General features: G+C 40.3%; 5 protein-coding genes across 16 annotated transcripts in view; 2 read left to right on the top strand and 3 right to left on the bottom strand.

Annotated features, from left to right (window-relative positions):
* Positions 1-12,002, bottom strand: part of UQCC1 (ubiquinol-cytochrome c reductase complex assembly factor 1) — a 66,070-nt gene extending 54,068 nt beyond the window's left edge. The window contains exons 1-4 of one of the 2 annotated variants that reach the window (XM_089514215.1): positions 11,985-12,002; positions 7,916-8,020; positions 6,730-6,834; positions 771-878 (exon numbers count right to left, since the gene is read on the bottom strand). In XM_089514215.1, coding sequence (XP_089370341.1) covers positions 771-878; positions 6,730-6,834; positions 7,916-8,020; positions 11,985-11,987 — 321 coding nt within the window. In that variant the 5' untranslated portion in view covers positions 11,988-12,002. Of the gene's footprint in view, positions 1-770; positions 879-6,729; positions 6,835-7,915; positions 8,021-9,695; positions 9,858-11,984 lie in introns of those variants that run through there. The other variant, XM_089514214.1, reaches the window with a different exon arrangement.
* A 14,871-nt stretch (positions 12,003-26,873) lies between these two features.
* Positions 26,874-31,017, bottom strand: GDF5 (growth differentiation factor 5). 2 transcript variants are annotated; one of them, XM_089518549.1, is made up of 3 exons: positions 30,688-30,943; positions 30,369-30,466; positions 26,874-28,608 (listed from the first exon to the last, which is right to left on the bottom strand). In XM_089518549.1, exons 1-3 carry the CDS (start codon positions 30,864-30,866, stop codon positions 27,740-27,742), a joined length of 1,146 nt encoding a protein of 381 aa, XP_089374675.1. In that variant the 5' UTR covers positions 30,867-30,943; the 3' UTR covers positions 26,874-27,739. The 2 variants fall into 2 exon arrangements, with proteins under 2 accessions (XP_089374675.1, XP_089374674.1); XM_089518548.1 differs by having other exon boundaries at positions 30,369-31,017.
* Positions 31,018-52,046: 21,029 nt separating this feature from the next.
* Positions 52,047-100,377, top strand: CEP250 (centrosomal protein 250). 3 transcript variants are annotated; one of them, XM_089514211.1, is made up of 33 exons: positions 52,047-52,320; positions 53,286-53,468; positions 55,120-55,176; positions 59,011-59,093; positions 59,212-59,377; positions 60,686-60,792; positions 61,657-61,920; positions 63,080-63,176; positions 65,556-65,654; positions 67,798-67,950; positions 68,352-68,530; positions 69,099-69,281; positions 69,959-70,103; positions 73,256-73,402; positions 73,538-73,768; positions 77,667-77,860; positions 78,531-78,658; positions 78,788-78,957; positions 80,068-80,247; positions 80,993-81,127; positions 81,317-81,460; positions 82,059-82,918; positions 83,806-83,965; positions 84,709-85,066; positions 85,554-85,681; positions 86,441-86,561; positions 88,148-88,302; positions 89,281-91,737; positions 92,834-92,959; positions 96,190-96,342; positions 97,005-97,106; positions 97,680-97,727; positions 99,416-100,377. In XM_089514211.1, exons 2-33 carry the CDS (start codon positions 53,286-53,288, stop codon positions 99,704-99,706), a joined length of 8,004 nt encoding a protein of 2,667 aa, XP_089370337.1. In that variant the 5' UTR covers positions 52,047-52,320; the 3' UTR covers positions 99,707-100,377. The 3 variants fall into 3 exon arrangements, with proteins under 3 accessions (XP_089370337.1, XP_089370339.1, XP_089370338.1); XM_089514212.1 differs by lacking the exon at positions 84,709-85,066 and having other exon boundaries at positions 52,048-52,320; positions 85,559-85,681; XM_089514213.1 differs by lacking the exons at positions 97,005-97,106; positions 97,680-97,727; positions 99,416-100,377 and having other exon boundaries at positions 92,834-92,907; positions 96,190-96,263.
* Positions 100,378-103,715: 3,338 nt separating this feature from the next.
* On the top strand, positions 103,716-131,406 carry ERGIC3 (ERGIC and golgi 3). 4 transcript variants are annotated; one of them, XM_089514203.1, is made up of 14 exons: positions 103,716-103,849; positions 107,621-107,691; positions 108,581-108,668; positions 109,386-109,472; positions 109,759-109,852; positions 111,587-111,752; positions 113,265-113,322; positions 120,222-120,236; positions 123,933-123,964; positions 124,787-124,883; positions 128,254-128,318; positions 129,005-129,141; positions 129,644-129,699; positions 130,921-131,406. In XM_089514203.1, the coding sequence occupies exons 1-14, from the start codon at positions 103,753-103,755 to the stop codon at positions 130,998-131,000; spliced, it is 1,143 nt and encodes a 380-aa protein (XP_089370329.1). In that variant the 5' UTR covers positions 103,716-103,752; the 3' UTR covers positions 131,001-131,406. The 4 variants fall into 4 exon arrangements, with proteins under 4 accessions (XP_089370329.1, XP_089370327.1, XP_089370330.1 ...); XM_089514201.1 differs by having other exon boundaries at positions 109,386-109,505; XM_089514202.1 differs by lacking the exon at positions 120,222-120,236 and having other exon boundaries at positions 103,717-103,849; positions 109,386-109,505.
* A 99-nt stretch (positions 131,407-131,505) lies between these two features.
* On the bottom strand, positions 131,506-143,512 carry LOC149315821 (CMP-N-acetylneuraminate-beta-galactosamide-alpha-2,3-sialyltransferase 2-like). Of its 5 annotated transcripts, none has more exons than XM_089514209.1 (8): positions 143,205-143,512; positions 140,212-140,264; positions 139,251-139,599; positions 136,793-136,983; positions 135,704-135,883; positions 135,144-135,189; positions 133,924-134,043; positions 131,506-132,491 (listed from the first exon to the last, which is right to left on the bottom strand). In XM_089514209.1, the coding sequence occupies exons 3-8, from the start codon at positions 139,530-139,532 to the stop codon at positions 132,324-132,326; spliced, it is 987 nt and encodes a 328-aa protein (XP_089370335.1). In that variant the 5' UTR covers positions 139,533-139,599; positions 140,212-140,264; positions 143,205-143,512; the 3' UTR covers positions 131,506-132,323. The 5 variants fall into 5 exon arrangements, with proteins under 5 accessions (XP_089370335.1, XP_089370336.1, XP_089370331.1 ...); XM_089514210.1 differs by lacking the exon at positions 143,205-143,512 and adding an exon at positions 141,887-141,908; XM_089514205.1 differs by lacking the exon at positions 140,212-140,264.
* Positions 143,513-144,179: the final 667 nt, after the last annotated feature.

Below are 144,179 nucleotides of genomic sequence, written 5' to 3'. Positions count from 1 at the left end.
GGCGAAACGTCAGGAATAAACTCTTCTAGAACATGACCACATAGCCCAAAAAAACAACAACAAAAACTAGTCAAATAACTCTTGTAAGCAGATATTATGAGTTAGTTTATTTTGGTGAGCTCTCCTTTCTTAGGACCTAAGTAGACAGGCTAGATAACACGGGCCTACTTCATGCTATCTTGCTCCTGGTTCTGCCCTGGCACACTCCTGGAGCCAGCATGCCATGAAGCTGTGCCACCACGCATTCCTTACCTGCCTCTGCAATCGTGTCTTCTCAGAAGAAATGAAATGAAAATTATTATTACGGTCAACGACCAGCATAAAACAATATAAAACAGTACAATATTATACAATACCCAATAGAAAAAACAGAAGACACCTGTTATGGCCCATAAGGGTGGAGAGGGGGCAACAGCCAGGTGTTCTCTTCCAATGGCACAGGCTACAATGGAAGTCTTCTGAGAAGACACGATGGCAGAAGAAGGTAAGGAGTGTGCAGGGCCATATGGTGTGTCAGGTATCACTATGGATTTTCAAGGAAACTCTGCAGCAAACAGCATTTTTTTGCCACAGGCTAAGTCCCCTTTGGGCCAGGATTGGGCCAGAACAACCACACTGGCACCTGACTGGCCGATCTAAGCTTGGGACTAATGATGTGCATCATCTGGACAGCACACTGCAAGGCTGAGGGGAGTACGGGCCTTTTGACCCATGTGTACAGGCTCTTAAGAGTAGATGAAATGGAACAAACTATTAAGACAAAAAATTACCCATTTGTTATATTTTAGTGGTCCAGTGAATCCCATTGCTTCTATTATCTTTGTGAAAGCACCTACTTTCTCTTCAGATGGCTGAAGGGAATCTTTGGCTGTAAAAACCTGTAAAAAAAATAAAGAAAGAAAGAAATGGAAATCACATCTTTATTAATCCATAAAGTATTTTCCATATATGAAGGCTACGTTCAATTACAAGGCTATTTCACTGGCTTAAAACTTTCCCCAATCATCTCTGATTAAAAGACAGTGACTGAGATTATTACTTCCTGTCCTGCTAGACACAGATGCAAAGTCATCTTTGACCATGGTATATACAGTTGGCCCTCCATATCCACAGGTTTAAATCCATGGATTTGATTATTCATGAGTTTGTTTGGAGGGAAATGGGAAGAAGGGACATAAGCAAGAGAGCGAGAAAGCACACTTCTTTCCTCTGTTGCGTCCAGCCTCAGAGAAAAAGGAAGGGAGGGTGTGTAGGCAGCTGAAGAAAAAGACAGGGAAGCTGAGTGATCCCTTTGGTGATTGCAGCAGTGGTGCTTGGCAGGGAAGGGCTCCATTCCCAGTCACTCGGCCCAGCCATTTTCCTAGGTGTCCAGGACCTCCACATGTGCCCTGGCTGCAGGAGAAAGAGGCAGGGAGGGCAAGTGAGCACCCTGGAGATTATGGGAATGCGGGGCAGCAGTGCCTAGCAGAGGAGGGAAGGAAGTGGGTCTCTGCTCCACTGCGCCTGGTACCTCCACGTGCATCCTGGCCATGGGAGAAAGAGGACGGAAAAGTGATTAAAGGGTAGAAAAAGAGACAGAAAGGATGAGTACGCCTGCTCGGGGATCATGGCAGTGATGGCACCTCATCTTCCTCAAAGTCTCTCACTGCCCCCAAGAAGGCCCCACAGAGGAAGGAGGCACCACACATATTAGTGGCTTTTCCACTTTGACAGAGGTTCTGTAATCCTAACCCCCATGAATGTGAAGGGCCAACCGTAAATATGAAATCTAGAATGTACAGACTTAAATAGGTGAATATTTCTTGTGATCTATGTCCATCTGTCTTAAATTTATTGCATTTACATCCAATTTTAATATTACACACATGCACAATTCTCTAGTAATTCTGAAAACAGAATGGGTCTCCCCAGCAACGTAGGATAGTATCTTTTTGCTTTTTTACCATACAGCAAGAAGTACTGGAAACAGCATTCTCCAAACCATTCTATTCAGGAAAACTAAACAGTGTTCTTTGACATGCTTATTGTTTCTATTATTTTTGAAGCCTTCTAAAAGACCAAGGAATGGAAGCACATGAAAAGTGAAGAGCATGAACTGCAACAATAATCCTTCACTCAGAGTGGTGGTAGACAAGTCAATGAAAAAAGCAGGAATGATGACCACATAGCCCATCGGTCATTTGCAAAAACCTTTGAAATTAAACATCAAATTGGAATTAAGGTGTTTCCTTAAGCCCTGTTAAAAATATAATTGCCTACGTGTTAGTTAATGTTTGGCTTGCTGTTTAACTGAACAGCCTGTTTACATCTGTTGAGTGCTGAGGAAGTCAACATGACATTGGCACCTTCAAAAGGAAAAAAAAAAAAGAAAAAAAGATACATATGATCATGAATGGTATATGAAATATGAAAAAGAACATTTACCACATTCATGGCTATATTTATCATCATAGTTGAAAATGAAAGTCTAAACCAATGGTTCCCAAACTTTGATCCTCCAGATGTTTTGAACTTAAGTTCCTGGAAGCCCCAGCAAGCTTGGCCAACTGTTAGGAATGCTGGGAGCTCAAGTCCAAAACATCTGAAGGACTAAAGTTTGTGAACCACTGGTCTAAACCTACTATGGTAAAGCAGAAACAAGCAAAAAGATGAGTTTACAAAAAAAATTTTTTTTGCACAGTTCTTTAGGTGAAAACTATCAATAGTGCTCTATGCCTTCCTTGCATGGATTACTACAGTATATCAGCACCCCACAAAGAATAAACAGTCTCAACAAAGATTATTACAACTTGAAATTATCTATTATAAATTCCCGAGATCTTTAGATTGGCAGTCATGACACCCCCCAAAATGGCTAGTGTTTCAAGGGTGCCATTTCAGAAGGAAAGAGGCATGGAAAGATTTAGAGTCTAGAAGGAAACACTCAAAGTTAAACTGCAAAATCATAGTTTTTAAGTGCATCTGTGGTGCAAACCCTCTCCTCTCAAAAAATAAATAAAACAATATGGTCACTATTGTTTTTAAACAGCAAAGAACTCCTTTTGCAAGCATGTGAAGCACATAAAGCCAGCTGAAAATTTCTTGATACTGCCTCACTTTTTGAGATACTACAGTGATTAAAAATGCCTGGCTTTAAACATCTCCAATTACCCATACATATGAGGAGTTCTGCTCTCACTGAAGCATAGCTGATAGATTGATGCTGGATAATATGGTAGTACTTCTGTTTAGAATGACAGCTACTGGAACCACTTACAAAACATATCAATAAGATGTCTTGTTGCTGCCCATTCTTTTCTCTTTCATTTTGATTCCATGAATGTACCTCTCTTCAAAGACCAAATCATTCATCAGCAGATATCAAAGACACTGGCTGGCTGGCCCTCACTCTAGAGAACTTCCTAATGAAGTTCCAGCAAAAAGGATACTTTACAAATATCAAAATTGCATCAAAAGGATCTACAATAGGCATGAAACTCTTTGATTGATTATCTTTACACAAGACAAGAGAAGATAATGTCTGTCTATCTCTGCTACAGCTCATAGACCAGGAAATCCAGACATCTATAATTTAGCATGTATACTAAGGGCACTCCAGGATGTGCACCTTGTGGATGGTTTTTTTTAATTGATTAAAATCTGTTTGTAGCCTGTAGCCGTTGCTTTGTGCTTTCTGGTCATTTCTGACTTATGGTAAAACTATCTATCACAAGGTTTTCTTAGCAAGACTTGTTCAAAGGGTTGCCATTGCCCCTATTTGGGGCTGAGAGAGTGTACCTGATTCAATGTGACCCACTGGGTTTCCATGGCTGAGCAGAGATTCAAAACATGTTCTCCTAGATTCCTAGTCCAACATTCAAGCCACTACATCATGCTGGCTCTGTAGCCTGCAATACCATATTTAGTCACCAGGCAGCAAATGTCCCTAACATCCTCTGGAGTTGAAGCTGAAAGCAGATCTGCAATATTGATTTCTCCAGGTGACCTCCTGGCAGCTCCATATAATGCTTCCCTTTACAGAGGCCCAAAGCCTTTCAAACAGTTAAAAGGGAGACGCACGCGCGCACACACACACAGACAGACAGACAGAGAGAGCAAGCAGCCTGGTTATTGGAGAGGAGGAAGTAAACAGGCATATGAGTGAAGAAAAAACAGTGAGTGCTGAGGAGGATAAAGGGTTTCTAACACTTGTGAAGCTTGGTATTGGTGCTAAATTCTAATAATCTAGCACACATATGAACCTTCCTTGAGAATGGAATAGCCCTCAAGTTACATAAAGCTTCTCTTAAATAGCCACAAGATAGAAGGCACATCTCAGGGAGTTCTTTCACAACAGCAAAAAGAATGAGAACATGTAAAAATATGACATACTCTAATCAAAATAAAATAGGAGGGGGAAGCCAAAGTAGTATATGGGCATGCTCCCAAATATAAACTGGCATTCTTAAAAAGATATTAAGGTAGATAAACTAATTAAGCATTATTATACATACAGCTGTGAAACTTGTTTCAACAGTAACAGTTCATGCTTCATTATACCTATGATTTATTAAGAAAGCTCCTAGGCTTGTGACATGAACTAAGCTTGCAGTTAATGTCTTAGTAACAGTGAAAATGGATACACCTGGATAAAATGTTAAAACTGTAACTCATGAACTTACCTAGACTTTTCTGTTTTCTAAATTAGCTTTAGTCAGGAGATTTTTTAAAAAACCAACCCAATATGTGGGCTATTTTTATTCTATGCTTGTAATTAAAAAGAATACTTTTTTTTTTGCCCAGTCCATCAACACCCACTTCATCCCACCCCACCCCCTGATTCCATGGGCCAGAGGATAAGAACCCAACCTTATGGTGCTGCAGGACTCTGTTTTCATTGCAGAAGAACAACAAGGCTATCTTGGGAAATAGTTCTGACTAGTAGGATTTTGATCAGATAGAATGACACATAGGCCTGTTACAGACTGCCAAAATAAAGCTGCTTCGGGTCTCTTTGGAGGTATGCTATCTAAATGATGCATGGGTCCTAAGATTCCGGAGGTCACACCAAAGCCACACTCCATTCCTAAGCACTGGAGTGCTGCTTTGGTGCAGCTTTCGGATTCTTAGGATGCATGCATCATTTAAACAGCATACCTCCAAAGAGACCCGAAGCAGCTTTATTTTGGCAGTCTGTAACAGGCCATAGTATCAATGAATGGGCAGTTTGTATCTGTTTGGAACAGGGATGCACAACTTAAGTTACTGGGATTTATTTTTATTTTTATTAATTCAACAAGGTTGCAACACCATGTTAATAACCGAAAATAATTTTTGCAACTTTCAGTGTTTTTCTTTACAGTCAAACCCATATTTTTTCTCTCTATGCTCCACAGTATGCATCCCTTCAGTCTGCACTTCTATAAATTCATTAGCTCTCCCTCTTCTTTTTACCTTCATCACTCCAGATCACTCCTTCTTCTTCTATAGCCCCATCTGTTTCCTCAATCAGTATCATTACATCCTTTGTCACTCCGTCTGCACTCCACTGATGTTAACTCTTTTTTCTTCAGTCCCTTTTTGTTTCATTTTATTTCCCCATTCTTTAACTAACCTCACTGAGAACACAGGGCTTGAACACTGTGAAGAAGTCTGAGACATAGCTCGCTCAAACATGTTGGATTTGAGAGTAATTCCACTATGCATCGCTAATCAAGTAAAGCCCTACTGCAATGCAGTCCTAGTCAAACAATATGCTCTATTCATACTCCCTCTTTTTGATGTGCTTGCACAGGTCTTATATCCCTAGAAAGACATGAAAGGGTCCTAAACAATGGGTGTTAGGTCCAGAATCCTGTTGGCACACTAAACTAGCATAGTTATACCAGCAAAAGCAGCAGCAGTACACGGGCAGCTGGATGGAGAAGGATACTCACAGTAGTGGGGGGAAACAGAGGCAGCCGTTATTGAAAAGAAAGGTCAGCAGCTCTAAGCAGCCTATTTCTGTAATGCATAGAGTCTGAGTTGTTTCACAGGAAAGAAGAAACCCTTAAAGTTAGCAAAGTTTGGCTACCAGTTCAGAAAAACACAAAAATCAAGACCCAGCAAATGCAAATGAAAACCACCCAGGGTCAGGGATTTTCCCAGCAGACAATGGATCTTTAATTAAACAGACAAAATTCCTCTTTGCACATACTCCCACCCTGAGGCTTTGCCATTCAACAACAGAATAATACACAGATTAACATGGAAATCACTCCTCCCAACCCAGGGTTGCACAGTATGTGTGTTTGTATGTACACACACACACACACACACACCCCACTCACTTCTGTGCCTGCATTCTCTGAAGATGTCAGCCACAAATGCTGGCAAAAAGTCAGGAACAAACTCTTCTATAACATGGCAACACAGCCCGAAAAACCCACAAAAGACTCTTATATAACTAGTGGCCTCATTTCCACTTTCATGATACCTAGTAAGCAGATTCACAAAGAACTCTGATTGTGCCTTCTCACCACTTAATATTCTGGCTAATAGTCACTAATACCTCTTCCATTAATTTGTCAGAACCTTTAAAATAATGTGCACCAGTTACTCAGGAATTTAATGCACAACAAGCTTATGGAAATTGTATGTTTAGAATTCTACCTGAACCAACCTCAAAATGATCACCACCATTCCCAGTATAATAGAACTGCATTACTCCAATATGTTCAAATAGCATACACAACATCATTTTGTCCTGACCGTTTTTGTGTGATGAAGTGTTCTCTTGGGCTGTTTTACTGTACCAACAGTTTGTATCAATCCACAGCAAACCCTTGTTAGGCATGATTGGACATTCTTGTGTCTCTGCAAAGACAGAAAGGAAAAAAGGGTAAATGTATAAGTAGCAGGGTAAAACAGAATAATAATAATAATAATAATAATAATAATAATTTGTATCCAGCTTTTCCCCCAAAACCGGGACTCAGAGCAGCTTACAATTTAAAAGAACAGTACAATTAAAAACATACAAAGTGATGCATTAAAATAGAATTATAACAATATTTAAACATTAAAAGAATACAGTTAAAAAGAAAAAAATGTTATAGGTTAAAAGACAACATATGCATAGCTGTCTTGAGTCTGTTTGGGGGGATAGGAATGGTATAAATAAAGTTATTAAAACAATAATACAAATTATATATATTATAATAATAATAAAATAAATAAAAATTTTATTTCTATCCCGCTTTTTGCCAGGCAATCAAAGTGGCGTACAACAGGTTAAAATACATCCATATATACATAATACCCCCCTTAAAACAAGATTAAACAATGTAAGATTAAAAACTACATATTAAAACCGACTAAGCTAAATAAAATCATCATGGGCAGAGTTCGCTGGATGGGAAGTCTTATTTGTATATTGGGATTTATTATCTTGTAGTAGTTCAGATTAAAGAGCCCAATGAAGTCCTCAAATACCCATGACAAATCTTTCAAAATGTGGCTAACTGGTCAATATTCTTGAGGCACTCATGAGTTTGAGTCCCACTATGAGCAAGTATATCACTATCTAACACAGTTTAGCCTGGCACTGTTTCCGAGTACTTCAATCATGAAGCCACAAAGGGAAGCAGTGTGTAAAAGAGAATGCTTACTGTCCAATTGTTAAAGATTTGTGAGGAATTATTTTTTCTTTTTACATTGTGTATATCAAGTTGAGTCTTGAAGAGAAGAGACAATAAAGACTAACATGGCAAATAATACCTGGCCCAAATTATGACATTCCTAAAATTAATATACTACAAGCCATGAGTGATTTGCAAATGATCTCTTCCTATGATTCTCAAACCAGCCAAAGAATCCCCTAACACCACAATAAACCGAATAAAGTTTCTATCTTTGCATCCAAAACAAGCAAACAAATAAATAAATTAAATCTCACCTGAAGAGTGCCATGAAGCATTCTGCCCCATTGTGGTTGAACGAATGTTGTTTGTATTAATCCATTGCATAATGCAATCCATTGAGATTCTCCAGCTCGGTGCTTCTAGATATAAAGAAAAATCAAGGGGAATAAATGCTAACAACTGAACTTGGTCCTTAACCAGCATTACTAAATTCATTATACTTATCTTCCATTAACGCTACAATTTAGTAATTCTTTGAAAAAAGAATTGTTCCTTCTCAAAGATTCTGAAAATTGCCAGTAAATGTCAAATGTATGATTCACTGTGTTGTGAATACTGTTGTGTGCCCAAATTATTTCTGACTTATGGTGACCCTAAGGCCATAAGAGTGTGGCTACTTTCAAGTAATAATTAATTAAGACAATTTTAAATTTACAAGCATTTGTTCAGGCACACTGTCAGTCATAACTACTATATTGTTCATTTCTGTTTGCAAGCTGTCATCCCACTAGGACAGTAGTTCCCAAATGGTGCCCTTTAAGAGATTTTGGACTTCAGGTCCCCGAAGCCTCAGCCATGTTGGCCAATAGTCTGGGATTCTGGGAGCTGAAGTCCAAAATCTCTTAAAGGGCACAGTTTGGGGACCACTGCACTAGAATCTGAAAAGGCATCTTCCCTCATTGTATCTATCTTGCAACAGTATGCAAAGACAACTGGTTTCCTCTACATGGACCTTTTTACAAACTTTGAGCAAATATGTCTCTGTACCTAATGTCATCCCAACTTAGTTTTTGTTGTTGCATGCCTTCAAGTCATTTCTGTCATTAGCAAGATTTGTTCAGAGGGGGTTTGCCACTGCCTCTGAGGCTGGAAGAGTGTGATTGCCTAAGGTCACCAAATGGATTTCTGTGGCTGAGGGGGAATTTGAATCCTGGTCTCTCAGAGTCTGACACTCAAACCACAAAATTACACTGGCTCCCACTCCAACTCGGTAGAATGACACATATGACCAAGTTATCCCACAGAGAGAAAGTTTAGCTAGAGAGTGTCAACTATATAAATATCTCACAAAACTACAGTTCCCAAAATTCCTTAGCATTGAGCCAGGGCAGTTAAAGTTGTCTCAAACTGGATTATTTCTGCAGTCTGTTTTGGATCAATGGTGGTGTCAAACCGCTTTACTATGGTCCAAAACACAGTGCAGACATAATCCAGTTTAGACCGTTTTAACTGCCCTGCCTTAATACTAAGGTATTCTGGGAATTGTAGTTTGTGTTGGCACCAGAGTTCACTGACAGAGAAGGCTGAATGTCTCACAAAACTATACTTCCCAGGATTCCTTAGCACTGAGGCAGGTCAATTAAGGCAGTCTCAAACTCTGAGAGATGTAGTTCTGTGAGACACAGCCTTCTTTGTCAGCCAGAGAGCTCTGGTGCGGCAACAGACTACAACTCCCAGGATTCCTGAGCCAGGGCAGTTAAAGCGGTCTGAAAGTGACTTATTTCTGCAGTGTGTCTTGGAGCTGGGGCAGTAGCCACAGCCCCATAATCAAGGCTTTCCAAGGAAGGCAGGGGGCTGCTGTGGGGACGCCTCCAGCCATCACTCCTCTCCCTACAGACCCAGCCCTGGAGGAGCTGCTATTTGTGTGCTGCAGCAGCCCATGTTTTCGAAGCAGCGAGTGCCCTCCATGACTCTGCCAAAGGGCCACCGCACTCGTTATGCCCTCCTCTCCCCAGGAGCCCCGAGGGGCGAAGGGGAGGCGGCCCCGAGCCTCCCGCTTTCCTTAGAGAGGGCTCCCCCCCTAACGCCTCTTACCACGGCTCTCACCAGCACCGCCATCACCTTTCAAGGACGCGCTTCCGGTTCCGCCAGACATCAAAGCACTTCCGCCCTTTCCTGAACCAAACAAATAAATCTACATATGGCTTGGGCCTAGTCGTCTCTTGTATCATAGTACCCTGAGCCCCTCATGGGCTGCATCCACATTAGAGAATTAACCCAGTTTGGCAGCGCTTTAACCCTTTTCTGGCTCAAGGCTATGGAATTCTGGGAGTTGGAGTTTGTTGTGGGGCCCCACAACAAACTCCAACTCCCAGAATTCCATAGCCTTGAGCCAGAAAAGGGTTAAAGCACTGCCAAAACGAGTTATTTCTCCAGTATACGGCACTACACACTCTTAAAAGCGTTGCTATTCCACTTTGGCTGCCTCCAGTTGCATTCTGGGATTTGTAGTTCATTGAAGCCTAAGAGCATTCTCTCTCGCTCTCTCTCTCTCTGACTATTCTTAAATGCCCCCCTCCTTAACTTTCAAATCCCAGAATGCAACAGGAGGCAGCTAGTTAAATAATAATAATTATTATTTATTTTTACACCGCCTCTCCCAGCGGAGGATTGAGGCGGCTCACAACATTTATTGATTTTTATTATATTTATTTGTATCCCGCTCTTTTCCCAGGACTGGGACCCAAATAAAATGTCATCAAATAAAATAACGGTATAAAACGCAACAAACGTTAAAATGCATTCTATTATTCCCTCCTCCCCACCCCCTTTGTATTATGGAACTATACATAATAAAACATCGTTAAAACAATTAAAATAATCAAACAGTCAAACCAAGTGGAAGAGCAGTTCTTTAAGAGTGTAGTGTGTGATAATCTCATTCACAACACACTGCAGAAATAATCCATTTTGACCCCACTTTAACCGCCCTGGCTCAATGCCATGGAATTCTGGGAACTGTGGTTTATTGTGGTACCAAAGAGCTCTCTCTGGCAGAGAAGGCCAAATGTCTCACAAAATTAAAGCTCCCAGAATTCGATAGCATGGAGCCATAGCAGTTAAAGTGGTATCAAAACAGATTATTTCTGCAGTGCGGATGCAGCCTAATGACTGTGGAGACCAGGGTTTGATTCCCAGCTCATTCATGAAACCCACTGGGTGACCTTAGGCCAGTCACACTCTCTCAGCCTCAGGGGAAAACAATGGTAAACCCCCTCTGAACAAATCTTGCCAAGAAAACCCCATGATAGGGTCACCATAAGTCAGGAACCTGGGAGATTTTCTTAGGGAAATTCATCAGGGAAAGGATGGGTGAGCAGGTTTCTTCTTGCTCCTTTTCTCCTGTCACATTTCTTAAAATCTCTTCTCAGTCAAGGTGACCAGATGTCCTAACCTCAGAGGAGGACAAGACACCATGAAATGTAGAACATTCAAGAAAAATGGAGGACACGACCAAATAAGAGCTCAAAAGACTCATATAGATTCATGCTTCTTAGTCATGCTCAGAATGGAGAACATTTTGGAATGCCTCCTTGACAGAAGGCTGAAATGTAGGACATGTCCTGGAAAAGGAAAAGGAGGGAAAAAAGGAGGACCTCTGGTCACCTTGTTTTCAGTGCTAGCCTCTCATTGTAATACATGTTGAGTCTCCTTTATCCAAAATGCCTGGGACCAGAACAAGGTGCCCAGATGCCATAACTGTAAGCTAAGACAAGGCTCTGCAAAATGTAGGAAATTCTAGAAAAATGTAGGAGATTGCAAAAGAAAAGCTTAAAACACTCATATAAATATCAATTCTTTTCCTAAGGCTTATTCATGGCTATATGTATTACATATACTATCATGTACTATCATCATTAGTGCGATGCAGCAGCTAAAAAGGCCAATGTGATTTTAGGCTGCATCAATAGAGGTATAGTGTCTAGATCAAGGGAAGTAACAGTGCCACTCTATTCTGCTTTGATCAGGCCTCTCACCTGGACTATTGTGTCCAGTTCTGGGCACCACAATTCAAAAAAGATGTTGAGAAACTAGAGCGTGCCCAAAGGAGGGCGACTAAAATGGTAAAGGGTTTGGAAACCATGCCTTATGAGGAATGACTGAGAGAGGAATGACTGGGGATGTTTAGCCTGGAGAAGAGAAGGTTAAGGCCCTTATCACATGTGAAAATTGGAACTCCAATCCAAAGCCATTCCAAAGGGAAGGGGAAGTAGATTCAATTCGAATCTAAGCCGATTCATGTGATTAATTATCACATGTGAAGAGTGAAATTGTGGTCCTTCCTGAGGCAAAGCTAAGCGGATGCAACATAAGTTATGATACCATGTGAATTCAACAATTCGAACTGGCACCCTTGCACATGCTCAGTGCGGCTCTGAATGGATTGAGAACTTTTACGCTTCCCAGATGAAGAAGGGGGCCACTTCCTGTTTCCTGTTTTGTGTTAATTGCTTCGCAGTTCTTCTTCCCTTCTATTTTATTCTATTTTTTATTGTAGTTCAACAATTTAGCAATGCCCACAACTCCTGCTATGTGGGGTCTCGAGTATGTGTACACAAGTATGTGTGTATGTGCGTGTGTGGTATCCAAATATACATATATTCACATACACACACACACACACAGTCATCCCTCCATATTTGCGGCTTTGATATTTGCTGATTTGATTATTCACGGATTTCATTAATATGTTCTCTCTAGGACTGTCTAGGTCCTCCAGTGCAACTCTGTGGTCAACTTTAACTAAACGTTGCACTGAAAGACCATTTGTAGCTACTCCAGTGTGATTCTATGGTCAGTGTATGTTGGACATTGACCACAGAGTTGCACTGGAGGACCTAGAGATTCCTAGAGAGGTGTCCTCTCAGGTAGAAACAGGGTTTTTGTTATTTGCAGTTTTTCCATATCCACGGGGGTCTTGTTCCCCTAACCCTACCGAATATGGAGGGACAACTATATATATACGGTATATATACACAGACACAGTCAGCCCTTGTTATCCACGGATTGTTTTATCCATGGATTCAAGCATACACGGTTTGAAAATGTAAAAAAAAGTATACATTTCAAATATCAAACCTTGATTTTTCATTTTTTTATAAGGGACACCATTTTGCTATGTCATTATATTTAATGGGACTTGAGCATACAAGGATTTTGTTATACATGGGGGATCTTGGAACCAAACCCCAGCATATAACAAGGGTCCACTGTATACGCACACACACACACACGCAAGGAGGAAGCAGAAGGATGGAGAGTGCAAACGGAGGCAAGATCAGAGTGACAGAAGAGGGAGGAAGAGGAGGAAGGAGAAGAACAGAGGGGGCAAACGGAGGCAAGATCGGGGTGACAGAAGAGGGAGGAAGAGGAGGAGGAGGAAGCAGAAGAACAGAGGGGGCAAACGGAGGCAAGATCGGGGTGACAGAAGAGGGAGGAGGAGGAAGCAGAAGGACAGAGGGGGCAAATGGAGGGAAGAATACCGTAAGTAAATGGTGCAAAATTGCAGCATCATGGGGAATGTGGCACCTTGGAGGTTGGGTGTGTGTGTACGTACCAGGACAGAAACAAAGTTGCATTCCACAACAAGATCAATTCGAATTGGATTCGAATTGACCTTGGAAAAACATTTGTGAATTCGCTAGTTCACCGAATTCACCTACTTCTGAAGTGACTTTGGGTTGACTTACGATTGGGCTCAGAATGACTCCGCATAGACAGCAATCACGTGTGATAATCTATCACGTAATAACGTGAATTCCCATGAATGGGTCTGGAATGGCTTCGGATTGGAGTTCCAAAAATCGTCGTGTGATAAGGGCCTAAGAGGTGATTGATAGCCCTGTTTAAATATTTGAAGGGATGTCATATCGAGCAGGAAGCAAGCTTGTTTTCTGCAACTCCAGAAAACAAGACTCAGAACAATGGATGCAAGCTACAGGAAAAGAGATTCCACCTCAACATTAGAAGGAACGGCCTGACAGTAAGGGCTGTTCAACAGTGAAACATACTCCCTCAAAGAGTGGTGGAGTCTCCTTCTTTGGAGATTTTCAAACAGAGGCTGGGTGGTCATCTGCCAGGACTGCTTTGATAGTGTATGCATAAACACACATAGTGGGCTCGATCAAAATGATGTTTCTCTATGGCTCTTGGGCTAGGCAGCAGGAGAAAGTGGTCAAGTTTTGCAGGGCCCCACTAAGATCAGCGAAGAGTTGTTGACTGCTTATACTGATTAAACTAGATTAAACTACTGAGTGAAGTTACCTTGGGATTTGAAGCAAAAAGACTCTGTTGAGCTGGTGCATGAGAATAAGGCCCCATTCCCACTGGCTTATAACGCAGATCAGGATGCGAATCATGGGTGCATCGTTCCCATTTGAGTGCACATTCGATCCGCATCGCTCCGATATCGTTCCCATTGAAATTCTAATCTAATTCCCATGTGATTGAATTATCCTGAAAACCCCCGAATCAGTGGTTGATAAAGTGGTTTAATTTAACAGCGCATTTTTAGCGAGTTTTCCTGTGCTTCCTGAGTCTGATTCAGGGCAAATGAATGGGAACAAAAGGGTGTCTGATTCGGGAAGTTGGGGATGGGAGGAGCAGTGTTCAAGGGGCTGGCCTGTGGGTGTCAACCGTTTGTTCTCTTTCCTGCATTACTGGTGCCATTTTCTCCCATTTGCATAGCCTTTCCCCCGGTGGATTGGGAAGCAGGGTAAGGTGATGTTAGCCCAGTCACAATTATCCATACCCTGGTAATAGCCATATTAGACTAATGAAATATATCGTATCTGTCCTTGAACACTACGGTACTTAGAAATTTGAATTGCTGCAAAATACATTAGGCTGCTGATTAGAAGAAGCATATATTACCAGCATTAACAAACTCTGCTAGCTCAGGTTGCAGTTCTGATTACTATTCACAGTGTTGGTTTTGGCCTTTAAACTCCTACACATGTTGGGTGCTGTGTAACCAAAGCAGTGATGGGCTTAATTTATACTAGTAGAATTTAGGTTGTTTTTGTTATTTTTATAAGAGTGCCAAGAACTGTGAACTGAAACCTGATGCAACAGACAACCAATTAGATTTAAAGAATGATGAGCCTGGGAATTTGTTCCGAGTATTTCAGTTCACAGTTCTTCAATACAGAAATCTTTTCCTGGTTTCACTAAGGCCTGTTACAGACTGCCAAAATAAAGCTGCTTCGGGTATCTTTGGAGGTATGCTATTTAAATGATGCTTGGGTCCTAAATGTCCGGAGGTCACGCCAAAGCCACACTCCATTCCTAAGCACTGGAGTGCAGCTTTGGTGCAGCTTCCGGATTCTTAGGATGCATGTATCATTTAAACAGCATACCTCCAAAAAGACCCGAAGCAGCTTTATTTTGGCAGTCTGTAACAGGCCTAAGTTTTCTTAATGTCACCCCCTAATGAATATACATGGAGGCAAATTGCTGAAATCCCATGCAGAAATGGGATTTAAAAGTCTAAAAACAACCCGCAAAAGCGGGTTGTTTTTCAGACGTGTTTGTGTGGAGGTGAAATAACGTGACATGAACCCAAACGGAAAGTCGCCAAAACCCACTCCTTTCAGAAGTTTCTGAAAGTAAAAAGGAACGGATCTTGGCAACTTTCTGTTTGGGCGAATGTCACGTTATTTTGCCTTCACATAAACATCGTCTGAAAATCTACCTGCTTTTGAAGGTTTTCTCCACTTTTTGTTCAAGTTAACCCCAACATCACTTGAAAATCTACTCGCTTTTGCAATTTTTTTTTAGTTTAAATTCAGTATCTGCACGGGATCAGTCCCGTGTCATAAACTCTATTTAGGTTAGCAGGAAAATAAAGGGCCCGAACAGATAGGCCAAAATAAAGCTGCTTCGGGTCACTTTGGAGGTATGCTGTTTGAATATGCATGCGTCCTAAGAAGCTGGAAGCCACACCAAAGCCACGCTCCAGTCCTAAGGACTGGAGCACAGCTTTGGCGCAGCTTCTGGCCTCTTAAGATGTGTGTGTCATTTAAACAACATACCTCCAAAGTGACCCGAAGCAGCTTTATTTCGGCCTGTCTGTTGAGGCCCAAAATTGTCATTATTATTCACTGGAAGTCAGAAATCCTTCCTAATATATTCCAAATTAGATGGAAATGTATCATCTATCTACTCTGCTTTAAATAACTACTTATTCCTGTATGAATTTGCACCAGTCATTTAGATCATCTTTATTGACACTGTTTTTTCTGGACATTTCTGTTTCCCTCTTTCCCATTACATACAATAATTATATACAGTTAAAATCAGGCAACCTCAGAATATCCATGTGTCTTTGACTAGCAAGTATAACTAAAATATGGTGCAGAAATGTCATTCGATGAAAGGGTTTGGGAAAGGAAATGAAAGTGCCAAGGTGATGGACCAAGTATATGGGTCCATTATATTGCATTGTTCTTTTATCCTTTTTACTATTTTAATATTCTAAACTGTTAAAATTTTGTTTTTTTAATAGAACGGTTTACTTAATTTCCAAAATTTTTATATGAAATAGGTTTTGACAGTACAGAGCTTAGATTGGGAGGAACAGAGTATATACATTAATAAATAAATATGGTATAATTTCTATTAATCTGACAGAGCAGATGTCTAGAACAGTGTTACTGAAGAGCTATTGAGTGCAGAGATCTACCCATGAGTGAATAAATCTGGACTTTGGCAAATGTGGTTATTTGGAAGACAAGCTGTGTTCCATATTCGCTAGATTGTTTTAATTATATGCATGAATGCATTTGGTGTGAAATAGAAGGTCAAGAAGGTTGAGGTACCATCTATGAGAAAACATTTTCCAGATTTTGGCTTTCTCCAAGGTAATATGCAAGCGCAATTAAAACAGAACCTGGAAATACAGAGTACAGTACCCTATTCAAAGCTTGTTGTATGAGCTGAACTCCCTTCATTGATAGTTTTCCAAAACACACAGCTGCAATAATCTTTATCCAGGGGCAGGGAATAAATTAAGTCTGAACACCTTCTCTACATATAGTATGGTACAGTGTGCTGCCCTGTACGCTGTATAACCTCTTTTGGGTAATGGAAAGCTAAGCAGGCAGGAGTGGAAAACCTGTCTGACCAGCAAAGGTTTTCTTCTTTAAAAAGCATATGAATGAATAGAAAAACCTGATTAAGTAGAAGGCAGCTTAATCGCTGTGATGTCCTGTTGCTGTAACAATGTCTGTTGGAGTCGTCAAGCCTTCCAGTTGGGCACTGTGCCAAAACATATTCAGAAATTGACAGGGAGGGATGAAATGCCAGGAGCATCCTGCTGGGCAGGTAGCAGCAAACAGAGCCCCCACAGATGATCAGCTAAAGTAAATAAATGTGCCATGCTTCTAACGGGAGCAGTAGAAACCACTTGACTTAAAAGTTGGGTAAAATTTTCCATTCTCTCCCTGTATTTTCACTTCATTCTTTACCTTAAAGTCCACTCAAGAGACTGAAATCAGAAGACAGATTCTCTTGGTTAAGCGTGCAATAATGACCTCTGCCCTAATACAATTTTTTTCATCATTTCCAGCTGTGTTGACCAGAGAAAGAAGACAAAAGACTCTTAAACTGTATAGATTTTAGTTTCTTAAAATACAAAGAGGATCATGTGCTAGTTAAATTTAATCAAGCAAATACAAACAGCAAAATATATTATTAAACCTATTATGCAGGAGAAGTCTTTGCTAACACACCCTCTGACTGTCCTGATTTGGCAAGGATGGACCCAATTAATCCTCCTTAGCCCCATTTTTTCCCCAACTGCTTTTAATATGTACCAGTTTTTCTTGCTTCCTCCATTTTCCCCCTTCATCCTCAGCTTACTTCGATTGCTACAAACTGATTTCAGGTGGCAAAAGTAGTTTGCATTCAATTAATTCAAGCAGAGAGAAGGAGTGAATGGAGGAATCTTTCCTTCCTTTGTAGGCTCAGGTAAAAGCAAACCATCACAGCCTCTCCCAGTTTATGTGTTCTTCACTGCTAATTTTTGCCATCTTAACCTTAAAAGAAGAACCTCCTTACATGGATCACTACAAATGTTAGAGGTACCTTTCATTCTGTAACTCTCAGAATTCCCATGGATTCTGGGATTTACAGTCCAAAAGGTAACTTTTCCAAGTGCTGCATTGAACAGAGAAGCTTGAAAAAGCAATCATCCCAGTTCTGATGCTTAAAGGCTGGCAAGCAGAAGAAACAGGGAGTGTATTATTTCCACCTTTCTACTGCTACCCACAAGCCCTGTCCCTCATTGTTTTGGAGCGCAGGCTCCCCCAAAGAGATTTTGAGAGGGTATGTTCACTTGGCTGCTTCAGTATGAAAAGATGAGGTAGGGAGGATGATCTTTTTGTGGAGCCTTTGTTTGCTTAAGATTCACACCAGTATAGAAACAGTAACAGTACAAAGTTATTTTCAACATGACAATGTCTAGTATAATAACACATTCCAGAGGTTGCTCCTCTGATTCTAGCCAAGCAGCTTTTCTGAGCTTTGGTCTAAGAAAAGAGCTGATCCATTACAGGATATTTTTTCTCTCAGAGAAAGAGAATCATTTAAAACAGTTATCAGGCAGGTGAGCATATCATCCATCGCCTGTGATATCATAATCCTATCTTCCTTGTGGCAGTGTTGGTTCCGCTGTGGGATCTAGTTTTGGGTTTTCCCAAGTAGTGGTGTCACTAGGGTTGGAGTCACCTGATGTGGTAACTCATGGTGTCACCTGCTCATTGACCTGCCATCTCACACCATACATAATCTTTAGTGATGTTTTTTGCACTAATGTTACTCATTAATTACAATTCCTGCATATCACTGACTGTCATGGTAATAGTTATGACATAAAACAACTAACAAAATTATACTTTTAAGTTACAATATTGTATGCATAGCCTTGGTGCATTTACATGTACACAGTTTCATGTGATTGAAGTGAACATTTGGTAAAAGGAGATTTTTTAAAGAAAAATTTAAAAGAATAAAAAAAGTAAATTAAAAATATTTTTAAAAAGCATTTAAAAAATAAAATTATTAAAAAAAACCCACGAGGCCTCTCATTTTACCTCCCACTGAGTCTCAGCCCACTCACACCATCTCTTCAGCATTTTAAAGGGACACAGGTGAATGCCAGAACCCATTTCTGCCAAAAAGCAAATGTGTGCAGTCCACACAGCTCGCACCCCCCCGTGACACCACTGTTCCCAAGTACTGTTGGAAAAGTTACACAGCTTTGGTGGCGCAGTGGTTAAATGCCTATACTGCAGCCATTCACTCAAAACTGCAAGGTTGCGAGTTCAAGACCAGCAAAAGGGCCCAAGCTCGACTCAGGCTTGCATCCTTCCGAGGTCGCTAAAATGAGTACCCAGACTGTTGGGGGCAAATTAGCTTACTTGCTAATTAGCTTACTTGCTGTTCACCGCTATGATCTTTGGAATAGCGGTATATAAATAAAACAAATTATTAATTAATTATTATTAAATCTGCCAAAGTGGCTTGGCCAAGAAATATGAAATGACAGAAACAAATTATGGGCACATCCTGTGAGTGGCTTATGCACATGCAAGTGCAGCTCACAAGTGCATACATCCCTTTCTGAACAGGCCACAGAGGGCTATTCTCTTGCCCCTGCACTTTTTATTGCCTAGTTGCTGCCAAGCCCTAGGAGGGCCCTCTGCTGCTATTTCTTACCAGTGAGGTGCAGAGGGAGGAAGGGAAGTAATTCAGACTGCTCACAGTCCCTGGTGAAGAAAAAATGGGTACACTCCCTTTAAGAGAGCACCTTCATTTTTCATACACAGCTGAGGCAGCTGCTTCTCCATTATCTGAATTCTCCCCTCCCCTCCCTCCCTGTAAGTGACAGCAGCAGGAGCTCTTTCTAGGGCTTGTCAGGCATTGGAAGGACACAGAATAGCACATGCGAAGTTATACACATGTAGAATCTCATCCTATATGTGTTTGCACAAAACAAGGATAGCTCTATCATACCATCTCCAAATCTGTAAAAAAGAAAAGAAAAGTTTGCTGCACAGAGACAGAGTGGCAGAAGTTGTGCACAAAGTCAAATGTTAATGTTTAACCATTCTTGAAAATTTGTGATACTTGGTATATACATCTAGCTTGTTTTTTTTAAAAAACCCATTTACTGTACAATCTCTAAAAACCTATAAAATAAGCTTAACCAGGACCACAGACTTAAACTTAATTTTAAAAAATCTTATCAGACTTAGTTAAGATGTTGTAAAAGAAGTATCTTTTAACACCTTTTATTATACAAGGGTCAAGGCGTTTTTAAGTTTCTTAAAAGCAGCTTCAAATAGCCCACATACTGGGTTATTGCATCTTTCATATGGCTGCTGTATAAACAAGCACATTTTATACAGGAAATGACATAACCATGTAAAAGTGTACATGGAGTTTAGGCACATATTCAAACACTAATGGGATTGCATTGTTTTAAATGGCATACTTTTATGTTTACCTATTCAGTTAAGTCTTCATATTTTAGCCAAATACAACAAAAATTACCAACACATACCTGTCTCATAGTGTACTGTTTATTTGAAATTTGGACCTTTAAAAAGACTCACTAGGGGCAGATAATGACCCTAGAAAGTAAATACAAATGACACATTCTCTGTGCAAGAGAGAGAGAGAGAGAGAGAAACCTGCCATCATAAAGGTGGAAAGCTGAACTTTTAACCTTTACTATTTTACCACTCATGTTTCTTCTCATTTTTACCATGAACCTAATGCCAATTCCCGAGTGGAAAGCAGGGCAGTTGGCAATAACAATAACTTAGGATGCCAGTCTTCTCACTGTGTTGGAATCTGCTAGTTAATAGTCATGGCTATGGAGTGTTTAATTCTTCAAAAAATATTCTGTATATCTTTTAATTCTTCTAGTGACTTCACTGGCGTACACATTCATAAATGTGTCTCTTAAATTAAACAGCATAATGATAAGCATGAACAAGAATTGCACATCAAAAATGAAACACAAAATTCACAAATAGTTTGCTGACTGCAGGAACTTGAACTAAATTGAACTTGTGGTAAATGCCAGTGGTTTGTGTAGACCAGCTTTATGGCTTTAGAAATTTTCAAATGATCCACTAAGAGCAGGATGGTAATAACCAATTTCTTGATTGCTTTCAGAAATCATCAGTAATGCTTTTCAATATGGAAGTGTTATTACTGGCCACCAATTGGTATCTTCTTTGAATTTATCTATTTTTTAAAATCCACATTTATTTTTGTATTTTATTTATTAAAATATTTGTACCCCAGCCTGTATCAATGATCTCAGGGCAGCTTACAAAAAGTATAAAAACAAGTTACCCATTTAAAACAATAACATAATTAAATAAACTAAAGACATATTAAACTGCAGTAATAAGTTAAAAACAGATTTAAAGTATTTAAAACGTTTTGCAAACTATGGACACCATATTTGGGGTGAATTAATGAGGCCAAAAGGCTTTGATGAACAACCAACTTTTAACATGATGCCTAAATGACATGAGTGTTCATGGGCCTCCAGGTGGAGGACATTCTGTTAGCACACCCTGTGTATCCTGCACTGCATTTGGGATCCCCATATTTTAATATTCCATATCTGAAGCCAGTATGTTTATAAGAGATGCCAATGACCTTTTGGAACACTGGGTGAAGTTCCCGAGAGAAAAGGAGCGACGATCTGAGGGCATGTGGACTATCTAGGTAATAATACAGTCAAGCTAAATGTCTGTACTAATTGATCCTTCCTTTCCCAAAATATTCTGCATTTTCTCTTGCACCAAGAAAGAAAGAAGATCCCATTGCACTGAAATAGTAAGCCAGTTCTCTGCCAATCCCCTGCCATGCTTCCAGCCACCATCCCCAGGGGCTAGTTTTTAGGTATAAATATTGGTGTACTCTTTGGACAGGTAAATATCACCCTTCTTAAACCTCTCAAACTCTGCTATCCAGTTTCCATATTTTTTACTCTGTTATAGGGTTGGATAGCTGGCATTGCCCCACCCACCCACACCCACCCAACAGGAAGCTGGGTGGCCACACACCACATTGTAACCCCCTGATACACTACCCCTTGAAGGAGTAGCTGAAAAAATGCCCCTAAAGGTCTATAACACCCTGCCAACCTCTGGAGGGGGTTGATAGTGTCCAATTTGTGTGTGTGTGGGAGGGGGGTTAGTTCTGGGACTTCACCCTTTCTCAGGCTTGTGGAAATTTATTTCAAACCAGGAAATAATTACCCGTATTTTCCGGCGTATAAGACGACTGGGCGTATAAGACGACCCCCAACTTTGCCAGTTAAAATATAGAGTTTGGGATATACTCGCCATATAAGACTACCCCTCTTCCAATGCACACCAAATAACTTTTTTTTAAAAAATCAGATTTGATTTCAATATGGTAATTTTAATTCAAATGCTTATGACATGCAGGTACTTAGCAGGAAAACTTGTTGTATACAAAGCCTGCTTGGATTGATCAGCTCTCCCTGCCTGCCCAGCCCCCCTGTCTCCAAGATTTTCTTCTACCATACTTGTACAATGCCGCCTTTGCTGCTTTCATATGGTTGCTACATACGGAAGAGATGCGGCAGCGGCCGTTTTTTAGCTCCCCCCACCATATGTGGCGACCGCAGATTCTCCAGTCTGGCTCAGAAGTTTCAGCACCCATCCTATAAGACGACACCAGGCGTATAAGACGACCCCCAACTTTTGAGAAGATTTCCAAGGTGAAGTAGTCTTATGTGCCAGAAAATACAGTATATCTCCTGGTCAGATACTAGATTGTAGTAAACCTGAAGATCTAGGTGTATGGCTTTCATAAAATGGGTATCATCTCCCAAAATTGTGATCTGGGTTGGTGATTTGTGTGTGTGGCAGGGGTGGGTAAGAAGAGAATAAATTTTGCCCTAGAAATTGTCTAAAAAACCATCAGGTGTTTCCTTTTCTTTAGAGTAGTTTAGATTATTAATGTTATTAATTGCCATCAAATCTGCTTAATTTTGTGGCAGTCTTATGAAGGAGAGATCTCCACAACACTGTTTTCAATAGCTCTGCTAAGGTCTTGCAGAGTTAAAACTGTGACTCCCTTGATTCAGTCCATTCACCTGTAATGTGATCTTCTTCTATTCCTACTATTAGTACCTTTACCAAACCCTTTTTTTCCCTAATGAGTCATGCCATCGCATGCTGTATCAAAAGTATAATAGTCTCAGTTTAGTCATTTTGGCTTCCAAAGAGAGTACAGGCTTGATTTGCTCTCAGACCCATTTTACTGGTCTTTTTGGCAATCCATGATATCTGTAGAACTTTTCCATCACCACATTTCAGATTACCCAGCCTCTTGCAAAGCTAATTTCCTCAACATCTGAAGTAATGCTGACAAACTTGGTGGAGAACCCCCAGACCCTCACGTTTCTTTGGGTTCCACAATTGGTTGTGTGTGTGTGTATTCAGTTAAGTGTGTGTGAGGAGGGGAGTGTACTAGCCCCACCCACTCCATCATTGCTGTCACTTTGCAAAAGTATCTGAAATGAAGAGCCTGTTGTATGTACAGAGTTTCTCCACTAGATCCAAAACATAACTTTTTCTGCATTCTGGGTCACATGGAGAGCAACAGGCTCTCCTATTCAGAAATGCCACTTATGCACATAAGGAGAGGTGTGGAACTTATTTCCATCGGCAAGCAAGTGCCTTGTTGGCAGAACATTCTGTTGGAACCAGTGCTATTCTGGGCCAAACACTCAGAGGCACTTCTGCCTTGCAGGATCACAGCCCAGATGCATAGAATAAATCCAGCTATCACTGTATGCACACTTTCAGTTCCACTACAATCTTTTAAGGGGAAGGAGTGCTAAATATACTCAAAGTCATTGTGCAGAGAATGAGGAAGGCTGGAACATGAGCAGTGGTTGAAGATTTAGGTGGCACCACCCTTCATCTCTTTCTTTCCTTCACAAACACCTACTATGCATACAATGCAGGAACAATATGCACCTGCTGCTGACTGCACATCGCTCTCTATCTCTTTCCCTCCCTCCTTCCACTTCTTTCTGTCCCTCCTAAGTTGCTTTCATAGTATGCCCATGAGCATTACCCAGGATGCTCTTCACTGTTGTTCTTTGAGTATGTTTGCTCCAGACAAGTTCATTCCTCTACAAGTAGTGCAAAGACAACTATGTGACAAACAAAGATGCTCCTAATGTGCACCCAGAGACATTAACAATGCCCTGCCTTCTACTCTGTGGGAGAAACTGTCCAAAGCACAGGAGTTATACTGGCAAATGATTGACTACTAACCCTGTTCATGTGTCTTTCTCTTTCAGAATCCACTCCACCTCAGTTCTCCTCCATGAAAGGGGGGGGGGGGAATCATGTGATTTAAGGCACAATACAGATATCTGAATTATAAATAATGGCAAAATGAGGGGCCAGGCTGTTGATCCATTCATTCCTCCTCCTCCTAAGTTCAAGTGTGCCTGAATGCAGAATGTATCACTTACTCTTTCCTAGTGTGGAGTCACTCTGGAGTTGAACCCAGGATATTCTGCATATAGAGTATGACCTTTCCCACCTAGCTAGGACTCCTCTAACCCCAATCCCCAGTTCTACTATCCTAGATAGTAGGTGGTGGGGAAAATGCCACGTGCCTGCCTGATTTCAATCTGCTGATATAACTGAGTGTTCAAAAGCTATCTTGTGGGGTTCCAGTGATGGTTCCAGTCCTGGTTGTTTTCTCAGTTTGCCCTTCCAATTGCTTTCTTTTTCAATGAGAGCCTACTGAAGCAGTTGAACTCCCCTGAGGCATTTGAACTCCTCCTCTTCCTTAGTGCTAAAACACTAATGGATCTGGTGAGCCACACTTTGCCCACTCCTGTTCTAGGACATAGAATCGTAGAGCTGAAAGAGACCTCAAGTGTCATCAAGTCCATTCCCCTGCCATGTAGGAACTCACAATAGAAGCACTCCCAAGAAATTACTATTCAGCCTCTGTTTAAAAACTTCTAAAGAAGGAGACTCTGAGGCAGTGTGTTTCACTGTTGAACAGCTCCTACTGTCAGGAAGTTCACCCCAGTGTTGAGATGGACTCTCCCCTCTCGTAGTCCAAATCTATTGCTGTGTGTCTTATTCTCTGGAGTTACAGAAAACAAACTTGCTCCATCTTCAATAATGTTTGAAACAATTTCAAATATTCAAACAGGGCTACCATATCGCTTAACTTTCTCTTTTCCAGGCTAAACATACTCAGCTCTCTAAGTAACTCCTCATAAGGAATGATTCCCAGATCTTCTGCCAGTTTGGTCACTCTCCTCTGGACATATGCAGTATCTGTGGCTATCACTGGCCTGTTACAGACAGCCAAAATAAAGCTGCTTCAAGTCACAGTGGAGGTATGGTGTTTCAATGATCCATGCGTCCTAAGAGTCCAGAAGTCACACCAAAGCCACGCTCCAGCCCCAAGAACTGGAGCGTGGCTTTGGTGTGGCTTCTGGACTCTTAGGATGCATGCATCATTGAAACACCATACCTCCACTGTGACTCGAAGCAGCTTTATTTTGGCTGTCTGTAACAGGCCACTGAAACATTTCCCAGCCATTCCCTTTAATGGCTTGACAAAGGCGCCTTTCCCTCCTTAGGTTGGTCTTCCTTATTCTAGATAAGCTGAATGTGTCCTCTTTTACTAAGGCTGTTATGTATGAGTGATGTTTTGTGGACTATCAATGGATGCTGTATTTTCCCTACCACAAGGTTGTGTGTCCAATCCCAGCCAGGGGCTCCAGGCTTGATTCAGCCTTACATCCTTCTGTAGGTTGCTAAAATGAGTACTCTGCTTGTTGGTGGCAGTTAGCTTACACACTGTAAACTGCTTAGGGAGTACTTAAGTGCACTGATAAGCAGTATAGAAATGTAGTTGCTATTGCTGCCTGTGGGGATAGATGGAGATTTCCAGTAGAGCAAGTGGGGGTAATACATGGCTCCCAAAGTCATTTTTGCTGCCCCCATGTCTTCCTCTAGCATGTTACTAAAATCAGTGGCATACCATGGAAAACCTTTACAAAAGAAACATTTCCTGCCTGGTTTAAACAATTTTTTGTCATGTATTGATATCCAGTATCATAGCAGTGGTGGGTAAGATATAAAGGTATGTTGGAAGTATATCCCCATGATAATTACTTAACTAGATGCCTAGAAGTGTGAGTGGCATCTCTGGAAGTCACTGACTTATGGGCACTGATAGAGTTTCCATGTATAATGTAGCTATGTCTGTCATTTTAGAACCATTTTTTTAAATTTTCTGGCTCTGCTTTTTCTCTCCTTGGCTGAGTGCTCATAGGCTACAATTGTGTATTCCCTACAGCATGACTGGAGTAAAGGATCATGTTGCACTGACATAAATCTAACTGATTTCAAGTATTCTTATTTCTGTATCAGAGTCTATAAGGGGTTTTCTGCATCCTCTGTTTTAGAAAGAGGGGAGGTTCCTACCGAACTACATAATCTGTCTTGGAGTTTGTTATATCTGGTTACTTGGCTTGAGAAGTGGAACTATATAAAAATGAGTGAAACAAGGGACTCATCAAATTAAATATTATTGTGCAGGAAAAGTAAAGTATGGGTCAATAGACTTAAACACACAACTCTAAATTGCTTTTTGGCTTAGGCTTTTTTGGCTTTCACGTTGCACAATTATAGCACTTTGATAGGCATTATTTTACGGAATCCTGGGGTTTGTACTTTGGTGTGGCACCAGAGCTCTGTGGCAGAGAATTCTAAATACCACATGAAATTACTCCCAGCAATCCAGAGGATGGAGCCATGACATTTAAAGTGCTATCAAAATGCTGTAACTGTGTTTTGTGAAAGAGACCTTAGATTAATTCATTATTTTTACCAAGAAAGCCTTTACAGGTCATTGTGTCATGGTACTTTCTCTGTGGCATTTTTAGAGTCCTCTCCAAAGGAAATATTTTTTGATTGACATCAGCTGTATGCACATACATATAATGCTCATGAAAACAGCTTGTCTCAGTCCTATTTTCTTTGATTTTTATTAATTGAACAAAACACTGAAAACAAAGATTTTAATAAAATTATATTTATGGTAACTAGCAATTAGATACAATTAACACTGTCAAATAATTTACTACTTCTTAAGTTGTTATTTTTCTATAAGCATTAGAAGACAGCATGAATTATAAGGAGAATAATAACACTGACTGAACATAATATTAAAAAGGGCGACATTGAAGAAAAATATTAAGTTGAAATGAAATATACAATTGAAGAAATAGGTTTCCCTGCAGTTCTCTAAACCCATGTATAATGCATACAATTTATAGCAAAATCAACATTCTATCAAATATACAGTCTTAAGAACTAATATGAAAGGTTGATTACAGCTATCAAACTGATTAGCTTAATCATGGTATTTTGCAGAGATAGCAGGATTTTTTTTTCAAGTACATATGAAATGAACACATATGCTGACAATATAGTTGAGGATTAATCCTGTTTGTTGTTGTTGAGTGCCTTCAAGTCATTTCCGACTTATGGCAACCCTAAGGTAGGTTTTTTTCTTGGAGCTGAAAGTGAGTGACTCTCCCAAGGTCTCTCAGTGGGTTTCTGTGGCTGAGTGGGCAATTCAACCCTGGTCTCCAGAGTTGTGGTCCAATGCTCAAACCACTACACCATGCTGGCTCTCGTAGAGATGGGTCAACATTGTTCAGGCCTTCAAACAGTGCCAGAAGAAGGAAAATCAGAATGTAAGGAATCCACCAGCATTGGATTTGCCAATGGCCTTGGAGATTCAAAAGTGAAACTCTAAATGTCCTTTGACAGAGATATATTGAATTAAGTTCTTGTTTAGGCTGAATCTGGGCATGGCATATACAACTATAGCTATTGTCAGTGCAACCCTCTTTGGGTGATTATACAGTACTGTCCACAGAAGCAGAATGTTCAAGGTTTGTTTGTTTATTTAAATCAGCCGCTGGAAAAAGCTTTATACAGAAAGTCACGTGAGAGACTATGCTGCTACCTACAGCCACATGACTCTACTACCATGTCTTCATATTGTTTGTAGACTACATTATTAGCAGAGTCAATAAACAGAATGCTAATAGGACTCAGCCTTGTTGGAACACAACAAGTTGGAGGTGTTGACTCTGGGTCCATAGAGTTCATTAATGTTTGGATAACAGCATGATTGGTTGGTTCCAGATGAGAACGAAGAGGGAATTCACAAAGTCCTTCACAATGATATGCTTCATACTCAAGAGGTGCTATTATCCAGTCATCCCATCCCATATCTTTAAAATTTACATGGAGTGCTTTTTTGCTACACCTTGCCTTTAGATTCTTGTTGGGCCTCTTTCCTTGTCGAGTTGCTAGAGGAGCCCTTCTCTTTCTTCTTTGATTGAATAGGTACTCATAAACAGTTTTGTCATCCTGGCCAGATCTGGCTTTTATTTCATTGAAGAATAAGTCTCTTTTCTTTGTCCTACCAAATACTAAGAAGAGAGCCTTTTCATTGACTTGTCTTCCTGTTCTATTAAACCCCACAGTCCTTAAATCAACAGGTCTCCCTCTTTCAAAAGCCTCCAGTTCAAAACACAAGTTAGCAGAGTTTTTAAAATTCCTAAAAAGTTTCCAAATGTCAAAGACCTCCCATTTTGCTGTATCTAAAATATTGACAATCCGAGACTCCAAGAGAATGGATGCTTGCCGACTTGTGGAGCAACTGAAAAGTTTCACTTGGCACGTTTTCCCATGAGGATGAGGCTTCCAGGTATCTGAAGGTTTTTTCCTCAAAATACGAAGTTCTGCACCTAGTAAGCCATCTTTTTCTAAGGCACTGATATCAAAAACATATTTCTGCTTTTTAACAGCTGGAATTCGGTCATCTAAAGAGAGAAGAAGGGAGATGTTCAGGTATCTCAGAAAGAAATTTGTGTTTAGTTTGAAGCTTTTTAAAACAACATACAATGTCTACAATTTATTTGGAATGACTCATTGAATCTACTAGGAATTAGAAGTTTAATAGAATATTCTAGCTCAAACATGGAAATATTTATGCTTCATGGGGAGAGGCAGGTTTTTCCCCCCTCCCGTTAAGATTCATCAATGGTATTAGACAGTTAAAGTGAGAATTTTTTTAAAAATGATTATGCATTATGATGAACGAAGACAAGCACTGGCATGTGCTATCTCAAGATGTTATCACATGGGGGGAAAGCGGGGGTTTAAACTAACATTATCCCCTGAAAATCATGCTTTCGTGGTGAAGATTTTCACATGATGCTGCAATTAAAGAGGATTTATCCTGGCAATAATCAGGTAATAACCAGAAACAAATCATTCATGGGATTTCCCCATGAATGATTTGTTGCTGGTTATTACCTGGTTATTGCTGGGCTAAGACCTCTTTAACCACAACGTCATGTGAAAATCTTCACCGCGACTGCACATTTTCACAGGATAATGTTAGTTTAAACCCCTGATTTCCCTCTATTTTCCCCATGTGATAAGTCCTCAGAAAGTTTTTTTTATAAAAACACGGAAAACCACATGGCAGCCAAAGCATGTTTAAAGTTTGAAGGCAAAGCATTTAAGCTGCAGCATCATCTACAAAGATACTTGTCTACCACAAATTCAGTCCTGAAAGTCCAAAGCATTATATCCAATCTGCCCATGCATACACTAGTGGACATTGCTGCCCAAAAGCTTTGTGGTACTTCATCCAGATAAATTTGGGCAAGGCTGTTTCTCTTCTGAACAGCCTTACATTTGTTTACATACCTCCAAAATATTTTCAGTGAAACTGAATAAATGAATCAGTAATGGATGAAAGTGAAATTCCCTAGCCATAGTTGTACACAGCACAGTGGTATTTGTGTGAGAGCCCTGTGCAAGTGGCACTTGATTGAGCTTTGAAAACTTATTTTTTGTTGTTGTTGTTTTTGGACCATCATGCTGGTTGGGAGATTCTGAGAGTTGCACTCCAGAAAAACTAACATTTGAATCTCTGATTTAGGTTGCTTCAGGCCCCGTGAAGGTCTAAAACAATATGGATGTTCTCCAACATTCTTCTATCAATCTTTTCATCACTGAAATAGTAAATCACCTGCATATTTACCAAAGTATATCTAAATTAGTTTGATTTCAAAAGTAAAAATCACCAGAAAATCTAAAGATGCTGTGACTAATTCTTCTTAAATCTACCTTGCTAGTTCAGTGCTTCAACAGAAATTGATTAATCAGGTCTTGCTGCTGCAGAAATCTTTGGTTGGAATCAGACTTAACAGTTTGACCCATTGAAATCTATGAGATAAAGCTTAGTCTTGGCTTAAGTCCCACTGATAATAAGTCTAGATTCATTCTGTTACTCTAATATGTTTTTAGATACATTCTCTACAGAAAATAAAATGAATGTTTATCCTCATGATATATAACCTAGCATTAATATTGCTAATAGCATTATAGTAAAGGCATAAACATTCTACAAATCCCCAGATTTGAAACTTAAAACACTCCTTAAATTGGCATTGTATGGATGAAAATGTGTGCAATCAAGAAAGTTTTATGTGTCTGTAGATACAGAAAATCAGGCATTAATATTTAAGGAACATACATGAATACATGTACAAACATTACATTTTCTTACCTTGTCCCTTATCTATGAAGCTTGTAATTGTATTGGCAAGTCCCGTCTCCAATTTCACACTTCCATTCACACCTTTTCGTTCTGCATCAGAAAGAGTCCTGTATAAGGAAAGCATGTATTCGTGTGGTGTGATAGCAGGATGTCTTAATGCCTCTTTAGATTCTCTTTGGGCGATAGATTCTTTAGTCTTTTTGGTTTTATAAGAGCTGGCATCAGAAATCCCTGTGCTAGTTTTCTTCAGTGGGGCTTTGGGGCCAAAGTTCTGGACCCTTGGAGTTACTGTTCTTACTCCAGTTTGTCTATTTGAAGAATGCCCTACCTTTTTGTCTGTACTGCCTGCTTTAGAAAGAGTCTTCTTTGAGTCATCGGTTTTTGCCAAGACAGCTCCAGCTTGAGCAGTGTTAGTTTTTGTCCTAGGCTTTGAATTCCCAGCACTATATCCATGGTTTCCTGTTCTAAAGGTACCTGCTCTTGGCAAAGGGCTCTTCTCTTTTCCATCTACTTTTGACAAGCTTAATTTGGCTCCTGGATTCCCTTGACTTGCTTCAGCAGGACTCAGCACTAAGGAGATTAGAACAAGGTAAAACCAACTAAAGTGCCAAAGCAGTAAAGTAAGAAAGTGCTGGATTTTCATCCTCTGGTCTTCCTTTGAATACCACCAAAGAAAAAATCAGAAAAGGTTCCTCCAGTTTGGCATAAGAAAACATGAAAGAAATTAAAAACCAAAGTCAGCAGGAAGAGTTTTATTTTCAGCTTAAAAAACTTTAAATCTTCTTGTTCAATATTTGTATCCAGTCCCATAGTGGAAATACTAATTTATTCCGTTTGGTCTTCTCCTGGTTTCTGCTAGCAGCTTGTTCTTGAAAAGAGAAAGTTTACTACCCCCCTTTCTTCTGTAAAAGTGACTAAAAACTTGAAGGACTCTTGTTTAAATCGGAGAGAGGTTTTTTTTTCCAAGAAGGAAGAATGGCGTAATGCTGCCTCTGTGTTAAAAGGTTTTTTAAAAAGTTTTGAATCCCTTCCAGTGAAAATATTTCACACACAGAAAACTGCAGGTGCTCAGAAATCTTTTACAAACCTGAACTCAGGAATTGGAAGCGGAATTCCAACAAAAACCTATTTAATTACTCTCTGATGTCATGCTGTCTAAACTAATTTAAGTGTGATATATTTCTTTTAAAAGTCTTCTTTGCCCTTTCCATTAGTATGAGTCATACCCTGCTTCATGTAAAATAACTCTGTAGGACTAAAACTCTATAGAATATGCAATTTAAAGTGGCAACATGTTGCCTATTTTAGCCTCAAATGAACTTCTCATTTGAAACAAGACAGAACTGCATAAGATAAAACAGTGCAAGCCTTTAGCAAGATCAGTTGGAAATAACTATATTAATGTATGCTCTAATTCACATAGCTGTTTTTATAAAGTTCTGACCACAGAATCTGATCTTTATCAGCAGCAATTTCATTCTGTCAGTTGGTGATGAAAGCACAGGAGTGAAAAAGAATATTAACAAAATGTATTCGTCTTGTAAGAATTAAAAAACATTAATATTGACATATTGAAGCAAAAAGAAGAAATCCAATCATATGCATCTCCCAGGAATATGTGTTTATATTATACAATAAATTTTAGACATTAAAATACTAATACATTGTCCACGCCATCATATTTCCTATTTCTATGTATGGTTTTGAAAGCTGGACAATGAAAAAAGCTGATAGAAAGGGGATCAATTAATTTGAAATGTGGTGCTGGGGAAGAGTTCTATGGAAACCCTGGTCTGCCAAGAAGACAAATAAAGGGGGCAAATCAAACTTGAACTCTCCCTAGAAGCTAAGATGACTAAACTGAGGTTGTTGTACTTCGGCCATATCATGAGAAGACATGATTCACTAGAAAAGACAATAATGCTTGGTAAGGTAGAAGGCAGAAGTAAAAGAGGGGACTACATTCTAGATAGATAGATTCAATCAAGGAGGCCACAGCTGCCCTGAGGCTGTTGATGATAGGGTGAAGTCAAAGTCTGCTTAACAGCAGTTAATCACAGCAACAACATTCTTAGGAGATTATTGCGTGGCTCCCTCCTCCACCTGATCTGGGCATGGGCTGAGACCATGTATAAACAGGTGTTATTGCACAGCTCCATGTGCAGATCAGAGGCATCGTGTACCCGATCAGAAGTTCTCCCGTACTTTGCAATTAATGGAAAAGTACAGTTTTTTGCTAAGCACTGTAGAAGCCCCAGTCGGGTACGGGATGCCTCTGATCTGGGCATGGAGCTGTGCAATAACATCCATTTATACATGGTCTCAGCCCATGCCCAGATCAGACGAAAACAGCCAGTGCAATAATCTCCTAGATTCTGTTATTTTAATGTGTTCCTTCATTTCCTTTCATATTCATTTTTCGGCAGAACATGAACTTTCTATACAATGAAAGCACCAGAAAATTACAGCCATCATATTCTTTACATAAATTCTATAGTCTTTGATGTATGGTTAAAAGGCCTACATCCTATTGCTAGTCCCAATTATTATTGACCCATTGAATCAATGGGATGGCGTGCACAGAAGGACTGACTACACATTTATTTGTTCTGGGAACTGAGGTGCAAATTTGAACAGTTTTCTTACACGTATGTGGTGAAGGCAGTACTAGCTAGAAGATGGATTCAGAGCAGAGCTTTCTTTTTCATTTACTTCTGTGAATCAGATGGCAGTGAGTCTCAATGGCTTTCTGTGATCTTTTTACAACTTTAAACCTTTTTGTCATCAGTGGGGAAAAAGCAAAAAACCCTACAATGATCCCATGTGAATAGCACTAGAAGTGCCAATGCGAGACATCATCAACATCATCATAATTATTAACACCACATTTCTGGGGGTGGAGAGTGGGGTACATGGATACTTTACATCTTTTTATATGTATCACAAGTAATCTCCACCAATAACCCATACGGTAGGTTTTGTGAGGTGTAGTGATGGCCCAGTGTCAATGGCCCAAGGTAAAATGATGATCAGGCAGGGATTTGATCCTGGACCTCCTTGATCCAAGCCTAATACTGGTTATTTCCAAATAATGGTTTCCACAAAATTGGTACTACCCCTAAAACATGGAAACAGGAAAACAATTCAACCATTAAGGTGTTGAATTTACTAATTAGAATTCAAATTGGTAATATGCATGCAAATTAGAAATCAAAATGGTACTACTACTGGGACATAGAAGTAGGAAAAAACATACAAGTAGAAAAATGATTAATGCGATGAATTTGCAAAATTAGAATTCAGATTAATAATATGCATGCAAGTTGAAAATAATCATTTCCAACTGATTAGCATTCTCGATTTGCATAGATTCATTGTGAGCATGTTTTAAAGTTTCTTATCTAAATCGTTGTTAGCTCCAACTAATGTTAGGGTTGCCATATTCTATTCCCCCCATAAATCTAATTTAGATAGCCAGATTTGAGTGGGAAATGGAATATGGCAATCGTAACTCTAGTTGGGGTTAGCAATTGGATGCTAATGATGAATCCATGCAAAACAAAAATGATAATGGAAATGTGTAGGTAGGTGCCAGTTATCCCAAACATCTCTATATCCTAGGGCTGGGGAAAAGGCAGACTATGGAACAGACCTTTCCTGCTATATTGATTCTACAGCATATATTAAACTTTAGTGAGATAATGTCCATAATTGGACAAATTATGTTTAGAGCAGCCAAGTAAGTGAGGTTCATAGAACTCTTCAGGATTTTCTTCACATGACAATCACAGACAAAAAAGACGGGAGCATAGCGGAATGCTCCTGTCAATATCACACAATAGTGTGAAGGTTTTCACATGACATTTCACGATATTATGATTATCCTGAGATTATCATGTGAATAAAGAGAAATTCTAATGCCGCTTTTTATTCACGGGAAAATCCACGAATAAAAAGTGGCACTAGAATTTGTCTTTATTCATGGGATAATCACAGGATAATTGCAATATCATGCAACATGGTGTGAAAACCTTCCCACTATTGTGCGATATTGATGAGAGCATCCCACTATGCTTTTGTCTGTGTGATAAATTCCTAAGAGCACCCTAAATCCCTAAATTTGCACATACTTCCAAGGAAAATCTGACTCTGTGGAGAATTCCACTCCATGATTTACATGGGGAATGTGGCAGAGGCTTCATGGCCATATGTGAATTTGATACAACATACTTTACCTATCGAAATTGAGCTCAGAAATTATTATGAATTGCTCTGAAGACTAGTAATAACATAGAACACTGTGAATGAAAAATTGATTTCTAATGACATGTCTTGCCTAAATGGCTCTTGAACTGGATAAAATGTATAAAATCTTCCAGAACTATGAGTACTCACAGTGCATACTTATGAGGTACATCAACTAATCTTGGTCCCTCACTGGACAGATAGGAAGCTGTGGAAAGCAAACAGATATTTGTATATTAATTCTTTGCCCTAATTTTAAGGGGCCCAAGAGGTATTAGAAAAACAATTAAAATTAGTAAATACATGCAATGTAAGCAGCCTGAACAATTGGTTTTTTCTCTGTAGTATGCTATACTATACCACTGATCAAAGTGGAGAAAGTGTGGCCCTCCAGATGTTTCTGGACTGCAGTTCCCATCAGTACCAGCTAGTATAACCAGTGGGGAGATATGATGAGAATTAAAGTTCAGTAACATTTGAAGGATAACAGATGTTCCATCCTTGCCACAAGTGAAGAGCAACTAGGGAAAAGTAAATCATTGGGCTACTGCTGTTGATGGACGACATCAGAACCAATAGTCAGAAAGCAATGCTTAACTTTATTTCTGCCTTCATGCAGAGCTTGGAATGTTAGATTAATTAGTTAATCTTAGAAAATAAGATATAAATTCATTAACATTAGTGCCAATATCAAAATAATTCAATTCACTGTTAGTTTATCAGTTTTCAGGCTGAGGGATTAGCAAAGAATAGCCGATCACTATTGACTATAGGGGCACATTTTGTTTTGGGATTCTTTCAGAAGTATAGTTTTTGTCCAGCATGTCTGGGAACTATCAAACTGGAATGCTATACTAAAGTACAAGAGCTCATCTCAAAACTTGTTTAGCTTTTTGTACTCCCTTCTCTTTCAACCCACCCCATCACCAACATGTACATTTCACTCATCCTTCAAATGCCTTGTTTGGTAAGAAGTGGTCTTAAAGATTAGTAAGGAGTGATATGTATGTTTCAGCTAAAGGACACTGGGCAAGAATATGTGGATAGCTACAAAGCTCAGTCAGTGAATTAGGGGTGGAAAATTCTTAACCAGAAATGTTTTGAGGTCTTCTGAAGATATGCAGAACATTTCCCTGAACAAATTAATCAATGCATTTTCTCTTCCTCCTCATTACAACCAAACCCTTCAAAGCACATGAGATACTAATGCAGTGACATTTACTGAAGCAGGTGGGAAGCAAAATAGAGAGGGGAAGGAGAGAGGGGAGGGGAGCCAAGAGAGAAAGATATGGGTAGGAGGGAAACTTTCTACTTAATTATCCAAGGGTCCAGCAATGTGTGAGCAATAAACACACTGAAGGAGTATAGAGGGCTTCATTGCAGCTCACTTGAAATATGAATATACAAAATAATAAAATAAATAAAAATTAGGGGGAAATGGAAAAAACCTACTCCCCCCACCATTGCCACTCCAAAAGACTCCCATAACTTTCATGCAGGCTAACAGGAGTATGTGTGTAGTGGGCTATCAAGCCTTCAGGCCTAAATGGCCTGACATTCTGAAAGAGCCATAGCTACACAAGGATCTTCAACTGAGCAAATATGTTACAACCACACATTCCACTCAGACTCCATTCCTGCATTCTACACAAGTTTCCCTTTACTTGTGGTCAGATCTCATAAAATAAGCCATGTGATATAATAACACTGGTCAACATTGTAAGTTTACTACAAACCATTTCCTCAGCATTATTGGAAATGCAACACCAATCACATGAACTCCCCCACTAACTTAGACAGTCAGGATGAACTACACTATAGATTTTTACGCACCATTTTTTTCAGCTTCTTCACGCCTTCTCAACTCAGTTTATAATAAGGGGTATCATATAATCATAGAGTTGGAAGAACCACAGGGCCATCCAGTCCAACCCCCCCTGACATGCAGGAACTCACAATCAAAGCACCCCTGACCATCCAGCCTCTGTTTAAAAACCACATTAAAGATGGATATACTCAATCAAGGAAGCCAGGGCTGCATTGAGTTTGCAAGACCTGAGCACGGCTGAAAATGATAGAAAGACTTGGAGCTCTCTCATTCATGGGGTTGCCATAAGTCAAAGTTAGTTGATGACAGTTAACAACAACAACCATTTAATTGGGTGCACCAACCATTGGGAGATATTTAATAATTAAGCATCATATGAATTTTCACTTTCCTTGTCTTGCAGTATTAACATCGCTCAGCATTTTAACAGATTGTAACAGCCCAGAGAACTTTAGTAAATGGTGGCTTTAAAATGCAATAAGTATATAAATATTACTGTATTCTGTCTGTCTCTCACACACAGAAAAAAAGTGAGATATTTAAAAGAATATACATCCAACACTACTTTATTACTAAGAGTACTTCAACAGCATGAGCAAGCAGCATGATCTCCATTGTACAAACAGTCTGCAGTCTTCCAACCACTAATGAGTTATATAGCTTTTGTGCTGACACTGCAGTTTGAGGACTAAGCAATTATACAGAAATTAAAGTGAAGGGAGTTTTAGCAGTCTGACAAAGAACACTGTGAGCCAGTCCCATATTAGTATCCAAAGACAATTAATTTCCATGGAGAGCAGATTACATCCAAAATTTTCGAATTATGATAGTCACTGTCAACATAGGAAATATAGAGATAAATCCTTATTTATTCCCTATTAGTTCTTATAGCTACAATTAAACAACATGGATTTAAAGAGACACCAGAGACTTAAAGTGTGATAGTAGCAGAGGTGACAGAAGGCGAGAAGGGAAGTGAGAACGAGGATAAGGGCAACAGGGGAAGAAAATAAATTCATTTCTGCTGCATGTACTTAGTTTAGTTTTTCAGTAGAGCATGAGATCTAAGGGTGTTACACTAAAATTTAGGTTGAAATCTTTGAGGCGGGATTTTAAAGAAGGGAGAGAAAGATAGCACATAACATAGGAGGAGAGAAATGTAAAATCATAGTCTTCTCAACATTCTCTTCTCTAGGCCAAACACATCAATTTCCACCAAGGGGCCATTCACATTACCTTTTACACCGGTTTTGAAATCAATTCTTCCACGTGAAGTTCATATTGGGCCCGATTCTGTCACAATCCATGTCAAGGCTTGCACAAGGAAATGCCCTTTACCCCGGGGTATCCAGAATCGGGCTAAAATCCGTCTTTTCTCAAAAGACCCGGGTTCCGCAAAATATGAACTTGCCCTCGATCATGATTGGGGCAAATTCTGGGAGGGATTAAGGTCTGAGGGAGGGCAGAGGTCAGAGCATTCCCTCCCCTCATCCGAAGGGAGGGGGAGGAGGAGGAAAGAGCTGAAGAAAAAAGGGGAATCTGGAGGCAAAGGGTGACAGGAGACAGAAAGGGGGTGACTGATGGGGTCAATTCAGGGCAGGTCGGGGGGGGGGGGCAGAAGAGGCCAAGCTTCTGCTATCCATCAGGGACCATTTCCCCTTGATTTTGATTTTTTTAAATTATTTTTGGCAAAAAATGCACATGTTTGTAGGTAAAGATATATAGATATATGTAGATAGATCGTGAGCAGGAGCAAGGGTCAATTCAGGGCAAGTCAGGGCACTACAGCAAGGGATGCCTCTGCTATCCAGCAGAGACCTTTTTTCTTTGGATTTTATTTTTTTAATTATTTTTGGCAAAAAATGCACATATTTTCTCCTTTGGAATGACTGCTGCAATGAGAATGAATGGCCCCTTAGAATTCAAATGTAATGTTGCAACTTGGCAAATTGATACAGCTGTTGCTACTGTCTTCAGGGGTAGCCTATTTTTTCCTTTGGAATGACTGCTGCGAAGCGAATGAATGTTAGAAATCGAATGTAATGCTTCTCTTTCCAATTAGGCAAATTGGCAAATTGATACAGCTTTTGCTACTGTCTCTAAGGAATTCAGGGGTAGCCTAGGGAAAGCCAAAAAAAAAAAAGCATCCTTTTCTGGCATTCCGAGGTGAGGAATTAATTTTGTTGTTGTTGTTGTTGTTGTTGTTGTTGTTGTTGTTATTACTACTACTACTACTACTACTACCTGTGTATGAGGCATTCTGGGGTGCCAAGGGAGTAGGATACAGGCTACAGAGATGGCACTAGCTTTCATTTTGGGGTTGAAAATGGGGCCAAGGGCAGATGATAATCTACAACACTGACCCAAATGCCCACAACACACACACACCCCAGAGGTTTTTAAATTTGACAAGTGGTGTCTGGTCCTTTATAAAAAAGGGAGGGGTGGAAAGCACACTTCTGATGCCCCTATCAGTGTTGGAAACGTCACCTATGACCATCGCGGAACTAACTTTGATTGACAGCCAGGCACCTTCACCTTAAACCCGAACTCTCCAAGAGGGCATTCGTGTTAAAATGCCCCTGATTGGTAGTCAGCACTTGCTTCCGGAGAGATTCGGGAGGGAGCCCCCCGAATTTGACCAGTTCGTTCCAGAGCAATGCCACCAGTGTGAATGAGGCCCAAGCATTCATACATCCCTTTATTTGTATCTCACTTTTCTTTCAGGGATGTAGCCAGAATTTTGGGAAGGGGGTGGGGTCCAGACTAAGTGCCACCATTATAATGGGGCTTGGGTGCGGCGGCACGGCAGCATGCACCATTCATTTTATCTAATGGAAGGGGGGGTCCGGACCCTAAGAAGCCCCCCCCCCCCCCCGGCTACATTCCTGTTTCTTAAGGTGGCTTACAAAAAGGCAGGAAATACAATAAAGACATATAACTAAAATATATATAAAATTAAGACTGAAACAGTATTAAACAGCAACAGAATTTAATACAAAGATTTAAAACAGTATAGTGCAGCACCATAAATGCTCACAAGGTCACAGAGACATTTACCGCAACTGTGTAGAACTAGTGCCCCCTCTCTCAACCAAAGCAGTGACTCACTTGTAAACAGTAGCCTCTCCTCTCTATGCTTACCTACCTAAACATTTTTATTTGTGCATATTTTTTAAATGACCAGGGATTTTTGCAACGTCTGCTGTTGCCTCACCTCCTGCCCACTGATTCTGCCTGAGAGCCTCATAGCGGTCAGTGAAGAAGTCAGTCAGCAAAGGTCTCTTCCAGCTCTATGAGGCTCTTTTTTGCTTGTCAAAATATGGTAAACCTACCTTATAGCATGTGTTCCAACAGAAATTACATGCTACAACACACAAAAACAAAGCTTGCATAACAAAATACATAAAAGCACATAAGTGATCCTCCAAACAGTTCATACAAGCAAGTCCATTCTCAGGAGTTCACAAGCAAACTTTCAATAGCACAACAGAAATCCAAGCATATGGGGGCAGCAATAGAGAAAAATCAAACTGTTTAAGGAAGCAGGAAACATTTGTGTTGCTACTGGAAAGGCTGGTAAGACCACAGGAACAATACATTATTGGTCTAGTCCAACATATTGGTCTTGGTGGTTAGCCTTCTTTTCAGAACAGACTGGGATGGCCAGCTGTGGTTCTCCATAAGTTTTGATCTACACTGTCATTAGTGCTATCTACTAGTGGAAATTTGGATGTTATAGGCTGAAACCATGGGGAGAACCATAATTCTTCACCTCTCTTCTATAATCAGGGTGTTTCTCTTTAGAGGAAGAAGCAGAAAGTGATGGGCAGCAATATAATAAATCTGTCTTTCCTCTGGCTCAGTCTACATGGGAAAAATAATATAACTTTGGTTCTGTCTTGGTCCTGGCATGGCACACAACATTCTTCCCAATGTGATTTGAAATTAAATCTTTTACCTGCCTGAGAACTTTAAGACAGTTTTTAATAACCTCAGTTTTAATTCATGGTTTTGGGGAAGAATACATTTTCTTCATTGCTGTGTGTCTTACAGCCAGGATATGAACCAGAGTAAAATTGCAGAGTGGGTGGATTAAAAGGGGTGTGAAGAAGTGGGTTACCAGCATCATGTCATGCTCTTAGTTGTGTAGGCAGCCATTTTTTCTCCTTACTCCTGACATATGCAAAACTTTGAATGTTAGAATGTTGCATGCCTTCATAACAGAACCTGGGAACTCAAGTATCATGCTTTGCCTTTAATTTGGCTTTATGTCTTATTTGGCACCCAAGCTTGCAGGAATGGCAGAAGCCCTTTTGGACTGGGGAAAAGGGGTGTCTTAGGGAGCATGCACTATAAACTTTCACTCCTGTCCCAACTGTTCGATATGTAACCACTATTGAACTCAGTGGGATTTACTTCTCAGTAGACCTGCATAAAACGATATCGTAACCTGTTAATCCTGTATCAGGTTTTCTGAGAGTTAAGTGCTATTAAATTCAGCAGGACTTACTTCTGAGTGAGTAAGCATGCATAGCATCATGCTGTTAAAGCTGCAACACTGTACATGCAGTCTACTAGTGGGGAGCAGATGACAACAGCATCAACAGAGGGCAGTGTTGATGGGAGGTAGCAGTGATCCACGCATGTAAGCCTAGGTGAATGTGTGTGGGCATAGTGAGAAAACAAAAGAACGCTTGGAAAACGAGCCATCTGACCACATAACCCATTGTTCTGTGCATGTACACATGCATGATGGAAGGTGGGAGGGGAGAAATGCAGTCATTGTGAGTTCCACTGCTGTCTAGACAAAAATAAATCAATACAGCCAACACTTTTCACAGTGGATATGCTCCCTTAAGCCAGCTTGGCCCCATATGGTGAACTAATGTGGCTCTTCTTCCCAATTGCAGTTAGGATTAAAAGGGACACCTGTGGTGATAGACGAGCCAAAATAGAACATTAATAATCCTTGCTGGAAAGGATAGAGCTCTGAGGGAGAGTCATTTTCTATCTCTATTTTTACTTTTGCACCCTTTCTGGAAGCATTTTTGGCTAAACAATGTAGTAAAAAAATCTACATAAAATAAATTAAAAATAATGGGATGCAAGGACAGAGGAAGATGGTAAGGTGATGGAATGCCTTGATCATAATGATGCATATGAGAGTGGAATAAGCAAGCGTGATGATTAAAAGTATGTGGTTTGAGTGATTAGGGCTTTTAAAATAGCTAAAAGACTGCCATTCAGAAGATAGAGCAGATCTATTCTCTATCATTCCAGAGGGCATGAACAAAAACAAAGGCTGGAAATTACTGGAAGACAGATTTAAGTTAGGAGAGGAGGGGAAATTTCCTAGCAGTGAAAGCTATACAACAGTGGAACAACAGATTGTAGATAGATTAGATAGAAGCCAAATGTCAGGAATGCTGTAGCTGCATCCCACATCAGAGTATGCACTGTGCAGGAGGCTGGACTAAATCAGCATCCAGGGTTTGTACCTGCTCCAGTTTCCACTCACACCAGATCTCTGTGTACCATACTCAGTTTCTGAGTCACTTCTAATTTAAACTGTACCCTCCAACTACGGGATGCTATAGCTCAGCATTTAAGACACTGATTCTGATGATTGCAAGATTGGCAGGTTGGCAGTTCGAGGCCCAAGTGCCACTAGTTCTGGCTTCTGCCAACCTATCAGTTCAAAACCATGTACAAGTGCAAGTATATAAATAGGTACCACTTCAGTGGGAAGGTAACAGTGTTCTTTGCAATCATGCTGGCCACATGATCACAGAGTCACCTTTGGTAATACTGGCTCCCTCGGCTTAGTAACAGAGATGAGCACCGCCCTCTACCGTCTGGTCACGACTAGACAATCTTGTCAAAGCAAAACCTTTACCTTTACCCTCCAACTGTGCCAGTTTGGCTGGGACAATCCCAATTAATTCCCTGTTGCTCCACCTTTTCAGCTGTTTTTAAAATGTCCCAGTTTCTCTCTCCTACTACTACTTTGGACTTTTATCTTCAGTTTACTTCAGTTGCTGCAAATTGAACTGAAAGTGCAAAAATAGTTTGCAATCAATTAACTCAGGAAAAGGAGAGGAGGAGTGGCATTAGTCCTTCCCAGTAATCTCAGGCAAAGGCAAGCATCTGTATCCTCTTATAGCTTGTGTGTTCTTCCTTATTAATAACTCTTACTGTCTGATGTTGCTTTGCCACAATTTTTCCAGTTTTCATCTGTGAAATGTTGGAGTGTGTTAAAATGCTTGGGGGACTAAATTAAGGTGTATGATGGGCACACCTTGTTTTAGCTGAAACACATCCCCCCTGAGGCTTCTGGAATTGTGATTCTCTGCTTTTCTGTTAAAATCTTTTCTTTTGAATCTTTGGCAGCTGTAAGAAAATAGGCTTTGCAGGAATAGTCTATTCACACTCTTGGACTAGATTATCTCCTCCAATATCCATTCCAACCATGTGATTTTACTATAAAAATTTGGCAGCCGTTTATAGGAAAATGGGAAATCTTGACAAGCCTGCAGTCTACACTTTCATATGCATTTGAAATGCACCATCATTCTCCAAAGGAAATTATAAAGACAAGAGATAACTCTGGGAGTGGGACAGACAATGAACATGCAAAATGATGCTCCAGGAAGAAAATTTGAGGTCACCTGCCAGGAAAGAGGAAGTAGTGCCTGCTGCCAGGTGAAAACTGGCAATACTTCCTTGATGGACCAAATATCTAATTCTTAGTTGGTGCCCTGTGTGAGATATTCATTTCTTTATAGAGCCTGTGGGCAGGTCCCGATATTAATTTCTCTGCAGGCTTCTAAGCCTCTCAGTTAAAGGATGGAGATTTAAAAAATGGTTCTGCTGGTTGGGGGAAACAGTGAGCAGAATGAGCTGAATGAGTATTGGAGTAGATGGGAAAAAAGAGCAGCAAGAAAGAGGAAGAAGAAGAGAAGAGGAAAGGTAGATGGAATGAAAAAGAATACCATGCTGACCTGTAAAACATGCAAAATTGAGCACTTCAACTAGTGAAAACATCATGGATTCTGTATTATTTGCTGCTCATAGTATTGCTGCCTTGAAGTTCTCCAGGACCTTGTTGAGGCTGGACAGCTTAAAAAATCCCCCTCCTTGTTTTTCCTCCAAGAGGCTGTATGATATTCTAATCAAATGCCTCAGCACAACTCCCTAGACCTTAGTCCCACACCTCTGTTATTCTAGCAGCAAGGCTAGTTCCTGATCAACAAACCCAGTTCTACCCCATCTGTTATATGGGAATAGATTCTTATTAGAGCAATATAGGAGGTGCTTCATTAACAGCATAGACAGACATTGTTCATCTGCATTATGATAGCTGTCCAATAAAGGAAAAAATTGAAAGATTGCTTAAAATGCATGCTAAATATAAGCCATAAGAAGCTATGGTACCCAAAAATGATTGCAATGTTTTAGAATGTCTCACTATATGGAATATCCTGGCATAACCTTAGCCAAGGCAGTGTTTGAGTTTCACTAAAGTAAACAGAAAAGTGAAGAAAGAATTGTGTGTTTCAGTGTCAAGAGGCTTAGCAAATATATGCAGGCAATGTACTCGCTCTGCAACAGTGCTCCAGGGGGAGCTGTTCTAAAAATGGTTCCTTTCCACAAATCATTGCTCTTCTGAGTTCATGTATAGTAGAGTTTCAAAGAGGAAAATCTCATCAAACTCAATCCAGCATTCCATGATATTGCTCCTTAAGCCATCACAAAAAATACAGATACCTAGCCATCTTCTTTGAAAATGTATTTCTCCTAACCAGGAGCCCTCCACATGTTTTTCATCATAGCTCATAGTGTTCTTTTGGAAAAGTGGTTATGCTGATTGAAGATGACTGGAATTGTATTCCAAAAATCTGGAGCACATCAGTTGAGGGAAGCTGCTGCAACCAGAACACCATGGCCTATCCTCTTCAATATAGTTGGGGAAATGATCATGAAAAGATCCTAAAGAATTACATCCTGGATTTTATGCTTCCCAGACTTGCTGAATCCTTCTCAAATTCTCCCTGGGAAAAAGGAGGCAAGTCACTGGCGTAGCCTTTCCAGAGTTTGATGCCACATTCGAGAGACAGACCTTTGCACCAAGGAAGCACAAGGCTACCAGCAGATTTCCTAAAACATTATCTGATAGTAGAACCCTGACTAGGGTTGCCAATTTCTTAAAACATTTTCTCATATAAGAGCCCTCAAGGGCTCTCATATTGGAGCCCCAAAGGGCTTGTCTGAGAAAATGTTTTAGGAAATCTTTTGGTAGCCTTGTGATTCCTTGATTGCAAAGGGCTGCCTCTCAAGTACTGAAGGATTTTGTGAGTGCTACAAGAGACCTGAGAAAGGAAGGGGCCTCTTAGGGGCATGGATACTGTGGACTTCTTTGGCATTCGTAGAAAGGTTACCAATAATTTCTGTCCCTTTAAATAATAGAAGCCAGATGTTATGGCTGGCAATGCCTAACTAATGACATTTCTGATTGCTGGAAAGCAGAATCCAAGGCCTCTAGCTCCTTGGGCTTATGAATCAATAACATTAGTGTCTTAACATAAGCGGAAGCCCAAGAATCTGAAGAAGCAAGCGGCTGAGTACAAAAATTCAGGGCATGGAAACTTGGAGACAGCATCATATGATTTGCTTGTCTGCTGGAGTGCCAGAACATTATAGAAACAAGCTGCAACCAGTCTACAGAAGTCACACGATGTGAGCGTACTTAGCCGAACTTCTGCTAGACCTGAAGCACAATGGCAACAGTCCACTGTGTTTTAAGTCAAGGTTAACATTCACTCACTTTTTTCTTCATGCTTCATTCCATGTGATTTTTCATTTGAAATAATGGGTAAATTTAGAGTTTATTTAATTATATTTATTAGTGTAATAAAAGAAAAACAACCTAAAATGTCTTATTAAGCGCAAGTAATAAACACTCTAGAAAATTTCTAAAGAGCAGGAGTACAAGTCCTGCAAGGGAAAGTGCAGACAGAACTCACACAGTATTACAGAACAGGTAAAAAGATTGCACATTTTGAAGGAAGAGAAGAATATATGAAATAGCCATGGTGTATCAGTTCAGAGGCCCACAAGCTCCAACATTTTGCTCACATGGTGGCCGCTCAGTAGTTTATGGGACGCCTGCCAGCAGGACATGAGTGCAACTGTACCTTCTACCCTGTGCTCCTTGCAGGACCGGCTCTAGGTATTTGGCTACCCTAGGCAAGAAGTATTTTGGCACCCCCTGTCACTCCTCATAATTATTTTCATCCCTTGATTTCCGCTGTTTCATTTGTTAAAGCTGAACATGGAATAAAATTTAGGTTCCAATCTATCGTCATAGTATTGAGAATTAGCCAAAAAGCCAATTAAAAAACGTACCATGGACACAGGGGGCCACACATTTATGCTTTGGCCATTGTACAAAGAAACTGTCATATGGTAGCTTGCTTTTACATCACTTACCGTAATGAGTTTTCACTTTAACATTGTTTAATTATGCCAAAAAATTATACAAAAAAGCCGACGCCTCACCCCTAAATTTTGCCACCCTAGGTGGCTGCCTAGTTTGCCTATATGGATGAGCCGGCCCTGGCTCCCTGGTAATTTATATCCAGAGACATAATGTCTCTGTTAGTGGAGGTAATATATAGCTATCCTGACTAGTAGCCACTGATGAACCTTTCCTCCATGGGTTTATCCAATCTCTCTTTAAAGCTATCCCGCTCTTGTGACAATGAGTTCCACAGTGTAACTATGCACTACCTGAATTAGTATTTTTCTCAGTGCTTAATAACTCCATCATTTACTTGCTATAGGTGATCCCAGCTTCTAGTACTATGAGAGAAGGGGAAAATGTTTTTCTCCATCTATTTTCTCCACACCTTGCATAAGATATTTAGGAGTTTTGAGGGATAAACCTTATAAGCCAAAATCTCAAACTGGATTTTAGCATATTCTTAGAGCATGATGGTAGGTGCTGACACTTAATGGCAGACTGGTACGATAAGTACATTTGTATGAAGATAGGTTTAGTTGAAATGAATTCATCTTAAAAGTCATCTGCGGGTAACATATTAAGGTATGGAGTATGTAAAGTCTCCTAGTGTCAAATGTGTGGTATGGATGCTTGTGAGATTAAGGGCAACATGTATTGATAAACAGAAACTTTGACATTTTTATCACAGCCACAAGTGTATAAATTTGCTTTTTAAAGAGTCCTAACCAAATAGAGCAAGAGCCAGCATGGTATAGTGGTTTGCGTATGGGACTACAACTCTGGAGACTAGAGTTCAATTCCCAGATCAGCCATGAGACCCACTGAGTGACCTTGGGAAGTCACATGCTCTCAGTCTCAGGGGAAGGCAAAGGCAAACCTGCTCCGAACAAATCTTGCCAAGAAAACCCAATGATAACTCCACCTTAGGGTCGCCATTAGTCAGAGATGACTTGGAAGGCACACAACCTCAACCACCACCACCGTCAAATAGAGCAGGCATTCTCAGGTGCTGAATTCTGCCTACGATATACAGCTTTATCTATATATGATTGAACAAAGAAGTGTAGCAGAAGACTGCAACAACTGCCCATGGTGCAGAGCGGGCTGAATGCACATTCTTTCTTAACCAAGGATAGCTGACACCACTAAGGACCAAATGAAATTCTAAGGAAAATGAATGTTTCATACAACAAACCTATTTCCCCTCACACAGTAGCATTTCCTTAAAAATGTGCCAACAATCAGGCTTGCAAATTAAGCCTTGTTTACTTTCCAATAAGTAATCACAAAACAAAGCACACGAAATGCAAAATACATAGGTGAGGGAAATGAACTGTGAGGTATAGACTGTTTCACCAATTGAGAGACCACCTCATCTACAAACATAATAACATAATTTTAGTTTGTCCCTCACTCATTGCAGCCTAGGGTCTGGGTAAGGATTCTTTATAAGAAAATTGTCTGGAAAGAGAGAATCAGGCTCTTTTGGCTGCCAGCTGGCAAGAAACAAAACTGATAGTCCGTCTCTTTGGGAACTCTTGGGGAGTAGTCAGGATCTGCTGTCAGTTGAATTTCCTAATCACCACTGAACTGGTTTTAGCCCTCCCTTACATTTTTTCAGACTAATGTGTAGTGTGAAAAACCTTTTTGAAGGAAAAAAGTGCATAGATGGGACAGATATGGGGCTTATACAAGCAAAGTAATAAACTGCAGGCTACAAATTAAAAAGTTTATTAAATGAAAGGGTAAGAAAGTGGGAGAAATAAGAGAGTGGGCATAAAGGAAAAGCAGAACAATGCATACTAATTATGCACTATGTGCAACATTTAATTAAACGCAATAGACCACTCGGATATTTAAGGCCGCATGACAATTGTAGGAATGCCCTAATTTTATCACCCTGGGATCAGAGAAAGCGAGGCAAAACTACCCCCATCCCACAAGACACACTCAGGATGACCCCCTGTGGTGAGAGAAGGTTTTAGTCTCCAAAAGGAGAGCTTTTCAGCAATCCTCAGAATAGTGGAATACAGAAACAAAGGGCATGAAAGTATGATTTTACAGTTATTGAAGCTAGACCTCACAGTTTAACCCAGCTTTACATTTCAGGAGATAAGGGCATGAGATCACCTGCTTTCTTGTGAGAACAACAGGACCCATTTCACCCCACTTTTGGCATATGGGAGGTGAAATTTCTGCTGCTTGCTTCTTATGTTCTCACACAGTTTCTAGAAAACAGAAAAAGGCTTGTGCTTGTGCAGTCAGGCTTTCTTACTAGCCATGTAAGCCTTGGCTAATACCCATGGCCAAATCTCCCTTTAGGAACTATTCCAGCATAGAAAAATTGGCCTGATGGGCTTTGAGAGGCACAGCCTGTTGTGGAGGACAATGGTTTTGACTTCTACCTACTACATCTATACTTATTAATAAAGTCCCCTTTGTAGCGTTGGCTTTGTCTCAACCTGATCACCCACAAATCTGTTTTGGTATGATGGGCTTGATCCAGCCCTAATCCGCAATATCCTCAGATACTTACTATCCTCTAGTAACAAATGTGCACCCAGATGGTGTTATTTCACCATGAAAACAAAATAACCACAGCACCAAAACCAACATAGACCGACGAAACTAATCCTCACATTCTCCCAAGATTCACAGCACATTCTTAGCAAAATCACTCTGCCTGCTGTTTCTCCTCAGCTGTAACAGGCTCTGGCCCCATCTCCTGTTCTTGAATAGAAGAGGGGAACCCTCAAATTCTAGCTGTTTGCCAACACCCACTAATGCATCCCAGGTGACTCAATAACTTAGTGGGAAGTTACTGAGTGGTTTAACTTGTATTTTTCCTACGTCAGACTTTGCAGAGCTTTTCTCTTTCCTCCTGTGGGAGATGAGAATCCTATATACACATGCATGCGCACACACTGAGCAAAGACATGAAAAGAAACAGTGGAAAAGCTTTTAAGGAAATCTTTTATTCTAAGCAAGCAATCTTACATTAGCAAAAGAGTATCTAGTACATGAAGGGACATTCCTTCAGGCATTACTTGGGAGTAACGACAAAGTTATAGAACAGTCTAAGTCAAGTTCAGCGGAGGTTAGAAAGAAACATAATAATAATAATAATAATAATAATAAGAATAAGAATAAGAATAGGATTTATTTATATGCTTACAACAGAGGGGATAATAGACGGTTCCCTGCCCTCAGGCTTACAATCTAAAAAGACATGACACAAAAGGAGAAGGGAATGGTGAGGGGGAGGGGATCAGGTCCAGCATTCTTCTCTCCCTCTGAGGCCTGGACCAAGGCAGATGGACTGGAGGGAGGGCTCTTCTTCTTCAGGCTAGCCCTGGTGGAGCTGGGCCTGCCTGGTCAACTCCCTCATAGGCCGGAAGATGACAGTTATGGAGGGAGGAGTCTTTTCTTCCAGGCTAGCCCTGATGGAGCTGGGACTGCCTGGTCCTCACAGGCCGGAAGATGACAGTTATGGAGGGAGGAGTCATAAGCTCTAATATCATTAGCTGAGCATTCCTAATCTGCTTGTTCTGGGTCTTTAGATGTTCTTAGGAAGCTGGGTGTCTGGACCTCTTTGTCCAGTCTACATCCACGCTTCCTTAGGAATGGTGAGGCAGGCAGCACTCCTACCTTTTCATCAGCCCTAAAGTCTCTCAAACTGGTCATTATCCACTGATGTCATTAGGGTTGGTGTCACCCCAGTGCCGTAACTCATGTTGTCACCTCCTTGCAACTCCATTGAGTGGGAGCTGCCAGTAGAGGAAGGGACATCAAGGCAGTTAAACCGGTGTCAAACTACTTTTATTCTGAAGTGTGGCTACAGCCTAGTTCTACATCTGTTTATGGGGTGACAGCACCTAAGAAGATAGGGGAAGACCTTTGACTGCATGGATCACGAAAAGCTATGGGTTCCTCTTAAAGGAATGGGAGTGCCACAACATCTGGTTATCTTGGTGAGTAACCTATACTCAGGACAAGAGGCTGCTGTCAGAACAGAATGAGGAGAAACAGAATGGTTTCTAATTGGCAAAGGGGTCAGACATGGCTGCATGCTATCACTCTATTTATTCAACCTGTATGCAGAAAATATTGTACGCACAGCAGCCTTAGGCTCAGATGCAGGAGGAGTGAAGATCAGAGGTAGGGACATTAACAACCTAAGATATGCAGATGACACAATACTGCTAGCAGGAACCAACAAGACCTGGAGCAATTACTGAAGAAGGTTAAGAAGGAAAGCACCAATGCATGCTTATGCTGAACATTAGTAGAACAAAAAACAACAACCACAGGAGATCTACAAGAATTCATCCTAGATAACAAGAAAATTGAAATAATCAAAGACTTCCCATATCTTGCATCAAATATCAACCAGAATGGAGATTGCAGCTGAGAAATCAGAAGACGACTGGGATTAGGAAGGGAGCTATGAAAGAACTGGACAGAATCCTAAAGTGCAAAGATATAACTCTGAACACTAAAGTGAGGATCGTCCAAGCCATTGTATTCTACATCACCATGAATAGATGCAAGAGGTGGACAGTGAAAGTAGCAGATAAAAAGAAAATAAACTCATTTGAGATGCCTGCAAAAGATATCCTCCCCCTCATAACATCTTTACTAAGGACTGAAACAGCATACAGGCATCTGACTAACATCTCCAATTATCTTTGCCCCTCCTGTTTTGGTTTGTAACATCTTGCCTGATGAAAAGGCCCATGGAGCTTTGAAAGCTTGCAACAAGTACATTGTGCATTTTGGTAGGCCAATAAAGGTATCACTGATGGATTTTTGTTTGTATTTGTTAAATGGCTAACACAGCTACCCCTGGATGTTTTCATTTGAGATGTGGTGCTGGAGAAGAGTGCTGAGGATACCGTGGATGGCCAAAAAGACAAACAAATGAGTCCTTGATCAAGCCTGAACTCTCCCTGGAAACCAAGAGGATCAAATTGAGGCTGTTTTAGTTTGGCCACATCATGAGAAGGCATGGCTCCTCAGGAAAGGCGATGATGATGATGATGATGATGATGATGATGATGATGATGGGGAAAGTGGAGGGCAGTAGAAAGAAAGGAAAACCACAGGCCAGATGGATGGACTCAGGGCGACCAGAGGTCAAGGCCACAAAGGAGGACAAGGCACTGCAAAATAGAGGACAGGGCATCAGAAAAGTTAAAAACACTAATATAAAATGTGAACTCATGCATTTTAGGTCCAAAACACACTGCAGAAATAATCCAGTTTGAGACTGCTTTACTTGCTCCAGCTCAATGCTAAGGAATCCTGGGAATTGTAGTTTATTGTGGCACCAAAGCACACACTCTCTCTCTCTGACAGAGAAGGCTAAATGTCTCACAAAACTACAATTCCCAGAATTCCCTAGCACTGAGCCAAGGCAGTTAAAGTAGTCTCAAACTGGATCATTTCTGCAGTTTGGTCCTTAGTCCAACTCAAAATGGAAGACATTTTGGAAACTCCTCCTGGACAAAACAAGGTTATTTTAAGTTTCCTTTATGTCCAGCAGCAAGGCTGCCTCTACGCTTTCCTCCTTGGCTTTTCTTCCAAGACACGCTCCAGAAATAATGTGCGACCGCTTTAACTGCCCTGGCTCAGTGCTAGGGAATCCTGGGAATTGTAGTTTTGTGAGACATGTAGCCTTTTCTGTCAGACAGCTCTGATGCCAGAATTAACTGCATTTCCCATGATTCCCTAGCACTGAGTTGAAGAAGCGGCCTCGTTTCTGCGGTGCGTTTTGGACCGTTATCTTCCCTCCCGTTGCTAAGCAACCGCGGGAAGACCAAACCTAAGGCTCTCACAGCATCCATTTCTATCTTCCCGCGGCCATTCGCCGGCCCCGCCTCCGATCTAGCCTCCCAGCCAATAGGAAGCAGACAATAAGCTCAGCGGGTTATTTTACTGGCTGAGTGCTTCTGACGTAAAATCCGGTGTCTCCTGGGTAATGTAGTAATTTGAAACGGCTGCCTCGGTTTCGAGGGCCTTGTAAGAACTACATCCCCCACAAGGGACCGGGGCGGAGGCAGCCCTGATACCAGGGCCTAGCGAGGTCCTGTCTCAAAGGTGAGGAGGGATGGCAGAGAGGCTGCTGCTCTCCTCACTGACGGCGCCAAGGGATGGAGGAGGAGGAGGAGGCGGCGGCGGAGGAGGCAGAGCTGCTTCGGGCCCCGAGGGCTGTCCCTAGCGGCCCTGGAAGAAGGGGGTCCTCCTGGTGCCCCTGCCCCTGAGGAAGCCACAGGGAGGGAAACAGGCAGCCGCCTCCCTCTCGCTTCGGGCGCCTCTGGGGGGCTCCTGGGAGTCCCTCAGAACAGTATCCCGAACTCAGGGTAAGGCTGCAGGCACTCTTGGGCCGTGTGTTTTTAAGCTGGCTTTTTACTGATGCAGAATCAACAGTAATAGTAATAATGAGAGAGAGAGAGAGAGAGAGAGAGAGAGAGAGAGAGAGAGAGATCTTGTAGCCCCTTTGAGACTCACTGAAAGAAAGAAGGTGGCAGCAGGAGCATTCCTAAACTTCAGTCTACTTCCTCAGATGCATTTGGTGGAGTGGAAGCCAGGCCCAGACTATATATATATATATATATATGCCATGGGTATGTGAAGATGTCAATACAAATTAAAAATCTTTTGCGTATGAAAATGAAGTTGCAGGTCCAGTTTTAAATATGGTTGTTAGTGCACAAAGACGTAGGCAAAGAAAGCTCATGTGCCAATTTATTTCTTTCAGTATTAAAATATACAAAACTTCCATTAACATGACAAAAACAGCAACAGCAGCCCTTAACTACAGGGCCAAGGCTATGTATCAGACAGATAATTTATTTGCAGCAGAGTTATGAAACTGGTCCTCAGCAAGAGTCAGAGGGTTTATCATTCTTGTCCCATCCTGATAAGTAAGGAGGGGACAGTCCATGGAGGGCTTTAAATTTCGACAGCAGGAGCTTATACTGAATGCGGAAAGGAGGACAAAATGTTTATGATTTATTTTTATTTTTTCTCCTCCAGAAAATAAGCCAACTATTGGATACAGTTAACTATTATCTCTAAGTAATCATTTTTCACATTGCTCTGTTGGGAACAAGAGCATTTGTATCTACATATCTGGGTGACTCCTTCCAATGCAGGACTTTCCCATTTATTGTGCAGATCTCTGTATTTACACACACATAGGAACTCCTACATCATTGTTAATACTTCTAATGTTATCCCTGCTTGGAAAGCCGAGCTTATCAATGCCACTTTGTCTGCCAGATTAATGAGAACCAATCTTTATTCTGTTTGCTTTGACCCTCAGATGGAAGGAGACCAAACAACACACAGCATAAAAATGGAAGCAACTCACTTGTTGCCAGATGACCAACTAGTTGCAATGCATCAACAAATGATAGAAAGCCAGGCATCCTATCGAAACAAACTACAGAGTTCACAGGAGGCACAGCACAGACAGGCAATACTTGTCCAAAAGCTCCAGGGAAAGGTAAAGCCCTTTACATTTCATGTGGTTCCTGGAAGAAGACAATGATAGCTTTTTGTGGTAAGGATCTGGCAGATGTAGCAACGAGAAAGAGTGAGGAATGAAATATCTGCTTAAACATAATGTTTCTTCTAAATACTTAAGTGTTCTGACAGTTCAGAATACAGTATTCATATCATGGACATACAGCTTAATTCCTGAACTGGCAAGTGAGCCAGTTCTAGCATTACACCTTTCCCCTATCACTTTCTGAATACTTCTGTTTTTCCCCCTTTCCCATTTATGTCTGCATATACCTTTGTTTGATATTATTTCAGCATAATTAACAACTGTCAAAAACCACAACATCACAATGTGAGGTATTTTGTAATGCTGTTCATTTTTCAATAGATTTAGATAGTCCCCAGCTCTTGGAGGATATTGCTGGAGGAAAATATGGTATGCCAATGAATACAGTATATATGTTTCAAGAGTACTTTGACCAGAAACCTCAAAACAGTTTGCTTTTAGATCCTTTTTTAGTGTTGTTAGGTTTTCTGAAAAGTAGTGTATGAGATTATGTCAGTGCTGCTACTAAAAAGTGCATGTAACCTCTGTATTTGCTTAGGTCAGGATCTTCTGAAAGACAAGGGCCATTTTTGTACTGGAACTTTTCCTGAGCAATCATTTTGTTTCATTTATAGAATATTCTGTGTGTGTGTCCCAAATGTCACTGCTTTCCAATGGTAAAAATTGCATGTCTTTCCACAACTTCTTCCATCTCCGCCCTCCCCCATAAAGATACGTGAAGAAGGAAAAGACAGCATATGTGGTCATTGCCTTTTAAATAGTACCACTAGGACATGTTTTCTGAAAGTCCCCTAAGGAATGAAAAACGGTATAGTTGTATAGTGGCTTTGAGTTGTAACTCTATGAGACTTCTGCTTGGAAGTACCTCTTTGTATTTCAATATATTTTCTTTCTTTATTTGGACTTTTAAAAAAAATCTTGTTGCCTGTTGCTACTTCTTTTTTTTCTCTTGGCAGAAAAAAAGCACTTCTTTTAACCAGGTAGTTGGAGATTATCTTGCTCAGCCACTGTGTAAATGTGCCACTGGCATCATATTTAATATTAGCTATACTCTCCACAATTATTATTTCTGGGAGTCTATAAGTCTAAAGTTTGGGGGGGGAAATGCCCGTACATGTGTCCATTTGTGTTCAGCTTGGTTGTAAAAGAAGTTATATTGCACTTAAGTATGGGCAGTGACATGTACAAAGTTATTCCAACACAAAGTAAGATTCCTGGAAACAAAGGTACAGACGCTACATGCCCCCGAGATGCTCAAAAGTCACGCCAACACTCAGACTTGGGCTGGCTTCTAGTTGCTCTGGCGGCACAGTGTTTATATGCCGCACGCTGCCAGAGCGGCTTGAAGCCACCCATGGGCTGCAGCAGGGTGGAAAAAACTTCCCTTTTGCTGTCCCAAAAAGGAGCGGCTCTTTGTGGCTATAGGGTGGGTTGGTGCCATGGCATGTGTTCGCTGTGGCCCCAAGCCATCTTCAAGCCACCCCTTCCACCACGTCTGTTTTGCCCCAACTCAAAACTGTTAGAAACACCACTAAAAGCACTGCTGATGATGATGATTGAAGAAATATATTTCTATTGATTACAGGTGTTGCAGTATCGGAATTGGTGCAAAGAGTTAGAACAGCGTCTAGAAGCAAGCAGGGTGAGTTATAAAGGAGATGAATGCCATGGCTTTTGGAATTGCTAATAAAAGTATGCTAGTGATGTGCCATTCTAAAGGTCATGCTTAGGATACTTGGAAGAAAACATCACCTTTTCCCTGTCAAGGGAAAGTGATGGCCAAAATTTCTCTAGCTGATGGCTGGATATTTAAGCAAATTAGATGTCTACATAATGTCCATACTTAACTCACATGAGAGAGGAAATCAAATCACGGGATTACCTTGACTAATCTCATCTTCCTGTTTTATTTCATAAGTGAGAGTGCTTCCAGAATATGCTTTTATTCTGCAACCATCATTCATAGAATTTTACAGAAGAAGATGTTTAGCCAGCTCTGGAATGGGTGTAATGCTACCTTGCATTGTGTCTGAGGAAATTGTCTCTTACAAAACATCAGGTTTGAATGAATCCTGAATGAGAGCTACTTCCAGCAGTTTGCTGGAAGAGATATGTCTTTAATGCTGTTTTAAAAGCTGTCAGTATTTTTAGCTGTTGTATCTCCTCTGACAAGTCATTCCACAGTTTGGGGGCAACAGATGAAAAAGTCCTCTGGGAAACTGTTGCCAGTCTAGTACTGGCTGGTTGGAGCAAACATTTCCCAGAGGACCTGAGTGTACAGGGCAGATTGTATGGGAGAAGGTGATCCCATAGGTAACCTGGACCCTAACCATGTAGAGCTTTAAAGGTAATGACCAACTTTGTATTTTGCCAGGAAAATGATTAGCAGCCAATTGAGTGATTTTAAGATCAGTATGATGTGATCACTCCTGGATGTCCATGTAATCTGTCAGTGCCATATTCTGCACCAGTTGAAACTTCTGGACTTGGTACAAAGGAATCCCAATGTAGAGTGCATTGCAGAAGTCCAGCCTTGAGGTTACTAGCATGAGCACTACCATCTTTAGGTCCTCTGATTCTTGGAATGTGTGCAGTTGGCATATCAGCCAAAGCTGATAACAGACATTCCTGACCATCATGTCTATCTGAGCTGACATTTGGAGGGACAGATCCAGGAGCACTGCCAAACTGTGAACACAGGCTTTCAGGGAGGTATGACCCTATCCAGAACTCGTTGACACCTCCAACCCCACATTAGGACCCTTGATAGTAAGCATGTTTGTTTTGTTTAGATTCAGTTTCGATTTATTTTTCTTCATCCAGCACATTACCTCTTCCATTCATTCAGAGAAGACACACTGTCCTTAGCTGAGGCTGTTTCTGAAGACATAGAGAAGTATATTGGGTGTCATCAGCATACTGATAGTATGCTTACCCATTCCTCTGGATGAACTCTCGTAGCAGTTTCATGTAGATGTTGAATAACATTGGAGATAGAATGGCATCTTGTGGTACCCCATATAACAGCTCCTTTTTTGAGGAGCACCTAACCCCAAGCACCAGTGTTTGGAATCTGCTTGAGAGGTAGGACTGGAACCACTGCAACACAGTGCCTCTGGTTCCCAAGCCCCTCAGGCATTTCAAAAAGATAACATGATCAATGGTATCAAACACCACTGAGAGGTTCAAGAGCACCAATAGGGATATGCTCTCCCTGTAAATACTCAGGTGAAGATCATCCACTGAGGTGACCATGATAGCAGTCTCAACTCCATATCCTGCTCTGAAACCAGTTTGAAATGGGTTGAGGAAGTGTGTAGAGTGTGTATTTATTTCAAGTAATGTACAGTATGTATTTATTTCAAATACATTTTAAAAAATATATAATGCTGTTACACTTTTGTTTAAAAAGAAAAAAAACCCAAATTTTTGATTGTTACCACGTTATCTACATCACTTTCTGATTAATACTTCATCTCTTCTGATTAATACTTCATATTAAAAAGACAAGGTTGCTCAGTATCTTAGCTATATTAACTACAAATCCACAAATAGCAATAGCATTTACATTTTTGTACTGCTTCGTAGTGAACTCAGCACTCTCTAAGCCGTTTACAAGCCATAAGCCAACTGCCCCCAACAAGCTGGGAACTCATTTTACTGACCTACAAAAGGATGGAAGGCTGAGGCAACCTTGGAGCCCTGGGATTAATCTCACAACACTGTGGCTGCAGTACCAGCATTTAACCCCTGTATCATCAGGGCTCCTAGAATTTTAGGGTTCTGTAGAATTTTGTATGGCAAACCCTGTTTTGTAGCATCACAACTATGTATCTGACAAAAGGATCAAGGTGGATTTTGCATTGTAAATGAAGAACCTCAATTTGATTGATTTACATAATTATGGATGGTGCTACAAAACTCTAAGAAAATTACTACAACATGCTGGCATAGGTTTTGAGTAAAAAGAGCAGTCTTATTTTTTTGTGGTGGTGGTGGTGGGGCTTAGTAGGATCCCACTCAGGGTACACCAATTATATGCTGTAATTAGAACTATAAAAATTGGCATGGCAGGGGGTTGGACTGGATGGCCCTTGCGGTCTCTTCCAACTCTATGATTCTATGATTCTACCATTGTGATGGCAACTGTGTTTAAATAAATACGGACTTAGTCCTAAACAAATAATTCATTTTTTTAAAAAATGATCATTCAGATTTTTTTCTAAAAGGTCTGATCAAGTGAATTGGACCTCTCCATGTCCACAGCTGTGGGAAGAACATAAGAGCAACATTATTACTATCATCATCACCATCCTGCCCTTTTCCCAAAACTGGGACTCAGGGTATGCACAAAGAAAGCAGTTCTAGTGGTTTTCAGTAGAAGAGCAATTATTAATACAAGAATCCAGCTCTCTTGGAAACAGCTGAGTCTACTAAGGAAATTGTTCTGATTGGCTTCAAAAGATTGAAAGGACATGCTCTCCCCCCCCCCCCCCCGGTTATTGTTTTGCTCTGTTAGTAATAGTACCACTGTATTCTGCTTTGGACAGCCCTCACCTGGAATACTGTATCCAGTTCTGGGCACATAGGGTGTTGTGAAGCTGGAGCATGCCCTTAGGAGGCAATCCAAAATGGTGAAGGATCTGGAAATCATGCCCTATAAGGAGAGACTTAGGGAGCTGGATGTGTTTAGAGTGGAGAAGAGAAGGTTAAGAGGTGATATGATAGCCCTGTTTTAATATTTGAAGGGAAGTCATATTGAGGATGGAGCAAGAGAATAGGACCTGGACCAATGATTTCAAACTACAGGAAAAGAGATTCTACCTCAGCATTAGGAAGAACTTCCTGACAGTAAGAGCTGTTTGACAGTGGAACATACTCCCCTGGAGAGTGATGGAGTCTCCTTCTTTGGAGGTTTTTAATAGAGCCTCGATGGCCACCTGTCAGGGGTGCTTTGATTGTGAGTTCCTGCATGGCAGGGGGTTAGAGTGATGGTCCTTGTGGTCTTTCCCAACTCTATGATTCTATTTTGTTCCTGAAATATCAGCAGTTTTTCAAATACTATGTTCAGATTCATAAACTGGCAGATTTGCATTAATTGAAATGGATGGGGGTTTCTTTCCATTCTGAATAGCCAGGGTGAGGTGGGAATGGCATTTCAATTGAGATGGCAGGGATGAAACATTACTACTCCTTCTCAGGGATTAGTAATGATATGTTTTGTAACCCCTACCACCCACAGTCATTTGGTTTTTTAAATCATCCATTTTGGGGCTAAAGACATGAATGACATCATATCTACTTTGGCCCTTACCAATGTATCATGAAAAAAGGAAGATAATAAAGATGTGAACTACTATATTTCATGTTCATGCCATCTAGTCAGTGCAGATGGCAGAAGCACATGATGATAATGAAGCAACAGAGGAAGCATTATGTAAGAGTTCTGATTAAATCGTCCACTTTTCTCATTAAGGGATCCCATCCACGTCGGCGGGATCATAAAGAGGATCATAGTCTAGAAAAAGCCCTGATCCAGTTGGAAGAGGAGCAGCAGAGGTGAGCGAAGGGGATCTTAAATAAAATTTGGGAAAACAGAGCAACAGTAGAAATTGTGCTATTTTGTCTCAGGACAATGGTTATTTCACTAACTTGTTGTTCATCTCTTCTATTTCAGATGTCAGAACTTGGCTGGGATGAACAGCTTGCTCCGGGAGCATCTGGACAAGGCCAATGAAGTGAATGGGGCTCTCAGAGAAGATGTCAACAAACTGACTGCTGACTGGACAAGGGCCAGGGATGAGTTGCAGTACAAGGAGAGTGAATGGCACAAAGAACGGCAGGTAGGAACGTATCAATAAAAAGATTCAAGATAACCTAGGGAAGGTGAATTTGCTCTATAGACAACCTTGTGTTCTAGGCACATGCAAATCCTCATTTAATGCTTGGGTAAGCATTATCTGGTAGCATTAAGTAAAGATTCATTCAGGATATGTACAGATGTGGTCCAGTTAAGCCAGTGCAAAGAGTTTTTATGCATTGTACATACTGTCGGCATTCCACTTTTGTGGGGGTTAGGGGCGGAAGACCCCTGCAAAAGTGGAAAATCTGCGAATAACTGCCATGCGCCCCCACCTCTGGTCCCATGGCTCAGGCATTTGGTCCCAGTTGACTGAGATATGGGAGGGGTCAGAGCAGCCCACGTGCACGGCTTCCTACCTTCTGTCCCATGCATGCCTCAGCCAGCTAGGACCAGCTGACTGAGGCATGGGAGGGGTTGGAGCAACATGTGCACACCCTTCCTGTCTGCTTGCTCCCTCCTGGGCTTCCCCCCGCCCCAAGGGGGAAAGTACAGGAGGGAGGGAGGGGGAGAGGGAGTGCATGCACACGTGGCATGACACTCATGAATAATCAAATTTGTGAGTGTCAGTGCTGCAAAAGTGGAGGGATCACTGTAGACACAAAAATCCTAAGTCAGGATTGAGTACAGAACAAAACATACTGCTGGGATCATTGTTCCTTCTACTAATGTTCCCAGACTTCTCATTGTTTGGTCAATCTATAACAGTACGATATAGATTCATAGAATCATAGAGTTGGAAGAGACTACAAGGGCCATCAAGTCCAACCTCTTACCATGCAGGAATATACAATCAAAAGACTCTGACAAATGGCCATCCAGCCTCTGTTTAAAAACTTCTAAAGAATGAGACCCCACCACACTTTGAGGCTGCGCATTCCATTGTTGAAAAGCTCTTATCATCAAGACATTCTTCCAAATGTTTACATAGAACCTCTTCTCCTGTAATTTGAATCTATTGCTCTGTGTCCTAAGCTGCATCCACACTGCCAAAATAATCCGATTTAACACTAGTTGAACGGCCATGGCTCAATGCTATGGAATTCTGGGAATGGTAGTTTCTTGTGGCAGAAACTTGATTATTTCATGTTGCAGTAAAATATTTGGTTACCATTTAAAGAGGCTCAGATTTTGTGCTGTGTGAAGGTATTGTTTTAGTGTGTCCATAAGTTATTCTAACTCATTCTAAATGCTAATAGCAGTATGGAAAGCTTTTAGAAGAAGATGCCTCCACATCCTCTAAACTGTTATGATGTAAAGCTGTTATTTGCTCTTATGTTGATGTGTGTAGTTCTTTGAGAGTTATATGCGAGCTGAACATGATCGTATTCTTGGGATATGGCGCCAAGTTGTGACATTACGCCGTTACTATCTGGAAATGAAGACAGCAACTGACAGGTGAGGGGGAATAGTTTTTATTGTGGCTTGAATATGAAGTCATTTCCTGATAATTTTTTGTGCCAATGTCCTGTGAATATTGACAAAAGAGCTTTGTCATGTAAGTGATTGCTGCCATACAGAGAAGATCACTCCTTCCTCTTTCTTACTAATATTTTGGTATTATAGCATTTAGCAATAGCATTTACATTTCTATACTGCTTAATAGTGAACTCAGCACTCTTTAATTGGTTTACACTCTGTAAGCCAATGACCCCCAACAAGCTGAATACTCATTTTACCAACCTATGAAAGAATGGATGGTGGCGTCAACCTTGGAGCCCTGGGAATTTAACTCACAACCTTGTGGTTGCAGTACTGGCACTTAACCATTGCGCCACCAGGGCTCCTATTGAGTTCTGCTATAGTCTATTAGCTATTTCTTGAGCCATGTGCCAGTGGACTGAGAAATTATCTCATCCCAGTGTCTCTTGTTCTCTTGATTAATTAAGTGGTGTTCGTGAGTGCCAAGGATGTGGTTCCTGTGAAGTGGATGGGTTCTTATGTGACAGTAAGCATTATGGAAAATACTCTTTTGCTAAAGCTTCCTGGACTGTGTTAGAGTTGTGCTGTTGTAGTGATGCTAACCTTCAAGGCTATGTACACACATGTGGGTTTTGGCCCATTTCTTATACTTAGGCCAAACCTGAAAGGTACATTAGGATGAGAAGTATTAACTATGCAATGAGCTGCTCAGCTCACTTGGGGTTTGAATTTGGTTCTTACCAGCCTAGGCCTGATATTCTAATCACAATGCGATTGGGGATCAAATATATAGATTAAAAATTTTAAGCCCAGCACAGTATTTTTTTGTTTCTCCTTCAGGGATCTGTCTGAGCTAAAGGCAGAGCAAGTGAAACTTTCTGGTTCTATACTTGTCAGTTGCTTCCGTCTAAGTTCTGAAACACATACTTGGGAGACCAGCAGTTTAGAAAGCCCTGCCCTGAAGGGCCAGTTCCAACAACTGCAGCAACAACCATATATGAAGCCTGAGAAGACAGATATGGAAAAAGAAATATTCCAGCAAGCACAAGCAATTGTACGCTTGCATGTCAAAGGAGATTTGGCAAGGGAGGATCTCCAAAGCAGGTAAAGTTCCTTTTCAAAATATCCACTGACTGCAGTCCTCATTTACTGTGTATATTTTAAAAGACTGAGGCTGGAATTTCTGCTAAGACTAAATTATTGAAAATATGTTTTGTTGTAATTCTGGTTACTGTTATTTTCAATTCTGTTATCTCATTATAAAGAAAAAGTTCTTATATTGAGATTTTAGTGATAGGAATTTCTTTTAACTAACTGATCAGTTAAAGTGCATTTAAAATCAGTTAAAGTCAATTAATTTTTTAAAATCTTTTATCAGTAAAGAATCCTAATATTAAAAATACATTATAGTATAACAAAGCTGTGGTACTCAAACATTTAACCCTTGCGATCTCCCTTTACATCTACATGAGAACGTCGTTCCCCCCTTACTCAATGTAGTATATGATTAAAATATTTTGTTTCTTTATTATGTGCATTTTCATTTGCACATTCATGTATATTCACATTTTAACATTTTATAAGGAAATAACAGTGTTCAAATTATAACAGTTTTATTTAAGTAAATTTAATCCAGTTCTGGGTGCCACAATTCAAACTGGAGCATGTCAAGAGGAGGGCAACCTAAATGGTGAAAGGTTTGGAAACCATGCCCTTTGAGGAGTGGCTTAAAAAGCTGGGTATGTTTGCTTGGAGAAGAGAAAGTCAAGGGATGACATGATAACCATGTTTAAATATTTCAAGGGATGTCATATTGAGGATGGAGAAAGCTTGTTTTCTGCTGCTCCAGAGACTAGCACATGGAGCAGTAGATGCAAACTACAGGAAAAGAGATTCAACCTAAACATTAGGAAGAACTTCCTGACAGCAAGAACACTGGAATATGCTGCCTCTGAGTGTTGTGGAGTCTTGTTCTTTGGTGGTTTTTTAAACAGAGGGTGGATGGCCATCTGTCAGAGTGCTTTGATTGTGTATTCCTGCATGCCAGGGGGTTGGACTGGATGGCCCTTGTGGTTTCCTCCAACTCTATGATCCTATGACTTCTAATGCCCTTTTGTTTCTGGTACAGGAATCTGTCAGACATCTCTTGCTAACCTTTTTTTTTTTGGGGGGGGGGGTGGGTCTGGTCAGATTCGGTTCTTGTTTAAATGCCAATCCAGTATGGTTCAAAATGCAGCTATTTTTTGTTTCTGTTTTTTAACAGGGTGATAGAGCTGACTGCTTTGCTCGAACAGTCCCAGAAAGAGAATGAGGAGAAGGACAAGATAGTGAAGACTCTCAGAGACACTTTGGAGGTTCTGGTGTGTAAGCTGAGTACAGTGCTACCTCGGGTTACGAAATTAATTCGTTCCGCGGCGCCGTTCGTAACCCGATACATTTCGCAACCCGAAAAGGCTTTCCGTTAGCGCTGGAAAGCCGCTAGCCGCGCCTCGCATTTGAATTTCGCGCCGAAACGCGCCGAAATGAATTTCGTAACCCGAAAAATCTTTCGTTACCCGGAACAGTTTTTTCCAATCTAACTTTTTCGTACCCCGGAAATTTCGTAACGCGATCAATTCGTATCCCGGGGTACCACTGTATTTGAAAAACTAATCCAGTAGCTATCCTAGTAGCATGATTTCCTATTGTAAAAATGATCCAGAGTAACCTATTCCATATACTGTTATTGATAGATATTAACAAAACTAGAAAGAGTGTCTAGAAGTTAGTGGGGAGCCAGTGTGGTGTAGTAGCTTGAGCATTGGACTATAGCTCGGGAGTTCAGGGTTTGAATCCCTACTCAGCCATGGAAACCCACTGCATGGGCAGGTCACACTCTCTCAGCCTCAGAAAGAGGCAAAGGCAAACCCTCTCGGAATAAAAATTGCCAAAAAAATCCCATGATATTATTGCTTTAGGGTCACCGTAAGTTGGAAAAGACTTGAAACATCAAGGACAAGAAGCTAGTGGCTTTCTGATGCCAGCCTAGGTTTGTGTTACTAGAAATGTGTTGATTTTTTTTTTTTTTACTGTTTTGATCATATTGATTTCCATGGTTTCTGTCTATTGGCAGAGCATTTTGTTATTAGATGGTTCCATTGGCATATCTACTCTGGTCAGTGAGGAACTGGCACATGGGATATTCCTTTGGTATTAATTCATCATACCTACTGATACACAGAGCTGTTACTTTCAAGAGACCCAGGGAAATGGAAATAAGTCAGGAAGGTGGGATACAAGCCGCCCCTTTGAGGCGGCTTGCACCCGCCCCTTTTCCCTCCGAATCGGGGCCTGGGCATCCGCAGTGGCAGCCCCAGAGGCCCCAATCAGCCACTTCTCCAGGCCTCGGGGAAGCGGCAAAACGCCGCTTCCCCTCAGCCTGGAAAGGGGTGTCCTTGGGGCTTCATGCCCCAAGGACACCCCGACAGCTGCGGGGAAGGGGAGAAAGGGGCCACTTGGCCCCTTTCTCTTCCGCATCGCTGGCGTGGCCGTGTAAAGGCCGCACCAGCGATGTGTGCAGCAAAAAGGAGCTCGTTTCAGAGCTCCTTCCCGCGATGCTGAAAGGGCACTCTAAGCGCCCTGCAGCGTCACGGGGACGTCATGCCTGCGCTGCACCATTTGGCTGCGGCGTGGCCGTGATGTCATAAAGGCAGCACCCATGTATTCATGGCGCCGCCATTATCATGCCGCTGCGACGTGCTAGGGTTGCGGGTGTGCGGTGGTGCTGCCCTCGGGCAACCCTAGCATGTATCCATGCTGGCGCAAAGTGCCAGCCAGGAAAGCCCCAAATATTAGTTTAAAAAGTCAGCCACATTGAATTATAAAATACTCTAAATCACATGCAGCTTTGAGCTGCCACAGGAACAAAACTGTCAGCACTTGTGACAGTTGGAGTACAGAAGGACAAGATAAATAATATAGTGATGTGCTCCTGTTCCATACTATGATTCTATGATTTTGAAAACTTACAAGTTGAAACAAACTCAAATAATTTTCAGTTGATTTCAAGATGTGATAATTTTGACAGGAGTCAGCAAATAGTGACCGACTAGGCATAGTAGCCAGCTTTTGCCCCTAACCAGCAATAAAGCACAGTCCTGCCTAATAGTCCTATATTCTTAAACCACAAGAAAGTTGTGATTGCTTTAGAAATTAAAACGCATACAGAACTGTGTTAATTAAATGAAAAGTTATATAACACTTGGGGCTTTTGTGTGTGTGTAAAGCAAGCATTTCAAGGCATTAAATACTATTCAGCACAGAGACCTCTCTACTTGTACAGAAAGATATTACAGTTCTAAAACAAGAACTAAAATGTTCTCCCATTTGTCACTATTTACATATTATTTCTACTGAAATCTCCATTTATGCAGTTTTTGCTGCATTTTCAAAGTGGATATGTTTATTCAGTTAACATTGTTCAAAAAAGCTCATATTGAAGCTCCAATCTTGACTAAAGCGTGCATTTCAGTATTTTTAGACCATTCATTTTAGACTCTTATTCAATACAGTCTTAGCTATGGATTTTTAAACATGAAGCTATTTTGGAAGTGTGGTAGGGAAGTCACCAAAAATTGACCAGGGAAAGTAATGGGAATGGAAAACAAAATTCTGGTGGCAACTGTGGATATATCTTGGTGAATGGGAACTCTGGAAGCAAGATGTTAACACTCTCCTAATCATACATATTCTTTTTCTAGGAGGCTAATTGTTCAAAGATGGAATATGAACAATCACTAAGCAAGAATGCAAATGAAGAGATCCTTTCCCTTCAGCATGTGATAAAAGAAATAACCAAAGTAGGCATGTCATTGTATTTGTTCTGTTTTTTTATTTAAAGAAAGGCTGTTTATAAACACAGATTCTAAATTTCAGACAGATGCTCGGTGCTGACTGCGCAAGGACATCTTCATCTGTCCATTTATTTTGTTGAAAAACCAAAGATGAACCGCCCTAGGGGCAAATTAAACCCTGTTTTTGAGTTTTGTTTTGTTTTTAAGAAAAGGTTAATTGTAAAACCAGATTTATACTGTAATCCTAGATTTTCCATGTAAGAAAATACTGTTAAAGTACTTTAACAACACATAATATTTTTCTTAGTTTTACAAAAAAAATTGATTTGTTTGGGCTTTTGTTTCATTTATCAGTTCTTTCACTTGTCTTTCGCATTAGAATGTGATGGTCATGCCCACTCACTTAATCCTTCAGTTTTTGTATTTAAAACTAGGCTGCTTTTAAGGGCAAAAACCACTCTAAAGTGTCTAACATGATAACACCCACAGCAGTAAACTATGGTGCAACAATGAAACAAACAAATAATAATAAAAATAAAAATCAATAAATGCCAGTGTGACCTCTAGGTTCTTCTTTCCTTATGATAATCTGAGGCTTTTCCACTAGGAAATAAGTGACTCAGAGATGGGCTCCCTGTATCCTTATCTATTAAGTATTTTAGTATTTTTGGTAGTGGGCTTTTGATGTTTTTATTTATAGAATCATAGAATCATAGAGTTGGAAGAGACTGCACGGGCCATCCAGTCCAACCCCCTGCCATGCAGGAAATCCAAATCAAAGCATTCCCGACAGATAACCATCTAGCCTCTGCTTAAAGACCTCCAAGTAAGGAGACTCCACTACACTCTGAGGGAGTGTGTTCCACTGTCGAACAGCCCTTACTATCAGGAAGTTCTTCCTAATGTTGAGGTGGAATCTCTTTTCCTGTAGCTTGCATCCATTGTTCCGGGTCCTGTTCTCTGGAGCAGCAGAAAACAAGCTTGCTTCCTCCTCAATATGACATCCTTTCAAATATTTAAACAGGGCTATCATATCACCTCTTAACCTTCTCTTCTCCAGGCTGAACATCCCCAGCTCCCTGAGTCGTTCCTCATAGGGCATGGTTTCCAGACCTGTCACCATTTTAGTCGCCCTCCTCTGGTCACGCTCCAGTTTCTCAATGTCCTTTTTGAATTGTGGTGCCCAGAACTGTACACAATATTCCAGGTGGAGCCTGACCAGAGCAGAATACAGTGGCACTATTACTTCTCTTGATCTAGACACTATACTTTTATTGATGCAGCCTAAAATTGCATTGGCCTTTTAGCTTCCGCATCGCACTGTTCACTCTTGTTCAACTTGTGGTCTACTTGGTCTCCCAGATCCCTTTCAGGTGTAGTTTCATTCAGCCAGCTGTCCCCCATCCTATATCTGTGCATTTTATTTTTCTGCCCTAAGTGCAGTATAAATTAACCCAAACCACTCTTCAGTGAACAAAAGGAATAACAGCTTTATTTACATTCAGATCTTAAGTTTGTATCTTTTCACAGTTGAAAGACAAATCGTGTGGTTACTTTATATATAGCTCTTCACTTGTTACAATCTGCTTTCCCTGTCAGCTCCCTCACTGATTTTACTTCAATTCAACTTGTTTTCTCCTTCTTAAAACAAGTTATTATAATCCACCTTTCATCAGGACTATGAATCCTGTGAAGGTCTTTCTTAAAACCCAGTTAACATTCCCCCCAAATAAGGCAGGTATGAACCACTGTGATCTGGCTCTTCAGAACTCTCAACTGACTCAGACTCTCTCAAATGTCACACTCATATATATCACAATTTTTTTTCTTTATCTTAATTCTTTATTCCTTACACGGAAGTCTGAATTCCATTAAAGTTTTTACTTTAATTTGTTCACTTCTGACAGTACATGACACACACTCTCTTTCCAACGGCTCTTCCCCTTTTATAGTAACTCATCAGGTGGGCCCCTAACTCCGATTGGCTGTGGGGAAAATTTCACTCTGCCAGTGATTCTTCACAGCTAACAACAAAAACCATATTAAATAATTTCCCAAGAGCTGAGCCTTGGTGGAAGACAAATAAGGAGTGTGAACTGCTTATGTAAGTTTTCAGAACTGGAAGAGTAACTCTGGTCTTGGATTTCAGGCAGTAATCAGCGAGAATGGAACAACTGTTGTGGGACCACACGATGAGAAGTATGCTGAGCCTGGTAACTCCTTGCTGCTGATCCCTGATGGCCTAGATAATGCCCTTCTTCTTGTGCGTGATGTGTTGACTAGGAGAAGCAATGAAGTCCAGGTGAGAAGGCTTTGGAGGCTATCTTGCTAATAAGACATCAAGAACAGTTTATCTCCACACCTGCCATAGTGCTTTTCTGTCCTATTTGTAATGTCTGGCCTTCTGAATTCCAGCCATTTCCTTCCTGCTGCTAATCTATTTTCCTAGTTCCCCCAGGCTGTTTTCTTGACAGGTCCCACTTTGGCATTTTCTTTCATTTCTAATAATTTCCTCTTTCTTCATTTTTTTCTGTTCTGAATTCAAACCTTTTCTGTGTCTGTACTTTTTCCTCTAGTCTTTAGCTATTTCCATTCTTTAGGCTGACATTCCAGCAGCTCTGTTTGTACCTGATAGCCTTTCAGTTTCCCTACTGGGTGATCACTTTTTTTTTAACCATTACTTTTTGCCTGCATCTTTTTCAGCATCTGAGGCAGCAGCTCTTGGCTAGTCAGAATTCTGTCAAATCTCTGGAAAAGCAACAAGAACAGCAGGAAGAGCACTGCCGCTTTCTAGGACAAAGACTTGAGCAGCTAGAAGAAGAGCGAGACACACTCAATAGCCAGCTTCAGCGTCTACAGTCCATAGTGGAGGCTCACCACAGGTTAGCTTTATGTGTGTTTTCCTGATCTTTTAGAGTAAAGATGGCAACACTCCAGCTGCTTTTCAACAGAAGCTTCCATGTAGCCCAAGCAGCCTACTCAATGGTGAGTGATCATAGAAGTGGAAGTTCAACAGTATTAGGAAGGTCACAGTGTGTCACACTTGCTTTAGAGATTTCTGTTCTGGGATGTATTATAAATAGCAGTTAAACATTTTTTTCCATTGCATCTTGTTCTTATTTCATGTAAACATGAAGCTGCTTAAGTTGTGAAAAAGTCCTTGTTCTCTGTGTTCTTTAAATTCTTTCCCTCTCCAGATGGCTCATTTGAAGAAAGTTTTTTTACTGGGACCTTTCTTACCCAGGTTAGAGAGAAGCAGTACTCTCTTCAGCTGGTGTGATGGGAAAGGGAAAGGCCACTCAGTTAATATTCTCCTGACAAGTGCAAACAAAACTTTCAATGTTCTTCTGTTTCTGTTTTTTTGTGTAATTGGATCCTGTTATTTCACAGTAACAATGTTAAATTATCTTAAATAAAGATTTTATGGAGTGGTTTAAAACTATTCCACAGTGACTATGCAACCCTGGAGAAATCCAGGAAAGAATTACAACAGCAGCTGGAAGTTTTGGAACAAGAGGCCTGGCATTTACGTCAAAACAATACTGAGTTACAGCTTAAAGGAGACATGGTGGATGGGGAGAAAGAAGAACAGCAGCAGGAATTGGAAAGGATGATGAGGGAGAGAGAGTACATGTGAGTTTCGATCTTTTCTTCCAACACTCCACTTCTCTAAAGAATAGTATACTTTGTTGCTAGGCAAAAGCAGTTCACCTCCCAAATGATATACTCAAAAGTTGCAATTGTGCATCTCCATTTTATGACAACGGCTTTATGGGAGGTCATTCTAAGAATTTTAGCGCACCACAGGCTGCTGGCATGGGACGAGAATGGAATAGAAGGGGCCAGGGATGAGTGTGGAACGAGTGGGTGCACATTTTACTGCACGCAAAGTCCCTCACTCGTTCCGTTTCGTTCCCCATCTGTTCCAGAGGGAGCGATTTTTGAGAACTGTTCAGAACAGTTCTCAAAAATCGCCTCCTCTGAGGATGGATTGGGAACGGAAGGGAAGGGAACAGAACGTGTGAGGGACTTCCTTGTATGCAGTAAAATGCATCCCCCACTTGTTCCGTTCCCTTACAGGCCCCTTTTGTCCTGTTCTCATCCTGTGCCTGGAGCCTGTGCGATAAAGTTCTAAATCTATGAACTTCATCCACTTCCTGGAAGTGTGAGTGGGCATTGTCAACTTCACCTAGTGATAGTAGTTGTGAAGTTTTAGATTAGCACTTTTAGATCAATAAATAAAAAATAACCTTTTTTGAAGCAACATTTAGACCCCTTTATTTTTTAAAAAATGTGTTTCCTTTGTTTAGCCAGGAAGATCGAAACGCCCTTGAAGAAAAGCATTCATCATTAAGAAATCAGTTGGTAACTATGCGAGAAGCACTGGAAAAGTCTCATCTTGATGGAGAACTTTTGAAGCAAGAAAAATATGAGCTTGCTTCAGCACTGGAACAGGTACCATTGTAATTGTTTTTATCTCAAGACAGACAAACCTTGTCTTGAATTTAAACAGGAACCTAACACATGCAGACAATGCTATATGTATATCAAAAAGTGGTTATAAAGCACATAACTGCAATATTATTTTAATAATAATAATAATAATAATAATAATAATAATAATAATAATTTATATATAGCCCGCCCAATCTCAAGGAATCCAGGCGGGTTACAGCAATAAAAATACATAGAGAATACAATAAAATAAAATACAATAAAATAAGTTACAACAGAGTGACATAAGTCACAGTAATTCACAGCTAGGACTGATGGATTTGGGCCTGTCATTTTCACTCCCTCCCAGGCCTGATGATGACAGCTGGCATGGAGGGAGGGCTCTTCTTCTTGAGGCTAGCTCTGATGGAGTTTGGCCTGCCTTTTCACTCCCTCCCAGGCCAGAAGATCAGGGATGTAGCTAGGATTTTAGGAAGGGGGGGGTCCAGACTAAGTGCCACCATTATAATAGGGCTTGGGTGTGGCGGCGCAGCAGCACACACCATTCATTTTTCTAATGGAAGGGGGGGGGGGGTCCGGACCCCAAGAACCCCCCCCCCCCCCCCTTGGCTACGTCCCTGAGATGACAGCTGGCATGGAAGGAGGGCTCTTCTTCTTGAAGGAAGAATTTAATTTTAATTAATTTTAATTTAATTCTTCTCATTAAATTTAAGAGAAGAATTGGTGAACAAAGCAACGTAAGTCACAGTAAATGGGGAGAGGAACTAGGTAGGGAAGGCCTGTCGGAAGAGATCCTGCTGACCCTACTGCTGATTTTTTTGGCTGACCCAGTCTGCAGTGTAGGGCATTGAAGAAAAAAATGTAGGGCATTATAAAATAAAAGCTAGAAACACTCCTAGAAATGTATATTCATGCTTCTTAGTCATGCTCAAAATGGAGAACATATTGAAATTTCTCTTGGACAGAAGGATGAAATGTAGGGCATGTCCTGGAAAATGAGAACATCAAGTCACTCTGTACATATACCTTAAGATCTTTCACTACTTTGGGGAAACTACACATTAAAATCAACTTCCAGTGGCCACAAGCAGAGGAAGATAAAATGGGAAGGTTAACTCTTTCTCTTCAAAATCCTTCCTCCACCCCAGGAGACAAAAACAGTCTACCCCTATATTACTTCCTTTAGAGGTTGAAGATACACAGTTTGGAAGTGGAGGCACTTCTGAGTGAAAAAAAGTTGGAATAGGTAAGGTTAAACAGCTCTCCACCCTTCAGTCATTTCTCCACTTAGTCACAGCTTCCAAAGGCTGCTAAAAATCACTAGAAAGTTTATGCACAACAGTATAAACAGTATGTAATGTCTAGTTCCAGTCTAAATAAAAATGGTGGTATAGACTGGTACTCAAAACATTTTCATTTTACTAAAAATAATTAAATACTGGGAAATGAGCCATATTTCTGGCATGAATACAAACGATCCCAGGGACAGATTCAAAGGTTTTTTTTTTCCATCAGAGGACATACTAGCTATTTTCTTTGCTCTCCTGATCACTCAGCAACCCTGACCAATTATATCAGAAGTGCTGACAGAAAAACAAAGGATATAACAGAACATACAAATAAGGATCATGGAATCAGCAAGACTGCAAATGAGCAAAATCTTATTTCTGATACTGGTAGGATTTATTACAGTGATATGACCTATGTGGTCTGTGGGTCCCTTGTGACCATTGGACTCCTAGGCCCTATTTTCTCAAAACATTATTTTAAGCCCAAATTTTTTGTCCAACTGAAAATAGATGCCAATAAGGTTATTTTGGCTCCTATTTCAGGCCTACCGCATCCCAAGATAGCAAGAAATCCTGCAGAAGGGTACATTACTTCCAGTTGTCCAAAATTTCACATCCATTTAATTCTGGCCATGCTGATGTGCTCTGCTGTGGGATCAGAGAAGCCAAAAAATGGCCCTCATATTATGTACTAGTTATTAATAATCTGAGAAATATTAATTTGGTCTTTGTTTCTCTTTAAAAGTATCAATGAAGCCCAATGTGGCAGAGAGAAACTGATAGTAAATGTTTGAGATTATTCCACTCTCAAGAAAAAGGTATGGAACAAAAGATTCCATATTGGGTATGCACACAACAAAGATTAATCTGTTCCCAGATGCAGCATCCATCTCTTTTCTATTGCATTTTTAATTTTTAGTTGTTTATTTATTTCATTTGTATGTCGCCTTTCTCTCAGAAGAGACCCAAGGCAGCTCACAGATAAAAACATTTTAAAAATACCATAAAATTTTAAACAATTAAAATAATCTAAAACAGTATAAAATTACATAAAAATATACAAAAGTTAAAAGAATAATTAAAACACACATACTATATAAAAATCACCCTGGTATGCATATTTACCAAATGCCTGCTTAAATAAAAACATCCTGGCTTGCTGATGAAAGGCAAGCAGGGCCAGCCTAGCCTTCCATGGAAGGGCATGCGAAAGGGTAGGATACATGCCATACTATAAGTCTCTACCCCAACTCCCACTTCCAGAAGCAGCATTTGGTGGATGTAAGGAGCTGTGGGGTGAAATTCTGACTAGCCTTCTTCAGATATAATGACAATCTATGATGTATTGTCACAGGAATAAACATAGATAAATCTCAGGTACTCAAGTCCCTTTTCTTTTCTAAAATAGCTGTGAGGGGAGCTTTGAAGCATTCACTGCTATTTTAAACTAACAGTCTTTTGTCCAAACTTGGAGAAACTGTGCCTGATCATAGTTTTGACTTTATGAAACAAGCCTATCTCAAACTTTGATCTGTGAAGCTGGCAATTTTCAGTGGACCATAATGAAAGCTAACCATAGATGAAGGTTTTGAGAAATCACTGTTAAATGTTGTATCCAAAAGAAAACAAAAGATTCCTATCTTGTCATGGCCACATTGGAGGAGAGGGAGCATACTAGCTTGAGGCTCATCTAGTCTCCTTCCTGTAATGAAGCTCAATTATATTGTTACATCTGAATGCAACTTTTGTATGTACAGAAAAGGGTTTACAGGTTGTTTTTTAATCCAAGCAACTGATCAGAAGATTGTAATGTAATTATCTCTGGATGTCTCTTTTTGGGTATTTGTTTGTGTGTTGCCCAAGGCGGAGCAATCCCTTGCACAGCTAACTAGTGCACACAACAAGTTGAAGGCAGAAACTGCTGATCTTCAATGTGCCGCTGCAAAGATGAGTGCCCTTAATGAAGTTCTAGCATTGGACAAAGTGGGCTTGAATGAACTTATCTTGAAGGTAAGCCAAATGTCCTAGAGAAGCTATTTTTATGTTGAACAGCCTCTGAAGGTTGTGTTTTCTTCAGAATGGAGAGGGGGAGGTTCAGCGTAAGGGAATGTCTTTCATCAGGTGCTACCATTTCTTTGGATGTAGTTGGAACAGGAAAACCAGATGTTTTTGGACAAAGTGGACCACCTGGAGAAAATAAAGTCATCTTCCCAGAAACAACTTAATCAGACTAAAATAACAAATGAAGAGCTACGTGCAGAGAAGATTCAACTGGAGCAGTTGTTGCATAAGGCTGAGGAGTTGCAAGAAAGCTTACAAGATGAATTGAAAATGCTGAAAGAGGAACAGAAAGAGACTTACGAGAAACTGAACCAAGTGAGTGTTGGGGCAAACTTGAGAGTTACTCTGAATGGTAAACTAGTAGCAGCAACAGCAGCACTGCTCCTTAGGCAGAGGTGGACAAAGTGCAACCCATAGATTATGTGTGTATGCCTCCCACATTTTTGTGCTGTTGATTTTTCACTAGAACAAGGCATAAATCCTTGTTTTACTACAGGCCTGCACAACATACGGCCCAATGACTTCAACACTCCTTTGCCACCCAGCTTTCTTCCAGAAAAGGCATAGGAGGAGGACGGCTGCACACTCATTCTTCAAGGCTCCTCTGCCAGTCAGCCTTCTCTTGAGGATAGGGTCAATCAGAGGATGAAGAGGAGGAGGACAGAATTAATATTAATAAAATTAATTGTTATTAGCTAATAATTATTAATTAATAACAAATAATGATTAAAATAGTTTAATTATTAAATATACCTTTACTTGGAAACTGAGCTGCTAATAGCCTATCTGTGGCCCAAAGAAGTTTAGTCTATTTTAATTTTGGTCCCTACCTACTACCAAGTTGTTCAGATCTGTTTTAGTATATATGAGTAGTGGTGGGGAGGCTTTTTGTTATTTCCCCCCAAAACCAGAGTGAACTTCTGGTTCCTTCTGTTTGTGGAAAAAAAAGCAAAACAAACATATCCGCAGCCCCTAACAGTTTAACATACTAAGGATTTTTTTTTAAAAGCATATTGTCTGATCTCTCTTGTAGGATTAGTGGTTCATTAAAAGGAGGTATCTATAGAAATAAAAGTTCAATTTATCATTTCTAATTGTTCTAGTGCCCTACTTAAGCAGGCAAGGACTGGAAAATAATTTCAGGAAATTATATTTGGAGCTGGAGAGGAATCTAATTCCAGATCTTTCCATGGAAATGCTAAATAGCTGTTAACACCTTACAATTCCTATATTTTAAGACCAAAAGAGCTATAATAATAAATAAATAATAAAACTTTAATTTATATCCCGCTTTTTGTTACCACAATCAAAGTGGCGTACAACCTTTTAAAAATACAATATATATAATTCCACCGCATTAAAAAAGGATTAAACAATTTTATCCATTAAAATTACAAGCGATAAAATCTAAAAACAGTAATACATTAATAACGGTGGACAGAGTCTTCTTTTATATATATGGGGGGGGGGGAGCATTACGTGGCCAAGTTCTATTCCAGGAAGGCCTGCCGGAAGAGATCCGTCTTGACAGCTTTCTTGAAGCTCTCTAGGTTGGTAATTTGATGGATCTCGTCTGGCAGAGTCCTCTGGGAGGTTGCCGTCAATCTGGTCTTTGTGGACTGCAACAAATTCCTCCTAGAGAATCTGAGTGCACGGGGCGGATTATTTGGAAGGAGGCGATCCCTTAAATAGGTTGGGCCCAAGCCATGGAGGGCTTTAAAGATAATGACCAACACCTTGTACTGTGCCCGGAAACGAATAGACAGCCAGTGGAGTGATTTCAGTATTGGTGTAATATGGTCACTCCTAGTTGTTCCTGTAATCAATCTGGCTGCCATGTTCTGTACCAGTTGAAGTTTCCGGACTAGGCACAAGGGTAGCTCCATGTAGAGCCCATTGCAAAAATCAAGTCTTGAGGTTACCAGGGCATGTACTATAGTTTCGAGGTCACCTGGCTCCAGGAAAGGGCGCAGCTGACGTATCATCCGGAGCTGGTAACAGGCACTCTTGACCGTTGCATTCCCTCATCCAGTCCATTACTGCTGCAAGACATTGATTGAAGGGAGAAATGCCATCTGTCATCATTGCTGATGACTGAGACATGGAGAATTATATTTGGGTGTCATCAGCATACTGATAACACCCGGCTCCATGTCTACGGATAATTTCTCCCAGCAGCTTCATATAGATGTTGAATAACATCCGGGACAGGATGACGCCTTGAGGGACGCCACAATTAAGCTCTGTTTTTGTAGAGCAACTGCCCCCGAGCATCACCCTCTGGAATCTACCTGAGAGGAAGGAACAGAACCAATGCAAAGCAGTGCCTCCAATTCCTAACTCTTTTAGGCGTTCCAAGAGGATGTCATGGTCTATTGTGTCAAATGCCACTGAGAGGTCTAATAGCACCAGCAGGGTCACGCTTCCTTTGTCGATGCTTAGATGAAGGTCATCTGTTAAGGCAACCATGGCAGTCTCCACCCCATATCCTGTGCTGAAGCCAGTTTGAAATGAATCAAGAAAATCAGCTTCATCCAAGACCACTTTGAGCTGAAAAGCAACAGCCCTCTCAATCACCTTACTCAAAAATGGCAGATGGGAAACAGGCCTATAATTTTTCATGTCCAGGGGGTCCAGGGAAGGTTTTTTCAGAAGCGGTCTAACAACCACTTCCTTTAAAGCAGATGGTACATAACCTTCCCTAAGGGATGCACTAATGACACATCTAAGAAATGCCATCAAGGCATCACCCCCCTGGATGGCCAGCCATGATGGGCAGGAGTCAAGAGGGCATGTCGTCTTCCTCACCTTTCCAAGGATCTTGTCCACGTCATCAGTACTCACAAGGTCTACCAGAGCTTATGTGTAGTTAGCATATTCTGCAGCCCTTAAATTGGGGAAGGGCAAAGTGCACACTGCTTCTGTGGTCCTAGGGGTCAGTTTGTTTGCCCCAGAATACCTTCTCAGAGGAAGGAGGAAGTTTTTACCGTGTTCTTCTCCCCTGGTGCTAGTTTAGGCCCAGGATAACCCCTTTTTCTAAAACAATATTTTTTTTACAGGAATGTTTAGTGAGGGGCATCCAAGATATCTTGGATGGGCTAATGTAGTCCCCTAGCCTTCCACACTTGCTTACTTCTGCTTGAAATCATTCTTGTAAAGGTTGCCCTCCACTACACATTGTCTCTAAAATCTAGTCTTGGGAAGTCATTGGCATTCAGACTCATACAAATTTTATACTTGTATAAATATACTCGTGTTATTACCTCTTCCCAAAATTTAGCTACTGTGGGACAACACAAAAACATGTGCATTAAGAAAGCATTAGAAGTATTACATCTCCAACAATTTTCTGATTTAGAGAGCCCTTTTTTGAATAGCTGTTGTGGCAACCAATCTACCTATCTTTTGTCATTTTATTAAGATTATTCATCTGAGATCAGTCTCTAGGAATAATTATACCCAAATAAGGGTAATATAGGTGTCATTTAATGATGAAGAGAGAGAGCCAGATTCTAACATCTGTTTGTAAAATTGGCACAGTATTGGTGCTAACAGGCTGGAAAAGGCATTGTACTATTCAATTGGAAAGCTATCGCGGCCAGGAGATCTCCCATTTCACATATTTGCTATAACATTGATAATTTTCTCTAAGTGTAAAGGTTGTGAAATAAATTGTTGCTGTTTTATGCTAACATGGACAAGGTCAGTTCTGTGGGTGAGGAATATAAATTATTGCTTTCATCTTCAATAGCTGAAATAACATCGAGTTGTTTTAGATATTTATGGTGATATGCCAGAATCTTGATGGGATGTTCCCTATTTCCCCAATATGCTTATCATATCAAAGTCAATTCCGTTTGTTGAGAAAGAATCTTGTTCAATTCACGTTTAACTTTTTGCAGTTTTTGATAAAGTTGTTCAGATGGAGAAATGGCAAACTGAGATACCAAAGCTTTCCGCTGCTTGTGTAGTAAATCCTTTTTAAAAAGACTTTTAAATCTTTTTTTGTAAGGAGAGGTGCATAAGTCTATATATAATGGATTCATCTTCCTTTTTAGTGTGTTACTTTCCAAAGATCTGATGAAACTGCCATTTCCTGTTTTTCAGAAGACATGGGTTCTATGTCCTCCTTCAGTTGGTGCAGCATGTTTTTATTAATTGTGACAGTATGTTAATTTGTGTTGTACACTGATGTTTATTTTCTCCTTTCTAGGTTCATCATCAGCATGAAAAGTCTAGTACCAGTCTGGAACAAGCACAACAGGAGTCAAGTCGTCTTGGGGAAGTTCTGGCAAGGGTGTCCAGAGAGAAGGAAATACTAACGCGTGAGAAAGCTACTTTGGAAGTACGGTTGGGGGCTGTTGAGAGGGAGAAGTCAATCCTTACAGAGCAGATTAGAGAGTTTGGGTAAGAGGCTGATTGAGGGCAAAACATTCCTATTTGAATACTTATTGACATGAGCTCATTGTAGCTGTGGACATTGAGTGGAGACTTTCATTAGGACTGTATAACTTTCTATGCTTTGAATATATGGCATTGTAGCAGAGGTAGTTCTATGCCTGCATAGAAGCCACTCAGCAAATGCATAGTGGTAAAATGTTCAAACCATATCCAAATCTGAAATTCTGCACATACTACAGTGCGCCCATTATACGCGGGCGTGCTATACGTTGACTTGAGCGTACGCACACAGGGCGCAAGAGGCGGTGCGTCCCATTCAAATGAATGGGGCTCAAGCATACATGAAATTAGCCTTATGCAGGGTGTGTGTGTCTGGAACGGATCCTCCGTGTAAGGCAAGGGTCCACTGTATTTAAAAATATATGAAACTATGAAATTTCCATTCTTCCAAAAGTTGATTATCCAGTTTCAGGTACTAACTAAAACTGTGCTGTGGTTTTTGTCCTTGTCTGTATCTGTATTTTAACAGGGTTGATAGCACTCTTATGTTATTAAATGTATGATTTAGCTTTCTTTCCTAACAGTACTAACAGATAATCCTTGTTGGATTAGATCCTCCTTTGCAAAGGAGCAAGAGATTAAAGATAAATGCCAATTCTGTGTTTGTAACTTCTAGGTCAGCAAAACATCTTCTGGAATCAAGCCTCTTTCAAGTTCAGCAGCAAGTGTCTCAGCTAGAAGTTACCAATGGCCAACTAGAAATGAAAGTTCAAGCAATCAGCCAGGCCAAAGAAGTGATACAAGGTGAGAAATTGTCACAGATTTTAATGGTATCAGTTTCACCTCCAGATTGAACAGGACAGACAACTTGTACTCAAATGAGGTGTGATATACAGAGACTTGAAGACTTCTTGTACATGGTTTTTCTTACAGGAGAAGTGAAATGCCTTCGCATTGAACTAGAAGCAGAGAAGTCAAGAGTTGAGCAAGAAAAGGAAGAAAAAGCTCAGCAGCTCTCACAGGCAGAGCAAAAATATCAAGAAGCCTTTAGCCGTTGTCAGATTGTACATAAGGAAGAAATGAATGCAGTCTTCCAGGAGTTGGTATGCAAACATATGATTGCCTTCTCTTTGGGAAAGCTAATGAATAAAATCTTTGGGCTGGAGGAACTTGAACAGAATATGTAACTAACAAAAGGCTTTAAAAAGAACAAATGTATACAGACAGTTGTTTCCTGTAAAATTATGTCATTTTGATATTACTGGCAGTCTTTCAAATACTTCACTTTCCATCTTGGGCACTGCTGTCTTATTCTGAAAACGCTTTTCTTGCCATGTATTCAAATACAGGCATTTAAGAATCAAATTAAATGTCTTTATGTGAAGAACTGAATTATAATTTGGATTTCAGGCAACATGCAATTTGGTTGAATTTGTGAAATCTTCTGCTCAAAATCTCACCTTTGCAACAGATTTAACTAGGTATTCTTAAGAGGACCAAGTTTTGATGAACTAAATAATCTTGGGATTCTGAACTGGAATTGCTTGGTGGCCTCCTTTTATCTTACAGAATTATAGCATGGGAGGGGAAGCCTAAAGGCCATCCAATCCAATCCTCTGCCATGCAAGAATCTAAAGCTAAAGCACCCTGGAAGATGGCCATCATCCTCTGTTTAAAAGCCTCCAATGTAGGAGCATTTGCTACCTTTTAACTGTATATGTTTTAACTGTTGTAAACTGCCTTGAGTCCTGAACATGGAAAAAGGCAGAGTATTATTACTAATACTTTATAATGTATTAATAATTAATGATACTAGTTTCTTATGAGGTACTCTGTACCACTGTGGATCATTTCACATCTTTCATAACCAAATTCCTTTGATTCTTTTCAAATTTGGTTTAGCATTTATAGGCAACCATCACCAAATGAACCAGGTTGCATGTAGTTGTCATAATACAACTAAATCCAAAATCCACAATCACCTCTCATGATCCAGGCTGTCTCTGTCCATTGACATTATGATTAAACATTTGGCCAGTTCTATAGTTTGTTGCCTAGGAAGAAGCCTGTCTATGGATGCCATAAATGACACAGCTGCAAAAGATGAGGCTGCACACAATCTCTGACAAAGCAGAAATATGGCTTTATTAGTTACAGTTCAGATTGTTCTTTTCTGTCTCCTCACTTGCTGGAATGATTTTATATTTTATCAGGAAGGTGAACGAGAACACCACCGTATAGAATTAGAGGAGGTATTGAAGCGTTCAGCCAAGGAGAAAGAAGAGATTGAAAGCATCTGTGAACAAAAGCTCCTGGACCTGCAGGAGAACATTGCTGCTATTCAAACACAAATGGAAGATGAGCTCCTTAAAGCTCAAAATGCCAAGCAAGAGGTAAATCAGGACTGGAAACTTGCAGTAGAGACAGCCCCACTGTATTCCCCTATGAAGATATTACCATTTATTTATTTATGGAATTTTATCCCAACTTTCTCCCAAGATAGGATTCAAGGCAGTTTAAAATAGTTTTCTTTTTAAAAGATTAAACAAAAAAGTTGTTTACAAAAGTTAAAAAAGAATATTATTTTTAGAAACATGGTTAAAAATATAAAAACATTTAAAACTTTAATTTACATTAAAAGATTATAATACTGTATACCACCTCACACACCAAGAGAGTACTGATCCATAATTAAAATTCAAAGGGGTTTGCCTGAATAAAAACATTTAATACACTATTATCTGTGTAATGTTACGGTCTTGTCTGAAAGAAACACAAAACTTTCTACTGCACACAGAATACTCTTTTGCTCTGTATTTCTATTTTTAGAGGAAAGAAAGTGTCCTAGATTAGGTGCATACACATCTTCACTGGGATCAAAAGAGAGTTGTGATACTTTGCAAGCAGCAGTGTTTTCTTATGAATAGATCTTGTCTGTCTAAGCTTATGGAATCCAGTCTGAGGTTCTCTGAAATACTAATAGATTCCATTGATGGCTTTCAATAAGTTGGATGTTTTAGCCAATCTCTCTTTCACATGTGTTTGATGAACTCCAGGTTTATTTCAGTTGTACTTTATGCAGTTTATTTCTGGATGTACAGACTTACATTATCTAATTCCTAATCTTTATGTATACAGATGTTTTTTGAAAAAGAGAATGAAAGGAAATCTTTACTAGAGGAACTTCTTCAAACAAAGGAAGAACTCACTAGTACTTGTCAGAAGCTGGAATATCTTCGCCAGGAAGTGAAGAAGCACCAAGAGAAGGCACAGGTAGGACTAAGGCGCAGATAAGCCTTGACAGTGTTTTGAAGGTTACTACATATTTTCTCAAATAGTAATTATTTCAACTGTTTATGATCTCAATTGCACAACTGGTGTACTGTAAACATTTAAGCCTTTTATTTTTACTTGAACAAACTAGAAAAGTTACATACCTGTTTCCTTTTCTGGGGGAGACAGGATACTGTGCAGGGCCTGGAAGCTGACTTGAAGGATGCCCAGGGTAGAATGAAAACACTAGAAAAGAAACACGAGGAGGAAACAAAATCTCTCAAAGAAGAAATCAACATCCTTCTTCAACAACGAGATGCTTTACAAAGTCAGGTGATTTTACTAGAAACCATTGTAGCACCACCAATGAAATAGTCAGGTGATTTTACTAGAAACTGCCTTTTTCCAGTACCAAACCCAGCTTTTCTCAAACTGCCTAATCAAAGCAATAATGGGAGTCTTTTTGTGAGCTAAAACTGTGCTGAGGGAACTCTTCCCAAATCATTATGGAAAACTGATCTTAGTACCAAGGATCTAAAAAACAAGCGAACAAAACATTATATGAAACATTTCTAGAACTAAAATTAAGTAATATTTTAAGGAAAACTACATAGTTGGCATTATAACACTGCACTGAGGATGTTTTCCATTTCAACAAGCTTCTTCCATTGTATTCAAATGGACTGGAGGTGGTATTATTATTACTGTTTATATCCTGCTTTTCCCCCATCCTGAATATCATGCTGATACCCTTGATTGCATAATCAGGCAAAGCAACAATAAAAAGCCAAACATTAAACACTTTGTAAAAGTAGAATTAAAGCAGAACTGTCTGTGTGTCTTGAACAAGATATTTGGGGAGATGCAATCATCTCTAGGTGTATATTTGTGAGTTTTCTGTCTCTTCACTACTCTCTTGTGCACATTCTAGGTACAAGAATTGGAGTCCCAGCTACTGACAGCAAAAGATTCTTGTCAGCAGATTACACAGGAGGCTCAGCAACATTTAACAGAGGTGCAAGAACTGTCTAAACAGAGGGCACGGGAAATTGCACACCTCCAAAAAATGCTGGAAGCAGAGAAAAAACAGAGTGAGGAGATAGTACATCAAACCATTGAATTGCACAGCCAGAAGGAAGAGCTGGAGCACAGGAACACAGAACTGCGAGCTATGCTGCAGAATCAGTGGGAGACGGAAAAACATCTGAACAGAGAGCTTCAGAGAAAGCAGGAGGAGGTGGAGCACCTGTGTGCCACATTTCAGGCCCTGGAAAGGGAGCAAAGCCGGTGGGAAGAAGCAGAACGTCAGAATTCTGAGCAACATAATGCACTTCAGAGACAGTTGGAAGAAACAAAATGTCAAAATAAGCAGCTGCAAGCACAGAAAACAGAAGCAGAGCTTCAGAATGCAGAGTTGCACCAACAGAAAGAAGAGATGGAATGTCAGAATGCACAACTGAAAGTTGCACTCCAGAGGCAGCAAGAAGATGCAGAACGTGAGAGTGCAGTACTCCAGAGCCATTGGGAAGAGGCACAACAACGATATTCAGACTTGCAGAGTTGGAAGGAGAAAATTGAAGACAAGAATGCAGAATTGCAGGCCCTGCTTTCTAGCCAACGAGAGAAATTGGAATGTCAAAACATGGAGCTGCAGAACAAGGAGAAAGAGATGGAACACCAGAACACTGTACTACAGAAGATGAAGAAAGAGAGGAGTCAGTGGGAGAAAGTGGAATATCAGAATTCAGAACTTAAAGCAGCGTTGCAGACTCTGGAGCAGGAGCAAGCCAGGTGAGCACAGCCTATGAGTGAGGTTGCCTCAAATACAATCATCGCACATTTTTTCTCCTCAGATCTCTGGATAATTGTACCAGAATACATACTTAATGAAAAATGTAGCCACTGTGACTAGTAGCCATCAATAGCTTTATCTGATTTCTTTATAAAGCTTGTCCAAGAGGGTGGCAATCAGTAATTTTTTGTAACAAATTCCATAGCTGAACAGTGCACTCAATTATAAATCTGTAGGAGATAGGGGTTCCTGCAGGACTTCTAAGATGGTGCATAGTCTGTATTCTCTTTCTCTTCCAATTGATCTGCAAGAGAAATTGAAGGAATGCTTATTCTTGTATGTACCTACTCAGATACTGACAATACCACACATGCCAGGAATTTAATATTTGGCAATCCAAGAGAGGGTGTTTTCATCAAAGAATCCCTGATGGTGGAGTCCCTCCCCCACCCCCCAAAAAATCTCTAGTATGGTTGGGACTAAATCTTACAAACATTCTACATCAACTAAAAACCTACATATATACCCAGGCTTTGGGTTGATTCTGTGGTGCTTGCAAGGCAAGGTTTTATAAATTACATTTTAACTGTATGCATGTTTTCCCCATTTTACTGTTGTCTTGTTTACTCTAGATTCATTGTATTAACTTTATTTTGTGGTGTTGGTATTGTACCTCATGTCAGGATTATTTTTGTAATGAAAACCTGACAACAAATGCTAGAAATAAGGGTGCAATTGCCATACAATGGTTATGCTTTTCCTAGGTACCTTTTAAAAGAATTCCTTTGTTCACAACAAGCTTTTAAAATTGTGATGTACTCTTTTCTTATCTTTGATTACTAAAGCTGCCAGGTTCTATTAGGAATCCTGCTTTACTCTCTTTCAGCCTGGCTCTGTCACTGAAGGAGAAGGATGTCAGGCTCAAAAAACTTCAAAACAGTGATGATGCTCATAAGGATGAAATTGCTAAACTGAATACTGCCTTGCAACAAACAGAACAGCTGCGTGCTGAGTACAGAAAAGAGATACAGGAACTTAACAGCCAGGTATTGTCCACAAATAAACACAATTTGAAACACCTGGTTGTGTCTCCACCCTGCTGCTGGCCTCATATGGCATTGCTGTCATGAAACACCTCTTCATAAATATGTCTTCTTCTCCATAATACTTTTCATCTTCCTGTACATTATATTAACACAACTAGCCTCTCCCTCTTTTTTGTGATTCCTGAGTTCTATTAAAGGAACATGCAAGCTACATTATAGATTTTATTGCTATCCTTTCATTGCTTAAGAATAATTCTGCACTACGCTGTTATAGCACTGTTATTCCACTTTTATTGCTATGATTGTCTTCTATGAAATCCTGGAATTTGAAGTTTAGGGAAGGGCATTTAGGCCTCACAAAACTACAAAGTCCAGAATGCCATAGGAAACAGCCATATCAGTAGAAGTGGGATACTAGTGCTGTAACAGTGTTGTGCAGTATTGTCAAAAGTGTCATGTCACTGCTTGTTATTCTCTACAAGCTCCATCTGCTCTTCTTTTACTTATGAACATACAAAAACGTTTACAACACAGTGCCATGTAATAATGGATCCTTTATATCTGTAGTACTAGAAGATGATGTACTTTAACTCTTTATAATGAACACATTTAAACATGTTTTTCCCATTGAGTTATATCTACTTTCTCTTCTTTGTCTTGCTGGATGCTTACTTATTCTGTGTTGCTCGGTCTTTGTTTCCCTCCTGTTCCTGTGTCCCTGCAAAAACTATGTTTTGCCACAGATACAGTCATTCAGACAGATGATGACAGAGAAGGAGGCAGCCATGGTAGCTCACCAGGGACAGCTTATCCAAGATGTGGAAAAATCCCGTGTTAATGAGCAACGTGTGAAGGACTCTGTGGAAGTGCTGGAGGCTGAAGTATCAACGTTACGCCTAAACCTTTGTAGCACAGAGAGTAAGGCTGAGGCACTGGCATCAGAATGTCAGCGTGCTTGCTCAGCCCGCTGGGAGGCACAATCCCAGCTAACCAAGCTATACTCAGTTCTACAGTACATGCTGTGTAATGGCCCTGAAGCAAAGCTGGAACATGGAGGGCAGGGAGACAACACAATTTGGAACTCATTGTCCCTCCATACAGGTGAGTTAAATCAAGAAGAGTGGTTGTTGTCTGTTTAGAATCACACTGACCTCTTATGGATGCCATAAGTAAGATGATTACTTTGCAAGCAGTTCAGTGCCAAAGTAGTTGTTTCAAAAGATGGGGAACTTTTGGTCCTTTTTATTTCTTTACTTTTTAAAAAATATCTTGGACCAACTAATATGGGGGCCTCAATGCTCACAGGCCTTGGGGCACATCTAGAATTTAGAAAGCTAAAACTGGCTGCTATGACAGGTATCCAATCCCAAAAATGTTAGGAACACACTTTCTTCTTTGTGCGTACAGGTCAATGCATGTTTTTCCCCTCCATTTCTGCCCTCTGCAAAACTCTCTTTCTCTGATCTTCTTTTCTCTTCATCTCCATACACCCCATGAACTGAATGTTTGGCCTCTAGATTTTTGTTGTTTCTTTCCAATCAGTGAATTTTCAGCTAGATGCTGTTACAGAAGAGCTTTATTTCTCCAGAACAGGATAAACTGATAGGACCGGCTTTGTCTCAGTCTAAAGACTTTTCCACAGAGCTGACTGTGGAGAGAGTAGCAGAAGCTATTCAGAACCTGCGGAAAGATCTATGGCAAACTCGCCTAGAACGGGTAATTTTTATAAACATGTAACTTTCCTATCCTGGCATCTTAGTTGCTTCCAAGTTTAGATAGTTTAAAAGTGTTATGTCATTAAGGTTTTCAAGCACACAGGATGTCTCTCATTGAGCAGCAGTTGTCCAAACCAAAATGGAAAGTAGCAGAGAAAGTCCAACCACACTACAACCCTGCATGTTTAATACTATGCTCACAAATACCAGGAGATGCCATAGCATTCAATTTACACTCTTACTGGTGTGTTGAGCAAACAAATATCCAGCTTATGCAATAAAATGACAAATGCTTTTCTTGTTCTCAGTCATACTAATGCTTCTAGGGAACAAAAATGATAAGAACCTCTGAGGATTTTGTACCCTTTTCCCTGTAGGAGAAAAAAAGGATCTTGAAGGGAGCATTTTTGACATACAATTGGCAAAGAAAGGACCCACAGTACACCCAGTTATCATTACTGCCTCTTGCACAGAGATAGGAATCATGTGACCTTCCAGATGAAGTTAGACTACCACATCCAGCCTTTCTCATTATTGATTTTGCAGGCTAGGGGTGCTAGAACTTGTAATCTACCAAACTTTGGAGGGTTGTATGCTCTAGCAGCTTTATTTTTTCTAATTTAACAACCCTTGGGGGGGAAAGGCTTTGAGGGAATTGATGTGCTCCATTTTCTAAAGGGACACTATTACTTTATCCATTTTTAGAGTGCTCCCAGTTGGGCATGTAAAGCAAATATAGTGACTCTTGGTTCTCTTCAAGGATGAGGTGAGGAAGAATATGGAGAAACTGAAGCAACAGCTCATTGAAAAGGAAGCAGAAAGAGACCGCATCAGCGCCAAAGCTGAAGAGCTTCAGAAATGGTTGAACCAAAGCCAGGAAGGTACAGATTTGCTTCTTTTTTTTCTTAATAGCAGAGCCACTGCGTCCCTATAGAATGAAATAATTCAGGCACCATGTTAATTCATAGTTGAAGTCTATGGTCTGATGTGATATCTGAATTTTAAAAATATAGTTTAAAATTAGTTGCTAGACAAAATCAGAAATTACAATTTGAAGCAGGTTCACAAACTATTGTTTGGTGTGATCTCTGACAATAGACAGCATTTATTGCCATCACTGTCTCCTAATAAGCCCCAGTACATAGAGATAGGAATGTTTTGGTAGTGCAAAACAAAAACATCAAGTAATTTTCTTTCTCATTTTTGTATGGAAGCTGAAAATATGGTTTGAATTTTAAACTATAGTTAGTTCTGACCTTGGTTTAGTGTGAGGTTTGAACTTAAATACAGTCGGCCCTCCACACTGGTGGCTCTGACACTCACGGTATTGATTATTCACAAGTTCAAGGCTACAAGCGCACACACTCCTCCTCCTCTTCCTCCTCCCTCCTGGACACTTCCCCTTGGAAAAAAGCTCAGGAGGGAGTAGCCAGGAAGGTGTGCATCAACTCTGCACCTTTCCTGGCTGGCCAAGCAGTTATCCAGATGAAAGGGGGTAGGAGCCTCCAACCCCCAACAACCTTTTCCTGGTTAGATTGCTACCTGGACAGCCCAGGCAGCAATCCAGAGATGAAAGAGAGGAGAAGCTTCCACCCACTCCCCTCCCATGACCAGGCAGCAATCCAGCCAGGAAGAGCATGTGTGGAGGCTCCTTTTCCCTTTCCCAGCTGGATTGTAGCCTGGGGAAGGCAGGGATCTGGATGAGAAAGGGGCAGGAGCCAGTTAAAGGGACGGGAGGGTGGGGACAAAAAGGAGCAGGAGCTCCTGCTCCTCTTCTCCTGTCCAGCCCTCCCTTTAACTGGCTTCTGCATGGGGAGGGGAGTTATTCGCAGTTAATTTAATGTAATAATTTGTTTTATTTATATACTGCTATTCCAACGATCATAGCGGTGAACAGCAAGTAAGCTAATTAGCAAGTAAGCTAATTTGCCCCCAACAGTCTGGGTAGTCATTTTAGCGACCTCGGAAGGATGCAAGCCTGAGTTGAGCTTGGGCCCTTTTGCTGGTCTTGAACTCGCAACCTTGTGGTTTTGAGTGAATGGCTGCAGTACAGGCATTTAACCACTGCGCCACTAGGGCAGTGGTCTTGATCCCCTAAGCCCGGTGAATATGGAGGGCTGACTGTATAGCAGAAGCATGCAACTTTCAATAATATCTGATAACTGAAAAACAGATTCTGATTCAGTCTTTTCAGTAAAACAGTTCTTTGCACTGGTTTAATTACTACTGTGTTTTTTATTCCTTAAGATAGCAGGCAAATTATTCATGAGTCATCTGTTATTTCTCTAAAATCTTCTACTTTATCTAGGCTCCTTTTAGAGTCAGCTTGATTTTTGCTTTCTTCTAAACTTTGAATTTTCTGTAACAGTTATGAAAATCATCCATGTTACCTTTTCATTATAAGAAATAAAGTCGTTCCTGATTCCTCCCCCTCCCCCCCGGACCCTTCTTACCTACTCCATTTCAGAAAAAAATATAGCAGAAGGCAAACGAGGCTCCTTAGAGTCTGCTTTGAAGGCAGAAATCATTGCCTTCAAAGAAGAGAATGTGGCTTTGCGTGGGAAGGTGATCATTTTGGAGAAAACACTTGAGAGTACAGAGAAGCAAAGAAAGGATGTACAGGTGAGACTTGCGGATCATTTACAGAGGTTTACTAACATGAATTTGGATAGCTCCATGACACTGCCTGAGGGGAAACATTGCTATCCTACTTAGTATCTTGGATATCTAATTAGAAATTGGGAATTAGTGCTTTCTACAATAAAGTACAGAGTGTTCAAATACAGCTTGCATGTTATTATTTATTTAATGTATAATCTGCCTTTGTCTTGAAACTGAGATTCAAGGTGGCTTGCAATACATTTAACTTCAAAAGTCCAGATAAAATACAAAGTTGTAATATTGCGACACAATAAAATAGGTTATAATAATACCACAATTAACTTAAAAATTTAAAAACTTGTAAGTAAAGAAAATATCACCCACTCATTAAAAAAACCAACTCATTGTCAGAAACCAGTCAGTTCCCAAAATGTCTGCCTGAAGAAAACAGTCCTTGTCTTCCGGAAGAAGGAGAACAGGGAGGAGGTCAGCCTAACCTCTGTTGTTAGCTGTTACATTTTCCCCCCTCAGAGCTTCTTGTAGAACTATGCTCTTTCTTGCCACAATATCTTTTACCTATGCTTAATGTACCTGGTTTCAACAGCTCTTTGTAGATCTTGCATCTAATCAAACAAAACTGCTTGCTCCATTTATTTATATGTTCAGAGTTAAAGAGTCTCTTCACCAAGAAGTAATGATGGCTGCCCTCTAATGTGGATCTCAGTAGTTTTGACCACAGCATATTATCTGTGCTTAGAAGTGATACTATTTCAGAAATCTTAGTTACAGTAAGAGTGCGAGCAGTTTGTTTTTATGCAAAGTTTATATTTAAAATAATTTTTCCTTTTCATCTATAGCTATCATAAGCAACAAGGAAAAAGTTAAGTTGATTCAGTGAATATGAGGAGCTGCTTAGGGAGTATGCCTGAAAAGAACAAAGAGTTCTGGCTGGGCCAACTACCGGGTCTATATTTTTGCATAATTATTTTTATGTTTCAGATTGAACGAGACTCCTTACAAACAGCTAAGGATAAACTGGCATGGGAGCTGGACCTTCTTCGGGAATCTAATGGAGCTTTTGAGATTCGAGCAAATACCATGGAAAAGTTGAACCAGTCTCTGGAACAAGAGCTTCAGACAACTCTTGCAACTCTCAAAATTAAACATGAAGAATTAGAAACTCAGCAGAAGAAACTTACAACCATGCAACAAGAAGCAGGAGTGGGAAGAGTTTTGCAAAAAGATTTAGATCACCTCACTGTTACTCTAGAAAAGAAAGATGATGAAATAAAATCCCAGCTACAGCAGATTAGAGATTTGGAGCGGCACAGAGAAGTGCAAAAAGCTGCTATAGAACATCTCACTGAAGATCTAGAAAAGAAAACTCATGAAATGAGATGTCAAAAAAACCAGATTGAAGAGCTGGGAAAGCAGAATAAAATGCAGAAGGCTGACCTAGAGAAACTGAATCTAGAACTGGAAGAGACGCTCCAAACTTTGAAATCCCAACAAGAAAAGATTCAAAAATTGGAAGAGCTGACACAGACTCAAAGAACTCTGCTGGACAGCCTAACTCTTAATCTAGAAGCAAAAGCAAAGGAAACTAAAATCAAGGAGGAAAAGATCCAAATTCTGGAAGAGAATGAATCTTCTCAGATTGGAAGCTTGCTGAAAGAACTTGGTGACTTGAAAATGCAATTGACTGAAAAAGACTGGGAACTTGCTTCTCAAAAGCAGCTAGTTCAAGAACAGAAAGAACAAGGGGAAAAACATGAAAAGAGTCTTCAAACGAGCTTAGAGCACATGAAGGCCATTCTGAGGGATAAAGAAAGGGAGGTAGCATTCCAGGGGGAACAGATAGCAAGCTTCCAGCAACGTGAAGCTCAGAGGGACAAGCATCTCTGCGAACTTTATGAGAAAGTGAAACAGTTGTCATTCACTGTGGCCCAGAGAGATGAAGAACTTGAGTTACAAAAGCAGCAAATAAAAGAAATGGAAAGAGAAATGGAAACAGAACTAAAAGCTCTTCGTGAACTTACAGCAAAAACAGAGTTATCCCTGAAGGAAAAAAATAAAGAGATGGAGTTTCAAAGGAAACATGAAGAAGAAGTGGAAAGGCAGCTAAGAATTCTAGTTGGAGGTGCACAAATCAGCACAGCAATCCTAAGAGAGAGAGACAGCAGTGCAGAATTTCAAAAGGATCAGACAGAGCAGCTGAAGAAACAAAAGGAAACAGCACTTGATATGCTGGAACAACTCAGAGTAGTGTTAGTGGGGAAAGAGCAAGAAATTATGTCTCTGAAAGAGCAACAAGAAGAATACAAGGAAGAAAAAGAGTTTATAATCAGGGAAATGCAGACAAATCTTCAACAAGCTTTGAAAAGTAAAGAAGAACAGCTACAGTCCTTAAAAGAGGAAAACTGGCAACTTCAACAACAAGAGGAAAAAGTAGTAGCACAGACAAAATATACCATGGGAAGTCTGGAAATCACCAAAATTTCACTTCATGACAGAGAAAAAGAGATACAGTCCTTACAAGCACATATTGAGGAACTCTCAAGACAGAAAGAAATAGAACAGAATAGGTCTGCAAGCCTACAGCTGGATCTGGACAGGATTAAGGAACTAATGACAGAGAAGGAAAATGTGTTACTCAGACAGGCAGAACAAATTAGCACATACCAATTTAAACTGGTAGGCAAACAAGCAGAATTGCAGGCATGCCAAACTCAAGCAAGTGAAGAGTCAGGAATTAAGCAAAAAGAACAAGTGAATGAAGGAGACTTCCAAATGTTCCAACAGAAACATGAGCAGGTGAAAGAAAAAGAGGAGTATTCCAGGGAAAAGAAGGAATATCTAGAGGAAAAACAGAAGGAAAAGGAGGAAGAGATGAAAGCACAAAATGAACAAGAGCAAATACAAGATGAAATTAAGAAGCTTCATGAGCACATACAGCAACTTGAACATCAGTTGAAGAAAAAAGAAGAAGAGGATACACGGGAGAGAGTGGAAGTTGAGAAGCTGACAGAGAGAGTCAAAAGTAAAGAGAAGGAATTGCTAATCTGTTGTGAGCAACTTAAGGAAATCAGTTCTGCTCTGACTTTGCAAGATAGTGAAGAGGACAACTTACAGAGTCATATCCAAAAACTTTGTAGGTGGAAAGAGATGGAGACAGCCAGGAGCAAGGCTCTTCAGGAGAAAGACCAGTGGTTGGAGTGGCAAAAGAAGAGAATTCAACAACTGGAAGAAGAAAAAAAAGTAAAGAAACAGGAATTGGATCGTGTGATAGCTATCTTGAAAAAGACAGAGAGTGGAGAGATAGAATGGAGAGAGAAAGCACAGAAGTTGGGTCTGTCCCTTGCACAAAGTGAAGAAGCCCTTAGAGTCCTGAGGGAGGAAATGACTATCATACAGAACATGGTTTCAGAAAGGGACAGGGACAGGCATAATCTACAGGTAAGCACTTTGGTGCCTCTTCTTTTATAAAGCTTTAAGTTGTTGTGATAGGGGAAAACAGTTGCGAAGTGAGAATACAGTTGTCCCTCCCTTTTTGCGGACTTGGGAGTCTTCGGTCTTGCTCTTCGCAGGAGGGACAAGCGGGGAGGAACAAAATGGCGGCATGCACGCCTCAGGCGCACACACCATTATTTTCAATGGGATTCAAAAATATGCAAGTTGCCATTTTGGAGTGGTGGTCCAGAATGGATCCCCCGCAAATTGGGAGGGGCTACTGTATATCTCAGGATGCTATACACATATATAGGCACCCATAGTGTAAATATATACCAACACGTTACACTGGATCCCTCAGTTGTGTAGCTGGCACCATGACCTTGAGCTTATCCATCATGCTACAGTGGGTTAGCGCCTTAGCAGCCAAGTAAAAAGTTACAGAGAGGGCTATACGTCTGTTTGCAAAATGATTAGCTGTACTACAGACCATTCATACATATTCTCTTTGAGGCTTGCAGAGCAATTCTTTCATTAATGTAGTGCCTTGACAAGATTTGGGATTGTACATATATTTGTTTGGCTGTTCACTTCAGAAATATCTATTTTCTTGTTTGGCTGTTCACTTCAGAAATACCCATTTTCTGTTGTAGACTGGTTTAATATGGAATGTAATTGGCTTCTGGGATCTGAATGATAAAATGGAGCATGAGAGTTTAAAAAAAGCACTCTTAAGAGGCTGTTAATTTACTATGATCAGAGGCACATCCTCATTTACATGCATTTTATGTGTGCATAAAGCTCTCTGGGGCCCAATAATAATCCCTCTATCTGAGGTATTTTGAGTGGCATTACACTGTTTATGGAACTCCCTCCCTGGGGAAGCAGTTCATCCAAACCATGGTCTCTTATTTTCTTATTGCAGGTTTTGCATATGTTGTTAGTTCTGGTTTATAGTCAATATTTAATTATGTCTACATTATGTCTTTTTTACTACATTGTGTATTGCTTAGGGCTCCCTTAGGCGGAAAAGCAGTATGTAATATAAAAAAAAAAAAATAAGTACTTAAGTGAATGCATAATACTGCTGGTTGTTCCACAGGAGCAGTTGGATACAGCTTTCAGAACTCTGGAAGAAGAAAGAATTACTACAAAAGCTCTAGTAGATGTGAATCAGTTAAGTAATGAAAAGCACATGCCAGAAATATTGCACAAAGAAGTAGGAGAGGTAAGATGAGTAGGATATTAGAATAGAAAATACTTCTACTTCTACATTACTAGTCTACAGTCCACCCTTGGTATCCGTTGACTTGCCATCCACGCCCTGAAAGCCACTTGCCTGCTCCTCCTCACTCTCCGGCACCAATGGCAGCGGTGACCTCTTGGACCCCCCTCCTGGCAGAGGGCTCCTTGGAAGGGAAAAAGGGAGAAAGAATGATGGCAGCCCTGCCCAACGCCCTTGCTGCCACCTCCCTTGGCAACTGCCTCTTGCCAGAAAGCAAGGAGGCCAGCCTCAGTGGAAGACACGAGCAGGAGGGGGTCACCAAGGGAGGTGGCAGTGGCGAAGGTGGTGGGCAGGGCTGCTATCCTTCTGCCTACCTCCCTTCCAAGGAGCCCTCTGCTGAGAGGGGGACCCAAAAGGTCACTGCTGCCACCGCCAGAGAGCAAGGAGGAGCAAGCAAGTGGCTTCCAGAGTGCACTGTCGTCCAGAGGGGAGAAGAGAGGTTGAGGCTCCCCCTTCCCATGCCCGCCACTGCCCTCCTGTCAGCCTGGTGGGAGTCCTGCATTGACACCCCATCACAGCCCACCCACCCATCCCTTTGCCCTGAATGGTGGTGCAGCCTCATCCACACATTGCCATCGGGGACAACAGACTTAAGTATCTGTGGATCATAGAATCATAGAGTTGGAAGAGACCACAAGGGCCATCCAGTCCAACCCCCTGCCATGCAGGAAATCTAAATCAAAGCATCCCCAACAGATGGCCATCCAGCCTCTGTTTAAAGACCTCTAAGGAAGGAGACTCCACTACACTCCGAGGGAGTTTGCTCCACTGTCGAACAGCCCTTACTGTCAGGAAGTTCCTCCTAATGTTGAAGTGGAATCTCTTTTCCTGGAGCTTGCATCCATTGCTCCGGGTCCTACTGTCTGGAGCAGCAGAAAACAAGCTAGCTCCCTCCTCAATATGACATCCCTTCAAGTATTTACACAGGGCTGTCATATCACTTCTTAACCTTCTCTTCTCCAGGCTAAACATCCCTGGCTCCCTAAGTTGTTCCTCATAGGACATGGTTTCCAGACCCTTCACCATTTTCGTTGTCATCCTTTGGACACGTTCCAGTTTTTCAATGTCCTTTTTGAATTGTGGTGCCCAGAACTGGACACAATATTCTAGATGGGGCCTGACCAGAGCAGGATAGAATGGCACTATTACTTACCTGCTGGGGGATCTGGAACCCACTGCGGATATCGAGGGCCAACTGTATCTTAAGGAGCAAACTGCCTTATTCTAAATCCAGGAAGGCTTCTTTTGAGAAAGAAAGAACTATTCATTACTTACATTTCAAAGCCATTAGAACACTGTATTTTTGGCCATAGAAAACAATTTACTTCTCTGTTATCAGGCCTTTCATATCTAATAGCCCATATCATATGTGATGTTGATTTTTTAGTGTGGATCAATATGGAAAGAGGCAATATATCAACCTATTCATTAAGCTCATTACGCCTTCCCCTCAAAAGGATGAACGCCCATAAAATCTACAATACCATACTAAAAGCAACCTATCAGATTTGAAACTGTTGAAATGAAATATTACTTCCCTCACCCTCCACCCTTTGTCACTTACCATACACTCTTCTTTATGCAAGAAGCTAGTACAGGTTGAATCTCCCTTATCCTGCATTCCAAAATTCTAAATATTCCAAAAACCAAAGCTTTATTCATGGCTGACTGAGGTAGTGAAACCTTTGCTTTCTGGTAGTTAAATATACACAAATTTTCCTTCACGTAGAAAATTATTAAAACTATTGTATAAAATTACTTTCAAGCTATGTGTATAAAGTATACATGAAACATAAATTAATGTTGTGTTTAGACTTGGGTCTCATCTCCAATATATCTTATTCTGTGCATATATGCAAATACAGGTATTCTGAACCCCCCCCCCCCAAGAAATCCAAAATCCAAAACACTTCTGGTTCCAAACATTTCAGGTAAGGGAGATTCAACCTGTAATAGCTACAGACACTGGAAAATCTAGGCCTCTACCATATGCAGGATTTGTTCCATCAAGGGTGGAACCCCATAACGCCTGAATGCTTGTCTAGCATTTTCTCTAATGACAATCCTGGCTCCAGAAATTACAAATTCTATTTTTTACCAAATGTGTGCTGCATATTGAAGGCCCACCAAAGCTACCCATCCTTTGAGAAACTATGCTCTCAGTTTCTGATACAAAGAGAAAGACATTGGCTGTATGGTCCAGATTCCTTTCAAATCAATCTCAGACCAAATTCAGGAAACAGCCATCAAAATTAATCATAGATACTGTAGGACTAGTCACATTTAAAACTTCACAAAAATGCATCTTAATACCTTTTCTACTTGTTGAAGAAGCTGTGGAGGTTCACAGCTCTCTATTACATCTCTGGATTGTCCAAAAATAGCTTCTTTCTGGGCAGAAGTAAGAGAAAGCATTACCAACCAGCAGGTTGAAAATAGTGGTCCTTTGCTGATTCTTTCTCTATTCTTAGATAAAAACAAGCCAGTGAAGCACAAAAACCTAATTTGTATATTATTAATGGTAGCCAGGCTTGAAATGGTCAAATGCTGGAAGAAACTAACAAATCTCAATATTATAGTTTGATTTAATTGCATCTAGAGCAATGCTTTATATGAAAGACTCTCGTGCAATCTAAGACTGACATATGGACTAGATAAAAATGATTATTTTCTTGGACTACACAAAGGCCAAGGTGCCTGACAGAGGCCCACCTGTGGAAAACTAATTATTTTGGTCAGAACTAGGCTAACCACCTAAACCCATTCTAAGGCACCAAGACCATTATCGGTGACATACAGATGTACTGCTTTAACTAGGACTATCTATTTAACCTGCAAAAAGAAAGCAATCAGGTTACTGTCAGACCAACACACTACAGTCAACAACAAAATAAACCAAGCTCCCTTCTCTACTGAGCTCACCATACTTCTAGATCCATTGTTCTTTGTTATTGGGGTTTTAAAAATGTTTTTTCTCATTTTACTTTGTTAAATCAATTGTATCTTCCAACTGTAACATGAATCTTGTATACATGTTTGATAAAAATACAGGGATTTAAAAAAACCAAACAAACTGTGGTTCAAAGCCACCATTGTATTTGGGGTGGTTATACTTTTTGTTTCCTAACCTTTATGATACCTTCCTGTTTTACAATGTTTTCTCTGTTATGCAGGCTATGAGTAAAGGAGGAATAGTGTCATGGGTGGTTGAAAGGAGACTCCTGTGCAGGCGTCTACAACTTCTGCAGCAAGCTGTTGCTAGGTTGGAGAATGATAATCATGCTCTAGAGCAGCACAATACCCAGCTTAGAGAGGCACTAGAACAGGTGAGTTGCCCTATAAGGGAAAGAAAATAAATACAGCATGTATTTTTTTGTGCATCTTCCACCAATCCTTCATGTTATGTAGTCATACTTGTTATCAATTGTTGCACTTCCTTATAGACAGAGTAACAGTGTCTGTTCCCTCATTCTACCAGTACAGTCAGCCCTCCACATTCGTGGGGGTTAGGGGAACAAGACCTTTGTGAATGTGGGAAATTCACAAATAACACATAGCAAGCTTTCCCAGGCATGGGAGAAGGGGCCAGAGGAGCCCATGCACAAGCCTTGGCCAGTTCCTCCTGTGCCTGGGACAACTCTAGCCAGCTGTCTTAGGCATGGGAGGAGGAGGTGGGCTGAGCTTACGCTCAGATAGCGAATAAACACATTCATAAATCCCAAGTCTGCAAATGTGAAGGGCCAGCTGTACACACTTTTCTTGCCTTACTGATTTCGTGGGCTTATCCTTTCTTGCTTCTCTCACACACTCCATGTTTTCAGAGAGTACATTTTGAAATACTAGTGCCCTATACAATCTTGTCTGCTCAGCTTCAGTAGTTGAACAGTCCATTTTCACACCTGGCAGAATTTTATCTAACTATTTTTGTCTTGAATCATTTGCTATCTGACCTGTTGTTATTCTCTCTCCCCTCTTCTTTTGACTGCAGGTAGAATGTGAACGGAGGAGACTCAAAAGAAGCCGTGGAGACTTGTCTCTGAGCTTTGGACTCTCCCAGATTAATGCTGGCCCGTCAAAGATTCCATCCTTTGTAAATGTTTAAACATCTGCATGTTCCAAAATTGGAAAATCCGCTTCAAATCTATTTTCCTTGTTCAATATATTTTTCTTCAAGATACTAGCATACTCTGATAGTTGCTGTTATGTCCCTTAAAGTCATTTCTGACCTATGGCAACCCTAAGGCAAATCTCTCACAGTATTCTCTTGGAAGAAATGTTCAGAGGGGTTTTTCTCTTGGCTTCTTCTGGGATTGTGAAAATGTAACTTGCCCAGGGTCTCTAAATGGGTTTTCATGGTCAAGCAGGGATTCAAACCCTGCTTTCCCAGTGTCCTAGTCCAACATTCAGACCACTACACTATGCTGGCTCTATACTATACTGATACTACTCAAGTGTACTTCAGTGGTGATCTGAATGTGTTATTAATCTGTGGTCACCATACTGCTCAATTGCATTTCATTGATGATCACAGATTGTTTACTTGTGTTATATTTGGATAAATGAGAAGAGGATTCAAATTGTACAAATGGTTCTCTCTTCCTGTCTGATGTGCTTCTTGAAAATAATGTAGTGATTGAATCTTGTTCTTTCCCCTTCTCTCTAGGAAGAAACTCAGGTTATCCATAAAAAACTGGAAGAGTTACAGAAACATGTAAGTAGTTCACATCTGAAACAGAGTGAAGATCTTAGCATGATCTACTTCCTTCTTGACTTCTGAAGCGTTGTATCTCCCTATTGCTTGAGATCATACAGAGGGCCACTGAGGCACTTTTACAATCAGGATCAAGGGGGACTGTGTGCTTCCTTATCTTTTAGAATGATTCTTGGTATTTCTCCTCCCCCCTCCCCTGTTAATGCCAGATCATGGTATCATTCTGGAACGCCTGAGGGAGTTAGGTATTGGGGGCACTGCGCTCCAGTGGTTCCATTCCTACTTCTCGGGTAGATTCCAGATGGTGATGCTGGGGGGCAGCTGCTCTTCCAAGAGAGAGCTGACATCTGGCATCCCTCAGGGCGCCATTCTGTCCCCCATGCTTTTCAGCATTTACATGAAGCCTCTGGGAGAGATCATCCGGAGACATGGGGTACGGTGTCATCAGTACGCTGATGACACCCAAATTTATTTCTCTCTGTCCCTGACTATTGCAGTGACTAGGGATGGCATCTCTCCTCTGGATGCCTGTCTTGGATTGGTAATGGGCTGGATGAGGGAAAACAAACTCAGACTGAATCCAGAGAAAACGGAGGTACTCACGATAGGTACCCCAAGTCCAGGGATGGAGTTCTGTCACCCAGTCCTGGATGGGGTCACACTTCCCCTAAAGGACAAGGTTCGCAGTTTGGGGGTACTCCTGGATCCGTCCTTACAATTGACATTCCAGATAGATGCGATGGCCAGGAGTGCTTGGCATCATCTTTGGTCGATACGCCAACAGCGTCCCTACCTCGACCAAAAGAACCTTGAAGCAGTAGTACTTGCACTGGTAATCTCTTGGTTAGATTTCTGCAATGCGCTCTACTTGGGGCTACCCTTGTACCAAATTCGGAAGATTCAGTTGGTTCAAAATGCAGCAGCCAGATTGGTCACCGGAACATCTAGGTTTGACCATATAACACCAATACTGAAGTCTCTTCACTGGCTGCCAATTAGCTTCCGGGTGCAATACAAGGTGTTGGTTATTACCTTTAAAGCCCTACATGGCTCGGGCTTGAGTTACTTGCGGGAGCGCTTCTCCCTACATAATCCGCCCCGCACTCTTAGAATATCTGGGAAGTTCTTACTAGAATATTATAATACCAGGTTAATGACAACTTCACATAACGCATTCACTGCTGCGGCCCCAAAATTATGGAATGACCTACCGAAAGAGATCCGTCTCATTACTACCTTAGAGGCCTTTAAGAAGACACTCAAAATGGATCTCTTCTGGCGGGCTTATTCACTGAATTCCATATAAAAAGGTTATGACAACTGCTCTTCCTTGACTCTGATTGTTGGCTAATAGACGAATTGTAATTTTTAGAGAACTAACAGGAATTCTTGGTAAATTCAGTGTTAGTATTTTATTGTTGTATTGATTGTAAATTGTACTAAGTCTCTTTTAAGGTTGTAATCCCGCCTCGATCCATGGGAGAGGCGGGTATAAATAAACTATATTATTGTTGTTGTTGTTATGTTACACTGATTTTGTGCCTGAATATTACTGTTAGGTATGCAAATATTGTTCAACATTAACAAATCTTAGAAATAATAAATTATAAACCTATAAGACCAAAAGATATATGAGCTTGAAGATATTCTGTGCCGAGAAGCATGAGGTCACTTTCCTCCCGTTTTAGGTTTCTTTTCTACAAAAGCAGCTGTCCCTAGAAAGGAAACAGAAGCAAGATTATATTAACTCTTGTGCCAGAACAAATCAGGAACTTTCAGACTTGCATCAAGAACTCTCAGATTCTTTAGCTGCTGTGGCTAGGGAACCTGTGGCTACTGTTCTGGAACTGGAGACCCGCAAACTTGATGAATCTGTGAACAACAGTTTGGCACTGGCAGCAGCAGGGAGCTTGGATGGCCTGTTAGCTGGAAAATATCCCATAAGCTCCACACCAAAAAGAGTACAGCAGAAGGACTGAAGGTAATGTGGAGGAAGTCATAGCAGGCACAAGTCAGAAGTTCAGCACAATCTAATTAAGTCCCAAAATCTGCAGCTGAAAGCAAATCTTGGAAGCTTTGGTTAGCATAAATTTTAATTGCTATTAAACCACAGGTATGAGAATTTAACTGGAGCCTTCCCTTCACTCAGCTGAGTTTTAACTTCTTGGACCCATCCTACCATCTTTTTATTCTTGATTATGCTAATTCCACACTATCTGGAATGAAGAAAGATCATGTGAATATGAAATAACTGGCTTGTACGCAGTATATTCACTGGCTGATAATATGTAAAGACATTGTTGCAGAATGAAATACTGAGCAGGGACATGACAGTGAAAGAAAACTGTGTATATCTATTGAATTTCTGGTGGAATGGTCCAACATTAATTACAGAACTGAATACTTAGAGTAACTGAGCTCAATGAAAATATTTCAAGCTTGATTTTTCAAGACAGAAGTGGACAGGAGGAAGGCTAAACCAAAGAGTATTAATTTCAGTTGAATTAATTTTTCATAATGAGACTTTAGTTTCAGAATTAATGCCTTAACCTGTTCTAATCTACTGCACAGCAATTTAATGTAAAAATGTTATTTTTATAATATTTTTGTACTAAAGAGTTTTCTTAATATTTAATAAATATGTTATCTTTTCCTGCTTAAACATTATTTTGTATTACATACTACTGTTTCTCTTGGTCTTCTCCCCATCTACACTTATTTGCATTTCACCTCCTGTATTGTACAGATCTGAATTAACTAGGAAATTGTCATACCCTGCTGTCAGTATATAAGGCAAGGATGGAAATCATGTGACCTTCCAAATGTTTGTAGACTGAAGTCCCCAACATTGCTTGCCACTGGCAGGGGTACAGAGGTGAGCAGTCCAGTAGCATCTAGAGGACTGCATGATTCCTACTCATGGTAGAAGAGTAGGTCTGATCACAAAAATAAAGATTATACCCATATACACCAAAGTGTGTTTCCTTCTCTGTGACAGATTTTTTCACAGATCCTAATGGATGCTCTATCATTATCTATCTTCTATCAATGGCGATGGCTAGCCTTTAGCTACCCATAAGCAGAGCCCCTTCTGTTCCTAGCTAAAGAGCTAAATAGAAGCTCCATTTATTGATACTATCTCTATCATTGTTATCCAAACCTTAAAGATCACCCAGTATAAAGATTATCAAAGAACGTAACTTGACAGTCTTTTTATAATAAATGTTTGACATGCTGTTCAATAGCATACAAGTTACACATATTTACTAATGTTTCCTATTTTTTCTGAACTGGCAATTTAATAATAATAATAATAATAATAATAATAATAATAATAATATTTATACTCCGCTCTTCAGCCAAGGCTATCAGAGCGGCTTACAATTTATTAATTAGACATTTCCCTGCCCTCAGGCTTACAATAAAAAAAAGACAAGACACAAAAGGGGAAGAGGGAAAGTCCAGCAGATCTGCTCTCCCTCAGAGGCCTGTTGGATCTGACTTGCCTTTCTCTCCTTCAAGATGGTGGACAGAAGGAGGGCTCTTCTTCTTTTCAGGCAAGGCCTATTGGAGCTGGCTTGCCTTTAGCATGGGGTGATGGAAAGGAGGAGTGGTCAAGCCTTGTATATTCGTATGTGTATGCGTTTACCGTTTATGCTCTGTAGGCAAGACTTCTGTCTGTACAAATCTGATTTCTAGAGACCACTGAAAATATATATAAACATGTATATACTTTTAATTGTCAGGGATGGAATTTAAATAATGTTAATATATACAGGACTAGCACATGTTTTAACTGGTGTTTTTAAATGGTCCTCCAAGGTGGGTCCTTTTCGATTTCTAGTTGTTGCTGCCTGTATTCTGCATACAGGTGAGAGGGGCTTCCTCTGAAGGGGATAGGACTGACTCATCCTCCACTTCAGGGACCGTCACACAAATTAATTTACAGGAGCAACAGCTGCCTGGAACAGATCAAACCAGAGCTCTCCCTGGAAGCCAAGATGATGACACTCAGGCTGTGGCCACATCCTGAGAAGGTTTGACTCACTTGAACAGACAACAACGCTAGGGAATAGAGAATGGAATAGAATCACAGAACTGTTACTTTTTCACAGATATTCACTAGTCACAGTTTGGAACTGTGACTGGCTTGAAGACTAAACTGTGATTTTCAGTGACTGTGATTCATTCTGTTACTGAGCTCCAAACTGTGATATTCACAGAACTGCTACTTTTTCTGTGACTGTGATTCATTCTGCTACTGAGCCTCCAAACTGTGAACTGCTACTTTTTCTGTGACTGTGATTCATTCTGCTACTGAGCCTCCAAACTGTGAACTGCTACTTTTTCTGTGACTGTGATTCATTCTGTTACTGAGCTCCAAACTGTGATTTTCACAGAACTGCTACTTTTCTGTGACTGTGATTCATTCTGCTACTGAGCCTCCAAACTGTGAACTGCTACTTTTTCTGTGACTGTGATTCATTCTGTTACTGAGCTCCAAACTGTGATTTTCACAGAACTGGCTGCTACTTTTTCACAGATCACTCAGGAAGCACTGAAATAACAGAAAATCACTGATTCAGTCCTTTGTAGGTAAGGTGCTTCCACCTTCCAGTCACAAGACAGAGTAACTACTACAAACAATTCTGTGATTCTGGATCAGTAGCAGCAGTATCACTCTAGTGTACAGATCACAGAAATCACGGAAAATCACAGAAATCATGAAAATCACAGAAAATCACAGAAATCACAGAAAATCACAGTTTTGAATCACAGATATTTTAAAATCACAGTAACAGTTTTCACTGATATCTGTAAATCACAGTTATTCCATTCACTACTAGGGAAGGTGAAGGGAAATAGAAAGAGGGGAAGGCTGCATGCCTGATGGGTGAGCTCTGTTAGGGAAGTCACAGTTATGCAATTACAGGAATTAGGTCATAAACACACTGCAGAAATAATCCAGTTTGAGACCGTTTTAACTGCCCTGGCTCAGTGTTAGGGGACTCTGAGAACTGTACTTTCGTGAGACATTTATTAGCCTTCTCTTGGAAGAGAGCTCTGGTGCCAAGACAGACTACAGTTCCCAGGATTCCCTAGCACTGAGCCAGAGGAGTTAAAGCGGTCTCAAACTGGATTATTTCCGCAGTGTGTTTTGGACCCACGACTCTGGAGACCCGAGTTAGAATCCCAGCTCAGCTGATGGAAGCCCAGTGGGGTGAGTCACACACTCTCAGCTTCAGAGGATGGCAATGCAAAAACAAAACAAACCCCAACCCTTTGAACAAAGTTTAATTTTTTGGTATGTTTTTAATGATATTTTTATTGTTTTAATTAGATGATTTTAACTGTTTTTATATTTTACTGTAAGGGGTTTTTTTAAATGTTTTTTAAATCTTGTGAGCCTCCTTGGTTCCTTTTCTGAGAGACAGGCAGCACACAAACGAAATAAATGAATAAGAAATAAAAGCTGCCAAGAAAACTCCATTGATAGGGTCACTGCCTGAGGGTCACCGTGAGCTGTAAAACAAATTACAAGGGGCCCTGAGTCCCAGTTTTGGGGAAAGGGCTGGATATAATAATAATAATAATAATAATAATAATAATAATAATACAATGACTTGAAAGCGCATAACAACAAACTGGAGGACACCACAAGGGCCTTCCTTCACTTAAAACACAACCAACCACCCAGTGATTCCCATAGATCACCAGACCTTTTGGACTCCAGCTCCCAGAATTCTTAACACTTGGTCAGCGTGGCTGAGGCTTCTGGGAGTTGAAGTCCAAAAGGACCAGAGATTGGGAACTGGGCCTCTTTTCCCAGGAGCATGATTGACTGATGGCGTCACGCATGCTAGGGGGTGTGGCCGAGGGACCGGAAGCCGTCGGCTTTTTCCTTCCGGGAGGGCGGGGCCATGTCCGTCATGGAGTCGCTAGGGATTACTGACGTCACGCATGCTAGGGGGTGTGGCCGAGGGGCCGGAAGCCGTCGGCTTTTTCCTTCCGGGTGGGCGGGGTCATGTCCGTCATGGAGTCGCTCGGCCGGCTGAGGCGGTTCGACGCCTTCCCCAAGACGCTGGAAGACTTTCGCGTGAAGACCTGCGGAGGGGCGCTGGGTGAGCGGGACGGGCGTCCTTGGGCCCCTGCGGAGCTTCCCTGGGGCTCTGCCGCCTAGCTTTGGGAGGCGTTTAGCCCTTACTGTCAAATAGCCCTCGCTGCCAGGAATTCCTCCTGGTCTCTTCTCCTGCAGCTTCCATCCATTGCTCCGGGTCCTGTTCTCTGCAGCAGCAGAAAAGAAGCTCATTCCTCCCTCCTCAATATGACACGCCTCCAAGGACTTAAACAGGGCTGTCATGTCCCCTCTTAGCCTTCTCTTCTCCAGGCTAAACACCCCCAGCTCCCTAAGCCTCTCCTCATGGGGCATGGTTTCCAGGGAAGAAGCAGAGCAGCGGGGGACAGGGGTCTTGGAGGCGTCGCTTGGGACCGACTTGAGGGCAGCTAACAACAAACGATTATTAATAAGCTTTATTTATATAGCGCTGTAAATGTACACAGCACTGTACATATGATCTTTTAATTAGACAGTGCCCTGCCCTCAGGCTTACAATCTAAGAAGACGCAACACAAAAGGAGAAGGGAATGGTGGAGGGGAAGGGGATCAGGTCCTGCAGTTCATCTCTCCCTCTGAGGCCTGGACCAAGGCAGATGGACAAAGATCTTTAATGCTGGTACAAACTGCAAGTCCCAGAATTCAGTAGAACTATAAATCCCAGAATTCAGTAGAACTATAAATCCCAGAAGTCAGTAGAACTATAAATCCCAGAATTCAGTAGAACTATAAATCCCAGAATTCAGTAGAACTATAAATCCAAGAATTCAGTAGAACTATAAATCCAAGAATTCAGTAGAACTATAAATCCCAGAATTCAGTAGACTGAAACCATGGCAGTAAAAGTGGTGTCAAACTGCCTTATTTCTACAGCAGTGATTCCCAAAGCCTAGTCTTTAGCTCCCAGAATCCCTGACCATTGGCTAAGATGGCTGAGGCTTCTGGGAGCTGAAGTCCAAAACACCCGGAAGACCAGAATCACTGTTCTGCAGCGTAGGTGCTCCCTTGCGTTCCCATTGCTGGCTGCTGAGGTGTCTATGAAAGACAAAGACCTCTGTCTGAGCTAACTTCTTTGCCCATGCACTCCTTTTCTGTGGCTAAATGCATAATTGAATCATCTCTGTAAGAAAGCCAAAAGGTTGGAATCAGGATGTTCCTATTGCCCCAGTTCATCCTATTACACAACACTTTGCATGATTTGGCAGAGCAGGAGGAAAGCTCATTTTCAAGTATACAGATCTGCCTACATCAAACCTAGATGGCAGCCACTGTTAAGACTTTAACGTTCAAGCACAAGATATATATATTCAGCCGTATTCCTCCATCCTCCCTGTATCCACCAAAGCCTCTGTTGTCTGCAGACTTACTATAGAGTAAGCCCCTTTGCATGTAGCTTTCCATAAAGATTAACAGGGTTGCACTGTAATGCTGTGAAAGTTTGGCTTCTGTACCTTTTTAGGAGTGATTCTTCAAAGTGCATGCAAACATTAGACTCACACTTCAAACTCTAGAATTAATGTGAAGAAGTTGTGCCCTTAATATATGCACAGCATTTTCCCTGTAGCTTTCATTCGTTGGGAGTTGTTATTACAACAATAGTATTAGAGAGTTGTGTTATATTTTAATCTCCAAGTAGCTGCTTCACACAAGAAAAATTACTCATCTAAATCAATTGATTTGGTTGGATTTTAGTCTCATGAGTCGTTAAACCTAATCCCTTATATTTTTAATAGCAGCCAGATTGATGATTAAGATGCAGCAACTGTTTCCTGTTGTTAACTTCCAGTCTCTGGATTGTTTAAAGATTAAGCTTTGTCTGCTGATATTAATGGAGGTATTTAATTATTAGGAGCAAGCATGGAATAATGATTTGAGTGTTGGACTATGATTCTGGAGATTAGGGTTTTCAGCCCCAGAAAACCCCATGATAGGTTCACCTTAGGGTCACCATAAGTCAGAAAAATGGTTTAAAGGCACACAACAGCAACATTTTAATTACTGGTATTCCCTATAATTTAATTTTGACAGAGAAGACATTTTAAGAATGGTTTTGCTTAATTTATCCATACATCTCTTATTTCTCTATTTGTTTATCTAGTAAGAGACTTCTTTACCAAAATTATATTTACAAAAGCATGATGCAGTTGCAATTTATCTCGTTTTCTGAACAGCTTTACTGGTAAAGCTTCCATTTTCAAGCAACATTTGGAAAAGTCACTGTTTTGGACTACTCTCCCAGAATCTTGCAGAACGCTGGCTGGGAAAATGGGAATTACGGTCCAGAAACATGGCTTTTCCAAACTGAACTTCCAACAAAAAGATAAAAATACCAGAATGTATTTTTGAAATAATGTATTGAACATTAAGTTCTTTTTCATACAAATCAGAAACCAGGTGAGCAATCTACTTTACTTTCTGATTGCTTTGGGCTCTATGGTAAGTGGGTTTTTTGTTGTTCTTGTTGTTGTTAGAGAAAAGCTTACCAAGTAGAAAGTGGTAACTGGCCCTCCTTTTGAAGATGACACACCACTTTTCTTAAATACGGGAACAAGAAAGTAGGACTGCCTTACCCCTATGTCCTTCTTATAGCTTGGGGTGTGTATGTATGTGTGCATGCCTTCAAGTCACCTATTGACCTATTGCTACCCCATTTATTTCATAGGGTTTTGTTAGGCAAGGAATTCTCAGAAGTGTTTTTGCCAGTTTCTTCATATGAAATACAGCCTACAGTGCCTGGTATTTGTTGCCAGTCTCCCATCCAAGTACTAAGCAGAGCTGATCCTGCTTAGCTTCCAAAATCAGAAGGGATCAAGTGCCTTTAGGGCATTTAGGCCCTTTTGCTTGGAGTAATTCTAACAATTTCCAAACAGTTCAGCATGGGACAGGGAAAAATAGAAATGAATTTGCAGAAATGCAGGGAAAATAATTTTCTGGGGACAGATTATTTGTTTCAGGGCTTAATAAATGCTAAGATTAAAAATGGTAATTTAATGTAGCCTGGCCACTCAGAAGTGCTGTATAGGTTTTTTAAAGTGTGTGAAAAACAATCCACTGTCTCTCTGTATATTTTACTTTTTAAAAAGTATCCCATGTTTCTTGAATTCTGCTCCTATTTATGTCTGGCATTTATTTTGCAATAGTTATTTGCTGTTGGAAAACTTTACCTGGCCATTGTCTTTTTGTCATGTACATTTGCATTGTAAAAATCTCAAGATGTCACATGTTTTGAATATGTTTTCTTATACAGAAGTGATTTTTGGTAGAAAAAGATCATGTGTGAAATATTCTTTAGTAAGCATAAAATTGATGTTAAGATTGTGTTGTTTTAAATAACAAGCCATAATATATTTGTTTAACCATGTTTACACTCTGGTCTTTCAAAAAGCTTGTTAGAGGTTTCCTAGTTTCTCAAGGAAAAGAGTTATCTTTTCATACTGAGGCATCCATGTTATCCTTCATAGAACATACCCCAGTTTTATTTCCGTGGACTAAGACAGTACCTTTTATGATTTACAGTGAATGGTTTTCAAAAGCATTCTCCCTGCAGGGAGATTCCTAAACACAAGCTTGTCCTCTAAGGGATCCCTGTATTTGGAACATCATGGGAATTATTCAAGGATATTGAACTTGTTCAGCTATCAGAGATGGTGGGCAACCTGTCTGTTCAGTATAGAGAATGATTCAGTAACAAGTGGCTCCCTATGTTGCTAAATGTTTAGATGAGCAGAAGTTGAAATATATGGCTATATATAATGTTTGGTTTCTTTTTTCTGTACAGTGACTGTGATAAGTGGCCTCATCATGTTCTTACTGTTCTTCTCAGAGCTCCAGTACTATCTCACAAAAGAGGTAAATTAGTCTAGTTCCAAATGCAAATCTTGCTTTTACTCTTAAAAGTTTTAATGTTAGAAGCTTCAGGAACAGCAGATAGTATTTCAGACTGGGAAACTTGAGGGCTAACTCCCTGTTCAGCTCATTGGCTTACTGTGAACAAGTCACTGTTTTCAGCTTATGTTGTCTCACATGGCAGCTGGTAAAGATAAAAAAAGAGGCCACATTTGCCAGCCTAAATTTCTTAGAAGACATGTAAGATAACATTTTTCTAAGTTGCCACAGCTGAGGAAAGGTTGTTCAGACTTCCTTAATGATAATTTTGAATAAGAAGTCTTGCTTCCCTGATTGGATATAACAGACATGGACAACCTACTGTTGCTCATATAATATATGCAGGTTATCATTTCTCTCAAATGAAAGTGAATATGCAGTGTATTACTTCTGTTGTTGGATTTTTCCTTGCCTGCTTGCATGGATAATCTGTTCAGACTTTCTTTGTACTTGCCTGATCAAAGGAGGTCAATAATACTATAGTGTTCTTTCTCCCACTCCAATGATGCCTAGCAATAATTGTGTCTCTAGGTGTTTTCCCTTTCTTCACTAGTGGTTATGACCTGAAAAAGAAGATAAAAGCTGACTTGTAACCCACTCACTGTGATCCTGAGTGTGATAGTGCTGTTGAACTACACTTGCTAAATCCTGTTAGTCAGGTAACCAATGTTGACTGTGACCTTTTATTTATAATGGCCTCTGACCTTGAAACCCTCTGACATCCTACAGAATTTCTTTCTCTCCTAGGTTATCTGAAAGTGGGATGGTTCGAATTATACTTACAAAGCTGACACTAAAACAATTCCTAAGAGTTTCTAGATGGAATGATTTTTAAAATCTACTTTGTTTTCAGGTTCACCCTGAATTATATGTTGACAAATCACGGGGAGACAAGCTGCGAATAAACATAGATGTTGTCTTTCCACATATGCCATGTGCTTGTAAGTGGCTGTTGTGCAATGTTTCTTTTTAATTATATTACAAAGTGAAAATTGGGGGGCAGTATTTTGATGTAGTATGCTTTTATTAAACTTTGCAGAAACAACTTTTTGGAACGTGTAAGAAGAATAGCAGTCAGAAGATGTTAGTTTTGAAATAGTGCAAGGAAGTTTTCCTTCTTAGCTTTCAGACCTAACTAAGCAATGTGCTGACCTCTAAGTGAAACTGATCAAGTTGCTTATCTCTCTCTAAGGTGCAGAGTGCAAGGAATTGTGGCACATGCCATTCCTTTTCAGCAACCCTGAATATTTATTTGCATGTAAATATATGACACTATCTTACACAAAATCTGACTGTTTTAAAGGACATTGTTATAGTACGGTGTAACAATGCCATTTCCAGTGTAAGATTTCTTTAGTAAGGGGATTTATGAGTGTTACTCATGTAGGCATGTGCTGTGCTACTACAAGGGAGGTTTTCCCCTTTATATGCCCATTAACAGTATTGTGGAGGTCTTCATTAATTTTAGAGAACTGGGTGGTCTTGTCAAAGCCAGTGCTAGTCAATCATTGTAATCCTTCAAATGTTTTTGCAAGAAAAACTCTGTATTCTGTGCCTTCTGTTCTTTGACAACTCAGTAGGTATCTCATGTAGTTACAGCATTAAAGGACCATTTTGAGATCTCACAAAAATATCTCTTCATGCTTGTTGTTTTTCAGATTTGAGCATCGATGCAATGGATGTGGCTGGAGAGCAACAGCTAGATGTTGAACACAATCTCTTCAAACAACGCTTGGATAAAGATGGCAAGCATGTGACTCCAGAGGCAGAGAGACATGGTAGAATAGATTCACTGTTCCACTGTGGGAGCAGTATTACAGACAAGATGCTAACAATGGGTTTTGTTCTATGACATCTGATGTGAAGGTAGTTAAAGTAACAAATAGGTACCTTGTCTAAAGGAGGGCCACACATTTTATATTATTAACAAGGTGAACCTATGTTAGCAGTGTCTGGGAGCCCACTGCACTGATAGACCCATATGTAATCTGTTTATTGCTGGAACAGGTATTGTGTCTGTCTTTATTTCAGAACTAGGAAAAGAAGAGGAGACAATATTTGATCCAAACTCTTTAGATCCTGATCGCTGTGAAAGCTGTTATGGAGCAGAGTCTGAGGACATCAAGTATGCCATACTTCTCTCACTGTGACCTCTAGGCAAAGAGGTGGGGTTGGGGGAAGGATTGCATAGCCAAAGCAACTCTTAGATCTTCTGGGAAGAAATGGGTTTATAGTCACTTGTAGTCAGGGTCTGTTGTTCTCTTAGAGATGACATTAATGGTGCTCCTGAGACCCTCATAGTTAATAGAAGGATTAATAATGGACAGTGATGAATTTCCTAATCCTTCTGTCCTTCAGACATTTATAGAGGCTGCATGTGGCATTTGAAATCAATGAGCTTCAATATACCTAACTCTCTATAGGATTTGCTTGCCTACTCTGCTCATGGGAAGGCTCCTGTAAGTTGCTTCCATGCATATAGTTATAATAACAGAAAGAACTGCATGTGGTTGTACAAAAGTGCCTAAGGGGTGAAACAGATGGGTTGGCTTCAGGTTGCCATGACAAAGCCAGATTGGGGCTATGGCAACCACACACCATGGCCTGAATTCGTCTTTTTGCCCCCTCCCCCAATGTAAATGGCTGGGTGGCTTGAAGCCAGTTTCCGGGCATCTTGGGGGCATGCGTTGTCTGCACACCATGTCCCCATGCTTGCAGGAAGCTGGCTTTTTATGCGGGTCTTTGCTGGCCCTAAGTCTGAAACAGTGCTAGATGTGTAAGTTTATTTAAAAAGTTATTTTCACAAGGGAGGTAGTTGCTGCAGCTTTTCCATCTGCAAAAACGGTAAATTGCAGCAGAACCCTCTGTGGTTGTATGCATAGAGCCTTTCAGGATTTCATATGGCGGTTGTTGTTCCTGTAAATTAACATGTGTGACAGTCCCTGAAGTGGAAGATGATCCTGACCAGGAGCAAGCAGAGAAACTGCCACTTTCATAGATGGGTAGTTTCAAATCATATTGCTGGGAGGGACCCTAAAGCCTGTGTACTCCTGCTCTTACCAGTGCAGGAAATCTACTGTAAAGCATCCCTGAGAGATGGATGTCGAACTCCTTTTTTACAACCTCTTACCAATTCTTAGCTGAGCTTCCCCTTGAAATATAGGCTGCACTACTACTCAGATAAGCAGCTGGACAAATGTGCCTGAAGTACAGAAGCTGTTCTAATTTTCAGTATGGATAACAGGAAGTTCTAGAAGACTCTGTGCGACTTTGTGTCACTTGTTCTTTTATTATAAGACAGGGATACAACTTGTGTAGCTCACAAGCTGCAGACAACTTACCAAAGCCCCCAGGATCCACCTTAGCCCATCATTTTAAAAAAATGCTCTCAAAATGAAGAATTCCATATTAGAATCCTTCAGAGGAATGATTTTAAAGCTTTTGTCCATTTTTCAAAACTAGACGTGACTGTGCCATCACATCTGGTTTTGGGGGGTGGAATGCATAGGTGCAGCCTACCAGGATCTAGGGAACTGAAAAATGGGGCTGGTGTGGACCCTGTGCCTTCTGCAGTTGCTCACCTATGTTATAAGGGAAGACTGGCTGGTCAGTCAGTGCCATTGAACAGGATGTAGGAGGCTCTATGAAGGATGCTGTGGACTTCTTATCTCTGCTCAAGGTTGTCCCATGATGTAATATAGCAGTAGGGAACCTTTTTGTTTTGCTTTTCCTAGACGTCCTAGCCCTCATGGCCAAATAGCCAGAAATTATGGGAGTTGTAGCCCAACACATCTGTGTGATGTGATGTACATATTGTGTGATGCCATGTACAAATGTGATATACATTTATATGTTGCAGATGTTGTAATACTTGTGATGATGTGCGAGAAGCATACAGGCGACGAGGCTGGGCCTTCAAGAACCCAGACACCATAGAACAATGCAAGAGGGAAGGGTTTAGCCAGAAGATGCAAGAGCAGAAAAATGAAGGGTGCAAAGTGTATGGATTCCTAGAAGTTAACAAAGTAAGTTCAGTCATGATTATCACTTCATTGTGTCAGATGTTTGAAATCCTAATACCAAAGGGGTGAGGAAGCAAGGCACAATAGAGATCTTCAATGCAAGTGTGGCACATAGGACCCCCAAATTGTCAGGGTGAAGAATGCCTTTTTTAAAAATGGTTTCTTTGTACTGAAAAGAAAGGAACAAAAGGAGGGCAAATCTCCCAACTAGTAGAAAAGCCAACATAGCCAGAAAAGATCTGACAAGATAATTTTTTCTCAAATATGGTGTGGTGTGTGTTTGTGGTATGGTGTGGATTAGGGGGCAACATATGAAGGAAAGACTGTAGTCCAGAAGTGGACGGCCTTGGGTGAAATGGGGCCAAATTTTCATATTCACTATCTGGCATCGGCTGTACCAAAGGAGAAACTGGAGGGAAGGTTTTAAACTGAAAATAGACATAAAATAAAACCAGATATATCCAGGTGACTAGTGCTGGTTTTGGTTTTCTAGGAAACAAAATTGGTTAGTGATATTCTACTTTGACATCTTTGGCTTCATTGTTGACACTGACTTTATTATTCTGTAGTTATTAAATAAATCTAAATACAATCTGCAGAGAAGAGCCTCCATAGATAGAAAAAGCTCTCCTCTTCAGACTGCCACTCATCACATGAGAAAAATGATGGAAACAAAGAAGTAGAATATAGAATCATAGGATTGGAAGAGACCACAAGTGCCATCCAGTCCAACCCTCTGCCATTCAGGAATTCACAATCAAAGCACCCCTGACAGATGATCATCCATCCTTTGTTAAAAAGGAGACATTGTCTCTCACCAAGTATTTATGATGTGTACGTACAGAAGATTTTAATGCTTAGGATGTTCAGTACTCTTGCATAGATCTCATTTGAGTGAAAATGTTTTGAGTTTTAGGTAAGGTGTGGCGAATCAATCTATTTCAGATTTTATCAATTTTACATATACAGTGGGCCCTTCCCATATGCAAGGGATCTGTTCCGGATCTCCCTGCATAAGGGGTATTCTGTGTATGCTCAAGCCCCATTCTACGGGCGCACACACCATTACCTCTTGCGGGATGCACCAAGCTTTCTTCCGGTGCGGCTTTCAGCATATGCTGAAAGCCATGCAAGTCACTGGTGTGCTATATGTATATTAATCTGTTATTAATCTGTAAATCATATGATGCAGGTGCACTGTATGTATATTAATCTGTTATTAAAGAATTGTGAAAATTCACATTTATTTTTACATGCATCTTTTTGTAATATATGCTTTTTTGGTATGCAACCTTTGATCTGAACTGAATTCCAACTTCCAGGAAGCATAAATTAGGTCAGGTCATTGAAAAATACAGACGAAAGAGAATTCCTTTCCATCTCTAGGTGTTTATAAACATATTCAGAGATCTTGAGGAACTTGTGTTTTTGTTTTTTACCTTACAGGCTCACTTTATTTTTCAGTTGGCTATGGATTGCCAGACAGTTTAGTGAAGTGTGATTGTCTTTTTACAGGTAGCTGGCAATTTTCACTTTGCACCAGGAAAAAGCTTTCAGCAGTCTCATGTTCATGGTAAAGTAGTTTGTGTTCTTCTGAATGGTTTCTTGTAATGTTGTCTTTTTCTAAATCAGAGTGAGAATCATGTGGGCATCCAGTGTTGTTAGATTACAGTTCCCATTAATCCTACTAAATGTAGCTAATGGTGAGAAATGGCACAAGCTGTAGTCCAACAGCCTGTAGAGAGCCACACATATCCCACCTCTGTTCTGATTTTAAGGAAATACTGTCATGAACCTCAGCAGATTTACCTGATATATGGTCACTAGAATACGAAGGGACTGGCTTTGTTGAAAAGCGTGAGACTGCAGTACATATGAGGTAGGAAGATGTAGCACAAGGGTATGGAACATTTGGATTTCCAGATGTTTTGTTCTGTCAGCCCCACTCATTGTGGCTATGATTATGGAATGTTGGGGATGCTAACCCATACATTTCAAGGTCCAGAGTTTCCCTGCCTCTGTTGCTACATCCAGTACTATGGGATCTTTGTTCTTATTGAGTAAATCAGATATTCTATATAGCCACTTTGGCCCTAGAAGTGTTGAGATTAAAAATTTAAAACAATACATGTTGATCATCAGGTTCCTTTTAAAGGGATTAACTTGACAACCTAAGTAATAAAATAATACATTATTTAAAACATTTATTAACTGCTCCTTAACCACAAATCTTAGGAGTGATTTGCAAAGCAAAACATTAAAATATCAGAATAAAATATCAGCATACTTCCACATGTGCCTTCAACCCTAAGGCAAACATTTCTGGTTTTCTTTGCAAGATTTCTTCAGTGGGGGGTTTACCTTTGCCTTCATCTGACACTGAGAGAGTGTGACTTGCCCAAGGTACCCAGAGGGTTTCCATGGCCAGGCAGGGATTCAAACCCTGGTCTCCAGAGTTGTGCTCAAACCATTACAGCATGCTGGCTCTCACTTTCACATGATACCCAAAACAAATGGCTTTAGAATAATCTAAGAATGTAAGATGTCATTAGTTTAAAACAGCAGCAATTACATGCTTATGTAAGGTTTTATCCAATACTCTCTTATGCAAACCATTCCCCTTTTCTCCACAGCTGTGCATGTCATGACTTGGAAGAGCAACTGAAATAATCATTTCCATATTCATCCTTTTGGGTTGCTCACTTGCATTAATGGACTGGTACTTTGTTTGAACAGGAATCTCAGTCTTTGTCTCTTTTTCGTTATAGCTGTGATCCAAAGGCCATCACATTATACTGCTGCAGACTGTTGTGTAGTTTTGTTTCTCTCTTATATAAAAGGCCTGATGTCCTTTTATATGATGTCTATAGATCCTGTCTATTGGACTGTGACCTAAGGTGATCAAATTACTTCAGGAAAGAAATACTTTGCTTTCGGTAGTTCTTTAAAAATGTGCAGAGCCCATGCATCCATCTGATAACTTGAAGATACTGTCTGCAGCCACTTTTCCAGTTATATGCTTGCTACTCTCATTAGTTTTCATTCCTATCATCAAAGTGAAATAGGTCTTGTGACTGTAATGTCCCATAACACATTTTTGTAATATTGAAAACTAAACTAAAACAAACCTTATTGTTTTCTGTTTTGCTTCTGCTTTTCATATGCTCTCAAATGGCAACTTTGGGCTGGCTTATTGGGATTTTCTGTTCTTCCCTCTTCCTCTTCTGACTTAACTGTTCTTTGCTAAGGATTCCACGAATTTCCTGATAAATGGAACTGTGTTACCAATGAATTCTGCTAATCATCTTATCACTAGCAATGCAAATACATATTTCTACTTCTTAAATTTAGCCCTTGATCAAGACTTAACATTCTTCTCCCTTTTTAGAATTGTTTTTAAAAGGTTAAAATCAAAATGACCAAAATTGTCTTGTGAGACATCCAAGTATTCATCCTGTTTAGGTGGATGAATAATATTTGTTCCATCATCATTCTGAAATTTCACCTCAAACTCTTCAAAATGTATTTTTTATCAATTTTTTGTTTGACTGCACAAGTTATTTCTTCCTTTTCTACTGCATAAATCCTTTCTTTTCTGTGCCTTTTCCTGCCTCTTACAATACTATGATATTTGCTCTGGCATTTGTGTTCTGCACTTGTCAAAACAAGTCTATAATAGAACATGGGATAAAATAAGGATTTACCATCCATATCTATTGAATTTGTTTTTACATTTACTCCAGATTCTTGGTATATCTTGTGTTATGACATCAGTTGCATCTGTTGGCCCTTCAGATGTTGTTTGGGTCACAACATAAATGATCCCTTGCTATTGGCAATGCTGGCGAAGGCTTATGGGATTTGCAGTCTAACAACATCTGAAAGGCCAGAGCTTGCCCACTGCTAGTCTACAAGAAGCTTGGGAAAAAGTTGTATTTGTAATAGTGAGATTTTGTATTAACCAACATGGCCTCAGATTAGGTCCTTCAGAGACAATTTGCAGCAATTACTACAGTTGATAATACTGAATTATTTGCACTGTGGGTTTTTTCTTGCAAGCTATGATTTGGTCTAAATATAGTTAAACAGTATTATGGAAATTGAATATGCACACTTTTCATATATATAATCTGGTTGGATGATGTTGGAGGTGTTACTCTCTCTCAGTTTTGTTTACTAAGCAGCAGAGGAGATCTGAGGGACAGAGAGATGAAATTGCAGTAATCTAGTGAAATTCCATCCCTCAGACTTGGTGCCCTATGCTACAGTTTTCTGGGTTCAAGTGTGTTTACCCGAACCTTTATGGTCAGGACTGTTGGTGAACTGCCCACCCCACTGCTCAACATTCTCCCTGAGTTAGCTGGGGTGATCTTGTGGTTGGTGTTAGAATCCTCCCAGCTTGTTGTGCTGGGGAATTTTAAGATCCATGCTGAGACTGCCCTATTAGGACTGCATGTCTGCCATGACAACCATGGGTCTGTCCCAAGTGGTATCTGGCCCTACCTATGATGCTGGACGCACTCTGGACTTTGATTTCTGTAATAGGTGAATATGATCTGGGTGTGGAGGAACTATCTATAGTTCCTTTATCATGGACAAACCACCACCTGGTATGTTTAGACTCACTGGGATTCAGAACCATTGCAGGAACACAGGACACATTAAGTTCTGTTCCCATGAGGTTTATGGATCCAGATAGATGGCTGATGGCTCTTGGAGAGTTTCCTGCAACCTTGACAGGTGATCCTGTTGAGGCTCTGGCTGATTTTTGGAATAGAGAAATGGCCAGTGTTGTGGACAAGATTGCTTTGGAGCATCTCCTCACGGAGTTGAGCCAAATTCTCCCTTTGGTTTTCCAGGGAGTTGGTAGCAATGAGACACACAAGAAGGCAACTAGAGTGGCATTGGCAGAAAACTCAGAGGATATCTGGAGGAATACAGGCTAAGGCTTATCTTAGGGCCTCCTCTGCAGCAAGAGAGGCAGCAAAGACACATTTCTTCTTTTCACTAATGTGTTTGCGGGGCTGTTTTGAGTGTTCAGGGGTGTTTTAAACACAGACCCAAGAGAAGAGAAGCCACATCACTGCACAGTTGCTATGAACAAATTATCTGATAGTTTGAAAATAAAATTACTTGGATCTGCTCTGACTGGAATGCTAAAATTGATACGGATCCAGTGGATGTAACACGGGACCTTGCTTTTCCAGTGACCATGGATAGTTTTCAATTTGTGCAATCCAAGAATGTGGACAGGATTATTGGAGATATGGGGACCACTATGTGTGTTCTAGATCCTTGCTTTTCTTGGCTTATTCAAAGAGTTAGAGGGGGGGGGGCTGATTGATTGGGTGGAGGGAGTGGTTAATGCCTTGCTAAAAGAAGGCAGAATTCTAGCTTGCCTCAAAGATTATTTAAAAAGCCATCTCTGGATCCCACCAGACTGGAGAACTATTCACTAATCTCAAATGTCCCCTTTTTGGGCAAGGTTCTGGAGTGTGTGGTGACCTCTCAACTCTAGGGATTTTTGGATGAAACATTATCTTGATCCATTTCAATCTGGGGTCAAATCAGGTTATGGGACAGAGTTGGCTTTGCTCACCTTGGTGGGTGACTGACTCTGGGAACTAGATGGGAAGTGTTCCTTTTGGAATACGGCTGGACCTCTTGGTGACTTTTGATATCTTTCTGGGTCACCTTGCTAGGATTGGACTTGGGGACACTGTTGTACTATGGCCTTTTTCCTTCCCGGAGGGGTGAACTGAGAAGATGGTGCTGGGGGACCCTCTGACTGTTGGCTTGTGGTTGAGTTTTGCCCACCATGCTATTTAACAAACACATAAAACCACTGGATGAGATTGTCTGGAGTTTAGGGTCTGGTGCCATCACTATGCAGATTGCACCCAACTTTATTACTCTTTTCCACCACAAGCCAAGGAAGTTGTTTTGATCATAAACTGGTCCCTGTCATCAGTAATGGACTGGATGAGGGCAAATAAATTGCAACTTAATCCAGACAAGATGGAAGTCAGTCAAAAGGCAGATCAGGAAATTGGGATTCAGCCTGTACTGGATGGAGGTTCATAATTTAGGTGTGCTTCTGGATTCAGCTCTGAGCCTAGAGGCCCAAATTTAAGTAGTGGCTAGGAGTGCATTTGAGAAATTACATCCCAACTGGATTATTGCAGTTTGTTTTTCTTGGGGCTGCCTTTGGCAAGTGTTTAGAACCATCAGTTGATCAAAGAGCCTCAGCCAGATTTCTAACTAGATCTGGTTACAGGGATCTCACAACTCCCTTGCTCCAATTGCTCCAGTGGCTTCCTGTTTGTTTCCAGGCACAATTCAAAGTGCTGACTATAACCTTGAAATCCCTACGTGGCTCAGGTCCATCAAATATGATTTGAAGGACCATGTTCTCCTTTATAAACCAGTCTGTATTTTGACATCTGCTGGAGAGGCTTTTCTCTCTGTCCCACCACCCTCACATTATATCTGGTGAGAGTATGGGGGAAGGCCTTCTAAGTTGCTGCTCCCAGGCTCTGGAATTCTTTTACCAGTTAGGTAAAGTTAGACTGATGCCCTTCCTTTTTTAGGACTTCCTTTTTTAGATAAGCAAATACTTGTCTATTCTGACAGGCATTTAATGAGTGATTATATTAGGCCACACACAGCATGCTGGATTTTGCTAACTGTTGTGCTGGTATATGCACGTGTGTTTGTTTTAATGATAAATGTTTTAACCTGATTTTATTTTTTATTGTTGTGTTTTAACTTTTTTTATCTTGTGGGTTTTAAACAACCTTTTTAAAAAGCCCCTTTGAGTCCCAATTTGCGGGAAAGGAAGGATAGGAATGATGATGATGGTGATGACGATGATGTCATAATCATCTCTTTAACTGTTCCCTGTTCACAACTGAAGGAGAGAAAGTTATGAGCCTAGTTACAAATGCACTCCATTAAGCTGATCTGTGCTTTCCAGTCTAGGATCCTAACATAATGTCATTTAAACGACAAGGGATGCAATCCTATGTACTGTTAAACTTTTAAATCTCATTTGACTTCAGTGGAATTTAGCCTACGTATGTTGAAGGACTGTAGACATGTATATTAGACCTCATGTATGTAGATAAATATTAAAGGCTGTGTTTGCTGAAGCCTCCGATAGTATAGGGAATTTGAATGGAATCTCCAGTGATTTATTCCTAGGCATCATTTCAACTCTGGAAATGGTTAACTCATCACTTGCTCCTGTTATTTTGCACCATTATCTGTCAATTCAGTCATTGAAGAAAGTACTGTGTATTCGTGTTGAACTGAACTATGAAAATTTTACAGATGGCTATTAAATTGGGCATTATTTATTCAGGTTTACTGAGATCAGGGGAAGGAAGGAGAAACCTGAGATCAGAGGGAAGGAGCAATTGTCAGCTAGATTAAGGAGAAATGAGGGTGTGCCTTCAAATGGAATATATTTGCCTCCATCTTCCTTCCACCCCAGCTCAGAGCAGCTGGATCTTTATGGTGTGAATTTCCTCTCCCACCCCTCCCAACTCGTATGCAACAGCAATAGGGCTTCCTCCCAGGACTTGAAAGCTGCCATGCACTGGGAGGTTTTTGCGACAGAGCACAAGGCCAAGTGAATAGCCCTCTGCAACTCATCAAAATTGGTACTTATACACACACAGGTTGCACTTGCATGTACATAAGCTATAAAGCGGATGCTGGCCTGTGTGTGTTAGTTTCTTATACACCTTTGATTTTAGAATGGCTAGTCATGACCCTTTTTTGACATTGAGAGGCAGTTGACCAAATGTTTACTTGACTTAGGCAAAGTAATTCCTTGCTAGACTTTGTGTACCCTAAATGTAAAGATACAGTCTTATGTGTTGTGTTGGTTGTGAAAATCCTGCAGACTATTCAGTTTGTTGTGAAAGGCCTGTAGGTAGAGGAGACCTGGCTGAGCAAAAGACAGAGAGTAGTGAAGATTGGGATTATTGTCCTTTCTTTATGTTGCTCATCCTCTAGCTTTTATTGCAAGACAGAATGCTGTTTATTAACATCTGTGTTCTATGAAATTCTCTTTTTGCAAAGCACATTCACAAGGATGGCTCCACTGTGGGGTGGAGTGTTGCAGAAATACCTTGATGTAGTTCAGCATATAGCATATTGTTTTCCTCTGTAATTCTTTAGCTCTTGCTGTTCAGCAGTGGACAACAAATGCTACATCTGTTTGAAGCAGCATAGTGTCACTTTAGGTCCTTTGGTTGAATTTGTGAATGTTTATTTGCAGTTCAGTTTTGTGATTCTTCACAAAATGAATGCTGCAGGTTCAGGGTCTTGCAGGCAATGTAGCCAGTGTCCCCTGAGACCAAAATTAATTTAATAGATTGCCTTTGATTTTTGCATCCTTGCTTTACAGTGTGGAACTCTGAATATTTCTCTCTTTCTTTTTCTTAACCCTGCTCGTTTTTGCAGTGCACGCTGTTGAGAGTAAGTGTTGCTGTCTTCTTTTCTTTATTAATTCTGTACCATCCATATTTAATCCAATTAATTTCTCCAGCTGATACGTAGCACTGCCTAAGAATCTCAGTAGTCAGTAGACTTTGCATGTTTTCAGTCAGAGAACTGCAGATGGATTTAGTGTATCAGTCAGGGTTTTTAAAAGATTTCTGGTCATTTGGACTGTAGCCGTATTCTCTTTAAACCATATTGATTGAGCATATGGGCAAGAGTGTGAGATTAAGCCTTTTTTTCTCCTCTGTCCTCATATTCCAGATAGAGAGGCTATGCACTTAAAGCAATGTACCTATAGAAGCTCCTTCATAATTTCTGCAGAACACACAGATGTCAAGAATTAGAAGTATGGGTACAGTCCTGCTCGCCATTCACTGGCCATGGTTTGAAGGTGAAAATAAGACTTGTAGTAAAATAGTCATCTGAATATGTGGCTTTATTAAAACAGCCAATTTCATTGGGCCAAATCCTATATATAAAGGTCACAAGCTTTTGATTTTCAGTCAAAGTGAGGAATAAAATGTAATACTGAATTTTAATGAACAGGATGAGCTGGGAGCATGTCTTCCCTGTCCATCCAGCAGTTGATGGTTAAAGTACAGTAGTTGATCATTACAGTTTGGACAAATAAGATGAGGCTGTCTAGGGCGGGTTACAGACCGCCAAAAAATACGTAGTGACTACGTATTAGGGTTATGAAGGTGCGGTGCTTCCGCACCCCCCTAACCCTAATACGTAGTCACGACGTATTTTTTGGCGACGGCCGTTCCAGACGGCCGCCGCCATGTTTACGTCTTGGACGCATAGCATCCAGACGTGTTGCGGCACCTATGATGTCACAAGTGCGCCAGCGGCGCCTTGCGGCGTCATAGCTGCGCCGCGGAAAGAAGTTCCATTTTGGAGCTTCTTTTTTGCTCCGTAACGGAGCCGCGCGGTTTGGCTGCAGCGGCTCCCTCACGGAGCAAACAGCGGCGGCGGCAGACCACCGCAAAGCGGCGGTTTATAACCCGTCTAGGTTAATTTTAAAAACTTTAGAGCAATTGCCCATCTGTACTATGGTTAGAAAAAACAGTTGTTCCCTTGAGAGTTCCTGTGGTAAATTCATAATACTTCTACTCTGGTCCCAGATTACCATGAATGGCAGGTTCATGGTTTATAACCTTGGAAAACTGTTTATGCATTACAATTATTTGAGAAAGAGACAATTATTTGAGAAAGTGAGCTGAATGCTTGCTTACTGAATCATTTCAGCCACCATTGGAGTCTAATGCATGAGGTCTTGGAATTTCACATGTTCAGGATGGAGAGTCATTGTCAGATGGTTTTCTAAAGTGTAAAGTTGCATGTTTTTATATGATCTCCTGAAACCTGGTTATGTTTGCTCGTTGAAGGTTACCTTGTAGATATCTCCATTTATGGCATACTGGTATATTTCCAGACAAGTGCACCAGTTTCTGACAGGAGAAATAAGACAAACTCTAGAAGGTGTTACTTGAAGGCCAGGATTGTAGTACATAGCCTATAAAAATATTTTTTGGTGACAAAAAAAAATTCCAGTAGGTTACTTATTACATATCGTGTAGCACACATGCCTAGTCATTAATATGCACAACAAAAATACAAATGTGCAAATTGCTGGAATCATAATCAGACTTTATTTAAGTGTTAGATTTTTTGAGAAGGCAACAGAATTAGAAATTTCTTAGAAGCTTAGTGTTCTGACTCTTACTAGTGCCTGACATTAGTAGGAAAAATATCCTTAGTCATGCTTTTTAAAAAAAAAAAAAAATCATCATTAATGATCAGTTCAAAAGAGGACATCTAAATACCTTTTTGGAGTATGCTTTTTCCAACATTTCTTGTTTAACAGTTCATTAGTTCCAGTAGCAATTGATCCTTGTTTATAAATGCAAACAGAACTTTAGAACATACATTAAATTAAAATATTTATAAACTTATAAACATTAATAAACTTACATTAAACTAAGCATAAAGATGAAAGCCAAGGAAATAAGTTCTTTTTGGAAAAAGAAAATCACTGATGTTTGCTATAAAAATCCTGCACAATATTTAGATTGCTAGAAAGAGAGAGACTATTTGTCAATAGTAAGATGATAACAAGTTATGATAATTCCATATGAAGGTCTTCTAGATCTTCTGAAGACACTGTCTTACGTTATTGTTTTTTTAATATTGTCAAATAGTCTAGAGACATGTAGGTTTTGCCTTAGTTTACAAACGAAGAACATACATTTGTTGGAAAGCTTTGTGGAATGTTGAATACAGCTTCATGCATACTTTTAAAATGTATTCTTAAAATATCTTGCATGTTGTTTTTTAAAATGATAGTGTGACAAAGTTGTATTTTTAAATTGGGCACATGCTGAAGGCATATTATCCAGAAAGTAGAGATGTTCCACATAGACGCAGTACTTCGCTACTGCATTTCATATAAAGCAGATTTCAGTTGGTTCTGAGTCTGAGAGTAGAATGTCTGGTATATTCTATATTCTCAACATGTCAGTAGCTTCAGTTAGGTCAGAAACATACTCATGTTTTCCTTTCATGAAGTCCATGGCCGCTCAGACTTTTTGTAATTTTTCTCAGTTTCATTGATATGGAATTTATAGAGAATAAATCTCAATATAAGAATTTCAGTATACTCGACTATAAATCTAAAAATTTATGCCCCAAAATTGACCCCAAAATCCTAGATTGACTTATTTAGGGGTCAGTATGGTAATGTGATAGCTGCTCTTTCAGATTTTCCTATGCAATTTCTTTCTGTCCTGATCCAAAGTCTTTGGTAACTGATTAATTGCTGGTTGTTTAACAGTCCCTCTCCCACCCACTCACTTGCTGTCTTGGGAGTCAAGGCTGAAACACTTAAGTCTTGTACTGATTGTTGCTTCCCTCTTGCGCCTTGCATACACACACTGAAGGAGCCTCCAAGTTTTACACTCGACCTATCCACAGGTCATGTCAAAATCCATAATTTTGGCCCAAAAACTTGCCCTCGACTTACACATGAGGTCAACTTATAGTTGAGTATATATGGTAAGAAATAATTTCTGAAAGTCACTTGGCATTGAGCCAGGGCAGTTAAAGTGGTCGCAAACTGGATTATTTTTGCAGTGTGTTTTGGACCTATATATTCAGTACATTCTGTTTGAATGGATTAAAAATTTGTCCTCCAAAACAATTCCAACTTTTAAAAGAGAACTGTAACCAGAGATATTCAAGGGAAATTTATATTAATAAATAATAACAATAAATTTTATTTGTATTTTCCCACCTCTCCCAAAGGATTGAAGCGGGATTACAACCAATACATATTAGTCCTATCCTGAGTGGGTCCATTAATGGAAGTCATATTTACAAATTGGGAAATAATACTGAGACTAGGAAAACATAGTTCAGTGGTCATAGTAGACAGTGAATAGTGATAGAAAGGAATATTTCTTTCCTTGCATGCCTAATTGGTGTGGAATATGAATTGAGAAGATATTTTCACTTTATAGAAGAAATTGTGTGCCATGTCTTTTATTTGGAAATGTTGTGCTTGTGAGAAATACTAGGATTTTTTTTTCTTTTTTGAGTTTTTAATAATAATATTTCACATAAAAGAAAGGGCTGGCTAAAATCATCTAACATGCTATCTTTCTCTTACAGTTCATGATCTGCAGAGCTTTGGACTTGATAATGTAAGTACTCTTGAGAAAACAGACTGGAGTATTGGTTAGTATGTAGAGAGATCTTGAAGTACTTTTAAGACTAACTGAAAGAAAGAAGTTGGCAGCATGAGCTTTCATAGACTTAAGTCTACTTCCTCAGATGCATTTAGAGTATTAGTTAGGTTTTATGCTATCTTTCTCTTGGATTAGGACCCAAGGCAGCTCACAAAAGAATCAGCTAAAACAATACAATTTTAAAACTCTTTATTTTTATATATGCCTTTTTATTTATGTCTGAAAATGTAAAAAACAAGCGTCAGTACTAATACAGTTAATTTGCATGTTGTTAGCATTGCATCTGAATCTGTAGAAATCAGAAGGCACTATTTGGAATAAAATGTAATTCATTTTGTTCCGATGAGTGTGTAATTCAAACGGTTGCTAAGCCTTAGGTTCTTCCCTCTTCTTTTTAAGTATATTCTGCATGAATTCTTTTGCTCTTTGTAATAGTGTGTATACCCCTGAATACAAACAACATATCTGATTCCTGAGGCAGTTGCTCCCAGAGGGAGAAGACATATATAATTGCAGGGAGATAACTGTATTTCTGGCACAGCTTTTGCCCTTAAGGTAATACATTCATGAAGTTGGATAAAGAGGGAAACATCATTACCATCACTCACATTGCACAAAGCAGGAACAAATACTAAACTCCTGTTGCTCTGTTCCATATGAGCAAAGAGGAAAATCACTAATCTAATTCACACCTGTTGAAGACAAGAGTGTTGTCAGTAAAAATTGTTCTTTGCTGGTTCTGCAGCTGCTTGAAGATGTTGGACTTTTTCCCTCCAGATAAACATGACCCACATTATCAAGCACCTGTCATTTGGGAGGGATTACCCTGGTATTGTGAACCCGCTTGATGGAACAGTGGTCACAGCCCAGCAAGGTACTGGCTTCAAACTAAGTATATTTTTAATCTCATCAGTTAAATAATGGTTACACATCACATTGAATGGGCTAGGAACTCATTTTAGGTTGGTAAAGTGAAGTAATATATTCCAGAAAACCAAGACAAACTATCACATGCATGATAATACTGCACAAGTTAATTAGATATGCTGTCATCAACATTATCGTATTTATCATATGAGTCGAGCAACAGGCTATCATCTAGTTCATTGGGGTTATGGGGATGGGGCACTGCTCAGTTGCTCTTCTTCTTTAATAGTGAAATAGATAGTGATGTATATATTTCCCACCCTCCTTTCCTCTCCCCTTCCAACCTTCTATCTCAGAAACTGGATGGTAAAGGTGTTGCTCAGTATGAGTTGTACATTTTATTGCACACTGTTCTTTTCATCAACATCTCTTGCCCTTACCAGTCTCTTAAAATCAAAACAAAAGAAACAAGTGAACGTGTGAGATCACAGGGCACAAGAAAAAAGGATTTTTTTTTTGTAATTTATGTCTCCATTTCTCTCTCACTGTTCTTCTTTTTGTTTGTTTTTTCATCCTCAAAACAGAAGGGGGGGACGTTAAGTGGGGAAAACATGTGACAAAGATGTGTTGCATGATAGTTATTCTCTCTTCCCCCCCCCCCCCCCATGGGTGGATTCAGACAGGGAATTTGTACACTTTTAGTGGCTTGTTTTGTATGATATTTCCTGTTTTCTGGAATTCAGTTTGAACAACACACACCCTCATCCAAATATACCCATTAAACCCTTCTTGTATTACTTTTTGCAATAAAGCCAGAAACTTACATTTGTATCAACGGTTGTTGTTTTCTGGTTAATGTGTGTTTACCATACTACAAGGAAGTGCTATATTTTTTCCATGTCAGCTGTAGTGTCCCAGTGGCTTGAATGGCAATTCATTTGCAAAAGTCCTTCCTCTCCTCTCTTCCCTCACCCAACTTCTGGTATTACTTAGATGGCTTCTGGTTATCTTGTGGAAAGAGACTTCAGCCATCACTACACTGGATGCCCCTATAGACTGTGGAGGTTCATAATACCAATCTGCTGGTAGAGCAGCGTGTGCAACAAACTGCTGTATACAATAGATTGTTACACAAAGCAAATGTGCAGTTATTTGTTTTGGTATGAAAATAGTGACAGTCTTTGTTAATTCACTTCTTGTTGTGTGCCTTCAAGTTGTTTACAACATATGGCTACCCTAAGGCAATCCTATCATGGGGTTTTTTGGGTCCAAGAGTGTGTAACACGCCCAAAGTCACCCAATGGGTTTCCATGGTCCAGCATGGAATCGGACCATGATCTCCAGAGTCATAGTGCAGTGTTCATACCGCAACACCAGGGTGGCTCTTCTCACTATACAACTCTAAATGAAGGTCAGATCCTGTCTTTGGAAGGGTACAAATCTTAGAAGAAGGGTAGGGTTTCAGTCATTGTGATTTATGGAATCCGTGTTCCAGTATCTGGTCAGGGAAAATAACTAATATTTCACCTAATATTGATGGAATACCCAAATAAGATGCCCTCACTCCATGTTTTAAAAAACCCTTGACATTATGAAACCATGGGGAAGGATGTGGCAAAATGGGACCACCCCAGCCATTTCTATACCTCTTTTTATTAATTATTCTTATGAAAAGAATTGTACTAGTTAGAGGACATGAGAATAAGTAATAGTGATTTGTTGTGCAAAGGAAGGAAACTTCATAGAAGACAAGTGTAAACAGAGAGGGGGCCTTAATATGAGCTAACTGTGGTACAATACAAAAATCTGTTAATGAGAATATTTGAGGCATATCTGGTGGATGAATCCACCAACTGTTCCTTGTTTCTTAATGTAAAAGGAGAAGAGTGGATGAGGAAGAGAAAATCTTTCCCCCCTTTTGGTCTCTTATATCTCCCACCTTCAAAGAACTACATAGGGAGAGGGTACTAGTCCCACACACAAGTTCATCTAAGAATTGAGGCTTGGCTTCCTCCTTTCCACATCACAGTTGCCTTCTAATAAGATTAGTTACAGATTGAGATTATATGGATTGGACTCTACTAAAAGTGATGAACCTCACATGAAAGCAGTTGACATTTAAAATACAGTGTGCCTGCGTTATATGTGGGTGCACCATACGCAGCTTCAAGAATATGCTGGAAGCCTGTGCCAGAAGAAGCCTTTGAGTGCCCAGAAGTAGTAATGGGGCATGCCCCCATGGCGTACCGCAGGTACGAGCCCCATTACTTCCAATGGAGCTCCAGCATACACGTTTTTCCTTATGTGGGGGGTCTGGAACGGATCTCTGCATAAGGAAAGGACACACTGTAATCTGTTTTATGTTCTTTTCTGCCCCATCTCAGTTATAAAGTTTGTATAGGTGAACATATTAAGTCAACAGTTCTTCAATACTTCTCCTTAAACACTCAGTCTTCAGCTTAAGTATCTGAGATATTAACCTAAAATAAATATATAAATACACCTAAGGCAAAGTAAGCTACAAAATGAAATATAGTGGGCCCTCCACATTCGCTGGGGTTAGAGGTGCAGGCAGGACCCCTGTGAAAATGAAAAAACCTAAGAGAGAACCTCCCTAGGAATGTCTAGATCCTCTAGTGCAACTCTGTGGCTAACATCCAGCAGATGTTAACCATAGAATTTCACTGAAGGACCTATAAATAGAGATTAACATAGTAATCAAATTCACAAAAGTCAAAGCCACAAATCTGGAGAGTCAGCTGTATCTATTTATCTAGCTTCTTCATAGATAACAGTACTTAAGATTTTAACCAGATTTATATACATAAACACGGATACACACATATGTATATGGTCAATTTCTTTAGTGTTTTCTGACATCCACTGAAAACTGGATAGCATGCCTTGAATCCGAATGTCTGTGACATTAGTTCTATGCATAACAGGAGCTTTGAATTTCTGTTTCTCAAATATTAATATCTGTGTAGAGAGCCAGTGTGGTGTAGTGGTTTGACCATTGGACTGTGACTGGAAACCAGGGCTTGAATCCCCAAGCAGCCATGGAGATCCACTGGGTGACCTTGGACAAGTCACTCAGCCTCAGAAGAAGGCGAACACAAACCCCTTCTGAACAAACTTTGCCAAGAAAACCCCATGATGGATCCTCCTTAGGGTCACAATAAGTTGGAAATGACTTGAAAACACGTAGCAACAATAAATACCTATGTTCCATGATAATTTGCTTTTTATACTGAGAGGACTTTCAAAAGTAGTTTTGAATACATCATTCAAAGGGAAAAGCCTTACCCCACCCCAGTAGCTCTTTAAGTCCTTCCTTCTCTTACCTTTGCCTGTTAACATTTTAATTTGATTCTCAGCTTCCATGATGTTCCAATACTTTGTGAAAGTGGTCCCTACAGTATATATGAAGGTTGATGGTGAGGTAAGAGCTATATATATTTTTATTCCAACTTTATTTTATCTTTTGAGCATCAGACTTTTGATGTGCAGCCAGGGAAGAAATAGAAGACTTTGCTTATGCCAGATAATGATGTATTTATTTATCTACATCCTGCATTTCTCTGTATATTTGAGACCTAGGGCATCATAAAAACTGGTCTAGCTGCAAAATAGCAACAGACAATGCCACGATTCAGTTAGTGGTCAGGGAGGGATGGAACTGCTCTAGGGAGTTTCCTGGCTGCTCTTGCACAATCAGGAGTGAGATCTTGTGCAAGGAGGATAATTCCTTGTGCAATGCTTGAAAAAAAATATAATTCTTCCAGAACTGAGAGTTACATTCGTGTAAATCACCAGCAGAATTTGGGCCAGTGTCCCTTCAGGCTGGATTATGTGATGTGGAGATGAAATGTAAAGAAGTTTTGCAGTGGTGTAAGGATAAGTAATATGACATGTTTTGTATTATGTATGATGTGGCTATGCACATATGTAAGTGAGAGCAAGGGAAAAAGAGAGGGAATTATGTAGGGTTTACCTAACAATGCTTCTAACTGACAGAGAATTCAGAGAAGCTTAACTTAATAGAATTATTCCAAAGGCCATAAACACAACAGTTTATCATGCCAATCCACTTCTAATTAAAACTATTTTCATGCTTATGTTTCCTAGGTGGTCAGGACAAATCAGTTTTCTGTAACCAGACATGAAAAAATAGCTAATGGGCTAATTGGAGACCAGGGTCTACCTGGTGTATTTGTGCTCTATGAGCTTTCTCCAATGATGGTAAAACTAACAGAAAAACACAGGTAAGTGGTTTTGATATGAACCTGAGGGCTTGTTCTCCCCCCCCCCCCATGAAATTGGATTTATTTTATAAGTTGCCAATGTCTGTTTATTTGTTTGTACATACATATACAAATATGTTGTAGAAATGGTTGCTGAAGTTTTCTGTTCTGTCTGAAAATACCTGTTAAGCCAGCTACCAAAGTATTATTTAGACCACAGGTGGGAATTGTACCAGCTATGGTGATCGCAAGCCCACAGCATCTTCCTGCACTGTTTTTGGCCCAAATTCTTCCATTTTTGGTTAAACACCCCTCAGACCAATTCAGAATGCTATTTTGGAGATCCCTTGCCCTGAAAGCACAGAACAGCTCCCCAAAGGCTACCAGGAGTGATGGATTGTTACTGTCAATTACTGTCACTACACATTCTCTGTTCTTGGTCATATTGTTTATTCTCAGTGTAAACATGTTTCATAAAATTTAAAATAAATACTTGGTAATACAAACTTTTTTTCCTGTCTAGGCCCTTTACACATTTTCTCACAGGAGTCTGTGCCATTATTGGAGGTGTATTTACAGGTATTACATTTGCATTTTGAAGACCTGAGCCATCTCTTTAACCATCTCTGATCTAAAATTTAGTTTGTAAATGTTTTGAATAATACATGATACTCCCTAAAATCATTTTCAGTAATGCAAACTAAGAGTTTGGGATGAAGCACAAGGATGAGAGAATAAGCCTCTGCATCCTGGCCAAAAAGGGACTTATGTGTTCAAAAGTCAATAACAGGATGCCAGCCTGTAGCTGGTATTCTTCATATGTCTTTTATTGGTGGAGGTTCCTATTCCCTTCCTTCCACTGCAGCACCCAAAATATCCCCACCAACTTGCCAAACAGCTTCTGAAGCCTTCCCACATGGGCATGCTGTGCCTTGTAGGGAGAGGACTGAATCAGAAAAGTATTTGGCTGTGTTCCTATAGCCAAGTGCAAAATGACTGCAGCCATGTTGAGACCTCCAGAGAATCGTTGATTCTCCCCACTTCCCACAGAGAATGGAAAAGCAAGGTGGGGGAGGGTGGCCTTCAGGAGCGGTATAGTAAGTGGTAGTGGTATATTGCTCAGCTTAGCATATATGTGAATCTACTACAACATGCACTGTGCATATGTGTAAAAAAAATAGACATACTGTTATGTAAGTGCTGTTTGGTTGTAATCATGTTGTTCGTAAAAGCAATTCCTGTGAATATTAATGAGTAGCATATTGGTCATGTACTGCACATTTTATAGGAATGAAGTATCATTCTTTTGCTTTGGTTGGCTCAGGAATGTTCTCCTATACTTGCAAAACAGAGTTTTAGCTTTTGGAAGAACTGAGATGGAGTTTTCTATTCTACTTGGGGTAGCTCAGCAGTTAAGATGCTGATGGCAATCGGCAGGTGGCAGTTTGAGAACCAAGCGCCATGTGACAAGAGTGAGCTCCTGTCACTAGTCCCAGCTTCTACCAACCTAGCAGTTTGAAAGCATGTAAAATGCAAGTAGATAAATGGGTACCACTTTGGTGGTAAGATAACAGTGTTCTGTGCCTCAGCATTTAGTTATGCTGGCCGCATGACCATGGAGTTGTCTTGGACAACGCTGGCTCCCTTGGCTTAGTAATGAAGATGAGCACCACCCCCTACAATTGGACACGACTAGACAATCTTGTCAAAGGGGAATGCTTTACCTTTTAGTCATCTAGTTAAAGTATTTTCCCATTATGCATGGAACATTTAGACTGACCCTTCTTTTTCTCTTCACAGTGGCAGGACTCATTGACTCTTTGATCTATCATTCTTCACGGGCCATCCAGAAGAAAATAGAACTTGGGAAAACAACATAAATTAGTAGCTGCACACCCTCTAAAGTACTTGAAGGGAATAAAAACAACCATTCTAAGGTCAATGCCTGATAGTGTGCCAAGAGAAGATTTCTGGAATTTGAAGAAACACTGAAAATAGTTCCAAGTTGGAACAAATGAAAAAGGGCATTAATTTAAACATCCATCTTTTGTGGCAGTTATCGAGACTGTAGATTTCAGTAATTGTCTTATATGTTGGCATATCTCTCAGTTTCTAGTCTGAGTCAAAGAGCAGTGACCTCCAGAATATGGAACACAAGACCTTTTACATGTGGTAAAAAATATTTTGTATTTAATTTGTATCCAGTGATACCTTTAGGATGTGTGTTTGGAAGACATTCTCAGGAAAAAGTTTTAATAAAGTCCCCTAATATTTGTTTTCTTTTTATTCTATGTTGTTACATCTAAAAATGTTGCTCCACATCAGATTTTCACTTCCCAGCTCTCTTGCTGTCCCTTGTTACATTTTTCTGCACTGAGTAAACCCCTGATCTTTGTGTATGCCTTAGAAAAATAAGAAGCTACTTTAGTCGGCCCTCCATGTTTGAAGCTTTGACTTTGAGGATTTGATTATTCAAGTATTTGATTAATATTTTTTCTATAGCAATCCCTAGGTCTGACAGCATGATCAGTGTCCTCCAGAGGTTGTGCTGGAGGACCTAGAAATTCCTAGAGAGGTGTTCTTTCAGATAAAAGTGTTGTTTTTTTATTTGTGTTTTTTCCACTTTCATGGGGGCCCTGTACCCCAAACCCCAGCTTTTGTGAGCACCGTTTGGTGAAGTTCAAAATCTTTGCCATAGATTTGATCTGATATTTTTCCCACATCTGTATTTAGACTTGAGAACGTGTGATGAAAATCCAGTCTTGCAGAACTACATGCACTGGTCTAAACAACCTTGCTTTTCATTATCAGAAAAAGTAAATCAAATGTGAGGCCAAATACAGATATTCTAAACTGGTGTACATTTGATCACCTAACTTGAACTCAGAGACCACCAGTGCTCTGAAGATCACAGAACCTCAAACTTAGAGTAAACAGAAATACCTAAGATGCTTAGGTACAAGAACCCCCTCCAGTTTCTCTTTTTTCTCCGAAGCCAGTAAATAATCATCACATGGAACATCCATAGTACAATATATGTGTCTCTGTGTGTTATGTTTATATACGTTCCTAATTACCATATTTATTAGATACAATAAGATTCACCCTCTGTTGCAGTTTAATCCAATGTAGTGTGTACAATTCACTCCTCCTAAAAAAAAGCCCCTGCATGCAACACAGAGACTGCAAGGCACTGAAGCAAGCTATTTGTAAAATAATACTTTGCCCTCAGTTGCAAGTCTTTCAATGAGTCCAAGTTCAAAATTGGCATCATGCACCCCAGTCTTACGGAATGCTCCAGCATAATGGTTCTTTTCCCAGTAGTGGTGCCAGTTCCCATCACTGTCTGCACCAAAACCAAACACAGAGACCTGTCACACAAAGCATGAGAGAAAAATCAACAGATGGACTTGTGTAATTTTAAACAAGAAACATTTGCTTGCATTTTTTTTATTTTATTTGTTAAAATACAACATTCTTATAATTTTCAAAGTTTTCCTCTTTTCTTTTTTGTCCCTGAATACTCATATATCATACAAAGGCTTCATCAGAGAAGGGTACAAAAAACAAAACTAATGCTGCATTCAAAAATAAAACTTGAATAACTATGTCAGGGCAGAATGATTTCGCCTTCCCCCATATTCTCCCTGCCTTTGATTGAAATTTTATTCTAAGTACAGTATTATATTTACTTTCTTATATATATATCTGCTAACTTTCATTTCGTTAACAATTATCTTCATATTATTATTGCTAACCACAATACATGTTTTATAAGGTTCTTTTCCCCTTCTTATCACTGATCCCAGATTTTGTTAATTTTTCCCATTTCTTTTGAAATTGTTGCTCCAATTTGCCATTAATCATCATTGTTAGTTTATTCATTATCATTAGGTCATTTAGTTTTAATATCCAATCTTCAAATATATGAGAGTTTCCCCCTTTCCAGTATCTTGCAAATGTGAAACAGGCAGCTGTGATCATATATAATGTAATATCTATTTGGTCTTTACATACAAACTGGAGAATAATGCAAGCTTGTTAGTATGTAGCTTTCCTCCAGGACTGATCCTATAACAGATTGTAGCTCTGTGGTATCTACAGCAAACCTGTTTTTCTTTCACCCAAAAGGGTGAAGCAAATCCGCCTCACACCAAATGGAGAGTCACGCAGCCCCTGATAATTTGCTGAATATACCACATGCTGCCAACTTGATTTTGTCTAGTGAAGTTGAGAAAAGTGTGGATTGCACTGTTATTGTGTATTTTGGTGGTCAGAACACAAGAGCTGCAATCTTGCCTGACAGTTGTAGAGCAGGGCTTCTTTTCTGCCTCTTCCCTAGAGATCAGTTTCTAGAATATGCTGGAGATTTGAAAAGACAACAGCTGCTGTTTTCTCCCAGTTGCAGAAACTGCCCAGGGGTGGGGACACACATTGACACTACCAAGCAGCCTTGGTTGCAAATGCAGGTCTTTTGTTGAACATGGAGGTACTGACTGAATGGCTCCTTCCACAACAAATTTTAAAATCCATGAGTTTGAATAATCCAGATTAGAGGAGTGTTTGTCTCCATCAGGATTCTGGCTATTATGGCCAATGCAGTTTTCTTTCTAATTTCAAAGGAGGTGGGTACTATGTTTTTGAGGGACTCTCTCATGTGTGCTTTCTGAGTTGTCTCTTGTCAATCAAGAGCTACTTCTGCAACATAGCCTAAGGGAGGAACCCAAGACGTACAGTAGTTTGATACTAAACTGCTTTTCAGCTCAATAGCAACAACCTCCGTCTTAAGTAGGTGGTACCTACCTGTGTACAAGTATGGATGGCAAAAATGAGGGCAGTGAATCCAGTTGATGGATACCTTCCATGATGCTTAGTCCACTTATCCTGGATATATTTCAGGAAGGCAGGGTTTATTATTAGTACCTGGGAAATAGGGAGAAATTTAAATCTGAAGTGATCTCGTAATAGATTCACATCCTCTCATTCATTAGCTATAATAGTGGGGCAGTTTTGGGGATGGGACACAGGTCCCATTAGACCAGAAGGTGAGAACTTTTTTCTCTCATAGCAGATCCCACAGTCCCTTACCATTAACCATTAACTTGTGGAAATGGAGGTCCAAAACATGTTGGGCCAAAAGCTTCCCAGTTCTGCTTTAGGAAGGCCAGATTTTGGCTGGACTGTACCATGTAACGGGTTCAGATCATGTCTCTTGCTCTTGGTTAGGAAGGAGGACCCCCAAATTCTATCCAACTGTCACCACCCACTAATTCAACCCACATGACTCAATAACTTTGTGGGAAGTTACTGAGGGATTTAACTTGTACTGTTCCCACCTCTAACTCTGCAGTTTCCCCCTCTTTTGTGAGAGATGAGAATCCTATACACATACATATGGAGGAAAGGGACATGAAGAGAGAGTGAAAAAGGCAAGATCTTTTCAGGAACACTTTTATGCTAAGATACATTAGCAAAAGAGTATCTTATACATGGTTCTGAGTTTACAAGACTTAAGCAGGGACATGGATAACGGTTGAAGGTCTCTTATTCAGGGAGTCACCATAGGTTGAGGTCAACCTGATGACAGTTAACAACAACAACAACAATCTAGTACATGAAAGCATCTTCCTTCACATATTTCTTAGGAGTAATTAGGAAGTTACAAAACAGTCGAAGTCATATCAGCCAGAGTTGGAAAAAACATAAGCCTTAATGCTACTAGCTGAACATTCCTGCTCTACTCAGGATACAGATGGTGTTCTGGGTCTTTGGAAGTGGGTCTGGGCCTCTTTATCCAGCTACAAGAGCCAGTATGGTGTGGTTTGAATGTTAGGTTAGGACTCTAGAGACCAGGGTTCAAATCCCTGATTAGCCTTGGAAACTCACTGGTGGCCTTGGGCAAAGTCACACTCAGTCAGCCTCAGAAGGAAGGTCTCCATAAGGTAAAAACAACTGAAGGAATAAAAAAAGAGATGCATTACATGGACTTTTTGAATATATTGCTGTCTTTAACCACTCCTTACCTTGTTTTTATCTGCTTGAATGAATTGTTTGACTCTTCTGTATGTGCTGTGAAAGGAAAGAGAAAATATGAGCTCTACCATTTTATGATTCTCCTACCCTCTTCTTTCAGTCAAAAGCTGTTTCTCAGCTTTTTGCTTTTCCTCCTATGGCACATGGAGGCTGCCAGGGATAAAGCAGTCAACCTGTCATTTAATAGAGACTGATTTGGTGACTTCCTGCTATTTATTTCTAAATAACTTGCTATAATTCAGAGCTATGTCATTGAGGGAAAGTATTCCAGCACTACCTGGACCCTGCAGTAAACATCAAGTAGTTTAGATGAGGGTTCCCAGGATCAACTCAAGACTTTTCCTACTGAAATTTACCATAAACCTCCTTTCATAGGAAGTTTGCTCTTCATCACTTTTAATGGAGGGAAATCCATAGAATGTAATCAACATACAGGCATTAGTACTTTATACAAGAAAATAAGACTAAAATAAATGGAAACCTATTGTCTTGCTGCCTTTTTATTGCTGCCTAGATTTTTATACTGTAGTCTAGTAGGCAAGGTACTCACTGCTGTATTTCTCCTGAAGAAAAGGCACTGGCTAGCCATTTGAGATCCAGAGGTTTGAAGGGGACTAGCACAAGATGGACACCAGAATGAAGGTTCATAGCACTCTCTGGGTACATGAAATGGTGGGTGGTTCTTGTACCAACATCCTCCTCAAAGCCAGCAGTTGGTGCCGTATTGATCCTTGGAGTACATAAGTAAATCAATCAGATGCATATGGACAAAATATCGGCAGACACCTGCAGATAGTTAGAGCCTGATCTAAAACTTGTTCAGAGACTTACTTCAGAGACTTGTTCAGGCACCTCCTATCTTTCAACATAATGATACATAATGATATTCACTTTTGTAAAGGTTATTCTTTATGTAGCCATATTTATTCAACTAGAAAAAGTAGTTGGAACAACCATCAGAATACAGTGGACCCTTGTTATACGCTGGAGTTTGGTTCCAAGATCCTCCGTGTATAACAAAATCCGTGGATGCTCAAGTCCCATTAATTATGACATAGCAAAATGGTGTCCCTTATAAAAAATGGAAAATCAAGGTTTGATATTTGGAATTTATACTTTTTTTGAACATTTTCAAACCATGTATGCTTGAATCTGTGTATAAAAAATCCATTTATAAGAAGGGCCGACTGTACATCCAGGCCACCATATTTTACAAGTCACCTGCAGGAACACTCATCATCCCACCTGAGATTAAGCCTGAATATGCCCTCCATAGTTAGAAGGCTGACTTCCAATCTGTTATGCATGTTTTGCTCAACTAAACTATAATTGTATCATTATTTTTATCTTCATGTTTGAATTTGTTGAACCAACACAGATACCAAGACTTAAATCAACGGATAGGGCAATCTATTAGAAGTCACATTCTGGATGTGGCCAAAGTGGAAGGTAAGTGGGGTCTCTTTTTTCCCTCTTTCTGTTTCATCCATTCCTTTTAATCTGCCACCATCCTCCCTCTTCCTGCTGACCACTGAAAAAGAGACTCTTGTCAGAGTTCTGAACCAATTGGTTTTAGAAGACTTTTAGGCTGAAGGCCATGAGTCACCACCAATGCTGGGATCTGCCCTGTTCCACTTACCTCAGCACAAAATGGTGAGAGTCAATCTTTTCCCCGAATTTAGAACCTCTCAGCCTCCCAGAATTCCCCACCACAGCACATGTTCCACACTGGGCAATGTCCTGGATTTTAGCACTGGGAGATGGACAGATCTCGAACAGGCGTTTTATTATCTTCTGTACTTGGTTTCCATCCTGTGATCTTTGCAGCTTCTAGGGGAGCAAAAAAGAAGACGTTGGGGGGGGGGGCAATAGACCCTGCTTTCAAACAGTACCTTTCCTGCTCAGTACTTTGGCTAGATTGATCTGCAGTAGAATTGCTTGCTTAAGCAGAATTCATAAACAGGTATCTTTGATAGCACAGTTGACTGTTTGCAAACAATTCTGAAACAATAGCTAGTGATTGTATTGTAACAAAAAATCGATATTTTTTTAGCCAGAATGGTCAATGCCTTGTGTGAGAATGATTCTTCCTCTGCCAGTAACATACTGAACATGACAGCATTGTTCAGGCTGGGTTAATGCTGATGCTTCCAAATGGAAGAAACTGTTTTTGATTATTTTTGTTACCAATATATAAAAGTGCAGGAGCTTTCAGTGGATAATGCAGGCAGTAATTGTGGGCAAATTCATGTGCAGACATATAATGCCTCCCACCTAAAACCTGGCTAGAAGCTGTGCATGGCCAATTTGCAAAATCAAGAGTTTCCTGACTTTGCAAGGCAACCAGCTGAGCTTGGATTTTAGCCATGTTTTAGGTGGGTTTTAGGCAAGAAGATTATTGGCGCCAAAATGCAAGTGATAATATTCATCTGCATCCTGGAAGAGGGTTCAAACTGGGAAAGGTAAGTCAGATTTTTTAGCTGTGTGAAAAACTCCCATGATTCTATGAAAGTGTGGAGTCTCCCTCCTAGGAAGTCTTTAAACAGAGGCTATAGATGGCCATTTTGGGGGTATGCTTTGATTGAGAGTTCCTGCGTGGCAGAATGGGGTTAGACTGGATGGCACTTGGGATCTCTTCCAACTCTGTGATTCTATGATTTTAAAGTGCAGGAGGTCTTTTTGAGCAAAACAGCTTCTATCAGTTTGTCATTCCACACATTTTCTTCTCTAGTGGATTGCCAGATACTACAGCTAAAAGTCTTTCCTCATTGTTCCTTCTAAATATAGACACAATGTTCTGTGCTTGAGGATTGAATGAAAGAAAAGCTGGAGCTTTTAAATGAATCATACAGAAAAGCAGAGAAAGCTAAAGCTGAGAACATGAGTGGGCAACTGTACCAGGGTCAAGGGCCATTTTTTATCCCATGCTTGCATCCTTGATAGGCAGCACTAGTATTGATTTAGCAATAATTTACTTTTTGGGCTTAGCTGTAAATCATACATACATACTTTATTGCTTTTGGCCAATGGCCATTGCAAAATCAAAGTAATAATACAATACACATAAAATTTCTGTAAAAACAATATACAGCAAATTGTATCAGATAGCAAAAGTTTAACATTAACCATTATGTACAACTTAGATAACATGAATATGTTAAAATTCGCAGTTGGACCCTTTTAGATCAAGTTATCCCCATTACAGGAAACAGCAATCTCTGCTATGTATTTCTTCCTAGTCTTTTTAGCAGCAAGAGCAAACAGCGCTACGCACCAGGTCACATATTTATCTGTGTCCATAAGGAGGTAAAGTAGAATCATAGAATCATAGAATCGTAGAGTTGGAAGAGATCACAAGGGCCATCCAGTCCAACCCCCTGCCATGCAGGAAATCTAAAAGCATCCCCGACAGATGGCCATCCAGCCTCTGTTTAAAGACCTCCAAGGAAGGAGACTCCACTACACTTCGGGGGAGTTTGTTCCACTGTTGAACAGCCCTTACTGTCAGGAAGTTCCTCCTAATGTTGAGGTGGAATCTCTTTTCCTGAAGCTTGCATCCATTGCTCTGGGTCCTAGTCTCTGGAGCAGCAGAAAACAAGCTTGCTCCCTCCTCAATATGACATCCCTTCAAATATTTAAACAGGGCTATCATATCACCCTTAACCTTCTCTTCTCCAGGCTAAATGAGTTTGAAAACATTTTATTATTTATTAAGGGTAAAATAAAACGCTCCCTAGCATCTTTATACAAAGGGCAACAGGTTAAATAATGTACCAAATCCTCTGAATAGGAACAGCCAACAATACATCTCCGTTCATTTTTCAGAACCTTTTTAAGCCTTCCATCTCTTTCAGCTGAAATAAATCAATCAGTTTTCAGTTGGGGGCTACAAAATAGGAGACAAATAGCCGAACCACTGTGTTTTGTTGCACTTTTGTAGTGGTTTGGATGTAGGGTTACTTGGCAACTTGGGGGTAGGTGCTACTGCTCTAGAACTTTTAACCATTTGGGGAAATGTAGAGAACACAACTCTCTTCATCTGTTCTGTCTTATGGGGAAATTCTCTGTCTAATTCCACACAATGAGGCAATACTCACCAGCCACCAAAACAGAACCTCTGGGGGCATCTCTTGGGTTTCACGAGTTAGCATGCAGTTTACTGAGGCATCATAGTGATCACAAAACCAGTCCTGATGGGTATTGTTGATGCACCTGTTACAGTTGCACATTCTTTGCCCTAGAAAGGAATCAATGGATGACCATTGTGCAGAGCTTTCTGAAGGAGGCCAAGGGTTCATGTATATACATATGTACATCTTCCACAGCAAAGCTGAAAGACACAGCACTAAAATGACCCACAGCTTTTTCTTGAGTAGCATCCTTCATCCCATCTGTTTGGTTTGCATCTTATAATTAAGAAATCTTCCAGCCTTGATACGATGTAATCTATAAGAGAGGTAATGGAAATAATAATTGTTGTGCTTCTAGACATGTTATATTTTAAAGACAGAACCATTAAAAAAACCTAACTCTTCCAGTTGTGTGATGTGCTATAACTTTATTGGCCACATAGAACTTTCTGCTCCAAGGGGCTTCTGTTCAAATGTGATGATTGGATTGCCCCCCCCCCCCTTTTTGTATCTCTTTGCTGAGTATCTCAGCAACTCACAAAGCAAGTGCCATTCTTTCTCCATTATCTCATGCACCCCATGTTGTGTGTGCATGAACGTCCATTACAATAACACATCTTCAGAAGGCTAAAACACACAGAGAGTGTTGAGTCAACATAACCTAGAGATATAAGATGGCAATGCCTTATATAGCATGGTGATACTATCATATACTACCATTTGTCAGACACAAATAAGTATATCAATAATTCTTGTTAAAAATACACATGGTATTTTTCAATACCTGAAAGGTACACCAGGAAACAAAGTGCCTAAAGTCAGATTCATTTTCTACAGCTATGACATGTGTGATTTGTACCTTAATATAATTTCCAAGCAATTAACCAGGATTCAAGCCTGGCAATAGAGAAGAGAATACTTCACTCACCTCAGTGGCAGATCCTAGCCAGAAAGCTGGACAGTGTTGGACTTCCTGGTGACCTTTGAAACGATCAACCACAAATAATTTTCTCAGGCATTTGACAGAAACGGGGCTTGTAAGCACTGTTTTAGGATGTCTTTAGTCCTCCTTGGCATTGGAGGCAGTGCTTTTGTCATTAAAATATAACAATAGAATATTATATAGGTGTCCATAGCCATACTCATACAGCTTTCTCTTATTTAGTAGTGGTTGTCATGCCATTACTCATAAAGGTATGCAGGATTGATTAAATGCACTCATATTTTTTCTCATCCTATGTACATTTATCTGGGAGTGAGTCCTACTAAACACAGCAAGTCTAACTTCTGATTTTAAAAATCAGATGGGAAAAAGAGGCTATTGAAAGAACAAAACACAAAATTAAGAGAAGAAGGGAGCCAAATATGTAATTTAAAAAATTAAGAGAAGAAGGGAAAGGAGGGATAAAAGAATGAATGTATTTAGAGAAACAAGAGATACAGATATGTACATAATTAAAGAAGCAGCACTCTGTGTGCCCTTAGCAATGAGTTGACTCTATTGATTTTAGTCAGATTTATTAAACATACATCAGACTGGGCTTCAGCTGCCAAAGAAGAAAGCGGAAAAAATGGTATAGAAAACGGTGAGACAAGCATAAAGAAAAGAACAGGGATGAAGTAGAAGGGAGAGAGGAACATGCATCTTTGGCAGGTGGGTCATCAGTTTGTATCCCTGGGTACAGAGAAAGGAGGCTGTGCTGTGCTCCATTCCTGTAGGCAAGTGGGGACGGGGGTTGGTTTGAGGAGGAGGCAAGGAAGGGCTGACAGATTAGGAACTGTTTCCCATGCATTAATTGTCTCTCAGCAAATATAAACATACCTTAGAGAAGAGAGGAAAATCACAGTTGCTGCTCCTCTTTTGCTGTTGCCCAGCAGGACTGACTCAAGACATTTTTCTGCCTGCGGTGAAGATGGTGTGTCTCTTCCCCACCCCCACCCAAGCTGGTAGATGAAATCTTAGGGCAACACTGGCGAGAGGACAGTATCCTCCACTACACTTGAGGATGCAAGCAAGCTAAGACCTGGATTATGGGCAAGCTGCATGGCCCACACAATTTTCTCTCCCAGAACCTTACTTTCACGGTCAGGATTCCTGACCTCTGCTTTCTTCTGGCTATGGTGGGACCAGCCCTGCTTCTCTACACCTGGTAGCAGTCTTTGTGATTTCCAATCCATCTTACAAACCAACTTGCCCCACTTCCTGGTATCAGCTGCATGCCAGTTTCTGAGCAGAGGGATTTTATGTGGGTTTGTGGGCTCCCAGTGAGCATCTGATTGGCCACTGTGGGAACAGAGTGCTAAGCTAGATAAATCTTTGGTCTGATTTAGTAGGACTTTCCTCAGGTTCTTATTTTCCATTACGCAGAATAAGACTCCATGCCAATGTGAATGCTGCTTTGACCGCTACTCCAGACATCTATGCATCCAATTGAAAGTATGCAAGCTCACTTGTATGATAAACACTGTGCAGCCACACCTAGCAGAAGTAGCTGAAGTGAAACTCCTCTTCTTCTAAGAGAGTAGAGCTGCACCCAGACCATGAGTGAGCTCTTCCTCACTGCTCAGAAGTCATTATAAAAACTTTTTTCCAAATGACTCACTTGGAAAAATATGCTTCTCCATTTCTTGTAGAATGAAGATATAGATTTCTGCCCTAAGATCTTGAAAATGCCACAAAAATGCCAGTTGCAGTTTCTCTAGAACTAAAAGGCAGGCGAGGAAAGGGTTAAACTCTCTCCCATGTCACCTACTGCATCTCTCATAATTAACATTTATTTCCTCCACTACCCCACACACTCCACTGCATGTTAAATGCAAAGTCATTTTCTATTTGGACTAACTTTACTCTTTTTTCCCTTTTCTGTTTATCCACCAAAATCTTTTACATAACTGGTAAAAATTCCATAGATGAACCACAGAGAGTTAGTCAATTAATATTAAAGGAGACCTCATGGACTTTTCAGTGTTGTTTCAATATAACCCATGTAATGGAGGAAGACATCAAATAAGCTGCCTGAACACTGAAGAAAGCCTAAACCTTTTGCAATTGGAATCTGGTAGCATACAATTGTTGTTGTGTGTCTTGAAGTTGATTCCTATTTATAGCAACCTTAAGATGAACCTATCAGAGGATTTTCTTGGCAAGATTTGTTCAGAAGGGATTTGCTGTTGCCTTCTTCTGAGGCTGTGAGAGTGTGACTTGCACAAGATAATCCATAGCTGATTGGGCATTTGAACCCTGGTTTCTCAGAGTTCTAGCCCAACATTCAAAACAGCTACACCACACTGGATCTAAGAATGATGCAATAGTGTAATAGTTTATTTCACGAAGTAAAAATACACACAGAGCACTTTTCACTCTATATCTGTCTGAGACATCCTTATGGCACAGCAATTCCATATTGTGACCGAATTAAATTATGAAAAATTGCAAGGCAAAAAAGTGGTGTAGCAAGTGGAAGATTTGATTGTCCTTTGTAAACCACCAGATTAACATGATAACTCAGTGGGTCAGAACAAGTTTTTCACACACAAAACTTACATTATTGGCTCTTTCACCCAATTTGACTTATAATTCAAACTGTCTCAGATGAAATTCAAAAACTTCACTCCTGCATTCTCAAAATTAATGCATGTTCAAAGAACAAGGGTTAATCTGCCACCATGTTACATAAACAACATTGCTGAGGGACATAATGTGACATTTACAGTAGCTTGGAAACCCACATTAGAGCAGGATTAGCCCAGAAAATTCAGTCTGGGTGTATGTATAGAAGCCACAGACAGATGTGCAAGTCCGGTGACATGAAACAGATGTGCATGACAGATGACATGCATCAAACAGGGGTACAAACAGTCACAGACCCTCGCTAGAAGCTCTAAAAATGTCTTGTCATAGTGCTGCCCATGAGTGCTTACCTTACTCAGATAAGACAGCACCATCTGAATTGAAAGACAGGTTGAAAAGGCAGGCAGATGAACTGTACCTCCCTTCCTGTGTGAATCGTGTATCCTTCCTTCGTTGAAGATAATATTCTGATGGAAGAATTACAATCCTTGAATGGCTGTGCGCTGAAAATGGCTCATATTGACATCCTCATTTTGAACAGGAACCTTGCAAAACTAAAAGGAAGTTAACACCCAACAGCAACCACAAGACAGTCAGTCACAGGATACACATTTTTAAAACCAAACTGCCTTGTTTAAGGTATAGAAAGGATCAGTTTTTCTGCAGCCTAGTCAGCAGTGGCTTCCCATATGTATTTGCAGATGTGACACACCAAAACAGACGGTATGTGATTAAGATGGCAGTTCGCCACAACGTCTTTCCAGGCTCCGTTCTTCAGTTACTGTAAATCTGACTGGGTGAGTCACAGCCATTTTGCTCCAAACATGCTCCAAGCACCTTGGAGGGAACGTAGGCACAGTGATGCTATTCAGGCAAAACTTTGGGGAAGAACGCCAGGGTCCCACTCACAAGAATCAGGAAAACGTAGCTTAGCACATTTTAAAGTAAGTGAAATAATGCATATTTCCATCTAAACAGTGCATGTTCATTAAGTCCAGATACTCAATTCACCTAATTGTACCACAGCCTCTAGTGTTGGATAGGTTTTCACATTCTGTTGAGAAGAACCTCAGAGTTCCTTAGAAATTATCAGCTCTGCTGGACATCCATCCCTTTCTTTTTCGTGGTCTCTGCGAATCATACAAATGGGTTTTACTGCGCCTGCGCAGTACTGTCGGAAACTTCTGGAATCACTGGGCAAAGTACACTTTGCAACAAAAGGCAACTTTTTGGCGGTAACTCCGCCCACCCGTTATAAGGCCCCTGCCTTCCCGCTCTTTCCCCAGTTCCTTCTTTCCGCCGCGTTAGCTGCTGTTGGAACTTCG

Source organism: Sceloporus occidentalis, unplaced genomic scaffold (genome assembly GCF_023333645.1).
Source record: "Sceloporus occidentalis isolate IW3139 unplaced genomic scaffold, rSceOcc1.0.p SCAF_3, whole genome shotgun sequence".
Taxonomy (NCBI): domain Eukaryota; kingdom Metazoa; phylum Chordata; class Lepidosauria; order Squamata; family Phrynosomatidae; genus Sceloporus; species Sceloporus occidentalis.
This window is presented reverse-complemented; position numbering and strand designations above follow the sequence as displayed.

Excerpts from the sequence above, each read along its gene's own strand:
- GDF5 (XM_089518548.1), bottom strand. The coding sequence starts at position 31,002 with ATGAAAATCCAGCACTTTCTTACTTTACTGCTTTGGCACTTTAGTTGG. Across the intron at positions 28,609-30,368 it reads CTTCATAGATAAGGGACAAG|ATGACCGAATTCCAGCTGTT; the intron begins GTAAGAAAATGT and ends TTCTCTCTTTAG.
- CEP250 (XM_089514211.1), top strand. The coding sequence starts at position 53,286 with ATGGAAGGAGACCAAACAACACACAGCATAAAAATGGAAGCAACTCAC. Across the intron at positions 68,531-69,098 it reads ATAGTGGAGGCTCACCACAG|TGACTATGCAACCCTGGAGA; the intron begins GTTAGCTTTATG and ends ACTATTCCACAG. Across the intron at positions 88,303-89,280 it reads AGCAAAGAAAGGATGTACAG|ATTGAACGAGACTCCTTACA; the intron begins GTGAGACTTGCG and ends TTTATGTTTCAG.
- ERGIC3 (XM_089514201.1), top strand. The coding sequence starts at position 103,753 with ATGTCCGTCATGGAGTCGCTCGGCCGGCTGAGGCGGTTCGACGCCTTC. Across the intron at positions 103,850-107,620 it reads GACCTGCGGAGGGGCGCTGG|TGACTGTGATAAGTGGCCTC; the intron begins GTGAGCGGGACG and ends TTTTCTGTACAG. Across the intron at positions 128,319-129,004 it reads ATATGAAGGTTGATGGTGAG|GTGGTCAGGACAAATCAGTT; the intron begins GTAAGAGCTATA and ends TATGTTTCCTAG.
- LOC149315821 (XM_089514209.1), bottom strand. The coding sequence starts at position 139,532 with ATGCTACTCAAGAAAAAGCTGTGGGTCATTTTAGTGCTGTGTCTTTCA. Across the intron at positions 135,884-136,792 it reads TCTCACCATTTTGTGCTGAG|GATCAATACGGCACCAACTG; the intron begins GTAAGTGGAACA and ends ATGTACTCCAAG. Across the intron at positions 132,492-133,923 it reads CCATCCATACTTGTACACAG|GTCTCTGTGTTTGGTTTTGG; the intron begins GTAGGTACCACC and ends TTTGTGTGACAG.